Raw genomic sequence first — 133,994 nt, forward strand, 5'->3', positions numbered from 1 at the left:
ATCGAGGAAAAAGAGCAAGCTTAAATAAGATATCTAGTAACTGCATTGATCAGTAGAACTTAGACCTGATGGACATGGCTCTGTTTACTCTGAAATGAGACATTTCTGTATATTGAATCTCTGGGCACAGGGGAAGCACATACATTTATGTTTACAGAAAAGTGTACCTGTGTTAGGAGAGTGGTCCACCTCAGCATTTAGTGCATCTATTATATCTGACAGCCCAGGATTAAATTGCTGAGCTCATATAATACAGGTCTCTATTTTTCTCTGGGCACAAGCAGAGAGAAAATACTTCTGGGTCCTGCTCATAGAGACCACTGTCATGCGCAAACCCAGAGCAAATATCCCAGGTAAAGGAGCTTATACAGAAGTCAGGCAGAAAACAAAAACAAAAACCCAGGCTTTACTTGTGGAACACTTCCAGCCCAGTTCCAGCAGAAACCCTCTGGAGGGAGGGAGGGAGGGAGAAGTAGCTAAAGTCAAAAGTTGTGTATAGTGCATGGGATCTGACTGGGTGACCTAAATGCTCATGTAATTGGACATGTGATAATTAGATCCTGTTCCAGACATATGTCAGAGCCAAGGTGCCTAACAGGCAAAGTTTGTTGCATTATGAGGTTGCAGCCATGGGAGCAACTAATAGATAAGACATCCCTAAATGAAGGTCATATTTACACATAAACAAAACCTAATTATGGTAGGTCTATGTTTGTTCTAAAGGTCTGGTGATAAACAGAGAAAGCTTAAGAACTGCAGAATCTGACATCCCAAAGACCTCTGTTTTCATCATGAAAACAAAATAAAACAAGTTTCTGGCCAACTTTATTGCCAAGAAAACTTGGAAATATGGGCAGTATCTGGCAATTGATAAGAAACCAGTGATGGGGTTGGCTTGACCATGGCAGAGATGGGCTGGAAGCAGAATGAAGTATGCAAAATAGTCACATACTGCTGAATTAATGCACAACCTTTCATACTGACTTTAGAGCTCTTTGTCTTTTGCTTCAGACTACAGAGTGTGGGTCAAAACAAATGATACTGATGTGATGTGGAACACAGGTGATTGAAATTCAGTTCCATGCTCTCCTTGAGCTTTCCTTGTCAAATCAGGTATAGGCTTTTAAAGGGCAAATCCCCATCTAGTTCTTTGTATTTTTCCTTCAGTTCTTCAGCTGCAAATGCAGGCTTCTTTCACACAAAGGAGAGGGGAATGTTAAAGACTGTTTTCAGATATGGTGAGAAGTAAATATAGGAGTTCATTAAGCAGTCAGTGTAATGCTGTGGTAGACAACTCAGGGATGTGAGAAGTTCAAATCAACTTGACTAATCCGAAGGAGCTGGCAGTGGTAGACATAAACCTTTGTGCTTTATTACATTGCTTGTTCCAGCCCAAATCTGGCTGACTGTAGATGGACAGCCCTTTGGGAAACAGCAGTTACAAGACTTGCAGGATATTCAGGCTAGCTTGTACATGGGTAATGACTTACAGAACGGTATAGTTATGAAAAAGTGACATTGAAATGAGTTACCTATTGCTTCCATGTTTACTCAGATGTGTGAGTGTTGCCATGTTCTGTGACTATGGTTTTGGGTTATGTGGGTGAAATAGCTTGAATTAGGTGCAATGTTGTTTTGTAAGGTAGCTGGAAAGCTGGTTGTGTGTAAAGCCAGGGCCAGAGTAAGAATACTTAAGGGAAGTAATGGAGTCAAGACAAGCTTCCTTGAAAAAACAACAGTTGAGTTTATTAAAGAACAAAAGCACACCAGATGGAAGTGGAAGTTGGCAACCTCTTAATGAGCTGGGCAGAAATGGCTGAATACAAGAGGCTAGATCTTAAGCAGAGCATCTAGTTTCTAGCTAACACATGCTAGACAAGTTCCTAGTATAGAGGGATGAGGGACAGAGATGAGGGGTGATAGATGAGGAAAAAACCAGAGTCAACATCAATATACCTATCCCAAGTTTCTGTGCAGCTGGTGAACCTGAATTGCAACATTGCTGCTGTTCTCCTCTGGGGGGAAGGAGATGGCTAGGTTGTTTCTTTAGATGATGGAAGGGACTGGGTGGGGGAGGAGGTCTGTGTAAAATTCACACTGGCCCACTGCAGAAGAGCCTCTGTGATGGTAGGAAAGGGGCTGAGTCAGCTAGGCTTCTGGTACAGTGGAAAGGCAATTTTAGACCCCACTAAAACTCAGAGTGCATGGAGGAGTGAGTCCAAGGGGATCAGAAAAGTGCATGTGCACATGCAGGGATCACACACACAAACAGGTAAGATTTGAGCTTATACATGGGATTTGCATATATTGGATGGGGAAAGGGTGGCCTTTTCTGTAGTGATATTCTGCCCTTGGGAAAAGGTTAGGTTCATATCCATGTGGGGAACAACCCTTAATAATTCAAGGACAGAGGATTGATTGGTTTGGGGGTGCTTCTTCTCTCTATTCAGGTGTTCTGGAGGGAAAAAGACCTAGCTCTCTTGATTTCTGTTCATTTGTTACTAACAGTGATTCTCACACATTATTCAAGAAAATGGTGTTTGGAATCTGGTGTAAGGGAGGTGCCCAACCTTGAATCTTCTCCCAGCAACTTTCACTGTGCCAATTTCAGTTAGAATTGATATGCTTATCAATCTGTATCAGCCTTCAGCCTTGTAGTACAGCTGGCCATGCCTTGAAGCTTCTGCTATGTTAGTGTGCATCTTCCTGGCTCATTTTAATCATTTTGTTGCATCTAAGGCACAAGATTTCCAAAATTTTTGAGAACGCATATAGTGGCTGAGAGTGTGAGCTGTCATCCAAAAATTCACTAGGTGGTCTTAGGCATGCCAAGATCACTCATAGTCTAGCCCACCATCTGCAAAATAATGACCAATCTACTTTCAAAGGTAGTTGTAAGGATCGCTGAGATAATGAACATGAAGTGTTTTGAACACTCAGAAGCACTATACTACTATATGATTAGAACTAAGTAATTATAGAGGAAATCCTTTGAGATGGAACCCCTGAGTACCTAAATGGCACAAAGGATGTCTTGGAAAGAGAACAATCCCAGAAGTCATGAAATCAGATGGTTGAACGGCTGTAACCTGAGCAAGGTCTTGTTGATAGTGGAATCATCAATCGATTGTTCTGGCCTCAGGGGGATCCGGAGACTTGCTATCCCATCTGGCCATGGTATTGATGAACTATGATCACTGCACATTATGCAGCTCATGCCAGATGGGAGACAGACTGCAGAAATCCATTCCAGAGACTGTATTCAGCTGCAGGCTGTATGTTATTCACCAGCTATACAATATTTCTTCTTCCTCTGAGAAATTGCTAATGAGGGCTAGTGAAGTAGGCAGGGTGTCATTATTATATAGACAAAAGCACAAATTGATGATAGATTTGCCTAATGCCACACACAGTGGCTAAATGTAGTAGTCAAGGGAGAGGAGAATCCAGCATTGTTGCTTCCAGTGCCTGAAATGGAATGGAATTCAATGTAATCTGATGAGGTTATGGCAACAAGTGGAATCTGCAGCTAGAGCATGGAAGGAAGAGGGGAGACAACATAAAGCAACCCATACATAAGCTATTCTGTACAGCTATTGGTACAGTTTGAACTGACTGTGCATAGGCTATTTTGTAGGCTATTGGTACAGCTTAGAACATAAGACCATAAGAACAGCCCTGGTGGAACAGACCCAAAGCCTATCTAGTCCAGCATCCTGTGGCCCACCAGATGCTTCTGGGGAGGCCACAGGCAAGAGCATGCCGTCTCTCCTGCTGTTGCTCCCCTGCAACAGGTAGCTTGAAGTCCACTCTTTGGCCTCATCTCACTCCCACACATTTCTAGTAGCTATGCAAAAAGGAGGGAAAGCCTCAGAATAGTGACTTAATGAACAAATGTAAAATATATGTTGTCATTATGATTAATCTTTATGGATCTTTCTAAGTGCCTCATTAAATAAGTGTCTTGCAGGCCAGCAAAGCAGCAATTATCCATTGTCCTCCTTTAGCGGCCAATACGTTAAATAAATTCTTGACTACAATTCTGCAGGGAGCAATCAACTTTGGCCATTGTCATGGAAGTGGCTATTAAAGATCTTATTAGAAAAGTGTATTGATTAACATCAGGATTATCCCAATGCAATATTCAAGATTTCATCTTTTCTGTTCTTAAATGAAGGGGAGACTTAAAATCGCTAAGAAAAAAGATTGCTCTTGGTTCTTGACCTTACAGCAAATAATAAACCCTCCCTGCCGCTACTTGTTAGCAATCCCTGCACGAATATTTTACTTGTCTTCCCTGTGATTTTCTCAAGCTGTTGAGGGTGGAATGGATATAGTGCTAAATGCAAGCTTGAAAAACAATGCCATTTTGCCAGCATAAAAGTCAAAGCTGCTGTTAGCATGGCTTCCACACTGCAGACACCATGGTCCTCTCTCTGAATAGGACTTTTGAACTGAGGAGCACAATATTTTACCATGGAGCTCAACACCTGAGGGGTGAAATACTTTAAGGTATAATGCACTAAATAAAATAAGCAGGGTACAATTTCCTCTGTCAGTGGCCAGACCAAGAGTCATGTCTCTGTATTAAATGAAGAATGGGATCCAGATATTATGCATGAAATACTGTCATTCCTTTTTTCTGTTGTCGTTTATATTGTTGATCTCTTATTAGTTACTAGTCCAGGAATGGTGGGAACTGGGAACAACAACCAGTGGCTTTGCATTTTAATAAGAAACTAGCTGACCTGCCACAGAGCATCTGTGCCCCAGTTCTCCCTGTCTCCCCTCCCCCATTTTCATTTCTTTCTCCTCCCCTCCAGCCCCATTTCTTTCTCCTTCCCCCTGCAGCCCCATTTCGTTCTCCCCTGCAGCCCGTTTTCCCTTGGCGGCCAGGCTGGTTTTCCTCCGCGGGCGGTGGCCGCTTTTCCTTGGCTGGCCAGCCGTCTGCAGGCCTGGCGGTGGCCTCTTCTCCTCAGCCGGCCAGCCATTATGGAGCCGGTATGGGCTGTGGGGATCGGGGGCTGAGCGGCCCCCAGAAGTTCCAGTATGCCCCACACAAGCACGCAGAGCATCCTGGAGAGACCCGTGAGGCTGCTTGCAGCTTCCTGGTCGGGGGTCTACTCACGTGTCGCCATGCGCTGTGGCAACACATAAGCAAAAAGATGAGGTTAATGGAGCGTCTAAGGGTAGGGGTAATTAGGCAGGCTAGCTGCCTTGGGAGCACCGGGCTTGCCTGCAAGTCTGGTGGTTCCCACGATACCTGGAAAACGGGCTCAGCTCCCTTAGCCCACTTTTCAGTGATCGTGAGAATAGCTTCATGTTGTACTTAAGACACCCAGTTGAGAGCCCTGTTAATCTGCAACTACCACACCATGAATCCTGGATCCCGTCTCCTGTTTGTGACTACGACTACTACAAATACGTATATACAGTACCACACTTGAACCAAAGTTATCTATTCTTTAAACACCTGCCAAGTTCATTTGTCATGTCACCAACACTATGCAATCAATGATATTAAAACCTACTAGTCAGTCTAATAACATTGTTCGTGAATGACACAGGGACCTTTTTGTATAGGGTGGTATAGAAATGTACTAAATAAAATAAGCAGGGTACAATTTCCTCTGTCAGTGGCCAGACTAAGAGTTATGTCTCTGTATTAAATGAAGAACTGGATCCAGAAATTATGCATTAAACATACTGTTATTTCTTTTTTCCATTGTCATTTATATTGTTGATCTCTCTTTCTGAGTGCCAATGCTTGTAATATGAGAAAGAACAAATGTCTTTGACTTCACTATCTGGTTCACTTTTCTATGCACCTTTATTTCCCCTCTTCATCAGCTTGTCTTCAATCTCCCAATCATTTCAATTTGTCTTCTTTGTGAAAGCCATGTTTTTAATAACTTCACCTGCCCATCACTGGAATGTCGGTTTTCATTCATCACTTTCTGAGCTGAAGAGAGTCAAACAATAAAAAATCAGCCTGTTAATCAGGCATATCTAAATTATTCCTGTATCGATAGTCATACAGAATGCATTATTTAATATAACTGAAACACAGACATGCATACCATGAAAAAAAAATTAACTTCTCTGACAGCAAACTGAAGATTAAAGAAACCTATATTGATTATTATTTAAATCTTACAGGAACTGAAAACTCTAGCCCTGTGAAGGATTGTGCAGTTGTTTTTTGTAGAGTTTGGAGGGAAAAATCCTCCAAAAATAAAGATATCGTTTAAGAGAATATGGAATTTTGGTTATCCAAGATTATTTGGATAAGCTCTCATTTAAAGGCTTCTATGCATCCAAGTTATAGGTGTTTCTTTTTTGAATGATGGGTCCATTTTTAAATTATTTAGACACATGTATGAGAGAAGTAGCCAGGGCAGGGAGGAATGAGAGCATCAAACACCACACCTGCAGCATTCTCATACACTCTCTTATACACTCTCTCTCTCTCTCTCTCTCCCCCACATTGATGTAAAAATATTTTTTCAGGAGTCTTTCTTTTTCTTTTCTTTTCTTTTTTTAAGAAACACCAGATGGAACTGTGATATATGCCCAATAAACATCTTTGTCAGAAAACTTCATTAAATGGCTCACTGTTATCTATGACAAGATTTTAACAGTAGAGTTGGGAAGAATTGACTCTGGAACAATTAGATGCCAAGGCAGATTGCTAATCCCCTTTAAGATATGTCAGCCTCAGTAACATTCCCATTTGGAAAACATGGCAGGGTATTATTTCTCCTCACTGATCTCCCTGTAACTCTAAAACCATTATTCCAATATTGCAATTAGAACCAACCAAAAATCGGAAAGCAGTGAACTGGCTTTCAGGTTTCACAGAACACTTCCTCAGGTTTCTCAGAGTCAATGTTGGAAGTGAGTGCAGTGGGAGGAGAAATCGAGGGCAAGGTGAAAGTTTACCTTCTTCAAGGCAAACCTCTAAACCACTCCTCAAAATGTTTTGTGGAAGAGACTCACCTCCTTCCATGGAGGTAAATCTTTGGCCTCTAATTGGTTTAGAGGTTTGTCCTGCAATGGTTTTCAAGGGACCAATTGTCAGCTGGAGGGATTAACAACAGAATGATGCAGTTAGTGAGGTGAGAAGAGAAACATAAGGTGGCTCAGGGAAATTTAAGTTGGAAACATAGTTGATAATATAAAGTAGCACAAATACATAGACTTTATGTTCTGTTTATAAACCCATTCTATTCAAATCATGGTGAACAAATATCAGTGGTTTGTCACAGCTAAATTATCAGCCATATGTAATATTTTTAAATGACGATTCAAAGCAATCCTGGAGGGTTAATTAAGTTAGTCCGTAGCCAGTGTAAAAGATTTCAGGTTGCACCAAAGCATAAAGTGCTAAACTGCATTTTACATTAAATGTGTAAATTGGTCCTTGAATGCTTGCTTTTCTAATAGGAATAGGAGCCTAGGAGGCACGAGAGTGGGGTGTGTGGATCTGGACTGAGTGTCTGAAGAAGAGGGCTTTTTCTCTTTCCCTCTGCTGAGGTACTAATGATTCAAGTTTCTACCAGCACCATCATGACTGTTATTTTACCCAGGAGGAAGTTTCCACTGATGTAACAGGGATAGTTCACACTGGTAGCATTTGCACATAACCTGAAACTGGAGGTCCTAAATTGGAGGTTGAATTTTTAACCATAGATCACATCACAGATGTTTGTCCAACCACCCAATCGCATCACAGATGTTCATCTGGCAACCTCCAATTTAGGGGAGGGGTTCCCCCTCCCTCTTCACAGAGTCCACATCTCAGCAAGCGTCATAGCCAGACTGTGGGCATAGTGTCAGCACATCAATAGAGCAGCTGCAATTGGCCATGAGCTTGAAGATGACATGCCAAATGCAATCATGCCTTTTCGGAATGGCCCGCCCACCCTAAGCATGGAAAGGGCATTTAAATCCCTTTAAGTGCCATGCCAGCACTGCTTCTTCTTACAGCAATTGAGAGGCCCCCCCCAAAAAAACTGTCCTGCACAAGCACGATGTGGAGGGGGGATCTTGGGGGGCGCTATTTCCTTGTTATGTCTGCTTTGTGGGTGGGGCATGCACTCATTTGGGAGGGAGAAGGGGAGCTGGAAGGAGCTTTCTCACTGTTTGTGAGTTTGTCCAGGCAGTGGAAGCTGCTTTAAGGTAAAATGGTGGGGCGACTTCCTTCCCCCCACAACCCTCCCTCCCAGTCCCCGTTTAAGCCTCTGCATTCTGCCACAAAGGGGGGAGGATTTTAATGAAAAAGGAGGACTTGCCTTTGGTCTCCCGGTGCTCCCACGCTTTGCTCTGTTGCCATATTTGGCTTTTTAAAAGCCAAATTTTGGGTTATGGCCCATTTGACTCATGAGTATACCCCTTAGGTTCTGGCCAAGGGCAGCGGGGCAGGCAGCAGCCACTGTGCAGTTGCTGGTCACTGGCTGCCCTGCCACTGCAGTGGTGTTTAGAAGTAAAGGGGGGGCTTCATCCTCACCACAAACCCCTACCCTTCTTGCTGTCAGGGGGTGGGGGTGGAAAATCCTTGGCCACCTATGGGTGGCAAAAGGGTTAATCTGCCCCTGCCAAGGAGAGGAGAGTGGGTCTTGTGGTAGCAGGCATGACTTGTCCACTTAGCTAAGCAGGGTCTGCCCTGGTTGCATATGAATGGGAGACTACATTAGAGCACTGTAAGATATTCCCCTTAGCGGGGTGAAGCTGCTCTGGAAAGAGCATCAAGGTTCCAAGTTCCCTCCCTGGCTTCTCCAAGATAGGGCTGAGAGAGATTCCTGCCTGCAACCTTGGAGAAGCTGCTGCCAGTCTGTGTAGACAATACCGAGCTAGATGGACCAATGGTCTGACTCAGTTTATGGCAGTTTCCTATGTTCCTATGTGTCAGAGCCTAGCCACGTGTGTGGACAGGGGAAACACTGGGTGAGGGGACAGATTTTTACCCCCATTCAAAATCCCCGGGTTCAGGCCATCGTAGCAATATATACAGATCTGCCAGCATAAGGAACTGTGGGAGAGGAGAGCCCCAATTTCAAGTGGCCCCAGAAAAGCAGGGCTGCCATTTTGAGGCACAAGCAAGGGTGCACATGTCCACATTGGCATATGGGCTGGCAGGGAGTATGCTTTGACAGCTTCTTTGAGGCAGTCGCCAAGACAGGGAAAGCAGTAGCCGGGGTAACCATCCCTGCAGCTTTCTTTTATAGAGCAGCCTGGCTCGATATAGAGCCCCCATGGCCTCTTGTGGGAGAAGGGGTTGTTTTGTCATCATGCATTATTAGTGATTCTGCCTGACACCCCTGTCCCCACAGATGGTTCTTTTCATGTGTTCTGAGGGGCTTTCCTCTTGGCCTTACACTCTCATGAGTGGGTGGTCTGCTTCAGATCAGCATCCATCATCATCACACATGAAGAATCTCCCTTCTCAGTGTTGACAGTGCTGTTTCTGCTGCCTGGTGCTTCTCAGCCTAGGGACTGCACAGGTACCCCAAGGAGAAGGGGATGGGCCCTCCTTCCCCAAACCTTTTGTGGGGGGGAAAATAGAAATTGGCTGTTCAAGAATCCCTGGTTGGGGTTGCCTTTTGAACCCAACCCTGGATACTGCCTCCCCTGCCATATGTGCAACCCCAGAGGTGCCCTGCTTATGTTGCCACCTGGAGTGTTTGCGCTTGTTAACATAATCATTGTCGCTTTATTCTTGGGGAGGAAAGCACTTAGTACCCGTCCCGTCATCCTGTTCCCTTTGCCTCCTGCTTGCCAGGAGGGGGGAACAAGGGACAGAATGGGAAGGGGGAATGCCTCTGTGTGACTTTGCTGCTTGGCAGGCTCACAACCTTGGGATGGGATGTGGAGGTTTCCTTGTTGCTGGGCAACTGCATTGCTACATCAGAGACAGGAGGGGCAGGGCTGGTGCTCAGAGAGGTGGCCAGTGAGAAGCACCGCCAGCATGGAGTGGGTGTGTTGCTGGGCAGGTCTGCACTGTCATCTCTATGACTGCAGTTTCAAAAGCCTCATGGAACCATGTTTATGGCACTTTCCACATTTGGACATAACGCTTCAGTGGCCAAACCTCAGTTGTCGGCGGCAAACTTTACTGCAAACCAAAGTTTCAAACTGAAGTTTGGCATGGCAAACCGCAGGTTGCCTTCACCATTTAACTGTGGTTGCATGCATTTGGATGTAATGGAGTTCGAACCTCTCTACCCCATGTAACTCTGGTTTCATGTTATGTATGAATTCGGCCACTGTCTGAGCCGGTCCTGCCAGCCATGCTGGGCGACCTTTTTGTTGATGATGTCAAAGATATCTTGGGACTTCCTCTCATATTTGATAAGAATGTAAGATGGCACAACAACAGGGCTGTCCTTATGGCAGGGCAAGCAGGGTGGCTGCCCCAGGATGCCTGTCCCTCTTTTAGCCCCCATTAAATTTAACTAGAAGGGGCCCACACACTGGCTGATTTGCCCTGGGTCCTGCACCCTGCCAGGGCTCCCTAAGGACAGCCCTGCACAGAAATGCTGGAAGTATATTATAATCACATATCAAGGATGTGATAGAACATGAAAATATTCCCCATAATAGCATTATTGGATTTTGTTTATTCTTTATGTTTGGTCTGAATATTGAAAGATTTCAAGGCTGGTGGTTGATATTTGCTTAACACAGTAAACTCATCTGGTCTTGGAAGAAAATGGGCTTTGCCCTCTCCTGTGCATCCTGTTCAAATAAACCAAACTCACATAATAAATCAGGACAACAAATAAATCCCTCGCAATCTATACATTTACAGTTAAAACAGATGCAACCTTTTCTTTTTAGAATTGAGGTGCCTAATGAGTAGATTACACCTTTGCCTCTAACCTTGTCTCTTCTTTCTTACCTTAGCTCAGACAAAATTATACTTTCACCTCTCCTCAATACAAAATATTGGATCAAGAAAAAAGGAAGGAAGCTTTTTACTAGAGAGAAATCACAAAAGGCTGCAGTACAGGTGATTTCTGCATTGCACCTGGCACAGAATGCATATTCCTGACAACCAATTTCTCTCTGTGTGGTGATTTCCATTTTTCTGGGATCATGGGAAATCAGTGGCCTTGATTAGGCATTTTGTCAAACAGATTGTGATGAGATGACCTGCTTGGATTGGAATTTGACTAGTTCTGCATCTATGCTTTGCAGCAGAAACAGCTCATCAGCTTGGCTGATAAATTTCAGCAGGCTGAGCAGGAGGAAATGTCACGCTGGCATACAGCATTCTGCTGGATGTCTTGAAAGGTTTCCTAACTTAATTCCCTTTAATTTTTCTTCTCTTTTATTTCCCAGAGCACTCAACCTCATCCCATGTAATTTGACTTTACTGCTGCATTGGAAAGAAATTGATAAACATCACTTATAAAAGGGACCTCTGTTGAGGCTTAGATGTTGAATGACCTTTTATTAATGGTGTGTTGGCTGCTGAACTATAAATTCCACCCATCCTCCTTTCGCATATGGCAAAATTATACATAAAGTCAGCTGCTGGCAATTTGTTATTTAAATGGGACATTAATATAATGGAAGGTATTTGCTTGTATCAGCAGGACTACTACTATAAACTTTACAGAGTAATCTTTTGCCATTAATAACACTTCACCTGACTCATTACAGCAGCATACCTAGGAAGGAAATTGTCTGGGTCATAAACATGGTTTGAAATCTGAAAGTTGAAGAGACCAGATGCTCTGTCTAGTGGAGACATCATTTAATTCCGTCCAGAATGCAGCAGGGGTGGGGCAGGCTGAGTTGGGTTAGTATCCCACAAAACAATCTGGACCCATTTAAGAATGCATATTGATCTAATCCTTTGCTCCAAGCTGACCTCTATTGGAAATATTTGACTTGACTCTCCTATTTATGCCAGTGTATATCAAGAATAACTCCATGGAAGTTACTATATTGACAAAGAGATTAAGTGGCTGAGAGGGGCCATTCTGTTATTTTTTATATAGAGTAATATGAAAAACAAATGTACAGCACCATATTGCTCTAATGATACATGTACATGTTGAAAATTACTTCAGCAGTTGGTATAGGCTGTTAAAGTAATAGATACTACAAGAATAACAGCAACAGGAATGGGGAGGAGAGCTGGTTCTGCAGTAGCAAGCATGAATTGTCCACTTTGCCGAGTAGGTTTGCATTTTGATGGGTGACTGCATGTGGGTATAAGATTTCCCTCTCAGTGGTAGAGCAACTGCTTGCATGCATAAGGTCCCAAGTTCACTCCCTGGCATCTACAGTTAGGGCTGGGAAAGACTCCTGCCTGAAACTCTGGAGAGCTGGCTGCTACTAAGTGTGGACAATGGTGGCAGCTGCAGGGCGAGGAGGTGAGTGCTCCCCCTTTTATTGGGATGGGGTGGTGAGTTCCTTCCAGATCCCCTCCCTCCTTCCGAGTGAGTGGAGGAGCCTCTCTGCTGTGCAGCCCATTTCCAGCCTTCTTCCACGTGGAGGAAGCAGAGGAGAGCTAGATGGACTAATGGTCTGAGCTAGATGGACTAATGGTCTTTCCTTCCTTCCTCAGACTAATGGTCTGAGAGCTAGATGGACTAATGGTCTAAGCTAGATGGACTAATGGTCTGACTCTGTATAAGGAGCTTCCTATGTCCCTAATATTATAAGACGATTCCAGCTCGAGGCTCTTCATCTTATTAGATGAAGACCCAAGATGATTGAGCTGGAATGCTTGGTTGCAAGTGAAAATATACCTATATTGGGCACAGAGGTGCTCTTCGCCCAGGATCTTGGGGATTTGGTCCGTGGCCTCCTGCCCTTGGGAGGCCTCCAAATGTTCTGGAGGAGCCTCCCCAGAGCCCCTCCCCTGCCAGTGGCAGGATGGGGTGTAGCTGCAATGAAGGTGGGGGGGGCAAGGAGAAAGTCCCCCCTTTTACATTAAAAACCTGCTGCTGCACAGTGATGGCACTACTTGCAGGGAGAGTGGGGGACACGGAAGGGAGAGTTCCCTTTTCCCTAAATATTTGCCCTGGGAGAAAGGATGGGATGGGGTGCAGTGGTGGTGCAGGGAAGGTGGGGGGCGAGGAGGTGTGAGGAGGGATGGGGGCGGTGAGCTCCTTCCAGCTCCCCTCCCTCCTTCCAAGTGGCTGCATGAGCCTCTGTCTCCTCTGCTTCCTCCATGTGGAGGAAGGCTGGAAATGGGCTGCACAGCAGAGAGGCTCCTCCACTCACTCGGAAGGAGGGAGGGGATCTGGAAGGAACTCACCACCCCATCCCAATAAAAGGGGGAGCACTCACCTCCTCGCCCTGCAGCTGCCACCATTGCAGTGCCCCATCCCATGCCTCCTCCCTGGGTCAAGGAAAATATTTAAGTAAAGGGGAACTCTCTCCTCCTCCCCCAACCTTCCCCACAAGTACTGCTGCCATTGCACAGTGGCGTTGTTGTTTTTTTAACATAAAAGGGGGGACTTTCTCCTTGTCCCCTGACCTCAGTGCAACCATGCCCCATCCCACCACAGGCAGTGGTGGGGCTGGCTCTGGGAAGCCCCCCCCCCGGACATTTGGAGGCCCTTTGGAAGAAGGAACAACAGTGCAGGTATTTTTAAAAAAATACTTAAGGGGGGTCCTCATGGCTGGATGTGTGTTTCTCTCTGAAATCCTTCAGGTCCAGGTTTTGTTTTGGACCTAGGTGCACCACTGATTGGACCTAACAGAAACTTGGTGGAACAGTGAAAACCAGCAATACATGTTAGGAATCTGCTCATATCTGTTCGGAGGCCCCTTTACAGGCCTCTGAACAGGTTCGAACACTGTGAGGTTCGACAGCAGGGGGGAGGGGTAACTTTAAGGGCAGGGGAGGGTGCACTTCCCCTCCGCCGTGTTTTCCCTGCCAGTGCTCACTAAAAAACTGGTCCAGCGGGACAGCTGCATACCTCCCTGCCACCCTGTCTGCTGCTTGGACCGAAAGTGACAGGTGTAGTGTGCACACTCGCACATCACACATTCATGTGCACATCACACTTACTGGCACACACAGGTTTTTCAGCGAGCACCAGCAGGGGAAACATGTTGGTGGGGGGTAAGTGCACCCTCCCATGCCCTTAAAGTTATCCCCCCCTGCCATCAAACCAGCCCCTGCTAGATCCATGTACATCCCTAATACCTGTATACCAATTCTTCAGAAAGGACAGGGAGGGCTGCATTGGGGGATGGAATAGCACTGTATATTAAGGAAGGAATAGAATCTAACAAGCTGAAAAGCCTAGGCGGACCAGACTCTTCACGGGTGATAATACGCGGGCTGAAAATAGGTTTATTATTAGGGACATGCTTATTGCCTTCCACTACAAAATGCTGAGGGTAACCTGCAGTAGGAGAAGGAGGCATCAAAGACAGACAGAGCTGTATTAATGGGTGACTTCCTTTATCCTCACATATTCTGGATAAATTCACATTCAGGCCAAATGGTTAGATATGTTAAATGACCATGCCTAAGGAGAGTTGGTTATGGAACCAGTCAGGGAGAAGCTTACCCTGGTTTAATCCTGAGTAATGTTCAGGATATGGTGCAAGATGTCGGTGTCATGGAACCAACTGGGAATAGCAGCCATAGTGCAATCAAATTCAGCATGCAATATATGCAAGTGGAGAATTGCAAGATAGGTGCAACATGGACTCTTTTGACTGCAGAAGAGAACATTTCTAAAAAATGGGAATTGGTGAAAATAAATCTGAAAGGGAAAGTCAGGAGGGTAAAATCATTCCAGAGTGTATGGAGCTTATTTAGAACCACAATAACTGATGCTCAATTAGAATGTACAGGGCAACCTCAGTATTGGCAGGGGGTCTGTTCCACACTACAATTGTGGATAAAGAAACTGCAAATATCGAGGCATTAGGGCAATGGGGAATTGGTGGTTAGGTTCCCAGTTTGAGGGAAACCTCCAAAACACATTTAATTGGTGGGTGGGGGGATTGCAGGAGGAAGCAGCTTACCATCTTAACTGCTTCCCCTGAGTCACACTGATTCACACTGTGCCCCTGAATGCCCCCAAACTGGCCAAAAATTGCCTTTTAAACAAACAGCCATTTTGAGGCTCCGAAACACAAAATGGTGGCCAGAAATTACCTCCATGGTTATTTTCAGCCACCTCCAACCCGCGGATGCCCCTGCTAACTGGGCAAAGAGGCACCTTTTTAATGTGGTGATTCTCTTTATTTAGCAGGGGGAGAGTAACTGACCCTATCCACCCCAAGCACAGTACCACCAGTGACTGTTGCTGGTGTTTCTCTTACATTTCTTTTAGATTGTGAGCCCTTTGGCTTATTATCTTATTTAATAATTATTTCTCTATGTAATCCGCTTTGAAGGCTTTTGTTGAAAAGTGGTATATAAATGTTTGTTGTTGTTGATATGTTCCCCCCATGTTTTCCTGCATATGCTGAGGTCGGCTGTCTATTATCTGACTGCAGATACACAAATCCATGGATAGTGAAGTCCTGCTGTATACTAAAAAGAAGGATCACTATCACTAAGTCCAGGAGGATACCAGCATCCTAACAAACAAGTAGAGTCAAGGAAGCTATAAAAGGCAAGAAAACTTCCTTCAGAAAATGGAAGTCCTTTCTAAATGAGGAGAACAGAAAGGTACACAAACTCTGGCAAAATAAATACAAGGAGTTAAGGGGTGTGAAAAAAAAGTTTGGAACATATGGTTAAAAATATCAAGGGGAATAATAAACACTTCTTTCAATACATTAGAAGCAGAAAACCTGCCAGGGAGTCAGTTGAACTGTTAGATGACTGTTAAGATGTGGAGGTTATAGAGAAGTTCTCTGCATCTGTCTTCACAGCAGAAGATTAGCATATACCCATGCCTGAACCAAGCTTTTCAGGGAAGGAAACTGAAGAAGCAAGTCAAACATAAATGACAAAAGATGATCTTCTAAGCCATCTTGAAAATTTAAAAATTAACAAATCACCAGAGGCAGATGACAAACTCAATAAATAACATAAATTAAAAATTGCTGAACTCATAGCAAAAATATGTAAGTTTTTCAGGCTCTGTACAAGAGGACTGAAAAGTAACCAGTATAACCACAATTTTCAAAAAGAAATCGGGTGGGGAGCGGATCCAGGAAATTACAGGCCAGTTACCTTTATAACTGTCCTGGGTAAATTGATGGAAACCATAATTAAAGATAAAATGGTTAAACTTGTAGAAGAACAGGACTTGTCAAAAGAGAACTAGCATGGCTTCTACAAAGGTAAGTCTTAACTAACTAACCTTTTGGAGTTCTTTGAAAGTACAGTGTATCAACAGGTATGTGGACAGAGATGATCTTATTGACATTGTATACTGTACTTAGACAAAAGCTTTTGGCAAGGTTCCTCACTAAAGACTCTTGAGTAAACTTTGCAGTCAGGGGATAGGGGTGTGCAGAACCAGTATGAATCGAACCAGGTTCAGTTTGAACTGGCCCAGTTTGGTCAGTTTGAAATTGAACTAGACCAGCCTCAAAGAAAGGTGACAAGGTCTGAGTTTGAACCAGTTCTAGCCCAATCCAATACGGACAGGTTCAACCGAGTTCAAAGATAACCTCCTCACAGGTTCATAAGCTGGAACTGGGCCACTGTTGGCCCAAGCTGTTGTGGGGGTGCCATCAGGGCTTGGAGAAGCTGCCACCACCACCATGCCACCAACCCCAGTGAAGTCAATAAGGTTCCCTCCCGCTGGTTACCTTTAGAACACTTAAATGATTCCCCCAGCCTGTTGCTTGTAAAGTGGAATCCTCACCGGATTCCCCATTACCAGCATAACCTTCGAACCAGGTCAACTGGTTGGACCCAGTTCAACTGAATGTACTTGACTCATCAACCGGCAGTTCAGTTCGAATGTATTTTGAATTGAAACTGAACCACCAAACCAAGTTTCGTGCACACCCCTACCAGGGAATTAGGGTACAGGCTCATTCATAGATCGTTAATTGGTTGAAGGACAGGATACAGAAACTGGAATAAATGGAGAGGTAAGTAATGGATTCCTCTAGGGATCTGTATTGGGAGAAGTGCTTTTTAAATTAAGCATAAATGATCTAGAAATTTGGGTAAGCAGTGAGGTGGGCAAATTTGCAGATGAAATTTGCAGGAAGTCCAGAAGGATCTTTCCAAACTAGGTGAATGAGCAACAAAATGGAAAATGCAGTTCGATGTAATAAGTGTAAAGCAATGCACATTGGAACAAAAAATCTCAGCTTCACATATATACTTTTAGTGACTGAGCTGTCAGAGACTAACCAGGAGAGGAATCTTAGGGTTGTGGTGGACAGCTCATTGAACATGTTGACTTGGTGCACAGCAGCCATGAAAATGGCAAATTCCATGCCAGGGAAGGGGATCATTCACATGACCAAATAGAGCGGGGAGAGGCACCTATCTTCCCACAGACAATCGGAGGGTCAATTTGCCACTGCCAATCAGGCATTCAGATGACCGGCACTGTGGCGATTGGCAGAGCTGGGATCAGGAGCAGGAAATCCTCAATTTTCCCAGAATGCAATGCACAGGAACCAGAGGGACAGTCCACACCAATACATGAGGGCTCCTCCTCCTGGCTTTGCAAGCCACAGCACTCTATGGTCACCGGCCTTGGGAGCTATAAAAGCCGCCATGGGCACCCACATGACTGGAAAGATAGGGCAGCAAATGATTTTGTCCTACTTGGGTTTAGGGCAGAGTAGAAAAGCTGGGTAGCCCAGCTTGACAGGCACTGGGGAGGAGAGGGTTCTGAGACTCCAGAGGAGCCTCTGTACCCTGGTTAACCCTCTCCTACCCAGAAAAGGCTGGTCATGTGAACATTCCCATCATTAGGAACAGGATTGAAAATAAAACTGATGATATTTTAATGTCATTATACAAATCTATGATATAGACAGATTTGGAATTTTGTGTAAAGTTCTGATCATAATATCTCAAAATATTTAATATCTCAAAAATGATATTATAGAACTTGAAAAGGTGCAGAAGAAGGCAACAAAAATTATCAGGGTCTGGACTAGAGATATGCATGGAACCAGTTTGGCTGGTTTGGTATGAAATCAGACCAGATTCAACCAACCTAGCCCAGTCTGGCTTCAGGCTCAGCTAAATTGGGCCCAATCTGGTTTGGCCATAGAACCAGGCTGAACTGGTTCACAGGCCAGCTCAGCTATATTTGTAAAGGGGAATCCTTTAGAAGTATACCTGAGTCAGCCCAGGCTGTCATTTGGGAGGCAGGCAGGGGGCTTGGCGGAGTCCCTGCTGCCCCTGCCACCTCTGATGCTTCTCCACTGCCTCTGCTGCCTCCACTGTGCTCTCCTCTAAAGGTACAGAGGCCACTTTCTCTTCCCACCCCTTCCCCCATGCCTTTAACACAGAAGTTAGGGATGCCCCCTTTATTTGTAAAGGGGGATCCTCAAGTATACCTGAGCCTGTGAGCCGGCCTGCAAACCAATTATCAGAACCAGGGCCTGGTCCAGTTCAAACTTGGACCAGCTGAACCTGGCCAATTCAATTCAAACCATTGTTCGAATTGAGCCAGCTCACACACCCCTAGTGTGACCCCTCCAGACCCCTAGTCTGGAGCACCTTCCTTCAGATGTAAGGTTACAACATTTGAGGCGTTTTAGTTTAGAAAAAGGTAGCTAAAGGGAGACGTGATACAGATTTATAAAAGTATGCATGATTTAATTTTTTTCTCCCTCTCTCACAACAATAGAACCAGGGGTTGTCCCAGGAAATTGTTCCCAAGAAATTCAGAACCAATACAAGTACATTTTTTAACACAGTGCATTATTAAACTATGGAATTCTCTGCTAGGGAATGTGGCTACCAGGTTGGATGGCTTTAAGCAGGGCTTAGACAAATTCATGGAGGACAGGTATATCCATGGCTTCTAGTCTTGATGGCTATAGGCTCAGAAGTAGGATGCCTCTAAACATCAGTTGCAGGGGAGCCATGGCAGGATGGAGCATGACTTCATCTCCTGGTTAGGTTTCACATCTAGTGGGCCACTGTGAGAAACCAGATGCTGGATTAGTTAGGCCTTGGTTCTGATCCAACAAGGCTCTTCTTATATTCCTATGAAGATAAAGAATGAGGATATAGATGTTATGAATGGAAAGATGGGCCTGGGGACAGGCAGAACCCTGAAGTATGCATAAAATATTCACTTTCACCCCAGGAAGTCCAGGAACCATAGGATACATATACATATACCTAAAGCTGCCAGTAAATATTGACATCAGTGTGCTTGGGGGGTGGGGGGATGACCTCTAATATAAAGTGCCTGTTTCGAGTTCAGAACAAAACAACCCTATATCGATCATGTTTCAACATTTCAAACACTATTTTGGAGGCCTGTTTTTCCTCTGCTAGTTAGTTTTCTGGCACTGGCTTCCAATTGGCTTGCAATCTCTTTGATTCTTGGTTGGCTTATTATCATACAAATCATGTGTTGTCATGGGCAACTATGCCCCCATTGGCTGAGGGGGGGAGAAGAGAGGGGGGACACAAAAGGAGGCAATTTCAAAATGTATTCAAATGGACTGGGAGCAGACAGAGCCCTTATAGTGTGCCCCTCTTGAAGAATTGTGTGTGAGAGAACAACTTGTGCCAATGATGTTACTGCATCACAGGCACTGTGGCTGGCTGTGGATTCTGGGTCAGTGATTCTTTTTTTGCCCTTTTTGGACTGTGTTTTAAATGTGTCCTCTTTTTTGGGAGGGACAGACTCCCTTTTACTGTGTGCTTTTGCAGTGTTTTTCAAAACCGGTTTGCAAAACGCATTGCAAATTGCAATGCAAAACATGTGTGCACACTCTGTAAATGCTGATTGATCCAGCCCTAGGGAACAATGCGGAACTCAAAACACTCCATTGTTCCCCATGGGTAGCTCCTAGGGACACCAAAGTAGGTTGGGTGGTGGGGCAAGATGGGTGCTACTTACCACCCAACCCACAGAAGAAATGGACATGCAGGATTTAAAAAAACACAACTCCCCCCCGGAAGTGTTCAGCCACCCCTTCCCTAAAGAGTAAACAGGGAGTGAACCCTTGCCTTGACTGACACACTGTTGAACTCCAGGGCTGCCAATCAGTACACCAGGTGGGTGGGACCTAGAAAACAGATGCGGGGAATTCTGGAAACAATTAGGGGACATCTTTGTTAGAGGAGAAAGGACACATGTGGCCATGGAGGATGGCTGCAGGAGGATGAGTGCAGCTCTTGCAAGATAGAACTGCAGGGGCTTGAATCTCAACTGGAGTTTAGTGAGTTCAAGGGAAAAGGAAGCCTGGGCTTTTGCTTCGGGAAGTTTAATCTAGGGGAAAGTTTGTTTAGTCAGACTTTGTGTTACAATTCCTGTTTCTTTGGTGTGTGCTTTGTATACCCCTAATACTGTTCTAGTATTGATTACCTGCAACGTAATTAAAATAGGAAACATGAACCTATGCCCATTCTACCTAGAATGTTACAAAAGACTATATAAACATTTAAATATGCATTAAGGCAACCTAATTTTCATAATCCTATTAAGTATTCTTAGTTGTATTTAAAGCTGAGAAAGCCTAAGACAAAAGCAGTCTGTAGTACTTGAATAAAACTGTTTTAAGCCTTTATTTTTACAAGCCTCTCAGAGTTGGTTTTTAACTCAGGAAAAAGGGGGGCTGAAGGGGGGAGTTCTTTGGTGCAAACATGTCCTCAGATGCTCAGCAGCTAGCAAGTTTTTTTCATCCCATGTAAGATTATATGTGGAAGTTTTTCCCCCCTGTATTTGCCAAGAGGGACCTTGGATTTTACCACCCAATCCACTGGTCTAAATCTCTGCAAGTTTTAGGGTGCTTTGTGGCAGCCTTTAGAACCTGCCAATAATATAGAATAGTTTTAAGAGAAGCCTAGCCAGGCAGCTCAAGCAGGGATGTTCTAGCATTTCTTTCCCTTATGTGAGCTTGATCTGAGACAAAGGCTTTAATTCACAATACCCCCAAAGCATTGTATGAGGTTTTTGGGGAAAGATTAAAAATTTGTTAAAAATCACCCGCTTGACCATTTCTTTTGTGGCTTGGGTGGTAGGTAGGACCCATCATGCCCTACCACCAACCCACTTTGGTGTCCCTAGGGGACACAATGGGGTGTTTTGAGTTCTCCATTGTTCCCTATGGACAGAACACTCAAAGCATTTCAAGTTCTGTTGAAACAGCCAGCTTGACCACTGTTTCAACACAACATTGCAACCATTTTGTGTTTCATTTCGAGCTTGAAATGAAACGCAAAATCCATTTCATGAACATCCCTAGTATGCACAGCATTGAAGGTAACAAGGAAGCTGGGTTGCTGGGAGCTATGTGTGCACATCAGAGGGCACCCTTTCTTCAGCTTGTCTCTATTAGTGTTTGCTCCTTTCAGAGTGCTGTCACACCAAAGTGAGATTTGCAAATTCAGGTTCGCATATAAAGGCAGCATCTCTCACTCCCACTCACTCTTGCCCTATCCCTGAAATCTTTTCCCATGCAGGTAGCATTTGGACCTCCAACTGGCTGGATTACTAGTTATTCCAACTGTGCTCTCACTCGTGCTCTGTATTACAGCTATTAGTTCCCTTTCCCAATTTGTTTAGACAAGAGAGATTTAAGTTTCTAGAATGCCACAAATAAAACATCCAATAATCAAACAATAAAAGAACATGTACAGCTAAAGTGCCTTCCATCACTGGCAGTAAAGAGTGAATTACTGCCTAGGGGTGAAATTGTGCAAAGTCAATTTGGTTTCATACAACAGTTTCAAAGAAACTAAACCACTCTGCAGATGTAGCAGTCTTCACCTTCTTACTTTCCATTCTTGATGGAAAGCAGACACATATGGTGAGGCAAGGAGGGATCAACATCATGTGGTTCTCACGGATACCATATGTGATTTTGCAATGATAATCTTTGATTTAATAGAATGAGCCAAAGTTTGTGTTGGAAATAGTTAAAACAATCAAATGGTCCAATCACAGTCAGCACAAGTGAGCCAATGAAGGAATATGATGGAGATAAGAATTTATGCAGAAACTCGCACTTTGTGTCATGTCTTAAATCATAAACTTGACAATAAATGCAGAGAATATGTAAGTTCGTGTGTGTGTGTTTCTGTTGACCCTGCAATTATTGTCAAGTTTATGATTTGCAATAGATTAGCAAATAAACCTTACACCTAACCTTAGAACCAAAGGTGACAAAAAGTTATTGCATGGGGTGTTAAGTGCATTCCTCCCCATCCTGACCTGCTTTAATGCTGTTACAGATACTGAGCAATATTTCCATGAGATGAGTAGTGTTCCAGAACTTAGATTTGTTACCTTTTTACCAGATGTGCAAAACAATCTGTGGGCGCCACCTGCTGGCTCAGTTATACCTTTCTTCTAAAATATGGTCTTATCCATGCTGTGCTTAAATGTCAGCAATGATTTGCTCCCAAAAATAAATAACATACTTGTAAAATATCTGGGGTTCATTAGAAACAGAAATCAGTAAATGATGGATATTGGAAATATGAGTTTTTAAAAATCAACACATACACACTTAAGTAAACTTCGACTGTTCCAAAATGTGGATCCATGATTGCTAACCCCACAAACCACACAGTAATAGTACTGAGAAAACTGCACAGGCTTCCAATTTATTTTTTAGGCTACATTCCTGATGCTGGTGTTAACTATTAAGGCCCTACAGAACTAGGGGCCAGGATATCTTAGAGAACAACTCCTTCTTATGAACCTCCTTGTTCATGGAGATTATCAGATGGGACCCTTTGGGTGCCTTCTCTGGCTGAGGCTGGCATCCAGACAGAAGAGAGCATGTGACTGTATATTATCCCCTAGGTGGGTATCTTTCTCCTAGTTAAGACTTGCTTGTTGCAGACCTTTAAAAAATAGATTCTTGACCACCTGCTTTTTTAATGTAGATATTTTAGGAATTTAAATATTTTATGTATTGAGAATGTCTTTGCACTGATTGCATTATCATTAGCCACCTTGTGGTATGTGCACACTCTCTCTTATATATATATGATCCCTCATTTCTTTTTAGTCCTCTGCACCTGCTGAAAACATGTCCCCAAGGTTCCCATAGTCCTTAGGGTAACAGTGAAAATTAGCTCTTTCCACCCTAAGCATGAGTGGGAGTCTTTTACTCATGCAAGTCTTTGTCTGGATGCTGCCCATTAAGTCTACACAAACCTATATGGTGTATTAGGTACATAGGAAGCTGCCTTTTACTGAATCAGACCATTAGTCTATCTAATTTATTTTGTCTGAAAGAATTTTGTCTGCTGAGATTTCAGGCAGGAGTCTTTTCTCAGTCCAACTAGGAGATGCCAGGGATTGAACCTGGGACATTCTGTATGCATAGCAGATGCTCTACCATGGAGCTAAGAACAAAATAACAGCCTGGCCCAAGGCCCATCTAGTCCAGCATCCTCTTTCCCACAGTGGCTCACCAGATGACTCTGAGAAGCTCACAGGCAAAAGGTGAGGGCATGCCCTCTCTCTTGCTGTTGCTCCCCTGCAACAGTTGTTTAGAGACGTCTTGCCTCTGAGGCTGGAACTGCCCTATAGCCACAGTACTAGTAGACATTGATAGACTTGTCCTCCATGAATCTGTCTAAGCCCCTTTTAAAGCCATCCAAGCTGGTGGCCATGACCACATCCCATGGCAGAGAATTCCATAGATTAATTATGCGCTGTGTGAAAAAGTACTTCCTCTTGTTGGCCCTACATTTCCTGGCCTTCACTTTCATGGGATGACCCCTGGTTCTTGTGTTGTGAGAGAGGGAGAAAATTTTCTCTCTGTCCATTCTCTCTGCTCAATACATAATTTTATACACCTCTATCATGTCTTTCCATATCTGCCTCTTTTCTACACTAAAAAGTCCCAGATGCTGTAGCCTTGCCTCATAAGGAAGGTGCTCCATCTACCTTCCTGAGCTTCCTACCTTTCTGAGCTAGGACCTCATTCTCAATTAAGCTCATGCATAGGCACTGCTACTTTAATTGTCCATATAAAATCAGTCTAGAGGCTCCTGATATGTCTACATTAGTAGAGAAGTCAGACTGTACCTTCTCAGAGAGACAGGAGTTGGCCAGCTGAGCTCTGAAACCCTAGTGAAAAAGATGGTGGCCTCCAGTGCAGCTGCTAAGACGGCCTGCAAGTTCCTGCTGCTATTACACCAGGTACTGGGAACACCAACAGGAGGGGGCAGTTGCTCTCTTTTTCCTGCTTGAAATCTTCCCAGATGCACCTGAAGCAGGCTGCTGATGTGCCTTTGACCTTATCCAGCAGGGCTTTTCTTATGTTCTTATCACCAACCTAAATATCCCCTAAATCCTTGTGGGAGCTTACCATGGCAACTGCTTTAAGCACTCAATGCAACAACACACTGGCAGGGGTGGAAATATTGCATTATAGGAATAAAAACATGGCAGCCACCCTATATTTCAGAGAAGAAAACAGCATTAAGCCCCTTCCATTTTTTCTTTATGCAGAAAAATTGCCTCCCATCCTCTCCCCTCTTGCTCCATCCCTGACCAGCCATTCTGCAAGAGACTGCAGGAAAGCAAAGCTCTTTCCATTTGCCTGCTTTGACTCACTGGTTATCTATATCTATCTATTTGTTAGCTGCCTTGATTGCCAAAAAGTAAAATATTGGACTTGAACCTTAGTCAAATACCTACTAATCTGCTGTACAGAAATGAGTAAGGCTGAAATGCTGTTTCCTCTCTGAATTGAGGGAATCTACTGGATTCTGGCACAAACTGTACAATCTCTGCCCTACACCAGGTATGCTGTAGGGATGTGCAAACCGGTTCACATTAGAACCGGTTCAAAGGTTTGAATTCAAACCAAACCAGGGGGAGGTTTGAGCAAAACCAAAACCGAACCACCTGGTTTGAACCTGGTTCGAATTTGAACCAAACTGGGCAAACCGGTTTTGTGCACATCCCTAGTATGCTGCAATATTCTTCCACAAAATTTTTATGGCATTTGATAGCTAGCCATAGCTCTAGGATGGCTCCACTGAAAACAGTGGAGTGGGACTAGAAGTGACGTGATGGAGCAGTAGAGGTCCAATAGTCTTAGAGACAAAATCAGATGCACCACTAAGCCTGGCTGAATGTGGCTTGGCCAGCTGAAGTACTATCAGGTGGCTTATCTACCAAGGAACTTCTCTGGTATGAGCCACGTTGGAAAGAATGGGATTTGTGCCAGAGCATAATTTTCATAAAGAAATGTATCCTAGTCCACTAACTTGAAATAGAAAAATAGCACTCAGTGAGATGCCAAAATTAAGGCTTCTTCTCATCATTTTCTCCCACCCCTGCCATTCATTGATATGATTGGAGCCCCTGGTGGCGCAGTGGTAAAACTGCCGCCCTGTAACCAGAAGGTTACAAGTTCGATCCTGACCAGGGGCTCAAGGTTGACTCAGCCTTCCATCCTTCCGAGGTTGGTAAAATGAGTACCCAGAATGTTGGGGGCAATATGCTAAATCATTGTAAACCGCTTAGAGAGCTCCGGCTATAGAGCGGTATATAAATGTAAGTGCTATTGCTATTGCTATGTGTAAACTCTTTGACATGGTAATTCACTAGTGCACAAAACACACTCTGTACATGCTCAGAGCATTCTCACCTTTATTATTACTTCACCTGTCCTTTGGCTGCAGCCTGGCATTGGTGCCAAAGCTGAGGCCTCATGAGCACCGGCTAAAATCAAACCCTTGCTGTGCTCTCAAAAGGTTGCCCATGTATCTTGGCCTGAACTGATCTGTCAGATGAAAGCCCTCTTCAAACATCAGTACTGTAGTATCAGACCTGAATGAAGTGAAGGTGTGGGCAAAACCAAGAAACAAAGTATCACAGAAGCAATGCAGAAGCAAGTCTGGCTGCTGAGACAATGCAGTAACTTGGTGGCATGATGCCAAACACCAAGAAATTAATGTTTCGTGCACAAAGCCTTATATCACTTTTATCTCTCAGCTGGAGACTTAGTAGAGATGTATGATTTCCCAGACACATGTAATGGTGGTCCTTTATTTCCTCTGTGGTGGTGATGAAGGGAGACCAACCATCAAATATACCTTGAACACATGGTACATCTTAGAATTTGAGGGTTATCTGAAAGAATTCTGTTGCATTTTCTTCAAAGAAATGCCGCTATCAAGTAATACTTTGTCACTGATAAAACGTAAGAATTAGGACACTGCCCTTGCTAAGACACTGCAGGATCACTTTCATATACAGAAATGAAAGGACATAAAAGAACAAATGTTTAACATCTACACAGTTTCATTTTGTGCATATAAGAACAGGAGAAATAAACTGAATAACATATTGGCTAAGAACAGAATAACAACAAAAGCAAGCAATTGGGCTTGAAAAGCAGTGAACAAATTATATGGAAGCTAAAAGGAAACCATATGATTTACTCCAGACTCGTTCTCAACAGACACAGACACAACCACAAAATTCTCACTTGTTACCAAGCTCTATTATTGTTGCTAATTCTGGCCTACTTTGGGGACAAAAATAAATTGGATGAATTACGCACTAACTACAACTGTTCGGGCAAATAATATAGTCTACTCACACATTGTCATTGGTAGTCTGAGGGCAACTGATCACTACCTCTGAATCTGTCACATCACTTTTACGTAAGGGGATTATTACAGTTGAAAGCTCAGGCTGGTTTTAAAAAAGAAGGAAAAAGATCAGACCACAGTTACTTTGCCACATCACTTGTCAGACACATTAAAAACTTTTGCTGCAGGCAGACTTCACATGCCAGTGTACGTGCATCTGCCTGCCTTCCTATTAACATTTTGAATTTCTCCCCAAACCCCACCAAGCGGAGTTCACCAAATTAACATTATGAGGGAGCTCCAAGATCTATTTGTCAGTATTCAATTTTTTAAAAGATTTTGCAGGCTAACTCTTTAAGGAGCATTTTATTATTCTTTATTACGTCGAACTGTTACTGTTACTCACTGTTGGACAGCTTATCTTTTGCATGTAAAGAATATGTTTGACAGGATTTGAGAAGATGTCCACAGACAAAATTTCCTGTGATTTTTCACACAAAGCTTCTAGATTCTTTGCTCCTAGTAGAATTCCTGGCATCTCTTGGAGGCAGAAGAACTACCCACATTATGGCAGTGATTATCATTGCAGTGATTATCATTGCAATGTTATCATTGCAGTCTGGATCACGCATAGGCTGTCTTCAGATGTCACATGGAACCTGAGGTAAAACCACCTCAGGTTGTCCCTGCATGATGTCCAGATGATTGGAACTGTGGTTACAGGAACCATCCACAGTTCTGATTCCTCCCTCCAACCTCCAGATGAATGCTCGGTTTGAAGTAAGGTACACTTACCCAATTGAGGGTCTGGAGGCTGCAGTGTATTGTCTGGTTTTGACAATTCACTCAAACCAAAGTTAAGGGAGGAAGCTCCTCCCACTACTTGAATTCAATTGGCTGGTGCGACTTGTCATCATGGGTCGGAGGAAGCCCACACAGCCAGTTGCACCCCCTTTGCAGTCTCCCAGACTGCAGATAGTTTGATAGCTTGACTCGCTCTCCCCACAGATGAGCATGGAGCCCACCCTGGGCAGCCGGATCAGCGGCTTCATCATGGAGCTAGTTGGGGTGGTGGGGATCGGGGGCCACCTGGCCCCTGGAAGACCCAGAATGCCCCATGTGAGTGTGTAGGGCATTCTGGGGTGTGTCCCCCCCACAATGCCAGGAGGCTTATTTTAGCCTCCTGGTCAGCGGTCTCCTCATGAGTTGCTGTGGTGCAGAGCTGCACTGTGGTGACTCACGATCAGGGTGACAGGGCTTGCTCCACTAACCTTGTTTAAGGGGAGGGGGAATTAGGGGGGCTAGCTTCTAGATTCTTTGCTCCTACTAGAATTCCTGGCATCTCTTGGAGGCATGAGGACTACCCACATTATGGCAGAGTCACACATATTATCGGGCTAGGCTTTCCAGCGGTCATGAGAATAGTCTCATAGTCCGGGAGCACGCTGGGGGTCTTGGACAGAAACTACTTGTCCAATGAACCCACAATTAAAAGGTACATCCAAAGGCATCCTAGTGTTCCATGACTGTGGGCCATCCTTGGTCACCAAACCATAGTTAGGGTTGTGTGCTCCTGCCAGTGAGTGTAGCCAGAAAGCCAAGCTACATGCTTTCTTCTCCTGCTCTGCATAAAAGAGAAAAATACAGGTCTTGGCTCTTTAGCTATGCTTAGCTGAAGTGCCCCTCTTATCTCCTCCAAGCCTGACCAAGGAAGCTTCCTCCCACCTTCCTCCCACTCTCACTTCCCCTCCAACTCAGGGTTTGGGATGATTCCCACCCACCCATCTTCCTAGCTCCAAAGCTGGAAGGCAAGGTGGGATCACTCACTCACCACCCTCACCAGGGGGCAACAAAAGCCCATTCACCACAGTAAAGGTGGCAGTCATACATGTGGAAGCCTGAGCATGCACCAGAAGACAATGGGTTTCTGGACTCCGTAAGGTAAGTATAAAATATGTGCTGGTTCTAACAGAGTGTGTGTGTAGAGGGGGTAATCCTCTTTTCTATTTCAGAAGAGCCTTAACACGTGTTTCTTTCTCAGTGGGTTCAAGGTGCTCACAAAGGATTGCTCAATTAGTCAAATGCATTTTCAAAGCTTTATTTTAAATCTGGCCCATACAAAGGCCAATCAAGCAAAAGGTTGCAATTAAAAAACCAGAGTACAATCCCACTAGTTCCCTGTTGTCATGAGTCACAGAAAATCCCAGCTATCCAGTTTAATTACCTGATCAACAATTTGAGTTTAGTGCTCACCAATCCTGGAAGATGCCACTGATAGTAGAATGGACCCAGAACACACCTGTCTCATGCCATTTTTTTATTTCGAACTTGATGTTTTCGGTCACGAATGTCCCTCTTCTTCTTTTCTTCTACCTTTGCTCAGGCAAGGATTTCCTTCTGAACCTGTGTTAGTACATCCATTCAGCCAGCTTAGCTTAACTATCTCCACATACTTTTGTGGCTTGACTGCAAATGTTTCTATGCACTTTACAGTCTAAGTTTAAGGTTTGCTTGACCAAACTATTGCTAACTGAAGCCTATCAAATATACTATAAATTGCCCCCAAAGCCATTCTGGTCTTATCATATTCTTCTAATCACTTTCAAAAGATCATTAGAACTCAAAGACTTTAAAAAGAATTAGAGGTGCCATTTAGGGATAGCTGAAGGGCAATCTGGTGATATGTGATTATTTCTCAAGAGCAGCTGTATGTGTGAGCTGGCCATGGTCTACATATTGAGTGACTAGAGTTGGAACCAACACTTATGTGAATTAATATTAGAAAGAAAATTTCAGGGCTCTACAATGAACTGCAATCTTAAGAAAATTTTCAGGGTTCTTCCCAAATATTTATTTATTTATTTATTTATTTAACATTTTTCAATACCACCCAGACTCACAACTCTGGGTCATTTACAACAGAAAGATTAAAACATTAATTAAAACAAAATAAACAATAACACAAAAGATTGACACATTATAACAATTTAAAATTTTAAAATATTTTAAAACAATGTTAAAACTATTAAAACCCTTTTTAATTAAAAGCCTGGGTGAACAGATGCATCTTTAAAGACTTTTAAATTTTGTCAGAGATGGGGAGGCTCTTATTTCAGCAGGGAGTGCATTCCAAAGCTTTGGGACAGCAGTGGAAAAGGCCCGTCCCTGAGTGGCCACCAGACGAGCTGGTGGCAACTGCAGACGGACCGCTCCTGATTATCTCAATGGGTGGTGGGGTTCATAATGAAGAAGACATTCTCTTAAATACCCAGGGCCCAAGCCGTTTATCGGTTATAACCAGCACCTTGTATTTTTCCCGGAAACATCAGCAGCCAGTGTAGCTCTTTCAATAGAGGAGTAATATGAACTCTCTGAGATGACCCCGAGACCAACCTGGCTACAACATTCTGGACCAACTGTTGTGCCTCCCACTCCCAACCTCCTTAGATACTCCAGAAGGAGTATCCTTAGATACTCCAGAAGGTTGATAGTATAAAAAGCCGCCGAGAGGTCCAAAAGGACCAACAGAGTCACACTTTCTCTGTCAATTCCCAATTGGAGATAATCAGTCTGGCCGACCAGGGCAGTCTCAACCCCATAGCTTGCCCAAAAGCCAGTTTGAAATGGGTCTAGATAATCAGTTTCCTCCAAGACTGTCTGTGGCTGGGAGGCCACCACCCTCTCAATTACCTTGCCCAGCCATGGAAGGTTGGAGACATGCCTATAGTTGCTCAACTCCGAGGAATTCAAGGCAGGCTTCTTCAGAAGTGGACTAATAATTGCCTCCTTAAGATAAGGAGGCATCCTACCTTCCCTCAGAGAAGCATTTATGATCTCTATCAGGCTTTCTACAACAACCCCCCACCAGATAGTATAAGCCATGTTGGTCAAGGGTCAAGAGAACAGGTGGCAGGCCGCACTGTTCCAATCAGCTTGTCCACATCCTCAGGAGTCACAAATGAACTGATCCAACCCAACCACACAAGAGGAGTCACTGGACACCTCCACATCAGACACCGAAGTAATTGCGGAGTCTAAGTTGGCCCGAATACAAGAGATTTCCCCCACAAAGAAATCATTAAACGCGTCACAGCAGGTAATCGATGGTTCCAGATTCTGATTCAAGGGAGGAGGGGCACATACTAGCCCTCTCACAGCCCTGAACAGGTCCACTGGACATGAACGTGTGGATGCAATATGGGCAGAAAAGAATCGCTTCTTTGTCCCATGTATCACCTGAGCATAGATCTTCAAATGCGCTCTATGTTGCAATCTGTTGGATTCTAGTCAAGTCTTTCTTCACTTGTGCTTGAGTCTACCTCATCGCTTCAACCCTCGTAATTCTTCCGTATACCAAGGGCCCAATTTTGAAGCATGTCGGAGGGGACGCTTAGGAGAGATCATGTCTATTTCCCTGGTGAGTTTTCTGTTCCACTTCTCCACCAGGGCATCAACAGGATCACCGGAGGAGCCGACATTAAATTCCTCCAAGGCTTCTTGAAATCCTATTGGATCCAATAACCTTCTTGGGTGGACCATCCTAATAGGTCCTTCACCCATGTGAAAGTGGGAAGTGACCGTGAGCCCAACCTTAACCAGATGGTGATCTGTCCATGACAATGGGGAAATCACATGAGTCCCCCCACCCAGAGAAAACCACCCTGATCATAGTGAAAGGCCAAATCAAGCATGTGACCAGCAATGTGCTTCGGTCCCAAGACGACTTGGGATAGGCCCTTAGTTGTCATGGCCGCTATGAATTCCTGGGGCGCCCCGGACAGATAGGTCCTGAAATGAACATTGACATCTCCCAGCACCACAAGCCTGGGGGTCTCCAGCACCAAGCCCGAGACCAAGTCTGTCAGCTCAGTTAGAGACTCTGTTGAGCAGTGGGGCAATTCTGTTGAGTATGTGGACTCTGTTGAGTAGTGGGGGATTCAAACACATGGGGGGGGGATTAAAACAGTTTCTCCGCATCATCTTTGGTGTGCATGCCAAAGAGGCAACCCCTTTCTTTTTCTTTTCTTTTCTTTTTCTTTTCTTTCTTAAAGTGATTGCTTGATCTCTGTTAAAAACATAAATGCAGTTATGAGGTATTAAAAATAACTATGGGAAATGATTTTAAACTACACCAAGTTAGATCCTAAGAGGCTCTTGCATAAATGGAAAGCACTTCAGTTCATTCAAGAGAGGTGATTTTTGCTCTTCCCCCACCTCTTAGTGTACATCCCAAAAGATAACGTGTTAATATAAGAAACACAATTGCAATCACGTCCAGCACCTTAGATGTATACTTGCTGAGGAACCAGGACTAGCTGCAGCTCTCTTGAGTCAGCAAATTGGATTTGTATGAAAAAGGCTCAAGCCATTTGCAGTGTAGTAAGTGCCCACCTGCTAGGGATCTTTTCTCTCATATGCAACTCTTTTGCTACCTTACCTTGTATGTTGTGCTTTTCAAATATTTTGCTATCTGAGTGCCCTGTTTTAAAACCTTTCTGGTATTTACTTGTGGTCTAATTTGCACGCTCAACATTCTCCCTTCTTCAGAAATGAAAAAAACTCTGGGTTTCTGGAAATGTCAGAATATCAGATGAGTAAATTGAGTTCTTGCATTGAAAATGATTGTCTTTGGGGAATAAGGCTCAGGTGCATCCTTTGAGATCAGTGAATGGAGACAAATTGAAGGAAGATGCCTTTCACAGAAGATTGGATCTCATAAGTGTTACAGGTTATTGCACCCAATATCTTCCTTTCCTCATCTCTTCCAATAGCCTGTTCAAAGAGCTCACACCAAAAGGTCATTGAGGCATATAAACTAATGCATATTCTGCAATTCACCCCATTATGACCTCCAAGCCACACTCCTCCTTCTCTTCATATTCACAGACCATCACTTAGGGGCACATCTCATTAATCCTTGCCCACAGGACTGCTGGCATAGTTGTTCTGCTTCTTCTTTTATTGGCTAGATTGCAGAAGCATAGTTGGTAAACTCTGTGAGTGAGAAAACCACTGACTCAGAACTCACCTCAGTTGCAAACTCCTGGGCTGTTTTTGATTGTGCTGTCGTCGACTCGGTGTCAACTCCTAGCAACCACAGAGCCATGGACCACATGTGGACCACGGAGCCATGTGGTTTTCTTGGTAGAATACAGGAGGGCTTACCTTTGCCTCTGCCCACACAGCAGTTTTATGCACAAAACAAATTGCCCATCTGCAAGTCCCAAAAGATTCGGCTCAAAAACAAACCACCCACATTTTGGAGCTAAAGGGTTTGTTGTTTCAGACCTCCATTTGGTGGTGATCTCTGTGTGTAGTCTCCATTTTGTGTTTGACGTTGATTTGAATTTCCTGCCCTTCCAGGCTTCAGATTGGTAAACGAAAGCATGGGCTGATCTGCTGGCGATTGTCTCCTTGTTCCAGATTGGCTCTTTTGGCTCTTGCAAGTGCTACATGACCCCACATTGGCCAGGGGCAGGTCGAAGAAGGGGCAAGTGTGTGGAGAAAGTTCAAGGAGGGATTTTCAAAGATGTTTAAAGAAGCAGCAGCCACCTTTCTGCCTTGTGGGAGAAGAGAGAGAGAGAATGCTTAGCTTAGCTTTGCTTTGCCTTGCTGCCTATTGTTCTGCCTTGCCAGCCTGCCTTGCTTGCCAGTGCCATACAGCCTGCCAGTGCCTGTGCCAGCCTGGGGTGGATTCTCTGCTGTATTCATTGATTTTTGTCCCTGCTACTAATTCAGGAATAGAGAAGAAAAGCAAATTCTATCTGATTCTTTTTTCACCCCTTTCCTGTTGCTGAGAGAATCACTGCCTGCCTGTGCCAGCCACCAGCCCCAGAGCGCCTGCGGCCACTGTCCACCTGGCTAGCCAGCCACCCCCTCCCCCCCAGACTTTCAAATCTTTTGCCCCAGTCCCACCACACCCCCATCTGAAGAAGATTGAAGAACATAAGAACAGCCCTGCTGGATCAGGCCCAAGGCCCATCTAGTCCAGCATCCTGTTTCGCACAGTGGCCCACCAGATGCCGCTGGAAGCCACAGGCAGGAGTTGAGGGCATGCCCTCTCTCCTGCTGTCACTCCCCTGCAACTGGTAGAGGCATCCTGCCGTTGAGGCTGGAGGTGGCCCACAGCCCTCCGACTAGTAGCCATTGATAGACCTCTCCTCCAAGAAATCATCCAAACCCCTCTTAAAGCCATCCAGGTTGTTGGCTGTCACCACATCCTGTGGCAGAGAGTTCCACAAGTGGATCACGCATTGTGTGAAAAAGTACTTCCGTTTGTTGGTCCTAGACCTCCTGGCAATCAATTTCATGGAGTTCTAGTGTTGTGTGAGAGGGAAAAGAATTTCTCTCTATCCACTTTCTCCACACCATGCATGATTTTATAGATCTCTCTATCATGTCTCCCCGCAGTCGTCTTTTTTCTAAACTAAAAAGCCCCAGGTGTTGTAGTCCTGCCTCATAAGAAAGGTGCTCTAGGCCCCTGATCATCTTGGTTGCCCTCTTCTGTACCTTCTCCAGTTCAACAATGCCCTTTTTAAGATGTGGTGACCAGAATTATAAGCAGTACTCCAAGTGTGGTCGCACCATAGTTTTGTATAAGGGCATTATAATGTTACCCGTTTTATTTTCAATCCCCTTCCTAATGATCCCTAGCATGGAATTGGCCTTTTTCACAGCTGCCGCACATTGAGTCAACACTTTCAACAAGCTGTCCACCATGACCCCAAGATCCCTCTTCTGGTCTGTCACCAACAGCCCGGATCCCATCAGCATATACTTGAAGTTGGGGTTTTTCGTCCCAATGTGCATCACTTTACACTTGCTAACATTGAACTGTATTTGCCATTTGGTCGCCCACTCCCCCAGTTTGGAGAGATTCTTTTGGAGCTGCTCACAATCCGTTTTGGATTTTACTACCCGGAAGAGTTTGGTATCATCTGCAAATTTGGCCACATTGCTGCTTACCCCTGCTTCTAGATCATTTATGAATTAATTAAAAAGCACCGGTCCCAGTACAGATCCCTGGGGGACCCCACTTCTTACTTCCCTCCATTGTGAAAACTCTCCATTTATACCTACCCTCTGTTTCCTGTCTTTCAACCAGTTAGCAATCCACTCCTGTACTTGTCCCCTTATCCCATGACCACTAAGTTTCCTCAGGAGTCTTTGATGAGGAACTTTGTCAAAAGCTTTTTGGAAGTCTAGGTAGACTATGTCAACTGGATCACCTTGATCCACACATTCGTTGAAACTCTCAAAGAAGTCCAAAAGGTTGGTGAGGCAAGCTTTACCTTTGTGGAAGCCATGCTGGCTCACTCCCAGCAGGGCTTGTTCTTCTAGGTGCTTTACAATTTTATCCTTGAGGATGCTTTCCATCAATTTGCCTGGAACAGATGTTAAGAAATCTCAGTCAGAATACCGTGTTAATAGAACACACCAATGCAGTGGAAAAATAAATACTAACTAAATGGTATAATCAATCCATATATTCATATATTGCTGTCAAACATAATGTGCACAGAGGAGGAGACAGGCTCCTATATGGACCCAGAGAGTTTCTAATGTTTCTTTGATGTATCCTTAATGTCTTTGATAATAAACCTCATGGGTCACTGAAGAAATGAAGAGTTATGGGTGCACACATTCCAGATCCAGGAAGCAGAGCAGCTGACTAAGATGGATGAATTCCAAGTTCGAAGCCTTGAGCAGCTGACTGAGGTAGATATATTTAGATTTCCAGAGTGACAGAATAGTCCTTGAAAACTGCCTAGGTACCAGTTTTTTTTTCACCAAAGCTTCCTCACGAAGGACTATGAAAATAAAAGCACAACACTGTCTGCTACAATATGGATAAACATCATACTGCAATATCTTGTTCCTAGTGTTCCTATGGCTAAATGTTCCTCAAACTCTCTTTTTGCCTCCCTTATTGTCACCTTGCATTTCTTTTGCCAGAGTTTGTCTTCCTTTCTGTTCTCTTCATTTGGACAGGCTGTCCAATTTCAGAAGGAAGTCTTCTTCCCTTTTATGGCTTCCTTGACGGTACCCGTTAGCCATGCTGGCATCCTCCTGGACTTAGTGGTACCTTTCCTCCTTTGGGGTATACAATCTAACTGGGCTTCTAGTATTGTGGTTTTGAGTAAACTCCATGCACTCTGGAGTGAAGTGACTCTCCTGATTTTCCCCCTCAGCTTTCTTTTCACCATACTCCTCATTTTGGAGAAGTATCCTCTTCTGAAATTCAAAATGTCTGTGTTAGACATCCTTGGTGAGTCTCTCCCCGCAGAAAGAAGAAAGAGTAGACTCTCAGAGACCAGACCACAGAAGTGGAATACTGGGTGCAACGTGGGTGAAGCCTTAGACAGAGTGAGTACCCATTTCACACACACACACCACACACACACCACACATACCCCCCCCCACACACACACACCACACACACACACACGTCTCTGGAATTGTGTGTTCTTGGGGTTTAAATTGGGGTTCTATCTGTGGGAGGGATCCCCATTAGCTAGTATAAGTAGGTGGGAGCATAGCCTTGTGGTTTTAAAAAACAATTTTGTCTTTTTCCCCATTCCAAAGATATTTTTTTTTTGCATTTTTTAAAAACAGAAGCCTGTCCTCCAGCCCTCTGTGTCCATAATATATATTAGTATTAATATTCTCTGCCTAGCAACTTACAGGCTCTGAGTGGGCACAGACTCTAGCCTCCTCCCTTACCACCCACCCCCACCCCCAACTGCAGGGGGTACACTCCGCTGAAGTCAGCCCAGCCCCAGGTTCTTGGCCCTTCTCCCAACTGAGCGTCCCCTTCCCTGGGACACTCACCCCACTTCTGCCCCTTGCCCCCCAATTCTTTCAAAAAGGTTTTTCTTTAAAGTCATGGTTTTTAAAAGAAGCCCCAAAAGAGATGGCTGGGAGGGGCAGAAGAGTGCCAGGTAGAGAGAGGGTTTTTCTTGCTGGTCGTGGGGGTGGGCAGTGACAGGGGCCTATTCCCTGAGTCACCCCCGCCCATGCTTTGGTGCGCCGGCTGGACTTCTCTCATCTGCCTGGCCCTACGCCACTGCCTGCGGCCGGACAGCAGTTGGGGGGAGGGCCTCCCTGCCAGGGAATAAGTTCTTTCCGTGGCAGATATGGAGGTGGTGCAGGTGGAGCTGGCTGCCAGTGCAGCCAGATACACCTTCCCGCCCTCCCTACCAGTCCCTGTGGGGGGGGGCAAGGTTGCATCTGAGGAGGCCCAGGTGGAAGCCCCTGTGTTTCCTGTCCCTGGGACTTCCCAGGTCAGCTCTGAGGGCAGTGGTGGTGGTGTGCCCCAGAAGGAATCAGCAGAAGCACCACCACCCAAGCGGTCCCGTGTGGCAGGAGAGTCCAGCAGTGTGGTGTGGGATCACTTTGAGGTTTGCCCTGGTGATCCCAGCCATGCTGTCTGCACTCACTGCAGGGCACTTGTTAGCAGGGGCAAGGACCCAAAGCACTTCAGCACATCGGATCTGCTGTTTCACCTGTAGCAGCTGCACCCGGGGTTCCAAACCTCTGCTGGCAGTGTCACTAGGCCAAGTGCCCCATCTAGCACTAGCAGCAAGCAGCCAGTGCCTCCTGCTCCTAGACAGGAAAAGCTGACTGAGCAGTGGATGCAGCCTTTGGGGAAGCGGTCTGATTGCCCAAAACCATATCTTATTACCCAGGCCATTGGGGAGATGATGGCTTTGGACGATCAGTCTTTTAATATCATGGAGAATGTTGGCTTCTGCTGTCTGCTCCAGCTGCTTGCCCCAGCATACAAAATCCCCTCATGTACCACCTTCAGTAGGAGGGTAAGTGCCCTCCCTGTCATGCAGGGAGTCTGTGTTGGCCCGGTTGCATGCAGCTGGGCCTAGTACCAGTATGCATTTCCCTGCAGATCTCTGGATGAGCCACAGCGGGCTCAGGGGTGTTTCAATTCAGGTACAAATCAAAATGAAAAATTGATTCATGCACACCCCTACTGGAGACCAATATCTTCATGGGGAAAGAGGAAGGGAAAGGGTTAGCCGAAGCTTGAATTTGGAAGTCTGGGATGTGTGACAACACTGAGATGAATCACCTTAGCTAATGAATTATTTCCTGGATTGCATGGAAGGAAGTCAGGCTGGAAAGTACTTAAAAAGGGACCAGGACAGGTTGGATGAAATTCTTAATCAATTTAAACAGGTCATGTTTGGACAGATACTTGGGCTTTTCTGAGGTTGGGTCCCAGCTATGGTTCCTTCGTGCAATGAGCCCCCTCCTTTCCCTCTCTTTCCCTTTTTCTCTCGCTTGCCTTCCCACACCCTTTGAGGAATGCAAAATGCCAGCTAATAACATCTTTATTTGAGCCAAATAAATCCCAGTGGAAGTTTTGTAGAGCAAAGATGGTAATTATCTAAATAAGAGAATCTACTTTCCTCTGTCATTTTATAGAACTATATTTCCCATTGTAAACAGTTTAGAATTTGTGAGTGCCTCTTGTCAACGGACATTGGCCGTAAATAAAGTATCTATCTTTATTTATTTATTTCTCAGACGCCATTGAAAGACACAGGTGCACCATGGCTTGTTCTCAAATCCAGCCAAAAGTGCCCCTTCTCTCAGTAACCCACTCTTGCAGATCTAGGAGACAGAAGATCCAAATGGCATCTCCTAGATCTGCAAGAGTGGTTTACTCTTATTTAGATAATCACCATCTTTGCTCTACAAAACTTCCACTGGGATTTATTTGGCTCAAATAAAGATGTTATTAGCTGGCACTTCTTGACTTAGTTTTTACCCAGATGGAACAATTTTGTTTTATTTATTTTTATTTCAAGGTATTTTTATCCCATTTTTATTCTATTCAAACAAACACATTTCAGAACAGCAATAATGTAAACAGCTGGACTTGGCCTTTTCCCGATATCACTGAAGCGCAAACAAAAATATGGCACAAATGTTGAAAGATCCATGTTTTCAGGTGAAAAATATAATACATCTTTTGTAACCAGAGAGCAACCAACAAGAAAATAAATATAATTGAGAAAAATCTGACATTGTACTGAATAGTAAAGTACTCATAAGTGTAGGATTTGTATATGTCAGAATAGGGAGAGGTTTTTATTTCTTGTAACTAACATTTCACAACCATTTTACTCCTATATCAGGAAAATAAAAGCACAAACAGGAGAGCTGTTCCCAGAAAGGGCTATACTGTGTAATTTCTTACTGCTCTGTAAGCAATCCATCATTCTTTCAATAAACTTGCACTTAGATACAGCTCCCCAATTTTGGAATGCTAGGAGCATTTTTGATACCCATATAATGAATACAGCTATCCAATTGAAAAGGCACACTCATCTGTTGGTAGGTTTCTAAATATGCTGTTGTGATTTGTTTTATACACTGTGCTGCTCTCCTGCTTGTTGGTTAGATACCTTTCATGAACCCTTCAGTATCTATCTCTTTCATTCGCCGAAGTATTACAGTATGTAATGAATAGAACTGCAAAGCATTGCATGGCAGAGCACTTGGTCACAACTTGTTGTGCCGCCTGTTCAATAGCCTAAGCCAATATTCACATCAGAAGTAAATGTGACATTATTTGAGAAGTGTAAAATGAAGCCTCATGCCTGGTTCATTTTTTCTATTGGGGAAATCAACAAAATGCCAGAGAAACTTAAGTCTCTTGGCCAACTCTTGAATGGCTGGCCCCAAGGTATTCTGATCTCACTATCATTGAAATTTAGGAAGGATTTGGCTACATTTGGTAGACTGGTGCAAAGAATACAGGAGGAACCTATAGGTATGGAATGGAAACTTGATCTTTGAGGTGTTCTAGGCAGATGGCTGGCATTGTACTCCCTACTACCACCATCACATGCACTGTAAATCAGTGATAGCATCAGAAAAAAATATACTGGGAGGCACAGAAGGGGCGAAGTGTATTTCTGGGTGGAGGTAAACTTTGTTCCACATATTAGGTTACCAAAAGAAAAACAACAGTGTATTTCACATTAATGCTCCCATGCCAAACATTAACACACATGAGCCCATGGAGAAGTGATTTTATAAAGCAGTGATCTCTGAGTTGAAACCTCAGACTACAAATGTTTAAAGTGGTCTGTTATTAACATGCACACTTACTTTAAAGATTCATACCCCATTTTTCACTCTAGAATTCTAAAGCAGTTACTGTAAGTTATGGAATACAATAAAAACAATACTGCCAGGACGGCTAAGAGAAATGCTGTCATTAAAGTTGATGGCTGCTGTCCTTAGAGGTCCATAGAGAGCCAGAGAAAGAGCTGCCATCCAGAAGTGTGCTGCCAAGAAGCACCAAATGATTATAACTGTCACTCTGGGCTGGGGTCATTCCACCCAAGCCAAGGTGGAATGTGTTCAGCCTTGTCATTGATCTGGGACGGCTGAGAGTTCCTAAGGGTGTGTGTTGCAAATCCAGGGAAGAGCGCCTCTCCCAGAGTCTGCTGCCAAACAGCATCAACATCACTCTGGGCTGAGGCCTATCCTGACATAGGCTAAGATAAGAGTATACAAATGATATATATGTATTGCTTTTTTTGCATGTGCCTTTCCTTCAAGTTACCACAGGGGTCCAGCAATTGGGACTGTGAGGGAAAACTATTTGTTTAAGAGGTGCTTTCCCCTTTTGGTACCTATGTGGTAAATTCTTCCTGAATCTGCTCTATACCCCTCAAACTCTCCTCCCCTTTTCATTTCCACTGTTAAGCTGAAACTGGAAGCTTCCAGACCTTTGACACAATTAGCAGAACACTAAAGGAGCTACCCATTCCAGTTACAGAGAATATAGAGTGTAGTTGTTGCAGCTACTTAGAGAAGACACATGGAGATTCTTGTAGAATTAAATACTAAGTATTTATTGGTGAAGTACACTTTGGATAGAAAAGACCTAATTCTAATCTACATAAAGAATAGGTAGGGATGGAGAGAGTACATAATGACTACATGATGAACAGGAAGGGAGAAAGATATATGTTTCCATCTGCTCTCTAAGAGGAAAGGAAGGGAATCTGACTCTCATAGGAAATACCTGAAGAGTCCAATCAGGGTCAGGTAAAACAGCTAGGGAGACCCTTACTCACTATCTCTACTCCCAATGCCCCTAGTGGTCATTAGGATAGTTGGTGCAAAAGGTCAATTATTTCTTGTTTACACAGTCAGACAGGTGTTATTGACTGGTTTGTTTTATCCAGACATCGAATCCTTCCAAAGGACCTGGGTTGCCAGAATTTTATTGTCAATTGTTATAGATATCGTTGCAGAATATAGGCTGTTCCCAGTAAAGCTGCTTTTTGTAATTGGCTGATGGTGATTTCTGTGGCCCCTATGGTGTTGAGGTGCTCTTCAAGGTCTTTTGGAACTGCACCCAGGGCGCCAATTACCACTGGGATTATTTTGGTCTTTTTCTGCCACAGCCTTTCAATTTCAATTTGTAGATCTTTGTATTTGGTGATTTTTTTCTATTTCTTTTTCTTCTATTCTACTATCCCCTGGTATTGCTATGTTGATTATTTTGACTTGTTTTTCTTTCTTCTCGACTACAGTGATATCTGGTGTATTGTGTGGCAGATGTTTGTCTGTTTGTAGTTGGAAGTCCCATAATATGTTTACATCTTCATTTTCTTCAACTTTTTCAATTTTATGGTCCCACCAATTTTTGGCTACAGGTAGCTTGTATTTTTTGCACATGTTCCAGTGTATCATCCCTGCTACCTTGTCATTCCTTTGTTTGTAGTCAGTCTGTGCGATCTTTTTACAACAGCTGATTAGGTGGTCCACGGTTTCATCTGCTTCTTTACAAAGGCGGCACTTGCTGTTTGTTGTGGATTTTTCGACTTTTGCTCTTATTGCATTTGTTCTTAGTGCCTGTTCTTGTGCAGCCAGTATTAAACCCTCTGTTTCTTTCTTCAAGTAACCGTTCTTAAGCCATTGCCAGGTCTTGGTGATGTCTGATTTTCCACTTATATTGTGCAAATATTGACCATGCAGGGGCTTCTTTTTCCATTTTTCTGCTCGGTTCTTGACTTGTTCTTTCTTGTAGGCCTGCTTTGTTTCATTGGTGTTGAATAGTTTCACGTTATTGACCATTTGAAGTGCATCTTCTTCACTGTCCTTGATATATTCTTCAAGGCCTCTTTTCTCCTCTACTGTTTGATGGACTTGCAGCATTCCTCTTCCACCTGAGCTGTGAGGGAGGTATAGCCTATCTACATCACTGCGGGGGTGCAGAGTGATTGATGGTCATGATTTTCCTGGTCTTACGATCCAGCGTCTCTAGCTCTGCCTGGGTCCAGTCTATTATTCCTGCAGTGTATCTGATAACAGGTATAGCCCAGGTGTTTATGGCTTGTATGATGTTCCCGCAATTGAGTTTGAACTTTAAGACTCTCCTAATGTATTCACTTCCCATTTTTCTTTTAACTTCAGTGTGTGCGATGTTATCAGCCTGGAGAATGACCAAGTATTTGTAATGTCTATTATTATTATTATTATTATTATTATTATTATTATTAATTCAATTTCTATACCGCCCTTCCAAAAATGGCTCAGGGTGGTTTACAAAGAGAAATAACAAACAATAAGATGGCTCCCTGTCCCCAAAGGGCTAACATTCTAATAAGAAACATAAGACACACACCAGCAAGTCACTGGAAGTACTGTGCTGGGGGTGGACAGGGCCAGTTACTCTCACCCTGCTAAATAAAGAGAATCACCATGGTAAAAGGTGCCTCTTGGCCCAGTTAGCAGGTCAATGCACTGGAACTCCATCTCCAACAACTTGGGGCTCTTTGTATGAGCAGAATACTCCTATTCCACTTGCAGTACACTACTATGCTGAAAGTCTGGATGTTACCCAGTGTTACCTAGCTTTGGATTCCTAGCACTGATCACTCTCAGATTAGTCCTGCAGCTGACAATTACAGATACTTGTGTCCTATTTTCTTTGGCAAGCTATGCATATATCAATGATTCCCACCTGGAATGTGAAATGAATGAATGACACAAAGTCCTGCAGAAGAGGTCATGATGAAGAGGGAAGAGAAAAGGCAGGGAACTGTGATTGTATTTTGACTGGGTCCCCTCCTGTTCCTTATTCACTCCTGTTCAGTGCAGGGATGGTAATCTAGCATAATGCCAGGACAAAATTGTTTTGACATTTTGAGTTTTTGTACCACCAAGACAAAACAGGCTTTGAAATACCAGGGCAAGTTCCATTGCAGAAGGTGGTGTCCTGTTCCAAGGAAAGTGAGTCAAGTTTAAATTCCATTAAAAACGATGGTACTTGTCTCATTTCTTGCAATAGTACTTAAGTGCAACTAACTTTCTTGTGATAAGTGCCACTTTTCCCATTTTTAACTCCTTTCAGTTATATAAATATAGATGTTTATGTATAGTTGTCACCAGCAGTTTTTCAAAATGAATTTTAAAAAATCAAGCCCAATTACTGAATTAATAAATGCAGGCTATCAAGCTATGAACATGTTTGCATTTTGAATTAAAAATTAACTGGACATGGAGATATCTGAACATTTGCAATTTAGTTGAATCTGAAACTTAATGGATGGTGGACCAGAAAACCCTTCACTTATTTCAGTTTTGTCTAAGGTTCAGATCTGTTCATTGACTGATCTTCAGCCTGAACTATTTAGGCTTCCTGAATTAACTAGGGGTCATGTGTTGCCCTGTTGTCTCCTTGTGTGACATGCATTATTTTATGTGACACAAGTAGTCATTCCTTGTTCCAAATTATCTCAGCAACTGAAGACAGGATCATGACTTTTGCTTTATGGCTGTCAGAAAATAAATGCTGGCAACTTTGTTCTTTAATGTTTGTCCTTAGTGAAGAAATAACTTGCTGTCAAAGTGGTACTCTTTGACTAGCCCAAGTGAGTTGGATAGACATCATGTAGCATGGGAAAGTTGTTCAAAGTGGGCATTCCTCGAGAGGATCAACTTGGGTCAAGATGAACACAAGACTGCAAGTGATTGTTCCAAGTATTTTGGAATAACAAGATTTTGCTAAAGAGTCAAGCCACTTTAAAAACTGAACTGTGGCTTCTATAGAGTGACTAATGCAGACAAAATATCAGGCAAATCTCTGGTTGTGTAAATAGTACTCTTCCATACTCAAACAGTAATTCTTTGGACCTCAGCCTTTGCCTGCCATATTATTTTCAACCAAGAAGTAAAACTGTAGTATAATTACCCTGGGCTCAAACTTTTATAAATGCTTTAAAAACCTTCTAATTTAAGATAACCTTTGAGTGAGATTGTTTTTATTAATCTACATGTTTGCTCTAATTAGTTTTACAATATATTGTTCTAGAATTATTTCATTCTTTTTCCATTGTAGTGATGATTAATTTTTCGAAGACAAGCTGAAAATATGACTGGTTAACTATGATATGAAATTTAAGTCAGGGAAGGATTATAGCTCAATATACAGAAGGTTCCAGGTCCAGTCAGTGACATATCCAGGAAGGGCTGAGAAAGACTTCTGTCTGAAATCCTGCAGAGCAGTTACCACACAGTGTAGGAAATATTGATCTAGATCAGGCCTGTACAACATAAGGCCTGGGGGGTGGATATGGCCCACAGAGCCATTTTTGCTGGCCCAAAGGTAGGGATATCATGCAGCAACAGCAAAGGCCAATTAGAACTCTGGGTCTGTCTTTCTGACAGGAGCAGCAAAATAGGGGTGTGCATGAAACTGGCTGTCTTGGTTCAATTTGAGTCCCAACTGGCCCCAAAACGGACAGGACCAGTTTGGACAGCACCCCCTCAAACACATATACCCCAGTTCAATTTGGTTTGGGGGGATTCACAAGCTTTTTCTATTTTTTTAAAAAAAATATTATTATTTGGTACTTACTTGCTCCGGGAGCTTCTCCAAGGCCATGTGGGGGGGGGGTCATTCTTTGGAGGTTCCAGCTCCCACGTGGGCCTCAATTCTGTCTCAAATTACCATGTTCGGGTGGTCTTTGGACCGTTACAGGCTTCACCCCCTTCACAGTGGCCATTTTGGAGGCCATTGCAGTGGCCAATTTGGAGACTGCCACGCATGCCCAATGGGCCTCTGCATGGCTGGGTCATAGTCAATGCTAGAGGACCACTGTTCTCAGATTTATGATCTCAGTTTTGAGAGGAAGTTAAAATGTCTCAATTGAAGACATTTCTTGTCTAGAATTAATTAGAAAGTTGTATTTTCAGCCTCCTATTTGTTGAGGAAATAGCTCAATAACTTTATCTCTCCTGTCAGTAAGTGACCTAAGTGAGTTATGAAAGCCAAGTGACTGATTAATATTTATTTATTTATTTATTTAACATATTTTTATACCACCCAAAACTTATGTCTCTGGGTGGTTTACAACAAAAGAAAAAGAGAAAGTAAAACATTAGTTAAAACAAAAACCAAAAGTTTAAAACGTTGCAACAATTTAAAAATTTTAAAACAATATTTTTAAACAGCATTAAAACCATTAAAACAATATTAATTAAAAGCCTGGGTGAACAAATGTGTCTTTAAAGGCATTTTAAAAGCTGACAGAGATGTGACGGCTCTTATTTCACTAGAGAGTGCATTCCAAAGCCGCAGGGCAGTAGCGGAGAAGGCCCGTCCCTGAGTGGCCACCAGACAAACTGGTGGCAAATGCAGACGGACCTCTCCAGATGATCTCAGTGGGTGGTGGTGTTCATGATAAAGAATAGTTCTCTTAAATACCCAGGGCCCAAGCTGTTTAGGGGCTTATAGGTTATAACCAACACCTTGTATTTTGCCCGGAAACATATTGGCAGCCAGTGTCGCTCCTTCAATACAGGAGTAATATGGTCTCTCCTAGATGACCTAGAGACCAGCCTAGCTGCCGCATTCTGGACCAACTGTAGTTTCCAGACTACATACAAGGGCAGCCCTACATAGAGCGCATTGCAGTAATCCAGACTGGAGGTTACCAGCATATGTACCACTGTTTTGAGGTCATTCATCTCAAGAAATGGGCGCAGCTGGAGTATCAGACGAAGCTGATAGAAGGCACTTCTGGCCACTGCCTCAACCTGGGACACCAGGGAGAGGCTTGGATCCAGAAGCACCCATAGACTACATATCTGTTCCTTCTGGGGAAGTGTGACCCCATCCAGAATAGGCAGATCAAAATCGTCTCTCAGGTTCCAACCCCGCACAATGAGTACCTCTGTCTTATCTGGATTCATTCTCAGTTTATTATCCCTCATCCAGCCCATCAGTGCCTCCAGGCAGGAATTTTAGGAGGTTATGCCCTCTCCTGATGATGCTGACATGGAGAAATAGGTTTTGGTGTCATCAGCATGCTGATAGCACCCTGAACCAAATCTCCTGATGATCTCTCCTAGAGGTTTCATCTAGATGTTAAACAACATCAGAGATAATACAGAGCCCTGTATAGATAATATGGAACCATACAAAAGCATAATACAATAATACATAACCATACAGAAGATAATACAGAACCATACAAAAGTTCAGATTTTGAAGAACAGCAGTCTCCAAGGGACATCATCTGGAACCTGTCTGAGAGGTAGGAGCGGAGCCAACACAAAGCAGTGCCTCCCAACCCCCTCAGACACTCCAGAAGGATACTATGGTCAATAGTATCAAAAGCCGCCAAGAGGTCCAAAAGGACCAACAGAGTCACATTTCCTCTGTCAATTCCCAATTGGAGATCATCCATCAGGCTGACCAAGGCAGTCTCTACTCCATAGCCAGCCCGAAAGCCAGTTTTAAATGGGTCAAGATAATCAATTTCCTCCAAGGCTGTCTGGATCTGGGAGGCCACCACACTCTCAATTACCTTGCCCAGCCACAGAAGGTTGGAGACAGGCCTGTAGTTCCTCAGCTCAGAGGGATCCAAGGTAGGCTTCTTCAGAAGCAGTCTAATAATTGCCTCTTTAAGACAAGGAGGCATCCTACCTTCCCTCAGAGAAGCATTTATAATCTCTACCAGGCCTTCTACAACAACCCCCCTGCCAGATAATAAAAGCCTTGTTGGGCAACGGTCAAGAGAACAGGTGGTAGGCTGTACCATTCCAAGCAGCTCATCCACATCCTCAGGAGTCACAGACTGGAACTCATCCAACCCAACCACACAGGGAGTCTCTGGGCACCTCCACATCAGACACTGAAGTAATTGTGGAGTCTAAGTTGGCCTGAATACGAGCCAACACTAAATCCCTCCAAGGCTTCTTGAAATCCTATTGGATCCAATAACCTTTTCGGGCGGACCATCCTAATAGGTCCCTTACCCCTGCGAAGGTGGGAAATGATTGTGAGTCCAACCTTAACAAGATGGTGGTCCGTCCATGACAATGAGGAAATCACAGGATTCCCCACCCACAGAACACCACCCCAATCAGAGTGAAAGACCAAATCAAGTGTGTGACCAGCAATGTGCATCGGCCCCGAGACCACTTGAGATAGGCCCATAGTTGTCATGGTGTCTGTGAACTCCTGAGCTTTCCTGGACAAATTGGTTCAAAAGTGAACGTTGAAGTCCCCCAACACCACAAGCCTGGGGGACTCCAACACCAAGTCCAAGACTAAGTCTGTCAGCTCAGTTAGGGACTCTGTTGAGCTGTGGGGTGATCGGTACACCAACAGAAGTCCCAGTCTATCCCTGGGATAGACTTAAGTACACACATTTGATATGGTCTGACACTCTAACAGGTATCCTGGTAAGGGAAAGGTTATCCTTATAGACCACAGCCACTGCACCTCCCTGCCCACGGTCCCTCACCCGCTTCTGAACAGAGTACCCTGGAAGAAGAAGCTGGGACCACACTGGGCCCCCAGCCTCTCCCAGCCAGGTCTCTGTAATACATACCAGGTCAGCACCTTCATCCAGAATCAAATCATGGATGGTTTCTGATTTGTTCTGGACCGATCCGGCATTACAGAGGAGCAAGGTGAGGTTCTAAGGGTGGTCAGCACTGCTACCCGAGGTCAACGAACTGGCTTGACAGCCAAAGGAAAAACAGCTATTAGATTTCCAAGTCCCCTTCCCCTGTAACGTCCCGCCGACCTGCTAACGTTACTTCTTCTGTTCCCCACCACCACCGGAATGGCTGCCCCACAGTCAGTGGACACACACTCTGTATCCCCATCTCCAGGTAAGCCCAGACACATTCTAAAACTATCTCACCCAGGACTAGTAACATAAGTAGTAACATAAAAATAATAAATATAGGTTTAGTTGTAGGGTGGGACTTGAAAAGGGGGCATGGGTTGACCTCAAATAGTATGGATCTAAACACTTCTTTTGAAATCCCTTTGCATGTCTCACTCCCAGCCAACTGGAGCTGGCTGGTTTTGCCATAACTCCAGATGGAGGCCTAGGCCTCAGAAATGACTGCCTAGGGCTCCATCACATGTTTCCCGTTGCCAATTGATGCTTCTCTGTATCAGTCCTGAGGCCTATAGTTGTCACAAGGCCTAACTGTCCCTGTCTGTATTTTGCCTATTATAAACAAAACTGGTTTCTGTTTAAAGTCTTGTGTTAGAGAACACAACGTGAATGTATCAATAATCACCAGTCTTTCATCTTAAAAATAAATGTTTAAGGAACCAAACTGCAGCTTGATTGATATTAGATGGCAGAAAGCACCTGATGTGCACTAGAAAACCTTTATTCAAACAGCACAGCCATGGGCTTGCTGTTCAGCTGAGGCCTTGAATAATATACTACTACTCAACTTAATTCTTCGTCTGAAAATTAAATTAGTGATGAATCTGTGAATGAGAATCTGTGAATATAAACAAGAGAATGTAGCTATCTGCCCTGAGCTTTGGAGAGTGAGGAAAACTATAAATAAATAAATCTATCATACATATGTGAGCTCTATCCAATCAACATACCATCAAACCAAAGTAAAATATCAAATGGTGTCTAGCACAAAGAAAATTATTCCTTTTGTCCAGCAGAGGACACCATGCACCAACAAACTGCAAGTTCTAATTTGAGAAAACTTTTAAAAGAATAGTGGAATCTTTTCATTAAAGGATGTTTGGGCTTTGGTTCTCTAGCATGTGTTTTGGAAATTAATATACATGTGTCTAGCCATTCCCAGTGCATGGAACCCTTCTCCAAAACTGGGAAAGCATCCAGTTTAGTGCTCCATCAATATGAGGTCTTTTTGTGAATGGAAAGAGTGTTGTGCCTTCACAAGAGGTCCTTACATGAGTAGAAGGGAGCCAGGCATGAGCGCAATGCTCCTTCCATTTACAGAAAAAGTTTCTGCCATCAGAGTGCCAAGATGGATGTCACACAATTCCAATAACCTGTGCTGGGAATGTAATATAAAATTGACTCACGGGAATAGCAAGTTTAAAAAATGTAGTGTTTTGTATTATAACATTTATTCATTGGGGTGCTGTGAAGCAAGTTAGTAACTTGGTTTTGGTGTCATTTAACCTCATATTTCTCTCTCATTCACTGTAATACAGATTTTTAATGTAGTGATCATTCAGCCACCTAACAATACATAACCCAATATCTACAAGATTACACAGGTGTGGTCTGCAAATTGTATATACTGAACTTTCTTAGACAGATTGAAAGAAAAGGAGAGGACAGGGTAACAAAAGCCCCACTAATGGCATCAACTTAAAATAAAAATAATTGCTATGCTATCTCATTTCCCTTACTCCTGCTTGCAGTGGCCTTGGTGCAGTTCAGCCCCAGTAGAACCAGTGGATAAGTAAAAGGTGGTGGGATAGGGTGGTGACACACTGGCTCCAAGCAGTCTCTACTAAACTGATTATCTAGACCCATTTCAATCTGACTTTAGAGTCTTGGTCAGCCTGATAGATGATCTTCACCAGGGCATGTTAGAGGGCATGTTACTCTGCTGGTTCTTTTGGATCTCTCAGTGACTTTCGATACCATCAACCATGGTATTCTGGATTGCCTGATGGATTTGGGGATAGGAGGCACTATTTTATAGTGGTTCTGCTCCTATGTCTAGGGTGGATTTCAAATGGTGGTGCTTGGTGAAAGTTGCTCTTCAGAACTATATGGAGTCCCTCAGAGCTCCATTGTGTCACCAATGCTTTTTAACATCTACATGAAACCACTGGGTGAGATCATCAGGAGATTTGGTGCTGGGTGTTATTAATATGCTGATGACACCCAAATCAATTTCTCCTTGTCATCGATATCAGGAAATGACATTAGACTCTTAAATGCCTACTTACAGGCAGTAATGGGCTGGATGAGGGAGAATAAACTGAATCCAAGCAAGATGGAAGTGCTCGTTGTTGGGGGTCATAATCTGCAAGACAGGATAGAACTTTCTGTTCTGGATGAGGTTACACTCCCCCAGAAAGAACAGGTTCATGGCTGGAGAGTGCTCTTGGACCCAGGTCTTGCCCTGATGCTTCAGGCTGAGGCTGTGGTCTGGAACACTTTTTACAAGCTGTGATTGATTCGACAATTCCGCCGTTCCTTGAGGAGAATAACTTTAAAACAGTGGTACCCGAGCTGGTAACCTCCAGGTTGGACTACTGCAATGTGCTCTATGTAGGGCTGCCTTTGGACAAAGTTTGGAAACTTCCGTTAGTTCAAAATGCGGCAGCCAGATTGGTCTCTTGTGTATCCTGGAAAAACCATATTATGCCTATTCTTAAACAGTTGCACTAGCTGCCAATATGTTTCCAGGCAAAATACAAAGTACTGGTTATTACCTTTAAAGCCCTGAATGGCTTAGGTCTGGGTTACCTAAGAAAGCACCTTTCTCTACAAGATCCACACCACTCATTAAGATAATCAGGAGGGGTCCATCTTTGGGTGCGACCAGTTCATTTGGTAGTGACCTGGGATTGGGCCTTCTCTGTTGTTGCCCCTGTGTTGTGGATATGAGATGATTATCTTCTAGGGGGCCTTCAAGAAAGCCTTAAATACTCATCTTTAAGTCTGGCATTTAATGATGTCTAGTTTTAATTTATTCTGGTTTAAATGTTTCTTTTAATTGACTTTTTAAAAATTATGCATTTCAGGATTTAATATAAACAACTCCGAACCACTTTAGGAAGGGTTGTATATTGTATATAAATGGAATAAATTGAAGGGTTGTATATAAATTGAATAAATAAACAAACACAGATCCATGTACTACATGGAGCCATGTTAGCTGTTCTTGCAAGTGGACCAAGAGGAGGGAGCAAAAAATAAAAAACATAAAAAAATTTAAAAACACCCCAAACAAAAACAAAACCCAAAGGCCTCTCTATGCATTCCATGAAAGTGCCTTGATTCCCCACCACACACCATCTGCATTGTCCTACCTATGTTAGCCTTGTAACACTTAGATGGCTAGCACATGCAGGCAGAAGGAACCATTTAGGAATTGTGAAGTGTGTAAAAAGTGTGAAGTTGTGAATTCTGCATATGTAACTATATCACTTCAGTCCACTGCCCTGTGTCCAACCAATTTTCCACTCCCCCTATCCTTCTACTGGAATACAGTGGAAATACTGAAATGTGATTAAAAATGGAAAACCTCTCAAACATACATGATGATCTATCATGCCATGGATAAATAAAGGAGGTAGCCTGTGGGATGCTTCAGGTACAAATCCGGAACTAGAGATTCAGAGAAGAATGTTGCCCTGACTGTGAAGCCATCAGCTGTGGAGCCTTAATATCTTTCTTTCTCATGTTTCAGACCCTACATTGTTTTCCTTTTGATTCACAAACCAGGTATTTTCCATTTCAACTGAGAAAAATACAGTTAAAATATGCTATGCAACCTTGTTTTTCTTCTAGGAAAACCAAGACTTCTTATTCCATTTTTAATCCAGTGACCTTTTTATTCTTCCAGGGACCCAGATCACAGACTGAAAACATTTCCCTAACAGGCTATTTTAGGCTATTTTAGACTGGCATGCTTTTAAATCACATGTAGACATTTTAGAAACTCATTATTGCTGTAAAATGGTTTTGTATTCTGTCAGCACTTTATGCAGGAAATCTTGAAGATATTTTGGTATAACTACTACTTCCTGGAGCTTACTAAAGTATAATTCTGTGATATACTGTGGTTAATTAACTCTATTGGGAGGAAGAACAGCTATTGCTTCTTAGTGCTTAGTAGCCTTTGGTGCCTTCTATAATTTGTTTGGAACCTAGCATGGCTTAACCTAATGAAGCTGTTATGATAACAGCCTGTTTAGGGGCTACAAGCAGCATCTTCTATAGGGGTGTGCACAAAACCACCTGGCCTGGTTCAGTTCGAGTTTGAACCGAACCCAAACTGCACAGACCAGTTTGGTTTGGGCCTCCTTTGCAACCCCACCCCTCCTTTGGTTCAGTTCAGGGCAGGGTGGAATTCGTTGAACAATTTTAAAAAAACATTCTTTTTAATTTTTTTTAACTTACCTCCTTTTGGGGGCTTCTCCAAGATGGTGGGAGTCATGACTCGATGACGCAGGGTCCCACCGCACAGGTGCAGCAGCCTCCAAAATGGCCTGGAAATGGCTGAAGAGGCCCAAACCAGGAGATTATTGAAAAACAGAAGGCCAGCGGGGGAGGGGAACATCTGTGGATCCTTCCACCACCTTGGAGAAGCCAAGTTACATAATACATCAATATACATATTAATCATATTAATCATAATAATAATACAAAAAAATCAAAATTATGTTACCCCATTGATCTCATTTTAAATATTCATTATGAGAAATTGTTGTGTATTATCCTGAACTTCATTATTCCAATAACTGACAGATACATCTTTAAAATTAAAAAAAAGTCTTTCATTTGCTTTTCTTCCCTCCTAATGTTTAACTAACCGTTTGATGTTCTAAATTTTATTCATCCAGCCTTGCTACCTTAGATGGCTTTAAAAAAACTACTGTTCCCCCCCCCAACAGATCACAGTCTAGCTACCATCAATAAATGAATAATTAGCTAATGAGACTTCATTAATAAAATTGTTCTCATCTAATAGAACAAAGCAGCTGAAGAGTGTACAGATAAGCAATATCATATCATCAATGATTATTGATTACCTGCCCCCCAAAACGTGCTTCTTTTTGAACATCTCCAGAGAATGTGAATTACATTTACTTCTGTAGATCCAATTGAAGAAGCACACCTCTTAATTACACAATTAGTATAATATGTAGTTTGAACCCCAAGTGGTCCTGATCAAACTAGGAGAGGCAATGGGAATATTAACATGTTTATGTTGTTAGCCTTTCATCAATCTTTCTAACAATACTAAGAGGTTCAGGTGCTTATTCCCAGGCCAGTATTTGTTGTTGTTAAGCATCTCTCATGGAATGCCGCTTCCCGCAGCATGCAAAGTGCATTCTGTATGGAAGGGGGTTATGCCCAGCCTTGAGAAAAGCTGGACATGTGGGTGGCCCTCCACTCATTTGCATGTGTTTGCATGCCCAGTGATGGGAGGGATCTTAGGTTGGCCTGCCACTCCCAACAGTCTTCCTCAGAGCTTGGCATCCACCCCACCCCCCACCCTGACCAGTGAGAGAAAGCTGGTCACTGTTGATGGGGCTGAGTAGGAATTTTTGTTTTCGCCTAATTGGCTTGTGGTGGAAACTTTTTTGGCTTCTCCGCACTGGATCATTGCTTTGGCTTTTTATTAGGGGTGGTGCCATTAAATAGGTTAGCTCAGTCACACTGGCAGGTGAGTAAAGGCTGGAGGTAGGCAGTGTGCCTTATTGGTGTTCAACTGGCGGCACCTTTATGGTGAAGGGTGTTTCCATGGAAGAGCACCTCAGGGTTTTGTAGCCAGGGAGCAGGGAATGGAGCCCCTTTGAGGAGCTGTACTTTAGGGCTCGGGGGGGTAATGATTTGGCAACCCTCCCTCAACACAGAATACTGTGTAGGAAGCTGGAGACAATAAGGTTGGAGGCAATACGGTTGTTGACTGCAGGCAATAAGGTTGTCAACTAGGGACTTACATAAAGGAGATTTGGGGGCCAAACAACATGTGTGTGTGTGTGTGTGTGTGTGTGTGTGTTGGGAGGAATATAGGTTCTTTGGGAGACCAAACAACCTTTTTGCATTGTTTTGTGGTGTCCAAAGTTCTAGGAAGCACCTAGGACATTTTGCTCACTCAGAACACTTTGCTCTCATGAGCAGCTTTTCTTCCTCCTCTACTGACCATCCATCCAATGGAGAAGCCAGAGTGGAGGTTCTGCTTCCTTGGTAGGTTGAAGAGCCATGTGATGCAGTAGCCCAGATCGGTGGGCCCGGCAGGTGCAGCTTCATCCTTTCATGTGGTGGTAGTGGTGAGAAGTTAGCAGTTAGCTAATTAACTTTACTCAGTTAGCAGTTAATTACGGAGTAAAAAGGCACCTTTTAAAGTGGTGAATCTCTTCTATTTATTATGGGGAGCGCAACTGGCCCCATCCAATCCCAACACAGCATTTCTTCAATGGCTGATGCTGGTGTTACCTAGCATTTATTTTTAGATTGTGAGCCCTTTGGAGACAGGGGAGCATCTTATTATTTATTTTTCTTGAAAACCACTATGAAATGATATGTTGAAAAGCGGTATATAAATGCTTGCAGTTGTAGAGGGCAGCAAGTGAGTGAGAAAACATGCACTCACCACTGCAATCCTAGCTAGCAACCACCAAGCTCAGTTGATTTGCCCAGCAGTGGGGAAAATGGTCATCTTTGGGAGGCTAAATTCCATGAGGGAAGAAGCTGCCTGCACTCAGATTATGGAAATTAGAAATGTTGCCCCATTGCATGTTCTGCAAGATTGTTAATCAAGTATGACCCTAGTTTACTCCATTAGATATGTCTTGTCTTTTATTGGGGTCTGTGTACAATAATAAACCTTCTGGTGGGATGACTAATCAAAGATTGTTGGGTTTTTTTGCAAAAACAATAAAGAAGTTGGGAGCATCTTAAAGTCTAACCATACTACAGTTCATGAAAGCTTATGCTGCCAAATAAAGGGGGGAAAAACAGAGTCAAATGTAACAAGACACAGATCTCAGTCAGAGAGCTTGTTTACCACTTTGAAGAGTTAAGGCCAGTACTGATGATGCACTCTCTGCCCATGTTTTGAGAAAGGAGACACACACATGATGTTTTCCATGGACTTCCTGACACTTTCCCAGCATGTTACTTTATCCCTTCAAACGGATATTAGTAAGCTTATCCTGGTTTAAAGTAGTCTTTGGAATGTGTGTAGAGCAGCAGTATGGATGAATAGCTCTGTACATGATAAAGGGGTCTGCTGGGAGGGCATTGAGGCATCTGTGGAAGACATCAAAACAGATATGTCAAGCCACATCTCTTTCTCATCACACTGGCAGGGAATGTAGCACTTGTACAAGCTCTTAATTAACTTAGCATTGCTACAAAGTTACCCGTGTGTATTATACACACACACACACCTGCCTACTGAAGATTTCTGCTTCCTTGGTATTCCTTCATGCATGATGAAGTGTGCTATAGTCCTTGAAAGCTCATGCTACAATAAATCTTTAAGGTGCCACAAAACTCTTTGTTTTTGCTACTCCAGATTAACATAGCTACCTCGTGGAAACTGATTTTGCATGCATAATGATATCTCAACTCCCAGTGGCAATCTTCACATGTACTGTATACATTAAAAATGAATTCAAGGGGTGTTATGGCTGTGTTTTTTAACCATGACTGAGTTAAAGGAATGTTGTGATAGTCATCTAATTAGGCACTGAATGTTGTAACAATGTTAAATTATGTAAAAAGAAATGAAAGAACATTCCTACTTCTGTTTTGTAGCAATTACAGAACAATTTTATGAGGCATAATGTACACCTCAGAAGAAAAAATATCAACACTTTAAAACAAGAATATTTGGGGGGTTTGTTTTGTTTTTCTAACTGCTCCACATCCAGCTATGTGCAACTTTTTATTTTTTGAATGGTTCAACTGCAAGGTATAACAGCTGCTTAAATATTTGTGACAGATGTTGTTCAAATACATTTGGTACTTAGGCACTGTAAGAAGAATTCCCTCTCCTGACAATGGATGTCAACAACAGATGTATTTAACACATGCTGCTACATCCCAGAGCAAACACTATTCAGCGCAAGCATTTATTATATAGTCCTTCAGAGTATTCAAAGCACTTCACAGCCATTAAAATCATACATATGACTATGAGAGGGGCAAGAACGGTGGGCAGGGGAGAAGGGATGAACCTACCTTTCCCCCACCCCCAGTGGTCTCCTCTTCGGTGCTCCGTCACACATCCACACAATCCGCATTGCTCTGAGCATCATGGATCACTAGAGGCTGGGAAAATGAGTCCCTAAATGCACTGTTCCAGCAGCACATTGGGGAATTCTGCTGTGAGCTGGGTGCTCTAGGACTCGGAAGAGTTGGGTGCTCTAGGCATCCTACTCTGTGTGCAGCCTGAGCACACGCAATCCTGAACCTGGGGTGGCAGGAGTGCTTATACCTTCTAAGCCCAGTTAAGTGCCAGGGTTAAGAGTTGGCCTAGTGGGGTTGGAAGTGCTGGAATCAGGAGCGATCCTGGGGCTCCATATGAGCAGCCTAACACAGGTTGGGCTGCCCTAGCTTGGGTCAGGCTACTCATTTGAATAGACTCCTTATCTCACTAGCCTTTAAAATGACCCTGTAATGTAGGTCAGTATTATTATCCCCATATTTGACTTGGGTTTCAGACCTTCATTCAAGGACTTGGAAGAGGAGTGGGAGGCAGTGAATTTGTCTGAGGATCTGGAGGGCCAGCTCTGTAATTGGAGGGAGGAGGCACTCATGATGGGCCAGGAGGAGGGCTTGGTGCAGAAGGCAGAGCAGAATAACGGATCCCAGGAGGAACTCTAGCTGCTGGTGTTATCTCTCAGGGTACACAGGCACGAGAAGCAACGTGACCAAGTCAGGGAGTTGAGATGCAGCTGTTGCTTGCAGCGTGCACAAGATTGATTGAGGGTGGCTGACCAGGCTGAGCACTGATTGATTCTAGCTGGCAACCTGCTATAAATTCTGCAGCTTCACTTGGGACAGGCTGCTGGAGACAACTCATCAACAGCCTCGATACCTCCCTCTGTGATGCCGTGGACCCTTGGACTCAGGACCTTGGGGATCTGGTGAGCCACCTTGGTTGCAGAGAATATAGGTTGTACTTGGTATTCAGTAGTGATTTGTTCTCTTGTGCTTCAGTAGTGATTTGATCTCTTTACATATGCTGGATGAAACCTTGTGTCTGCCTGGAGGAAGGGTGTAACTGGAGACACCTCTTTGACTGCTACTACATCATAAATTATGGACGGCTCATCAACTGTGGTGGGTTTATGACATTGGGGGACTGTGAGTGAGAGAGACGCTGGCTTGCCTAAGGATACTTAATGAATTCATAACAGAGGGGAAACATGAACTGGCTCATAGGTTGGTCTCTGAGCCATTTTGCTAGGAACATCCATGATTCTGGAACCAATTGCAGAGGCCCTGCAATTCAATGTAGACCACAATACTGACCTGTTCTTAAATGTTCATTCTTTTTTTAAAAATTTGAAATATCTGCATCCTGTAGCAATCAAAGGGGCTAATGCAAAGGCATAGTGCAAGGGCAACATAAGAAGAGGGCTAGGGACATATCAAGGCTGGAGTGGGTCCTGGGACAAAAAGTGAAGATGGGCCCATACCCTGCTCCCCTTGCCCAGATGCACCCCCACCCCCACCTATAGCTTTGCAGCCAAAGAAATGTAAGGACATGGTGAAAAACAAAACATTATTGGCACAACCTTTCTCTCACTCCTGTGCAAATAATATCACACACACTCCCTGCACATGCAGACACTTTTACATATACACTTCCTTGTGCACATTTCTCCTGGCTCGGAAATATTTTTTTAACATATACATCTCGGCTTGAAGCTGAGATGAGTCCTCCAATCAGGAGCCAGGAGTGTGTCATGGAGGCTGGAGGGGAAGTGTAAAGAGTGAGCTGTTGCCCAGTCGGTGGTCACCCCTCCTTCAAGGCCCAGAAACATTTGTTCCCTCCCCACTTTTTTGTTCTCCTCCCTCCCCCCTCCCTCAATTATAGCTGGACCCTCAGGAGAGGGTTAATATCTGGTGCAAGAGAGAGGAGCTACAGCAAGAAATGCTTTGAGTTAAATGGTCATAACTGGTTCTTGGAATTATTAACATTTGTATTTGTATAATGTAGAATTGTATGCACCCAGGGACAAAACCTCTTTCATTGCACAGATTTTATCTACTTACAATGTGGAGCAAAGCAATATTTTTATTTTGTTTAACTGAGGCGCTATAAACAAACTTCCATCTCAGAATTATCCCCCTGCCACAAAAAGAAGAAGAAGAAGAATTTGAATTATTCCGTTGAACTCCACCCTCAGAGGCAGACAGAACACTAGATGGGTCACAGTGCTTCTTCTCAACTCAGCGGAGCAGGAAGGGGATCAGGAAGTGAGTTTTGCTTCTCTCCCTTCCATGCAAAACCCTGTTCGCTGCCAGGAATATGTCTCTGAGGTCCATGTAGTTCTAGCTACGCAACAACACCTACTGTTCATTGTGCTACAAAGACAGAGATATCTGTAGGGACAGAACAACTTGTTCATAGCTGTTGAAGCAAAGATATCTCTGGATAAAGCTGATTTGAATTAGATTTATTACCATGTATTATCTCAAGGCGATTTTAGTTCTTTTGCTACAAGACAGTTCTCATTTTGCTTCAGAAACATACATCATTTCCCCTTAGGGATTATTTCTAGAACACTGTGGATATATTGCAGAATGAAAACTAAACTCTGTTCCTTTGACATTGGTTCTGTTTGTGAAGCTGTGTTAGTGTTTAGTGTTAGCCAGACACCTCTGCAAACATCCCTGCTGCACTTCTTTAGTGAAATGCATCCAATGTATGGGTGGTTACAGGTGTCGTGCAGAAACTCTGTTAACACCAAGTTCTGTGCAGTCTCCAGCAGTCCCAGGAGTCCACACATCCTCCTCTCATCCTCACATGAGTACCTACTTCCTTTCTATGTTAGTATGCGGTGATATTGGTCACAATGTCTGAGCCCACCAATCTTGTTTTATCCTAACCTATTTGCTTCAGAAAACCCAAGCCTTGAATCTAAGGGTTGAAGTGAAGTTTAGGTCTTGGGTTCTCTTAAGCAAATGGCCACATTCAGACATAACATGGAACCACAGGTCCAATGGACCCACGGTTCTGCACCCGCTCTCCCATTCAGACATTGAGGAAAGCTGCCTCTCTGCAGTCAGCAAGACTGCAGAGAGGTGGAGGAGCTGGCTGTGTGGGCATCCTTCTTGACAGAAGTGTTCACTTGAGCCCTTAACCCCAGATAAAAGCCGGGTTTCAAAGCTGGGCTAGGCGGTGCTGCCCAGCTAGGATGGGTCCTGGGATCCTGGTGGTTCTCACATGCAGCCTAACCCAGGGTGTGCATGAGAACTGTCCCATTGTATTTGGAAGAAAGAATACATCCTCTTCAGTTTTCTTTGGCAAGGGAAAATGTAATGCTGAGTGCAGATGCTAGTTTAACACTTTATATAACCAACAACAACAACAACAACTTTATTTGTTAACCATGCCATAACAAATTGTTCTCTTGGGTGTTCACAATAGAACAATAAATATATATATATATACAATTAAAACACACAAAAAAGAACAAAAAATTACAATAAAATACAAAATATAATACAAACTTAATTTTTTAAAAAACCTATGAAAACCCCTATTTTAAAAGGCCTGAGTGAACAGAAAGGTCTTCACCTGATATCTAAAAGGATAAAGTGATGATGCGAGGCAGGCCTCATTGGAGACTCTTCCATAAATGGGATGCCACCACCAAGTAGGCCCTTTCTGTAGCAGCCACACACCTAACCTCATTTGGTGGAGGAAATCCAAGCAGAGGCCCTGAAGAAGATCTCAAGGTCCAGGTCAGGATATATGGGGCAAGGTGCTCTCTCAGGTAACCTTGTCCCAAGCCATTTAGGCCTTAAAAGGTCAAAACCAGGCTGTCTCTGTAAGAAAGTAGTGAAGGAAAGAAATGCTAGATCTTTGTAAGAAATAGCCTTGTAAGATCATGCTTTTGTCAGATCAATTTATTTATTTACATATTAGTACTCTGGCTGTTGTTGTTTTCTCAGTAGCAAATAAGAGACTCAGGTCATTCACACAATCGAAAACTGTGTTCTACCCAGGTTTGAGAGCTGTGTGTACTCCCAATTTTCAGTTGTGTGGAAGCAAGGTTAGAGGAAAACCTGGGTAGAAGTGATTGTGTGGAAGCAAGGTAGGAGGAAAAGCTACCCAGGGCTTCCACACAATCACTTCAACCCAGGTTTTCCTCTTACCTTGCTTCCACACAACTGAAAATTGGGAGCACATACAGCTCCCAAACCCAGGTAGAACACAGTTTTTGATTGTGTGCATGACCTCACTAGATATGGGGAATGGTCTTTTGAAAAATGGATGCTTCTTTGAGGATTTGTTTCATATAGTAATTTTGTTTTTCTTTCCTTCAAGGTGATGATATAGTACTAACCAAGTATGTTCTACCCAAGTAAATTCTAACCAAGCCATCACGCTCCACCGGTTTTGTAACTAAACATTGATGTGCTGTTGTTCTACATGTGCTTGTGCCACCTTTCAATTTCTCTTTCCCTGAAAGCATGTGGGAAGCCAAGAACAATCAAAGGTATGTAAGACCATGGTGTTGTTTGAAATACATGGAAATAGATGCATAACGCCAATGTCAAACTTTGTACTTTGATTAGAAGGCATAGAGGCGGAGATCCAAAGGGCTGTGCATTGAGTTCCTCCTGTCCACCAGGGTTTCTCCAGTCCCTTTACTACTGTAGCCCTTTGCAGTCCCCGAAGACAGCCGCCTAAAGCCATGCATAGTGTGGGGGTGCACCTGTCAGAAAACTGGTTTTTAAAAGCAAACGAGCCCCGTGTCATCTGGAAGTGCTTTCTGTTCACACATGAGGATCTTGGACTCCAGCCATAGCACTTCTTTATTGAAACACCTCATAAAAGATGCTTCTGTTTAAATGCAAATACTAATTCCACTCCAGTTGTAGGATTTGGACTGTAATCTGCTATCCAGAGTGTTTGGCATTGAGCCTTCCCCACAGTATAGTATACTTACATTATACTAACAATAATGGGATTGGTAGTAATTAGGTATTTACACCAACATATTAATGCCAATAAGTTTATGTGAGGTGCAGTTGAGATGTGCCACATTAAAAGCTTGCTGGGGAAGGATTTTCTGCTCCTTGTCAGTCTGCAAAATTCCAGTGTTACTTTATAACAACAACAACAACAACAACCCTAAAACAGTGAATGTTTTGCTTGCAGGCAAAACAATATTTTCTTTGCTCACAGAGATAATCCTAAGAACTTGGAAATAAGAGTCAAGTTAAATGACTCAATCAGCCTTGAGCCTACTGCTGATTCAGTGTGTTGCCCCTGGCCGTATATGTCCCCTGATTATGCAATCTCATGACTTAATATGTTTTCAGCATTTGGTGAGATAAACTAAAGTAACCATTGCAATACTCATCATTGCACAATGAACATAAATCTGACCATGCTATACAGAAGACAACTTCTTTCCCATACAGCCAATTACAATATGATTTGAATCCACTTCCAGCTCAGTGGTTTCAAGGAACAGCCTACTGTATGTATGTGGGCTTAGGATCACAGCCTAGATGTGAGTTCAACCATGCATTCTAGCTCACAATGACTGCAACTTCTTGTAAAGAGTTTTATGTTGAAAGCAAACATCAAACATGGTTGAATTTCTGTAATGGTACGTTTGTTTTGCTGTAAACTGCTGCAAGATTTAATGTGGGGTGCTATAGAAATGTAACGAATTAGACACCACAGAAAGTGTTTTCATAGAGTCCCATCTCTACAAATTTTTTATTGATGCTGTACACAAATTCAGCTCTGAATCACTGAGACATGATAATTAGGAGGAGAGCAGGTCTTGTGGTAACAAATATGAATTGTCCCCTTTGCTAAGCAGATTCTGCCTTGGTTTGGGGATGCACACAAAACTTGTTGTTGTTTTGTGTGTGTGTGTGTGGTTTGGTTCTAATTAGAACTGAACTCGAACCAGTTCTACTGGTTCAGGTTCTAAACTGCTAGAACTGGTCCATGGTTGAGTTCAAATTAGAATCCCCTAGAACTGGTTCTAAAAAATACTATATAGGGAACAATGGGGCCTGAACTGGCCCATTATTCCCTATGAGTAGCACCCAGGGGTGCCAAAGTGTGGTAGGCCTCCAAGGGTGTCAACTACCACCCAAGTCTCAAAGCAATCAATTTGAGAAAAATCGAATGGGAGTTTTGCAATGATATTTTAATTGTTTTGTCTTATTTCTCCCAAAGGGAATAATGGGGATTAGATTCTCTGATGGCACATAGATTCTACATAGGGGTTCATTATGTAGGAAAAAATGGGCCAGTAAAATGGACCAGAGGCCAGAAGCCAGGCTATGTGGCCGGGAAACAGGAGGATTAGGGCCTCACCATTAGGGCCCCACCTGCTAACTAGGCAAAGAGGCACCTTTTAACATGGTGATTCTCTTTACATAGCAGGGGGAGAGTAACTGGCCCTACACCCCCCCCCAGCAGAGTACTTCCAGTGACTGTTGCTGGTCTTATGTTTCTTTTTAGAATGTGAGCCCTTTGGAGACAGGGTTCCATCTTATTTGTTTGTTATTTCTCTGTGTAAACCACCCTGAGCCATTTTTGGAAGGGCGGTATAAAAATTGAATTATTATTATTATTAATAATAATAATTTACCCCCAGTGAGGCATTACCTTGGCGTGGTTGTGGGGCTTGTGTGCTCTGAGGAAGGTGAGAGCTATGCCAGAGGTCCAACCATACTGGACAGGTCTCACCAGAGGAGCTAGACGAAGAGTGCCTCTCCCATCAACAATATGATGAGGCGTAACTTTAATAAATCTATACCGGATCAGTCGTCACCCGGGTCAACCAGGTGCTGGAGTCCCTGGACATCTGGTGGCAAGTGGGCTACAGGTCTCAGGATCTTCAGTTGAGCAACCAGGACTGGAGACTGCAAGGTTACTGAAAGAAACGTCACTTTACCGGAAAAAATATACTAAAAATGCCAACAAGGAAATAATGATCTGCTATTACAAGTCTAGTCCAACTAGAAGAGGTTATTTTAAAAGAATGTACCAAATTTGGAAAGAGAAGCATCCAGATACAGAAATAACAGAACAAAGGCTAGCAGACCAGAGAAGATTCATAATAAGAAATAAAGTATTCACAGAAGTTGAGCTAGAAGAACTGCAAAGAGCAACACAGGCTCAAGATATGGAAGAAGAATTACCACCAACTGAAGACATTGCTCAGGCGCAGGTGGAGGAGGTGTTGGAAATAGAGGATGCCACTGTTGCTAAACTGTTTCAAAATCAAAACCAGGCAACCTCCCCTTTGCCTTAACCTCAAAAGCCCGAATGCCGTTTAACAGAAAAGCAACAAGAACTAAAGCAAAAAATAACTGAGCACATGAACCAAACAACCACCAGGGTTTGACTACCAGCTCTAAAAAGAGTTGCCAAAACACAACTTGCTCAGGCATTAAAAGATATAAATGGTGCACTTGCAGAAATAACAACCAATAATTTGCAAGAAACAAACCAACTAATGTACAGTGCAGCAACAATAACAACACAAGAGCTTGGATATAAGATCAGTGGACCTGTAAAAAAAGAAAGTAATACATCACCAATTGGAAGATTAGATTAGAAAATAAAATCTCCAGGCTTCGATCAGATGCTAGTAAATTGAAAGATATGAAAGACAAGAAGCTGAAGAATGAAAACACCAAACAGTATCTGATCCAAAAATACCACCTAGATTCAAGGAAAATTAGAGAAGTCCTGGAAATAATAAAACAGCAAATAACAGCAGTGTCAAAGAAGATAAGCAGATACGAAGCCAGAATTACACAACACAGGCAGAAACTCCAATTCCAGTCAAATCAGAGACGTTTCTACCAAAGCATAGAAGGAGAAACTGCAAGAAACGTAGAAACACCAAATAAAGAAGAAACAGTGCAATTCTGGGGGAAATTATGGGACAATCCAATAGATTATAATAAAAAAGCAGGCTGGATGAAAGAGGTGGAAAATTTAACCAACAAATGCAAGATCTAATAATAACACCAGAATTAATAAGTGAAAGAGCAAAGAAAATTAAAAATTGGACTGCACCAGGCGACGATGAACTGCATGGATTTTGGCTTAAATACCTAACAAGCCTTCATAAACAACTCTCAAAACAGTTCAATCACATTTTGCAAGGAGGTGATATTGAACAATGGCAAACAACTGGGAAAACTCATCTCATAATGAAAGACGCAGCAAAAGATGCAGTTCCAAGTAATTATAGACCGACAACCTTCCTGCCAACCATGTCCAAATTATTAACTGGAATAATAGAAGCTGAAGTAATGCAACACTTATTAACTAACAAACAACTTCCAGTTGAACAGAAAGGAAATTGCCCGAACACCAGAGGCACAAAAGACCAGCTGCTGATTGACAAAATGGTTTTAGAAAATTGCAAGAGAAGAAAAACAAATCTAAGTGTTGCATGGATTGACTACAAGAAAGCCCTCGACTCATTGCCTCACACATGGATACTAAAATGCTAAGAAACAACTGGTGTCAGCAAAAACATTCAGATATTTATTTAAAAAGCAATGAGCACGTGGAGTATACAGTTAACAATCAATGGCGAGACACTTGGACAGGTTAGCATTAGAAGAGGTATTTTCCAAGGGGACTCACTATCCCCTCTGTTGTTTGTAATTGCCATGACACCACTTTCACAAATACTAAACAAAACAGGCCTTGGATACCAAACATCTAGGACATCAAGTAAAATAAACCATCTACTGTACATGGACGATCTGAAGTTGTATGGAAAGTCCCAGTCAGAAATCAAATCACTGCTAAACACTGTCCGTATATTCAGTAGCGATATAACAATGGAGTTTGGACTAGACAAGTGTGCTGCATTAATAATTAACAGAGGAAAAATAAGAAAAACAGAAGGAATAGAACTGCCCAATGGAAGCAACATCAAGAACCTGGAAGAGAAAGAACATGACAAATACTTAGGCATTCTCCAGGCTGATAACATTGCACACACTGAAGTTAAAAGAAAAATTGGAAGTGAATACATCAGGAGAGTTAGAAAAATCCTCAAGTCTAAACTCAATGGCGGGAACACCATACAAGCCATTAACACCTGGGCTATACCTGTTATCAGATAGACTGCAGGAATAATAGACTGGACCCAGGCAGAGCCAGAGACGCTAGATCGTAAGACCAGGAAAATAATGACCATCAATCATGCTCTGCATCCCCGCAGCAATGTAGATAGGCTATACCTCCCTCGCAGCTCAGGTGGAAGAGGAATGCTGCAAGTCCATCAAACAGTAGAGGAGGAGGAAAGAGGCCTTGAAGAATATATCAAGGACAGTGAAGAAGATGCACTTCAAATGGTAAATATTCAACACCAATGAAACAAAGCAGGCCTACAAGAAAGAACGAGTCAAGAACCGAGCAGAAAAATGGAAAAATAAGCCACTGCATGGTCAATATTTGCACAATATAAGTGGAAAATCAGACATCACCAAGACCTGGCAATGGCTTAAGAATGGCAACTTGAAGAAAGAAACAGAGGGTTTAATACTGGCTGCACAAGAACAGGCACTAAGAACAAATGCAACAAGAGCCAATGTCAAGAAGTCAACATCAAACAGCAAGTGCCGCCTTTGTCAAGAAGCAGATGAAACAGTGGACCACCTAATCAGCTGTTGTAAAAGGATTGCACAGACTGACTACAAACAAAGGCATGACAAGGTAGCAGGGATGATACACTGGAACATCTGCAAAAAATACAAGCTACCTGTGGCCAAAAATTGGTGGGACCATAAAATTGAAAAAGTGATAGAAAATGAAGATGCAAAAATATTATGGGACTTCCAACTACAAACAGACAAACATCTGCCACACAATACACCAGATATAACTGTAGTCGAGAAGAAAGAAAAACAAGTTAAAATAATTGACATAGCAATACCAGGGGATAGCAGAACAGAAGAAAAAGAAATGGAAAAAATAACAAGATACAAAGATCTACAAATTGAAAGGCTGTGGCAGAAAAAGACCAAAATAATCCCAGTGGTAATTGGTGCCCTAGGTGCAATTCCAAAACAACTTGAAGAGCACCTCAACACCATAGGGGCCACAGAAATCACCTCAGCCAATTACAAAAAGCAACTTTACTAGGAACACCCCATATTCTGCAACGATATCTATAATAACAGCAACAACATTGATAATAAAATTCAGCCATCTCAGGTCCTTGGGAAGGACTCAATGTCTGGATAAAACAAACCAGTCAATAACACCTGTCTGTGTAAATAAATAAATAATAATAATAACAATAATGCACTCACTCACTACACACACACAAAAATTAAGCACACTACAGTCAGCCAGGAAAATACTTAAATAGTGAGCCGGGTCTCACGATCAGTGAGACCTGGTTTTAGAAGCTGAGTGGGGAGGGAGCCCTGGGTGGCCGGATCGGCTGTCCACACAAATGCCAGCTCCATGATAGAGCCAGCAGGGGCTGGAGAGCTCGGGGGCCATGCTGCCCCCGGAAGCTCCAGTATACCCTGGAGCACAGGGCATACTGGTTGACCCCTGGAGCCGGGAGGCAGCTTTTCACCTCCCCTCTGGGGGTCTACTCATGAGTAGCTGTGCCACGGATCCGTGCCACGGCTACTCACGATCGGGAAGCCCCGGTTTGCGGAGCATTCACTCCGCAAACCCAGGCTTCAGGGAGGGCTACTAAAGCGGGCTAGCTGCTTGTAAGCCACCAAGCTCGCCTTTGAGCCCGCTGGTTTACACGATCAGGCAAAATCGGGCTAGGCTCCCCTACCCCAATTTTGCCTGATCGCGAGAATAACTCCTGTAGGGGGGGGGGGTGAAAAAGCAGGAGTCAGTCAAACCACTCTCTGGAGACCACCAGTCCAGACTACAAGGCAAAGCAACCAAAGCAGCAGCAGCAGCAGCAACAACAACAGCTCCTCAGTCTCTCTCGGGCAGCAGACAATGCAGCAGCAAACATGGGCAGCAGAGACAGAGATTCCAAACCACAAGGTGGTCTTTAAACATACTTTGAATAATGCTTCTTGGAGCATCTCCCCTTGCCCCCATCCCTGGCCAATGGGGTGACAGGTGTCCCTGAGTGACACACTTTCAAAACCACTCAAAGGGCCAGACACATCTGGCTAACCAGGGAATTTGTAGCACAGCCAATCGCTCCTAGTGATGAGTCACAAAATGGATGACACTCTCTTTCTTACAGAAAATGGAGGCTCAAGCCACTTGACCCAGTTAGAACTGGCTCTATTAGAACTGGGCTTGGTCCGGTTCAACCTAGAACCAGCTCTAATTTTTATTTTAAAGTTCAATCTCTACCTAGAACCATTGAGCTGGGCTGGTTCTATCTAGAACCAGTTCTATCTGGAACCAGTTTGCATATCCCTACCCTGGTTTGCATTTGAATGGGAGACACTATGTGAACTCTGTAAGATACTCCCTTAGGGGGGAGTGGGGATGAGCCCACTCTGGGAAGAGCATCTCCATGTTTTTGTGCAGAAGGTTCCAAGTTCCCTCCCTGGCATTTCCAAGATAGGGCTCAGAGAGACTCCTGTCTGTAAACCTGGAGAAGCCACTGCCAGACTGTAGCCAATACCGAGCCAGGTGGACCAATCGTCTGACTCTGTATATGGCTGCTTCCTATGTTCCTGTTCAATACTAATGTCATGTCAAGGGAAGTATTCCATCATTTGGTTAGACCTAAAGGGTGAGGAAAAGCAAACACAATCATGTTCGTCTATTACTAGTATTTTAAAAGCATTTTACACATTGACTGAGCATGTTTTGCTAATAAGTTTTGAATGTTCAAGCATGCACATTTTATTTTACAAATACCACTAGCCTTATAAATACAGGTTACTGGGCCAGTTCAAATGAACACTTATCCCTATATGCAGTAAAGTTGGGGCCACATCAAGAACACACCCCTCCTGACATCACTGCATTCTCAGCACATCCTCTGATCATGTGTGAAGGGTGTTCATCAGAATCATCCCTTAACATGTGCTATAAAACCCTGTTTAAATAAGGAGATTTTTGAACATCTGGGGGGAAAACCTGATTATCTGAGGTGCACATCTGCTTCCTGAAATGTGCTGCTCATTCTTTTAAATCTCAAGATTTGAAAATGCCAACCACAGGCCTCAGATCCAGGGAACAACTTTCTGTTCCCTGGCTTGGAGCAGTATCATCAGGCTTAGGCTTTTTCCAGTGGTGTGCTCACTTGCTAGCTCCCTGTTGGTTGTTCCAGCAGACTGGGAGGAGATACAATCTGTTCCTGAAGTGATGTCTCAGGGTAAACTGTTGATAAATGATACTGCTAATGGCTTGGATGGCTGCAGTGATAACAAGCTTCACAATGTGATGTCTGGGAACAAGCTTTACAATCAGATAAGTACTTCGATTATTTTTTCCCCTTCATGCTTAGGTGGTCATTTACATGGTATAAACAAGGACAGATTTTAATGTCAGAAAAACAGTAATGGATTGTGATTTATTTTTTTTAGTTGATCCAGGCTCTACCAAAATAAATGCAGACCTTATCAAATTATGCTGACAGATAATGTGACTCTGTTTTTGACATATTTTCTTGGTATGTGTGTATATAGATTTATAGGTGTAAAATCCAGATGCTAAATTGCAAGGTGGTTCATATCCCAACATAGTCACAGGCTTGTGCAAATATTCTCTTTTGTGGAGTCTTGGAGGACAGGTCTATCAATGGCTACTAGTCTGGTGGCTATAGGTCACCTCCAGCCTCAGAGGCAAGATGCCTCTAAATACCTGTTGCAGGAGAGCAACAGCAGGAGAGAGGGCATGCACCTACCTCTTGCCTGTGGGCTTCTCAAAGGCATCTGGTGGGCCACTGTGTGAAACAGGATGCTAGATTAGACAGGCTTTGGGCCTGATCCAGCAGGACTGTTCTTATGGAGAAGGGATGATAGCAATAGACCCTACCCTCTATATGAAACCAACCTGTCCAGTTAAACATCTGCATAGTGTCCTATGCACATAGATCAAATTGCACAATCCCTATGCCACATGTTCCTTGTGTACAGATCACGCAGCTGGAGCCTATGAACATAGACTCCTTAAGCAGTGGTGGAGCCTGACCGCCGGTGCCCTGTGAGCAGTGGTGGCCCCGCTGAAACCCCCTCCCCGCATCTGACATCAGATGCAGAGGCTAGCTCCGCCCCTGTCCTTAAGCACACATTTGACCAACTTGTGGAATCAGTTTCATGGATGATGCAGTAACTGATGCAACAAACAGTGCTCCTGCCCCTGGCAAACAAAAACCATCATCTGTACAGTGCAGCTTCCACTGGGCCTGAAGCGGCTTCCACTGGGCTTTATGCCCTGTTCACACATGAAAAAGGGAGACACTCTACTCATATACAGCATCCCAAAGAGCACCTGGAAGTCCAACACCGGTACTGATGTGCTGGGAAGCATCATCCCAGTATTCTTCACAGTTATAGCATTTGTCTGAAGACAGAGGCAAATTCTGTAAGCAAGATGGCAGTGGCTTTTGTGATTAGGACGGCTGGGTCACATTTCAGTCATGGGCAGAAATTCAGAATCCATCCATGGTTACAGAATCCATCCATGGTTATCTCTGCAGACATGAACTGTAACCAAGAATGGGAGGGTGGTACTTCTGGGTGCATCAATGTGGGGACGGGGCTTCAGGGTTTGTAGTATTAGCCATGCTATATTCTTCTGTAGGCATTAAAAGAATGAGTGGAATGCAAGAGGAAATGCAAAAGATCAACTGTAGATTTCACTTCATGCATCTGATGGATAGTCCACAAAAATTCATACTTCCATAAATGTATTAGTTTTTAAGATGCCACAAAACTCTTTGTAGGGTTTGTGCTTTAGGCACCCCTCTGGAAAAATGTAGCTTCTGTCACATTTATAAGCACCACAGATGTTAATAATGGCGCAGCGGGGAAATGACTTGATTATAAAGCCAGAGGTTACCGGTTCGTACCCCCAGACTATGGGAAACACCTATATTGGGCAGCAGTGATATAGGAAGATGCTGAAAGGCATCATCTCATACTGCATGGGAGATGGCAATGGTAAACCCTTCCTGTATTCTACCAAAGACAACTGCAGGGCTCTGTGGTCACTAGGAGTCAACACCGACTTGACAGCACACTTTACTTTTACCTTTATATTCTTTCTAGATTGACAAGTGACATCAAAGCAAATACTCTCCCCCCCAAAAAAAATAAGATGGTGTACAGATAAACTTTGTACTTATTTATGTGGATGATACAAAGTTTTTTAATGACACCTTCTGAAGTGGCAACATAGGAAATATCTAGATACCATGTTTGCCTCTTCTGTAACAACAAAACAAAACAATTTGTCTAGAAAGCCCAAATTCCATACAGTTTTCACAGAGGGTGTACTTCTGCTTGATATTTTGTTCTAACTCAGTCCCTGGGATTTCACAATGCTAATCTAAATGGCACCTTTCACCGAAGTTGTTGATAACTCTGTTTTATGCATTTGATACTATTTCTCTGCGTGAAGTTATTTCTAACCACATTCAGGCAGAAGTAGAATTCTTTATTAGTGTGCAGGCAGGCAAGGAAGGAAGGAAGTCTGTTCTGAGTCTTGGAGACATCACATGGAATTAAGATTTAACTGTGGTTCCATGTGACATCTGAATCAGCCCACTGGACTTTATTGAACTTGCCCTAAGAAACTGATTTCTACATGAACTTTGACTCTGAATTATCTTCAGTAGAACTGTTTTGTTAACAATATTACATGTCAACAATTCTTCCATAAGTGTTTCCATAGGAAAACAACTTTTCTTCAGATTTCCATAAGCTTATTTTATAGTCACAGAAGTATCCAACTACAAGAAATTTGGAACAGACAACAATGTTAATGCACGTCTTGTGAGCTTCTCAAATCTCAGCTTCCCATAGGCAGCTAGCCGGCACAATTGGAAACAGAAATGCTGGGGTGGATTTCTTTCTATTTCCCCAATTTTCTCTTTCTTCTTATTCCCTCTTTCCATTCCTGAGCTTCCTCTCCCCTCTCTACACTTTCACAAATCTCACATTTTCTACCAACATATGTGCACACATTCATCTTCCCTTTATTCACCCTTCATTTCTGTCTTTATCTACACTGAATGAGTTAGGTGGAGTTTGGTAGCTAATTTGAGAGTGACTGGCTACTGATGTGAATTATTCTCCTTTTCCCACACCCAGCCATAGTACAGAAGCAGGGGATAAACATGTTCTGTACAACAGACTATTTCACAAGAAAGGCTTTGATCACCAAGCTCAGGATAAGTTTTTCAGGAAAAAGAGAAGCCTGAAAATATGTTAGAAAGAACACACTAGAATTCGACCACACTGCAACTTGTTCTCATCATCAAAAATCTATTTATGAACAAGCATATGTTGACATCTACTAGATGTGAGGTGCTAGATGTTGTTGGAAATCTAGTAAATTATTTAATTCTCCTTATATATCTGATTACCCACAACTATCAGCATTTCAGCATGTGCTTTCTGCAACAACTCCTGCTAGCAGAGTAGTCTGAGGGCCAGATTGTGAGTAATGTGTGCTTCTTAATTCAACAGCATAATGCAAGAGAAATAATCTTAGATGTGAGGAGAACTTTGATCATTATAGCTAAGCAGGGTCTGCCCTGCTTGCATATGAATGGGAGACTAGAAGTGTGAGCACTGCAAGATATTCCCCTCAGGGGATGGAGCCACTCTGGGAAGAGCAGAAGGTTCCAAGTTCCCTCTCTGGCTTCTCCAAGATAGCACTGGGAGAGATTCTTGCCTGCAAACTTGGAGAAGCCGCTGCCAGTCTGTGAAGACAATACTGAGCTAGATAGACCAATGGACTGACTCAGTATATGGCAGCTTCCTATGTTCCTATGTTTCACTATATAAACCAAGAAAGGGCAGAGTCTACTGGTAGATCCTTGGTGATGATCCTTACAGTAGATCAGCAAGAGCTTCTGACTCCAAGTCCCAATGGTTTAACAATAGCCGTAATGGCATTGGCTACAAAAGATGTCCTCCCAAACCAACAAATTAGGTTGCTGAGAGGGAAAAAGCTTTTGCGGGGGGGGGGGGAGCAGAGGATATTGGATATCTGTATGAAAGGGCTGTAGCTGTGTTCTGGTGCTATCCCCCCGCCCCCCGGGCTGGTCGTGTTCCCATTAGAGACGCCCTAATATTATTTATTTATTATTTATTTAACACATTTGTATACAGCCCAAAATGCAAGTTTCTGGGTGGTTTACAACAAAACCATAAAAACAACAAATATTGGATTTTAAGTGTATGTCCGATTCTTGAACCACTCTTTTTCACCCCACCCCCACCCCCAGGGTGAGAGTCCTGGCTCCTGGGAAGAAATAAGTGGCAGCAAGGTGGTGGTGGTGATGGTGGTGGTGGTGGTGAGAGAGGTAGTAAAAGGTTTTTCTTACCCACCCAGCATGGCGCTGCTGCTCTCCCTGCCCCCAGCCCAGCCCTGTGCCCAAATGTGTGTCATCCTGCCTCTTAGTAAGCCACAAGCATGGCGATTCTGCCTCTTAGCAAGCTGCTCGGGTAAGGCTTCTAAATGTCATGGAATATGACTCTAGGCAACAATGCATGCATAGAGAAGAAGTATACAGATCTGATTGTGGCAGTGAATGCTATGTGTGCAAATTATACTCATATATACTATTGTGTGGTTCTGAAGTTTCATTTTTAAAAAGCCCTACTGCCCACTCCTGATTTAAAATATGTCAGATACAACAATTGATGTCCTCTTGAAAAGGAGGCAAAGCTTGTGGCAGCTCATTGGCTGCCAGTGTGCGTCTATGACAAGTTCTTGCAGATATTTAAAAACACACACACACATTCAGGTGTTCACTAACACTGGAGAACACATGACAAACACTCTTGATTGACTGATTGATTGATTACGTGCTGTCAAGTTGGTGTCGACTCTGAGCGACCACATAGATAGATTCTTTCCAGGATAATCTGTCTTCAGCTTGGCCTTTTAGGTCTCTCGGTGGTCCATTCATTGCTGTTGTAATCAAGTCCATCCACCTTGCCGCTGGTCGTCCTCTTCTTCTCTTGCCTTCAACTTTTCCCAGCATTATAGACTTCTCAAGGGAGCTAGGTGTTTGCATAATGTGTCCAAAGTATGATAGTTTGAGCCTGGTCATTTGTGCCTCAAGTGAAAATTCTGGATTGATTTGTCCTATGATGCATTTGTTTGTTTTCCTGGCTGTCCATGGTATCCTCAAAAGTCTTCTCCAGCACCAAAGTTCAAAAGCATCAATACTTTTTTCTATCTTGCTTCTTCAAAGTTTCACGGGAAAACCATTGTCTGAACTATTCTAATCTTTGTAGGTGTAGACACGTCACGGCATCTAAATATCCTTTCCAAAACTTTCATTGCAACCCTACCAAGTGCTAGTCTGTGAAGTATTTCTTGACTGCTGGATCCTTTACTGTTGAAGGTCGATCCTAAAATGCAGAAACTATCTACCACTTCAATGTCTTCATTGTCAATTCTGAGGCGGGTTGCTTTACCCGTTGTCATTACTTTAGTCTTCTTTACATTTAATTGTATGTAGTCCCATTTTTTCACTGTGCTCCTTGACTTTCATTATTAGAGCTTGCAGATCATCTGCATTCTCAGCTATCAGAGTGGTGTCATCAGCAAAGTGCAGGTTATTGATGTTTCTTCCTCCAACTTTAAAACCACACTCATCTTCTTCCAATCCAGCTTCTTTCAGTATATGTTCAGCATATAAATTGAATAAAGAAGGAGAGAGTATACAGCCTTGTCTTACTCCTTTGCCGATCTGGAACCAGTCTGTTTCATCATGTTCCATCTGGACGGTGGCTTCCTGTCCTGTGTAAAGGTATCTCATGAGAACAATAAGATGTTCTGGGACACCCATTTTCCTAAGGATATTCCACGACTTGACATGGTCGACGCAATCGAAGGCTTTTCTGTAGTAAATAAAGCACATATTGACATCTTTTTGATATTTTTTGGCTTTCTCAGGTATTCAGCATGCATCAGCAATGGTATCTCTTGTTCCTTGGCCTTTTCTGAAACCAGCTTGAACATCCGGCATTTCCCTTTCCACGTAGGGCTCTAATCTACGTTGGATGATCCTGAGCATTATTTTGCTAGCATGTGAAATAAAGTATATTGTGCGATGGCTTGCGCAATCTGTTAAGTCTCCTTTCTTTGGTATGTGTATGTAGACTGACCTCTTCCAATCTGTTGGCCACTGTGTTGTTCTCCAAATTTGCTGGCATAGTTTGGTTAGAGCCTTGACTGATCCTTCTTCTGTTGCCTGCCATATTTCTGTAGCTATGCCATCATTCCTATAGTCTTCCGACTTGGTAATGACCGGAGTGCTGATCTAACTTCATCTTCCTGTACTAGAGGTTCTTGCAAGTAGGGAATATCCTAGAGTATCTTGGATCTTGCCAACCCTGCTGTACAGATTTTCAGTATACTCCTTCCATCTCTGTTTGATCTTCTCTTAATCAGTTACTAGCTGTTCTTTGGCATCCCTTAACATACCAGTTTGAGATTGGAACCTCCCTCTGAGTTCAGAGATCTTTTGGAAAACTTTCCTTGTTTTTCCATGTCTATTTCCATCCTCAAGGTCTTTACAGATGTCATTGTAGTATTGCTCCTTGTCTCTTCTAACAGCTATCTGAAATTCCGTATTAAGTTCCTTCCTGAGGACTTTATCTTCCTTGACTTTGGCTTCTCTCCTGTTCTGGGCAGTTTCCACTGTCTGTTCTGACATCCATTTTGCTTTCTTCTGTTTCTTGGTCTTTGGCAGTCTCTCTTCACATTCATCCTTAACAACTTCTTTGATTTCGCTCCACGATTCCTCTGGTTCCCTATCAATGAGGTTCAGAACTTCAAAGCGGTTCCTGATGTTCTCCTTGAAAATGGTGGGGACATTCTCAAGATCGTATCATGGAAGCTGGATAGCTTTGTTTTTCCGCTTTCTCAAGATTGTATCATGGAAGCTGGATAGCTTTGTTTTTCCGCATTAGCTTGACTTGAAACCTGCACATGAGCAGTTCATGATGGGTTCCACGGTCGGTCCCAGGCCATGTCTTTGCTGTTATAACTGAGCTCTTCCACCTTGTTCCAACAATAATGTAATCAATTTGATTTCTGTGTACTCCATCTGGTGATGTCCATGTGTATAGGCACCACTTTGCTTGTTTGAAGAATGTGTTAGCAATGCAGAGATCATTGGCTTGGAAGAAACTAATAAGTCATTCTCCTGCTTCGTTTCTGTTTCCGAGGCCATATAGGCCGACTGTGTTTTCCTCCTTACCTCTTCCAACTTTGGCATTCCAGTTTCCAACCACCAGCCTCACATCTTGCTTGCATGTTCTGTCAATTTCAGAATGAAATTGAGCATAAAACTCATCAACTTCCTCTTCTTCTGTATCAGTTGTTAGAGCTAGACTTGAAGAGCTGTCATGAGAGCCAGCGTGGTGTAGTGGTTTGAGTGCTGGACTAGGACCAGGGAGACCCGAGTTCAAATCCCCATTCAGCCATAATACTTGCTGGGTGACTCTAGGCCAGTCACTTCTCTCTCAGCCTAACCTACTTCACAGGGTTGTTGTGGGAAGAAACTTAAGTATGTAGTACACCGCTCTGGGCTCCTTGGAGGAAGAGTGGGATATAAAATGTAATAAATATATAAATAAATGTTAAAGGGTTGTCCACGAAATCTAATTAATATTAGTTGGTCACTGACTGCATTGTACCCAAGATAGATAGTACTGCTAATGCTATATCCTTCTTGACTATGAAAGCAACACCGTTCCTGCTTTGGTTTTCATGTCCTGAGTAGTAAACGGTATGATTTTCTGACTGAAATTGTCCCATTCCAATCCATTTTAATTCACTGATGCCCAGGATGTCAATCTATAGTTAATTCATTTCATCTTTCACTGTCTCAAGCTTTCCCATATTCATGCTTCTTACATTCCACATTCCCATTGTAATTCTGTCTTTGCAACTTCGGATTTTCTTTCCCCACACAGCAACATCAGCTGCTAGACATCCAAAAGGCTTTAGTCTAACTGCATCATAAACACCATCCGTACTCTGAGAGATCCTCTGAGAGATCCTCAAACTTGCTTGCAATGGCCTATTCAGCCCTAATTAGAGAAGTTGTCTTTTCTATGCTCCATAGTCATAGCAAGAAAACAGGTTTAGGCATGTAACAAGCTTAGGCATGCAGTGTGCCATTGGCTGTTAACGGTGGTAATGCATATTCAGCTCACTGCCTTGCCAAGACTCATTTCTGTTGTGTGAAGTGACCCGTAGTCAGTGATGTACCCTGCAGGGATTTCCCCCAAATGCAGGGAATTCTAGCTTCAAAAATCAGGGGAAATGGAAAAGTGGACCCTACCTAAAAAGTGATGAAATGCAGGGAAAATTCAGGGGGAAATAAAGGCAATGCAGGGAATTTTAGATAAAAGTATATTTTCCTGTTGTGGTTTCACTACTTTCGCTTTCAGTTCCAAACTCCTGAGGCATGTGTAAGCATTGTATGATTGCATTTCCATGTATGTATCTGATTTGTGTTGCATTTGGGCGAGTAGACCACATAGTACATATAACAAAGGGAATCAATAGCCTCTTTACAAAGGGAATAGCCAGAAGGAGTTGTACTGGAATAAGTGCACGTAATAAGCAACTACCTCACTTGAGAGTATTTTTCAGCAAAACATCCCCCCCCCATTTTAATTTCTGGTGAATTTTCTTTTGAAATTCAAAGAATGGACAATACAAATTCTGGAAATGAAGTTCCTTCTATCTCTATACACACACACACACACACACACACACACACCACAAAGCAAGACTAATCTGTTGTGAACTGACAAAAGAAGAAAGCCAATTGTTAAGAAGTTTAGAAAGGAGTGGTTGGAACTGCGTCAGTTTAAAGGGTGCTTGTGGGGGAAGCAGCACTACAGCACTATGCAGAGCTTGTAATATTATAATAAAATGTGGGGAAAGTGACATTGAAAACATGCTAAAACTGCAGAACATAAGAGTGCAGCTTCATTATTCAGCCTTTTGCTCAGTAAAAAGTGTGTGTGTGTGTGTATACTGATCAATTTCCTGTCTATTGCATATATAATTTTTAATTCCTCCAGGGAATTTCAAGGGCAAAAAAGGAATTCCTGCAGGGAATTTCAAAGGCAACTAGGGAATTTCTGGGCATTCTGATGGTAGGGAATTTCAGCTTCCAGTACGGAACAACACTGCCTCTGCTTTTCTCATGATAAGAGGGGGATATGTCTGGATTCCTTAATACCATGCTCTGCTAGCAATATCCTTTCTGGGAAACAGGCTTATGAAGAGTCAGGTGAATAATATGTGAATCAATTATGTTAACCATATTGAGCAGCATATTCACTTCCAGTCTTTATGCTAGTGCTGCATTTTATAAGACAGCCTGAAGAAATGAGAAGTCCAGTTCCTAATTTTTCTGAGTCATTTGGTAGCTTCCTGGAGTTTATGGAAATGGAATATGCACCACTCACCAAATGACCTCTTAGTATTTTGTTTGTTTGTTTCACAGGTTTCCTTTCTTACTGTGTTTACATTTACCTGTACTGCAGCTCATAATCTGTGCTGACAGAGTTGTTTGCGAGCATTTTGGATGCTCTTACCTACAAGTGCATAAAAATAATGCCACAGAATGATGTCACATTCTATATTGTTCTGCATTCTGATAGCAGCTGTTCTTTCTTTTCAGAATGGCTGTGTGTTTTTAAAGCATTTCCTATTCAGTACTATTTTTACATCTCAATAGTTCTTTGCTCTTAGAGTGCAAAGGTAAATAAATGGCATAACTAACATATGCACAAAGTAATACTAATTAGAACTTCTATTGCAAAAGATTTCTGAATTTCTCACTTGGGAAACCAAAAGTACTATATATTGACTGAAGGGACCACTCTCTGAATGTAACTCTTGGAAGCAAAATTATCCTGTGTGCTTGTCTCTATTAGGAACATTTTATAAATTACAATATCTGGACTGCCCATTGTTTTTAGATTCTTGCATAGTGCCTTACGTTGGGCTGCCCTTGAAAATAATAAGCCTGCAGATAGTGCAGAATGCAGCTGCCCCACCTGCTTTATGCCATAAGTGAGAGGACATATGACTCCATTGCTGGCAGTTTGCACTAGCTTCCAGTTAAGGCCCTGGTGCAGCAGCAGCTGTGGCCTGGTGTTGCATACCTTCTCCTATTTATGCCTTCCTTCCTTATGCACATGTGACCCAGTGCCCTAAGCCATGCCCACAGATGCAAGGGGTGGGGCAAGCAGCATCTCCCCACCAGCAGGAGAAGCCTGCTGCCGCCGCTGCCACAGGAGTTAGCCTGCCCTGCTCAGCTCAAGCAGCTGTAGCGGGGCAGTGGGACAGGGTGCAGCAGTGGTGGGGCAGCCTGCTTGGGATCTCCTTGGAGCCCCCTGACCCTCTGGGCCCAGGGACATTTGTCCCTGCTTGTCCAATGGATGCTACACGGCTGTTCATCTGAAGAGGCCCAAGCCTCCTGATCACATTAACACCTGCCACCATCAATATAGCATTCACCTCTTTAGATGAACACCACTGTAACCATGATTGGCATACTGCCAGAGTGGGCGATGAGCCAAGATGGTACTTCCAGCATGAGTACTTGAGTTGAGTACAGTGTCTTTTAAGCATGCTTGAATAGGGCTAAATTGTCTGTCTATCTATCTATCTATCTATCTATCTATCTATCTATCTATCTATCTATCTATCATATTTTTATACTGCCTGATATGTACATCTCTAGATGGAGAACACAATTAAAAACACAATATAAAATAGTAAAAACAGATTAAAATTCCACAAATCTCCACAATAAAAATTTCATAAACTAAAACAGGCTATTAAAATTAATTACAGTTGAAAGCCTATGGAAACAGGTGCATCTGGAGAGTCTCCTAAAAACAAACAGAGAAGGAGATGCTCTTATTTCAACAGGGAGCATATTCCTATATTTACAGCATACACTTTGCATGTCAATGCTGAAGTTCCGCCCTTGAGCTGAGTGTGTTGCTCATCCAAAGTTTTTAGTGATTATTACCATTTTTCTTGCTACTGTTCTTACAGAAAACTTAGGACACATTAATGAGAAGAAAAGAGACGTTCACTTAAAACAGCAGCAAGGGATTAAAACTGCTTTCAATCATATGTACCTAATGAATGAATTAATCATTTTAAGATTCAAATAATTAAGGGTAACATCTTTAATGTGCTCACAGATACCTGTTTTCAGAGTGTCGGAAAGAAAGATATTCTGCTTTGTATTCAACATTGCAGGGTACTATTCAGATAGGGTTTGATATTCACAGTATAGTTGTAATTCTATATTGTGGGTCTGTTTCCTCACCCATCTAGGTTTTCTGTTTTCTCTGTCTCCATATGGGTCAGAAGAAGGAGGAAAGTGGATCAAAGGTCCACTTAATAGTGGCATCTATATTGCTGCTTACCCTCTTCATGAGGTAGGTATTTTAATAATTCGTTGTTAAAAATTCATTTTCTAGAACTCGCAAGCTTTCCAGGAAAACGCTCAATTCCTCTGCTTTTTAACTGACACTTTGACCTTCTCTGCTGTGCCCTATACATACAAATACTCTCTACAACTGTTTCTATTACTATGAAAATTGCTTATCATGTATTTGATTTCTATACACATGTATGTGATGTGGAGGCATTTAGCTGAGCAAAGACAACACCTGTGCAGCCACAGGGGAAGAGAGAAGAGGGAACAAGAAGAAGATTATGGCTGTGCTAGAAGGCTGGACTTACACAGTAGGTCTAATCCAAAAGCTTCTATCAAGTAATACCTTTATTAGGTCCAACCAAAGCAAATTAAATCTTGAGTAGCTTTCTCTTGAGTTCTTAATCAACTTGACAGTAAGAAAAGCCAAAAGGGGGAATAGCAATCTGGAATTACTGAAATGGCCTCAAAAGATTTAAATTTTATCTGGAGCCCGAACAGGAGGAGTTCTGAATTTTATCTTAGAGCTAGGAGAGGTTCTGCAGACTCACGCTGAATAGTCTCTCTAGGTTTTTGACAATGATCAAGTCGCACCAGAGTTTCTGGGGTGAAGAACAAACAAATGGCTGTACTGTACCCCAGTATTTAGAAAACATAACATCTAGTCATTTACTGTGTTCCATCTTCATGTTTCAACCTGTTACCTACAATGTAGGACTACAATTCAATATTATAGTGCCCTCTGGTGGCCAATAGCTAGTGTTTCACTGGAGCACATTTTGCATTTCCTTCCTAATCATTTAAAAAGGATCTGTCCCCATAATTGTTTTTGGAATCTGCCTTAAAGAATTGTGATATTAATCCCAATATTTTTAATTGATAATTGGTATTTTTAATTAGCTGTTTGAGAATTCAAAAAAGATTCTATATTCTTGTATTCACAAGATTTTAAATTCATATACTTTATGCTATTGTAGAAGTGCCCGTTAGGTGGGGTTGGAAACCCTCCCCAGATTTAGGTTGAGAGGTGTACGTGCTTCAAGAAGGCCTGCACTCCTAGTCTGATAGCTGGATGTGGCTACTCTCATTCTGTCATATACCACAAAACATAGTGACTGGCTGGAATGACAGGCACTATCCATGGACACAGTTAGAGCTGCCTCGAGACAAGAAGCCTTAAGAATAGTTGTTCCACAGGCTTGATGGGCAGGGCAGCAAAGGAGAGGCAAACATTTCTTAATGATCTCCCTTCCTGCTTGATGCCCTGCCCATGAAGCCTGCAAGGCAACTATTCTGAAGTCTCCCTGCTTGAGTAAGCTATGTCTGCGTTGACAGATCATGACCATGATCTCAACCACTAGCTGATGTAGCACCATTCTGGTTCAACAGATGCAGGTGATTTACCCCAATCTTCCCTTCTCTCTGAAGCCCTGTGACCATCAGGGACATATTTTGGGGTGGTGCAGTGGGCTTCAGGGAGAAGATTGGCAAAAATCACTTCTTCACCGTAGTGCTAGTGTTGCATTAGTCTGGATGTCAGTGATTGAAACAGAATCCGTACTCCTGTTGGCATATTTTCAGGGAAAAATGGATTTTGCAAAATATATGGGGTGTGTGTGTGTGTGTGTGTGTGTGTGTGTGCCTGTTTTGTTTCTTCCTTTATTGGTTTATCTACACTCTTGCAGTGTGAATACTGGAGGAAGGCAAATGATCCAAAGTGTGACAATGAACGATGCGCTCTGTACATGGAACGGTCAAGGTTTCCTCAGTTTGACAAAGGACAGTCCTTGCATCTTATCAGGTGAATGCAAGACCCTGGTGTGTGGCCTCCAGGGCTTTGGCCATGCATGATATACCTCTATTCCTTTGTGGACGGTGGGGTTGGTTTTAGCTTTGTCACACAGGGCCAACTAGCCATATAGCAAGGTGAAGTAAGTGGCTTCAGTTGGGGGACTGTGAGGCAGTTCTCAAAAGCCATGTTCCTCAGAGATGGCTTGCGCAGGAAGGAAGACAAAATGGTGCCCTGCTTCTTCTCTTCCCCTTCCTTTTCTATTAGGATGTGGGGATAATTTTAAAGCAATAAAAAAAGAGAAAGGGGAGGACCGGGCACCATTTGCGGGCCCACATCAGGCAGCCCAATGTCAACCCTTGCTAACTTGGCAAAGAGGCACCTTTTAATGTGGTGATCCTCTTTTTTAGCAGCGGGGAGAGTAACTGGCCCTTTCCACCCCCAGCACAATACCTCCAGTGACTGTTGCTGGTGTCTATCTTATGTTTCTTTTTAGATTGTGAGCCCTTTGGGGGACAGGAATCTATCTATCTATCTATCTATCTATCTATCTATCTATCTATCTATCTATCTATCTATCTATCTATCTATCTATTATTTCTCTGTGTAAACCACCCTGAGCTATTTTTGGAAGGGAAGTATAGAAATCTAATCAATCAATCAATAAAATACTGCAAGCTGAGTCCAAGACACATACATGTAATATCCACGGTTTCTACATTCTTAAGTTCAGCAAACCCCATGGTGCAAAACCTGCCCCCAATCATATTTTTCAGTGTATTTGGAAAACATTAATGCACATTTGCAATAATGAATCTGACTTTTTGTCATGGATCCAAACAGCCTGGTTTAATTCTGATATTTGATTCAGAATGAAGAATAGATTTCTCAAGAAAATTCCAGGCAGAAATAGTGTGTTTTGTCTGCAGGTAATGAATTATATAAATATCTGCCCATCCACAAAGATCATAGAAATTATATTTGGGAGGCTCACTCTATAAATTTAGAAGTCAGTAAACATTTGTCATGAGGACTAGTTCTTGTTTGCTCAACATTTTCTTGCCTGCAGTCACACTTTTTTCTTGGAGTTTTGGAATTGGTAGCAGGCTCAACTTGAATATGAGTGGGATTTAGTTGCTTTTTAAGAGGGACAGCAACCGCTTCAGCTGAGGTGAGAGTATGAAGCAATAACACCCCAAAAACAAGGGATCAGGCAACAAAGGTAATTTGAAACAAATGCTTACATCACTCAGAGACTGAAGCCTGATTCATTATGCTGTATGAGTATACAAATATCTGTATACTCATACATGTGTTTGTATGAATGACTATACCCACATTCATTTTAATAGTGAACCTGGATACAGATCCTTCAAATGCACGGAACAGATAGGAAGTGTATTTCTGCATCTGCATTCAACATAACATGTGAATGACCTTACCAGTGCCTGTGAGCTTTGTACACTCATTGGTCAAGTGTTGAACATAATGTGTGAATAGACCTTGGGAGGTGCATCCAAATCCATCTGTGGCTCTCTCACAGCTTGGTTCTAAGAGCTAGCCAGTCCTAAGACAGCACTGACCACAAAAAATGGCACCTGCACATTCTCAAACGCCAGTTCCGGCCTGACACTGCCCAAGGGCTGCTGGGAACAGGAAACTTCCTGTTCCTAAGTAAATGCAGCCAGGCAAACAGAGAGCCGGGCGGCATAATGCAAATAGTGTTGCTCTGGTGTGGTGGGGGGTAGCAGTGGAGGGGCAGGTAAGACTTGACTTCCTCGGTTTAAAGTGCCTGCTCACCCCCCAGCTGAAACAATTCAGCTGGAGCAGCTTGAAGTGTTTTGGCATGTGAAAACAGAGGTGCCAAAACACTTCAAGTTTCTTACCTTGTGGTAATTTTGTGGGTGTAAAAATGATGATATGGATGTGTCCTTCGCCCTTTTGATTTCGAGTGTGTATAGGAAGACAGGCAAGGGAGGGAACCTCCACCCAGCTTCAAATGTTGGTCACACATGTTGGGCAAATGTCGGGCAGCAAAAGAGACCCAACATGCTCTGCCTGACATTTCCAAGTTCATGCGTCACAGAAAGGGCAGAAGTATGGGGAGCACCAGGAGTGATGTTCCCTCCTACTGCCTTGAAGCAGGTTGATCAAATCTTCCATTGAATCAAGCAGTGCACAACCCACAGACCTCTTATCCCAAATCAATCCCTTGTATTTTAATCCATCAAGTTTTGTGTGATGGCAAGTGTATTATCTATTACTATGAATTTAAAAATTCAATTTCATCAAATATTTAAGTGGGACTGACTCCTAGGTAAGTGTGCAAAGAATTGCAATGTTGGACATCCGCCTAGCATCGACTATACCAAACTCTTGCATTTGTCACTTCTCTTATTTTTATGATGGAAAATAATGCTCAGCATCCAAAACTGGGCACTTTTTAAAAATGACCTTCTGTTCTGCATTCTTCGTAGCTCTTAGCAATCCTAAACTAGAAGTTCATTGTGCCAAAATATTTTAATTTGCTCAGTAAGTTAATTATGTAATACATGACTATAACCAGTAGTCCTTAACTTGAGAGCAACCTAATTGGGTGCACACTTTTGAGAAATTAGGTTGCAGATTGCACTTGCTGTGTATAATTCCATTCATCTGTCAAAAGCCAGACTGTGTGGCATCTCCACATGTGCTCTACATTTCATGATAGACAAATGAGAGAATATTGTAGAGTCTGGCAAATGAAAAGCACCACAGTGCTCTGCTTACTGTATAATGAACTGCTGCTATATCTACATAATGAATTTGCAAGTCTTGTTTTTGGAAAACAGTATTGTTGGATTTTGTAATAGCATTCCAACAATATGCTTTGCATGAATTTACATGGCATACTTAGAGCTAATCTACAACTTCAGAATAATGCAGTAAGTCAGCTCTGTTCGAATTGCACTACTTCAGAGTGAAGGTGGGAGATTGTGTGGAAGGAAGGAAGGAAGGAAGGAAGGAAGGAAGGAAGGAAGGAAGGAAGGAAGGAAGGATTTTGTAGATATACAGCTTTAGGCTGCTGGCAGGGGCGTATCTAGGGTAGGTCAGGCAGGGCACGTGCCCCGGGCGCCACTTGAAGGGGGGCACCATTTTTTAAAATTAAAAAAATAAATAAAAATGGTTGCCAAAAACAAAATGGCCACTGCGCATGCTCAGATAGCCTCTGTGAGGCCCAAGGCCAGGCCTCGCAAAGGCCATTTGAGCATGCGTGGTGGCATGGCCACCACACATGCTCAAATGGTCTCTGTGAGGCCCTAGAGGCCAGCGGGGGGAGGGGGAACCTTTGCAGACCACCCCCCACGTCCCTTAGGAAGCCCCTCGAAGGGGCTACAGGTAATTTTTTTAAAAAACAAAATAGAATATAAGTCAATGTACACATATTTCGTTTGGCACTATGTACAAAGAATCAGGGCTTGTGAATACTGAGCTGAAGCTTATGAGATAGGATTGTATTCATTTGCTCTTACTTTGCTTCTTGTGATAAGTGAGTTAAATGTGATGTCTTAGTAATATGGCTATTAATGGCGAGTTTGTCTTTGAATCAGTGTGAAATCCTTAGTATTAAGGCCCACTGGGAGTTTCTTGCTCTCTTTCTCTCATTTTAACTGTCTTTCTGAAATACTAGAATATATTCCAAGCAGTGACACAGTTTACTCTGCATATCCTTTAATTATTTTCAGAGTATCTGGGAAAAGTCAAATTCTCCATTGATTTTAAAACTTATGTTGTAATGATGCTACAATGCATAGTAGAGAATTAGACAGGCACTTCTGTTTAGTTTTCCAAGTACACCTCCACAAAGTATTTGGGTATTTCATGAGCCCCAGCATACTGAAATTTGTAGTTTTCCAGCATTTTTTGGTCTGGCTATGTCCACTGCTAAAGATTTTTTGAAATATTAAAAGATTAACGAGCTTGACTTCTTGACATGTTGAACTGATATGATGGTAAAGTTATCTGAAAGATGGGTGTCAGATGTTTGGACAGGGGGCACAATTTCAGTGCTTGCCCTAGGCACTATTTTCCCTAGATACGCCTCTGGCTGCTGGGGGCATGCCAGACCAGGTCTTGCAGCAGGCAGTCTCTGATGCCTTAACTGCAGCATAATCAGGTCCTTCAGCAAGCCAAGCAGAGTAAACCTCCATGGAAGAAGGACACTCTTTCGGCTGCAATGCTGTCAGCTGGATCCTTGGCTCAATGGGAATGCATCAGGCCTTATAAAAAGCTCACCTCCACCAATCTTCTTCAGATGCCACCTGCCGCAGCCCCCTTCCTTAAAAAGCCTCCAGAGTCCTTCCTCTCATGATGGACTCTGGGAAGAGCTGGTGTAATCAGTCAGTGCCTACAGTGGTAAGGTCAGGCACTTGGAGGAAGGGAGGTTCCCAGTCAGGCAGCAAGACTGTGCTGGTCTGAGTTGTTCCGGCCAGCAAACAAAGGGTGGGGAGGAGGCAGATGTAAGTCTCCCAGCCACCCAGAAAAGGAGGCTTGATAGTAAAGAGTCAAAGCTTGCCTCTGTGGATTTAAATCCAAAGGAGTAGTTCTATGATACCAAAGGCATCTAGAGATGTGCACGAACCATATTTTCCTATTCAATTCAAGCTCGAATCAAATTGCAAAATACTCAAATTGAGTCATCAAAACAGTTGCCATTGCTGGCTGTTTGGATTAGTCAGTTCAAATCAATTTGAGTTATTTGAGTGATTCAACCATAGGGAACAATGGGGAACCCAAATCACCCAATTATTCCTCATGGGTATGTTCCAGGGACACATAGTGGGTTGGGTGTTAGGGCATGATGGGTGCTACCTATGAACTAACCCACAAAAGAAATGGGCAAGCAGCTGATTAATTTTTTTTAACCTTTTCAAAAAAACCAACAACCCCATAGGATCCTATGAGTTGCTTTTTTCTTTCTTGGAAAGGTTAAACATTTTCTAAAAATCATCCACTTGCCCATTTCTTTTGTGGGTTAGGTGGTAGGTAGCACCCAACATGCTGTACAATGCAACCCACTTTGGTGTCCCTAGGACATATCCTTTGGAAGAATTGGGTGATTTGAGTTCCACATTGTTCCCTATGGCCAAAACAAGCAGAATGCACAAATTTTGCAGCCCTGCCATGAAGAATTCTACTGAACTTCTACAGTCCAGAATACAGTCCCTCCAAACACACAGCACCACATTTTGCCAAAACACACAGTCCAAACACACAGTGCAAAAAGCCACAGTGCCTTTGCTTCAGTAACATCACTGGCAAGTTGCTCTCTCACACACAATTATGACTCCTTACATGGTGCAGCGGGTAAATGCTTGACTAACAAGCAGAAGGTTGCCAGTTCAAATCCCTGCTGGTACTGTATTGGGCAGCAGCAATATAGGAAAATGCTGAATAGGGATGTGCAGACCGGTCTGGCAGTCTGGAGGTTTGGTCCAGAGGCTCAGGGGTTCAGGATCGAACCGAACACACACACACACACCCCCAGTTCCATCTGGATCAGAACAGAACTTCCGGACACATCCACATTTTTTTTTAAAAAAAATTAAAGTACCTTTAGCCCCTTTGGGGCGCTTCCTGTATGCCGCATGGGGGGGTCTATGAGGGTTCCCCTTCCCCCCGCCGGCCTCTGAAGTCACCACCATGGTCCAGGAAATTGATCATTTTTGGCCAGTTCGGGCCTCTGTAGTGTGCGGTGGTGGCCATTTTGGTCATTATTCCCAAAGGTATGCTGAGTTGATCCACCACTCCAGTCCTCAGCCGACCTGCTAAGGCGATTGCTTCCCCAGTGGTCAGTGTGGTCTGGAGCTTACTGATTGTCTTCTCAAGGAGAAGAGTACTGGGCAAAGCCTGGCTCAGTTCACAAGCTGTTCATGGCAACAAAGAATTGCATAAGTGCCAAGACAACCTCAGAATGTAACACCCATTCATGGCTGCACAGGTCGCACACTTCCAAGCCAACTCCTTGCAAGGGTGTAGATGGCACCCTGCAGGTGCTGGAGCAAGACAAAGGTGGAGTTCCACTGGGTCGGAGCATCCTGGGGGATCAGGTAGGTGGAGCTCAAGCTGCCTCTGCTTGAGCATCCATGTACCCTTTTCACGCCAGTGGAAGAAAGCTGCTGTCTTGCGGCACCTCTCCACAAGAGCAACCATGGCAGCAGCAGACCAGCGCCTAGCTTCTCAAGCAGGAATGTCTCACCTGGCTGCAGCCCCAGAAGGGCAAATTACATCATGCACAACCAGGTTCAGAGAGTGCACCACACAACAGGTGGACAAAAACTGACCCTGCTCTGCTGACTTAGTTATATTGGCAGCATTGCTGGTGACCATGAGCCCCTGGTGAAGCTTTGGCAGCCCAGACAGCCATCCCCCTCACCTTGAGATCCATGGCCTCCAAGAGCTCATCTGCCATGTGGTCACTGTCCAGCACCTCCATATGCAGCACAGCCCACCTGTGCTTTGCTGCATGGGAGGGGCTGGCCACGCCACCAGCAGCAGATGTCTCCTCACTCTCCTGCCCCCACCAGTGCACCGTGAGGGACAGGAAAGCAGCGTGCATTACAACAAAAGCTGGTCCACAGATCCGCAGTGAAGTGCACACTGGTGTCAGCAGCCTCGACATACCCTCCCTGCATGCCTGGTACACCACCCACCTGCTGAAAGTGGTGCATGATGGGATGTTGTAGGCGGGGGCAAACAGTTGGAGCAGCTGGTAGAAGCTGGCATTTTCCAGCACCTGGAATGGCTGGTTGTTCAGAGCCATCCTCTCCATAATGGCCTGGGTGATGAGATGAGGCTCTGGACGACCAGACTGCTTGTCCAGAGTTGCCAGAACCTAAGGGGTATACTTTTTAAAAGCCAAATCTGGCCACCTAGCTGTCCACCAACTGCACCCACTGCACAGGCAACTTCCCCTGCTTGGAAGCAGGACCAGGTGCCTTGCCACTAACTGAGGACACATAGGCCGATTGCTTCCAGCAGTACTAGGTATCCCAATGGTGCTGCAGCATCCCCGAGATCCTAAGATGCTTGGCGTCCTTCCCCCTGCTGATTTGTATCCCGCAGTGGATGCTGGCACTATGCTAGTTTATTTCACAAGGCATCTGCTTCGTTGTTTGTGAGGTTTATAAAGGTTAACTTTTGCACCATGGTTCTTGGCCTGTCCCAGTGCCTGCATTGGACTCGATACGCTTCAAACAACATCTGTACAAAATACCAAGATCATACTCTACATCTCTTTTGCCACAGTACCTAGACCATTTGTTCTCACCAATTCACGTTAATTTTTATTTATTTATTTAAAATATTTCTATGCCGCCCAAAACTTGCATCCAAACATTTCAGCCAACACACTGTACAAACGTAGATTACAGACATGGTTTGATTTCAAATTCAATCCAAATTCAAACCAAACCGTTAGTTTTGGTTTGTGCACCGCCCTAGCCCAGATCACCACCATCAGCCTCTGCTCTCAGTACTGCTGCAGTCTCTCTCTGATGATCCTTCTACCCTGAGGTGCAAATGGCTATGTCTCTCTGCCCCCATTAGCAGCCCCTTAAATACATTTTGAAAAAAACCCCTTTGGCCACCCCTGCTCCCTATCCCCAGCCAATGGGATACAGTTACCCCTGAAAACACTTGATTTGAATGATAACAAGGCAACCAAGAAGCAAGGAGATCTCAAGCCAGTTGTAAGCCAGTGTCAGTAAATCAATCAGCAAGGCGAAAACACAAATCTCCAATGGTGCACGCCACTCAAATCTATTCGAGTGATTCAAACTTTTTGGAGGGCTGTTTTTCCCTAAACAGTGATTTGAGCTTGAATTGGCATGATTTGATTTGAGTTTGAATTGCTCAAATCACCCCAATTTGAGTTCAAATTGATTCAACTCGAATTTATTTGCACATATCTAAGGGAATCCTTTTGGATCTGTGTTCGCCTGTCATTCTGAGCAGCAATACACCTACTTCACTGTTCTCTAGCTGCTGCCATCTGCTGGTAAAAAAACATAATTCACAATTCTGCAATTCAGAAATCATGCTCTGACTCAGTCCTAATAGTTCTGTACTATTCAAGGCCAATTCTGGTTGCAGCCATTGCCGGAAGCTAACTGAACTTGCATGTTCCATATGGTACAAAGGGAATTAAATAGGAGGGTGAGAGGGTGACTGATGCACCAGAGATACACAGGGGGTGGAATTTTTTGATCTGCATTGCATGCAGTAAATGTGTTTTGTGGGACTTTTGTGGAACGACTGAACAGGGCTTTTGTCTTGCAGAAATCCGAGGAACACTCCTTGAGTATGAGATCAGACCCACTATGAAGATGTACCGGTTTCAGTTCGTCAGCTACTACTCTGTATGCTTCTATGTGGCTTTCTTCAAAGGGAAATGTGGGTGTTGTCTCAATGCTTACACATACATGTTTGGTGACTTGAGAAATGAAGAGGTGTGGAATTTCTTTGAGTGAATTCGAAAAGCAGTGTTGCCTGCCCTCCTGATATTTGTCAGGGCAGTTCAGAAAGGCCGAATCATGTCCTGAATAAAAAGCCATAATTTTCTGACTGGGAATTGTCATGAATATATAAGATATATACTGTAGAGGAAATATACAAGTAAGAACTCCAGTAACTCACTGAAGAGTCGTACATCCCCTGCTCATGACTGGCTGCAATAAACCATCTGCAAAATAAAGTTGCGTCTCTTTGAGCTTCTCCGAATAGCAATTTGAACCTGCTTCAGTGTTGATTTCCACAGAGAATGTCTTAGAGTAAGTCATTGAATCCTTTGCTCTGGAATAGTCAAATAAACCTATGAAGCTGCCTTATGCTATTGGCCCCTCAGTATTGCCCACCCCAACTGGCAGGGGCTCTCCAGCATTTCAGGTCAGGATCTTATATCTTATAACCTACTTGGTTTATTGTTGCCAGACATTTCGGGTTAAGCATTTGTGAACTAGATTGTCAGATTTTAAAGTCTTTTTGAAGAGGAATAATTCCTTATCTATTATGATACATATGAACATTTTAAAACAATAAATATTGCTTGTATATGATACTCTTGATCTTTCGTGTGTGTTTGTTTTATATTTCTTTCCCAGCCTACCAGCAGATGTCAGACATGAACCTGGGACCTGCTTTCTGCAGAGCATGCGCTCTACCACCGAGCAATGGCTCATTCCTAACTGTGCCGATGAAACTAGCAGCCCAGTCTCTGAGAGGCACTGAGGCTTTTCCTCCACCTTCCTGCTCAAATAGCAGCCTCTTCCACATGATCAGAAGACCTCTGGCTTGCTAGTCGAGCCATTTCCTGCTGCACCACCAACTCTAACCCCCCTTTTAAATTTAAGAAATGCTTTTACTTTCTTCCCCTTCTTCCCCAGCTATGCCCACTTTGACAGCCCCGCAAAGGCAATAACCTGCAAGCACACAAGGTCCCAATGGGCCAGGGATAGGGCTGGAATGGCTAGAATCACTTTCTTTTTTGCCCAGGCAACAGTCTTTGGAAATATGCTGAATTTAATCGGGTTTGTTCTGCTTGCAAATTCATTTTTTAAAATCATTCCCCCACCCCGATCTGTTTGTCTCCCCCCCCCGCCCCGCGCCTTGCATTGGGGCCGATTAATCTTTTGTGCCACCTATAGGCAAAAAGGCTTTTGCCGCCCTTTAAAAAACCAAAAACCAAGTACTGTGGGGAGCAGGGGCGGAGGAAAGTTGCCCTCCTTTACTATACTTTTATTTTCAAAGGCAGGGCAGTGGCAGCAGTAGCTGCTGCGGGGAGGGGGAGTGACCAGGTGAGGAGAAATAAGTTCCCTCTTTTTGTTGCCTAAAAGACTTTTACTTTACTTTTATGAAAAGTAATAGGATGGGAGTTGCAGCTGGCTTCTGGGAGGAGGGTGAGCAGCCTTCTTTACCTTTAGAAGGAAGGAGCTGCTGCTCCTCAAATTTTGCCACCGTAGGCAGATGACTCCTCTGCCTATGCACTAATCCGCCAGTGCCTTGCATGCAGAAGGTTCCAAGTTCCCTCCCTGGAATCTCCAAGATAGGGCTGAGAGAGAGACTCCTGCCTGCAATCCTGAATAAACTGCTGCTAGTCCCTCGCATTCACATGTAAGAGGGGACCAGAGTTGGAGGGACCCGCAGTTTCCTTACCATCACATCTGAACCCCACCAACTGTGGTCCCATCTATAAATCGACCTGAGGTTGCACTGATGAGACTCCAATTTGAACCTTCAGTTTGTAGAGAGGTTCACTGCTCCAAACTGAGGGTCTAGGAAGCCTCTTTTCCATCCGAATGCAGCACTGGAGGCTGCATTCGACCAGACTGGAGTTGAGGGAGGACATTCCTCCCTCTGTGATTGGCTGTGTGAGCTGTCCTTCAAGCAAAAAGGTAGCCCAGACAGCTCCCCTGAGGACGCGCTCCTGAACATCCGAAAGCAGACAGGAGAGCGGGGAGGCAGGGAGCATGGATGCAGTTCTACATTAACATGCTAATTTGGACTCTGTGTAGACAATACTGAGCTTTATGGACCAATGGTCTGACTAAGCATAAGGCAGCTTCCTATGTTCCTATGCTCCTGTTTTAACAAGAATATATCCTTCCTTTTCTTCAGAAATATTTGCTTCAATTTTAATCAAATCTGGTCACTGTTAACCTTAGACTGTAATTTAGATGTTGCTTTCAACCAGTATCATTATACCTAGCTTCTGCCCTGCGCCCCTAAAGAATTCATCCAGGATCATACATGGGGTTGCTTCAAAAGTGTTAGTCTATTTCTTTTCATGATGGCAGGGCACCAAAAACCAAGCATTTGTTTTGGAAGGATAGTAGTATCCAATTTTGAGCTGAACTCTTGATGAACTCTTGGTTAGCGAAGATAGCCCTATGAAGCTGGGTTTCCTTATGGTGTGATGTGTGGCAGGAATCTTTAAATCAATGGTTCAAAGACATTAAGAAAATATTGGATGCACACACAGCCAGAAAGTCCCATTCAAATACTTCTATACCGAGTTCACAAACATTGAAGCAAGTCCACTAGAGGGCCTTCAAGGCAAAAGAACCATTATTTTCATTAGTTTCAATATAAAATCCACCCTTTCCAGATCTTTCAGAGTAAAAATGTTAAATATACATTGACAGTCCCAAATTCCTCCTGCATTTACAAGGAGGCTGGATTGGTATGATTGGGGCAGTATTTCAACCTTTGGTAAATAAATCCCCAATCCTGACTCCAAGAGACATACACTGCAGTAATTCTAAGTTATTGCTGTTCTTCCAAAACAATGCAGAGGAACAATGCATCTGTGTGCATGCGGAGAGCCTTTCCACTGAACAGTTATCAAGAGGATTTAAACACACAGTGCCTTTGGGCAGATGACTAAGATCCAATTTCTTTCCTTCAGGCATTCATTTTGTAGCCTTTACATCAGATATGGTTCCTCAGTTTACTATTAGGCTTATTCTATAGATCCTAATTCACCCATGTCTGGATATATTAACAGCCTCTCCATCTTCCAAATCTCAGATTTTTCTTCAAAAAATAGCTCTTAAGTGGACTTCCAAACCTGCAGGTTAGTTGTAATTAATCCTTTATATTTTAAATATAGGTTTTTGTTATAAATCAATTAACAATTATATTAGTCTTAATCCTGAAATTTGAATTTTAACCTACAATCTGCAGAGACTTCTTAAACCATCAGAATAAAGACTTGTATTTTATTACAGGAGATTATGAGAATGGGATTTGGTTTCACTTTAAAAGTAAGGTATAAATGTGTGATATATATAATAACAGAAGAACCCAAAAGTATTTTTAAAAGGGTGGTACGAGGGAATATAATAATTCTAGCTTTTTACTGGAATCAGTAAATCACAGAAAATGGTGACAGAGAGGTAAACTTGCTTCACTGCCATCATTGCCAGAGTATGCCCAACGCTGGGCTCCAGTGTTGTATTCACTTGTATTCATTCAGACTCAGCACAAGTTTTTCTCCACTAATATTCTAGTTGTTTTGTCTGTGGTTTCATCACCTGCAGCTCCATAGTAAACTCGGGCTTATTTTGGCAAGAGAATTCTCAGGAGTGAGTGTATCAATGACCAGGGTCATTTCCTCATTCCAGAGGCTGACCAGGACCTTGGTAAAACCACCAACCATATTGGCAGGAAAATTCCCCACCACCACCAGAAATCAATTTGGTTCCATAAGCCTCTGGGGCAGACCTTCCTAAGTGGTACCCTATCCTTGCAGGTTGGGTATCTCCCACCCTGTAGGAGGTTAGGAGTCCTAATAAGCCTAATTTGGGCCAGAACTAGATGTAATGCCAATTAGGGGTGTGCAGAATTAGTACAAATAGAACCCATCTCAATTTGAAATGGTCCGGTTCAACTGGTTTGAGCTCGAACTGCACTGCCTCCCCAAAAAGTGGGCCAATACAAGTTTGAACCGGGCCCAGTTTGAATCAAGCCGGTTTGGTCTGGTGTGACCAGTTTGACTGTGCTTTTAAAGGGGAATTGGTAAGGATTCCCTCACTTCTCACCCGCCTCCCCACCTGTCCCTCGGACCCCTTTTTATTTAGGGAATCCCCTTTGCTTGTAAAGGGGTAGGGGTGTGCACAGAACTGTCTGGCCTGGGTCTCGAGGCCGAGAGTCTCACAGACAACATTTGCGCATGCGCGGCAGCGGCCAAAATGGCCACCACTCATCATTACGGAGGCCCGAAAGGGCCAAAAGGGATACACTTACCCGGTTGCAGCGGTCATGAGGAAGGCCAGCAGAAGAGGGGGAATCCACGCGGACACCCCCCCCCACACACACACACAGCCTACAGCAAGCCCCCCGAAGGGGCTAAAGGTATTTTTAGACAGTTATTTTTTTAAAAAAAATAATTAAAAATTCGCAGACCAGTCCTGGCAGTTCGGTTGCAGTCCAGATGGACTGGGGAGGGGAGTTTGGTTCGATCTCAAACCCCCGAACCTCCGGACTGAACCGTCGGACCGCCGGACCATTCGCACATCCTTATAAAGGGGAATCCTTACCAAAATCCCCTTTACAAGAAAGGCACTTGAACTGGGCCAACCCAGGTCGACCCGGTTTGACAGCATGAACTGAACTGCCAGCAGTTCTAACGAACCAGTTTGCAGATTGGCAGTTAGGTTCAAAATCAATTCAAATTCAAACCAAACCACCACGGACAGTTCCATGCATACTCCTAATGCTGATCATGAGTTGCCAATCATGGTTACCAAGAACTCCAGTCCATACTGAATCTTTCCTCCTCTCCTGGTAATTTGTATGGAGAAAACACAATATATCAGCATGTTGTCAACCCTCCCTCCAGTGCAGTTAGTATTATGAAACATAGGAAGCTGCCTTCTACCAAGTCAGACCATTGATTCATCTAGTTCAGTATTGTTTACCTAGACTGGCAGCGGCTTGTCCAAGGTTACAAGCAGGAGTCTCTCCCAGTCCTATCTGGAGATGCCAGGGAGAGAACTTGAAACCTTTTGCACACAAGCATGCAGATGTTCTTCCCAGAAGGGCCCCGGGCCATCACCTAAGGGGAATATCTTACAGTGCTCACATGCAGTCTCCCATTCAAATGCAAACCAGTGTGAACCCTGCTTAGCAAAGAGGACAATTCATTCTTTGCTAAGATGAGACCAGCTCTCATCTCCATGGATCAAGGAAAGCAAAGTTTATGTCATGTCACATAATTCTTTAACTGCATGTTAGCAGAGCAGAGAAGAACTTTATATGTGTGTTTTTTGTGTGTTTTTCAGCAACAACCCAGTGATTGTCCCTTCTAATTATGGCCTATGAGCAAAAGCCTGCAACCATGTGAAAATGTGACATAGTGACTTTTTGCTCTCTTCTTAGTGTGCAGAAATTGGCAGAACTTCTCGTGTTATCTCCATTGCAACCACTCCAACATGCTATCAGACCTACTGTATGTTTCAACTGAGCATGTGATGGAGTGTGTATACCAGTTCACAAGATGTAATTCTATATCATTCTTCACTATAAGGTGCATACACAATACTATTCTATGATTGCTTTTTGGTGAGCAAAGCTGTCACAGAAGTTCACTCTAAAGGTGTATGGCTTGTTCCCATTCATTCCAAGATTTCAGTTTTACCATTCAAGCTTTAATAGTACCTTTTGAACAAATTGCATCTTATGGCACGTTTCCATTCTCTGATTTATGCTACATCACAATCCATCATTATCTTCCAAACATCACGATGGCAACTAGTGACAGCTGTAGGCTGTGTTACATTGCGGTGCTAGCAGATGTGTCACAACCTGCTCTTGGTACAAGTGAGCAAATCAGAGACACAAACAAGTTCCAAGACCCTTGTCCACACAAAAAAACCCCTTCAGAACATTAAGCAAAAGGCTTCTTAAATGACAGTTGTATTTGACTATAAATGCCATAGAGCTTGTAATCTGTCTGCGTTTGAATATGGCCCTTCACATTTACATGTTTGTATCCAGCAGACACAGGGGCTATCAATGTCCACCAGACCACACAAAGAAATACACATATGCACTAGGGTTGTGCGAGCCAGCTCAATTCCAACTGCAGTTCGAATCAAGATGGCCCAGTTTGGTCAGTCTGAGTTTGAACTGGACTGCCCCCGATTCTAAGAACTGGTTTGCAGGCCACTTTGGGGATACTTGTAAAGGGGAATCTTTGAGGATTCCCCTTCACAAGTAAAGGGGGCATCCCTAATTCCTATCCTTAAAGCGCAAGGGTGGGGGCGACAGCAAGGGGCCTCCATACCTTTAGTGGAGGCGGTGAGGTGGTGTTGGAGACATCAGAGGCAGCAGGGGAGCAGTGGCAGGGGCTCCTCCAAGCAACCCAATGGCATCCAGAATGACAGCCTGGACCAGCTGCGACCCAGTTCGGGCCTCTGTGCATGCATGGAGGCCATTTGTGTCACCCCAAGATTTGTGTAGTGATGCAAATGGCCTTTGTGCATGACAACCCCACCAGGGCTGTCATTCAGGGGGGCTTGGAGGGACCTCCCCACTGCCTCCCCTTGCTACCTCTGATGTCTCTGCTGCTGCCTCACCACCTCTGCTAATGGTACAAAGGCCCCTTTCTCTCACTGCCACCCCTATGCCTTGAGAACAAGGATTAGGGATGCTCCATTTATGTGTAAGGGATTCCCCTTTACAAGTATCCCAGAACTGGCCCTCAAACCGGTTCAGCCCAGTTCAGCTGAATCCAAAGCTGGACTGGACCAGGTCAGTTCAAATCTGGTCCGGATTCGAACTGAACTGGCCAAATGGCCAGCTTGCACATCCCTGACATGCACAATGCAGTTTGGGCACATTCTAGCAGCCAAAATGGCTTTTATAATTATTGTGGAGGAAAGTCCTCTCTTTGTCTTCTGAAATCAATAAGCCAGAGTGTCAGTGCAGACTTATTGAACTTTTAATGAAGACAAGCAGAGCTCTTAGTAGTACAAAATGTTTTTAGCACGTAATTCAGCTAGCTTTAAATACAGATAAAGTACAAAGGAATTTCTTCTCTGCAATTAGGGAAAACACTCGGTAAACAAGTTGTATATGGCAGTCTAAAGTTAAATATCTTTTTTTGTAGTAAAAAAAATGGCAACTACTAAAGATAGTAGAAACAAATGCAAAGACAAATGAAAAATAAAAGCACATACATACATCTGCACATATTGAGGTTAAAATCCCAGGGATCAGATTAAACTGCATCTGTCATAATGTTCGCACAAATACATGGAGCTGTTGCATATTAGCAGTGATGTAATTGGCAAATTTAGAAGTTTAGACACTCTCCATGACAGTCCCCATGGCCATGCCCACCCCAACATCCGGAGAAGCTGAGAAGTATTGGTGCTCCATCCCTATGCGCCCCACCCCCTCCACTACACCCCTGCATATGAGGTGAATCAACAGTTTAGGAAAAAATGAAATTTTTAGTCTATATTAACAGCAGAGGGGAGGCAGATAAGAGAGTGATTCTTAAAATTAGTATTATATTGCATATTTAATATATTTGGGAAAAGTCTCAATCATAAAAGGCAAGTGGAGTTTTGCCATTGATTTTAGTACTATTAACAAGGATCTGGAGTCCTTATTTCTGAAGATCTGAAGTTTTCTTCCTGAAAATGTTATCCTGAAGAAGTCATCAAGAGGCTATAAACTGTAAAAACAAACCAAAAAAACTTGGCTTAATATTTTTGTTTATACATGAAGTATCTATACTGAAATCCATGTGTATTCTTAATATTCAGTTAATGATCTACTATAAAAGATCCCAGAGCTAAGAAATATTGGTATTTTTATAAACAGTTGTCAAAGAAACATTTGCTTTTTATTTAGTCAATTGTACAGATTTATGAAGTCAACTCAGAGCAGGCTATCCATGCAAGACCAGCTCCGTGCCATTTACAGGCAGTAGTTGACATCCAGACTATGTTACTGAACAGGAGTAACTTAGTCTTCGGGATTGGCTCTAAGGAACTACTTAATTTCACTAAGACTTCTGTAGAGCAGTTTAGTCAGAATGTCAGCCAGTATCCTTTTTCTTTTATATAATTGTAATAATTACAAGTATTTTTGAGGGTGTGCTACATTTGTATAGTCAGAACTACCCCACACTGCTTAATATCTTATCCAGATGCACTTTAAAAAGAGGATGTAAAAAATGATAGTAGTGTAATGTGTGTAGCATAATGTTCAAACAATCAAATGAATCCTGGTTAAAAAAAATAATCAAAGACTTGATTGTGAAAATTACACTTTTTGCTAATAAACATCAAAACCACTATAAATCTAGAGTGAAACCATGTGGGTAGCAGGACAGGCTTTGGGTAACAGACCTAGGCAATGTCAGGGAGGTCTGGTTACCTTAAACTCAATGGAAGAGCCTATTGTTTGGCCTCCTAGGCAGGGATATGCAGATGAAGGTGGTCAAAGGATTCTGGGTTAGGGATGGTTTGGTGGTTCCTGTAACCAGGGAAGCCCTTAGGCAACCAGACATGAGCCAAGAAGCCAGGAGAAAGCTCAACATAGCCTTGGTCCAGCATGGCAGTTGGGGACCACTCTTCTCATGAGGGGGGCATTTTTCACACAGGGTTTTAAGCTCGCATCTCCTCTGGAATGGTGGATGTACATTCACATATCAGCCAGACATAACACAGGGGATGGTCTGGATCGCATTGAGCCATGATCAGTATTGGCTCAATGCCTCAGTTTGGGGTAATTATAGTGCACAGCAATTTATCCCCCCAGTAATGTATCAGAAAAAGGACACAACATCACAAAGTTTTTTCCTATCCTGGTGCCTTATAGGGTGTTGCCAAGGAAGTAAAGGTGGCAATTTGAAATGCCACTGCTGCAGCCACCCAGAAGGTAGCCAATTTATTCAGAACAACTGGATCTTCATTAAAAGGTCAGCCCCTAATACTATTTGATACAATCCTGATAAATTTTGGTATTTTAACAAATGGTCTACCAGTACTGGAAACAGTTTCCATCATAATTGTTTCCAATAAAAAAATGCCTTGATTGGGCTTAAATTGCCTTGGACCCAGTTATTGGACCAATGCAATGCACACAACCTTGTTAGGTTCCGTGAGTTTCCTAACCAAGTCTAACAGGAGAATAACATAAAGACCTGAAGGATCTTTGTTTGGTGCAGTGAACAAGATTCCAGAAAGTATCTTTTTGGTTCATATCTCCTGTACTAGGACACAAAACAAAGACAAAGAGGCCTGAGAGGCACCATTCTTTCTATGGAGTGCATTATATGGCTGGATACATTTACAATTGATCCATATACAGGTGAAACTCGGAAAATTAGAATATCGTGCGAAAGTCCATTAATTTCAGTAATGCAAATTAAAAGGTGAAACTGATATATGAGACAGACGCATTACATGCAAAGCAAGATAAGTCAAGCCTTAATTTGTTATAATTGTGATGATCATGGTGTACAGCTCATGAAAACCCCAAATCCACAATCTCAGAAAATTAGAATATTACATGGAACCAAGAAGACAAGGATTGAAGAATAGAACAATATTGGACCTCTGAAAAGTATAAGCATGCATATGTATTCAGTACTTGGTTTGGGCCCCTTTTGCAGCAATTACTGCCTCAGTGCGGCGTGGCATGGATGCTATCAGCCTGTGGCACTGATGAGGTATTATGGAAGACCAGGATGCTTCATTAGCGGCCTTCAGCTCTTCTGCATTGTTTGGTCTCATGTCTCTCATCCTTCTCTTGGCAATGCCACATAGATTCTCTATGGGGTCAGGTCAGGCGAGTTTGCTGGCCAATCAAGCACAGTACACTGTATACTTTTCAGAGGTCCGATATTGTTCTATTCTTCAATCCTTGTCTTCTTGGTTCCATGTAATATTCTAATTTTCTGAGATTGTGGATTTGGGGTTTTCATGAGCTGTACGCCATGATCATCACAATGATAACAAATTAAGGCTTGACTTATCTCACTTTGCATGTAATGCATCTGTCTCATATATCAGTTTCACCTTTTAATTTGCATTACTGAAATTAATGGACTTTTGCACGATATTCTAATTTTCCGAGTTTCACCTGTACTCAAAGTCTAGAGTTGCAACGTGGGCTGTGTCTGAGCATGTACAGCGTTCCTTTTCTTTCAAAACTGAAAAGGAATTTTCCAGACAAGGACCTAAGGACAAAGTACCCCTGAGTATGTGCAGAATGTCTTTAGTGAATTTTTCTGTCACCAGGGCCTTTTACAGACTATGAGATTTGTAATGGCTAAAGCATTGCAAAGTGTGACAGAATTGTGCAATGGTTTAAAACCGAGAGGAAAGCGTTAGTCAAGCCTTCATTGTAGGCTGGTGGCCATTCTTATTTTCCTTCCATTGTAATGTGTTTTCAAGGCAGGACTGTCCATATTCTCCTTGAAATGTGTTTATCTGCTCCTCCCCCTGCTCAATTTGGGCCAATGGAGTTGCAGGGCGGGGAGAGGTTGTTGTAAAATTTATTTTTGTAACTCCTTGGCTGCCTTGCGCAAATCTGCCAGCAAGGGGGCGCACTGTTCCAAAACAAAAATCTAACTTTGTCTTGCATCATTCCAGTTTTGCACAAAAAAATTGGGGAGGAATTTTAAAAAGAAAAGAGGGGGAGTGTGGTGGATAAGGAGATCCTTTGGAGTGACAAAACAAGGGAACTGCTTAATGCGGAGGTCGTGGGGGGGGGGAGTGATAGAAAATCCTGTGGCGAGCCAGGAAATGGAAAGACAGGAACTGGTGCACCTCCAGAGAAATAAATAAATAAATAAATAGCAAGGAGGAGGCAGAGGGGAGGCAAGAGCTCCTCCAGTGAGAGCTGTGGGATTGCACAGAAGTAAATGAATCATGATTCAGTCCAATGGGCTTCCTTTTAAGTAAGTGACTGTTCTCTCTCCCTGCCTTTTGCCTTGTAGTAAGCAAGTAGGATTGCACAGAAGTAAATGATTTAGTTCAATAGGCTTCCTCTTCAATAAAAGTTCATGAGAAAGCGTTGGATTCAGAATTCTACTCAGCTGCACTAGTATGAGTCTCTGGCCAAAGTAGCAAATTAAAAGGGGAATGCACAAAAGAACCCCAGTGGGAAAATAATAATAATAAAACCCCTCCAATTTCCTCCCTTCCCCATCTCTCTTCCCCTTCTGTGTTGAGAAGCTCAAGTTATATTGGAAGCAAGCAGAGGAGGAGGAAGGTGTGGGGTTTGGGTTCTGTGGGGAGGAAAGGAGGGGAAAGCCGAGATTTCTCCCTGCCTGTTTCTCTCCCTGCGGTGAGGGGGTGGAGGAAGCAAGCACGGGTGGATGTGGGGGGTATAACTGTCCATACTGCAACACGCTGCTACGCATAAACTCTGCAGCAAGCCTCCCTACCACTGAAAAATAGAGCTTTTCCCCCTGCAACGCTATTACCACGTTATAGGGCCATAACACATCATTAAAATTCAAAACAAGGCATTGGAAATATGGATGGCACCCTGCTGACAGCACAGCGAGTGTGATGTCAAAACCCTGGCAATACGGAGAGGCATTTATGGGACATATGGCAGCATGTAATCTGGGGAAAGGCCTGGTTGTGCTATGGAATCTAATGTTCTTCTTCTGCATCTGCCTGCCATGTGAGCTAGTGACTGCGAAAGTTTAGGTTCTTTTAGTTCTCAGTAAGAAATTTGCATGATTAACTCCAGGACTCAATAACCACACCTTTTAAAGCTTCACAGTTTTATTGAAAGACTTGAGGCATATGGATGGTAAATATGTGGCAAAAGATATTTTAAAATGCAAGCACGAGCAAACTATAACATTCTAAGAAGCATAGGATATACACTTAGCATTTTAAAATGACTACTAAGAGTGCTACTGTGAATAATAAAATCCAGTTAATATCCTCTAGTGCTTTCTCTACTAAATGAATCTAGTCCTCTTACCCTACACGTCTAAGAAAAATAATATTTACCCTTCTGGCAGCTTGACAAGCATTCAGGCTTGAAAATAAAACATTCTTTTGTAAAATAATAAACTAAGCTACTCATAGTATCTTGTTCTCATAGTATTCTCTTGTACTCATAGTATGCTGGTTATAGAGAAATATAATTGGTTGCATGGATGAAGCATGTGTGTTTAGAAGAAAGAATGCTTTTAGACTTATTAGGAATGATCTGTGTAGAAATGGGAAGGAAGGAAGGAAGGAAGGAGTATGAGGGGGGAACATATTGGACAAAAAGGTGAAAGAGAGGAGAAATAAAGAAAAAATGCACAAGAAGGAACAAAAGTAAAATAGGGCACAAAAGGAGAAATCTGCAGCTTTTCTGCTCTTTCCATTTTATAGTCCCAAAACTATACTTCTCCCCTTTGCCTTCTCAGAATCTGGTTGCAATGCTTTTCACCTTTTGCACTAAAGATTCTCATTGGTTCTGTTGATTTCCCAACTCCAAATATATTAGAAACCAAATATTCTGTTTTGGTCATGGCAACCTGGACCCCCTCAATAACTCATTCTCCATTTTATCCCAAACTTGTTAGTGTTTAATTCTCCCCCACCACCCCGACCCTGCAATTTACTGCTACCATCTGGGCTCTTGGTCCTTTTTCATCATCACTCATGATAAGGTACCAGGTACCATGCACCAAGCTTGACAAGACACTGATGGAGTAGGTCTTCTAATCTATCCCTGAACCCGTGACCTCAAGATCTCTCCATGGACTCTCTAGTTAAATGGTCCCAAGCAGTGTCTCTCCTTCTCAGAAGCCCCCTCTATGGCATTCCAAATGTGGGAGCACACACAGAGGTTCCACGCGTGGGTAGGGCACATCTCCTACCCAAGTACTGATCATGTGAACTGCCCTAAAATATTGCAACCCTTGCCTTGCACAGCTCTCATACAGAACTTCAGCACCTCTGAGCAGCAGCAGGACAGCAGCCTCATGGAGGCCCTCCTGTCATTCAGGGGCCCTTACCACTGCACAATTAGGTTCCTTGTAAATCCAGTGCTGCTCCATCCTTAAATATGAGAATCATGGGCTGATTGATAGTCCCACCCCATAACTAGGCTGGGGCGGGGGGGGGGGAGACTACAAAAACAATCAAGGTGGGTACCTTGCTTTATTTATTTAGATACCTCTCTATATTTAGGTCCACCTGGGGGGCAGGGCTGGGTCCAGAGGGCAACCAAAAATGAAAGAAAGCACAAGATTATGCTAACTCTTCATTCACCTGTGGCTAAATTGTATGTTTGCTGTATTTTCACATCACACACAGCCCTTGCACTAACATACACCCTTCATAAGCACTACCTTGCAACATGCAGCTGCTCTTCACATGTGATATTTGATGCTATGTATTAGGGATGCGTATGAATCTATTTTTGTGATTCAATTCGAGCTCGAATCTGCTGCCTTTGAATCTGGGTCAATTCAATTCAAATTTGATTCAATTTGATTCAAATTCAAATTGATTCAGTCAAATCTTTAATGGCTACAGGGCACCAAAGTGATGCCCTAACCCAAAGGAATTCTCTAACCCAAAGGAATCGAGCAAAGGGGTGAAATTTTAGGAATTTTTATGTGTTCTGGATTCTCAGTTGTGAAATTTTATTTTATTTATTTATTTAACACATTTTTATACCACCCAAAACACAAGTTCTCTGGGCGGTTTACAAGACAATAAAAACAACCAATAAAAAGATTAACACATTTCAACAATTAAAATTAAAACTATTAAAACACAATTAAAATACAATTAAAACAATGTCTAATTAAAAGTCTAGGTAAACAAATGCATCTTAACTGCCTTTTTAAAAGTTGTAAGAGGTGGGGAGGCTCTTATAGCAATAGCAATAGCAATAGCAATAGCAATAGCAATAGCACTTACATTTATATACCGCTCTATAGCCTGAGCTCTCTAAGCGGTTTACAATGATTTAGCATATTGCCCCCAACATTCTGGGTACTCATTTTACCGACCTCGGAAGGATGGAAGGCTGATTCAACCTTGAGCCCCTGGTCAGGATCAAACTTGTAACCTTCTGGTTACAGGGCGGCAGTTTTACCAAAGCGCCACCAGGGGCTCTTATTTCATCAGGAAGTGTGTTCCAAAGCCTCAGGGCAGCAATGGAGAAGGCCCATTCCAGGTAGCCATCAGATGAGCCATTGGCAACTGCAGACGAACCTTTCCCTGATGATCTCAATGGGCGGTGTGGTTCATAGCAACGAAGGCATTATCTTAAATAACCAGGGCCCAAGCTGTTTAGGGCTTTATAGGTTATAACCAAAACCTTGCATTTTGCCCAGAAACTTATTGGCATCCAGTGTAGATCTTTTAAGATGGGAGTGATATGATCTCTCCAAGGTGACCCAGAGACCAACCTGGCTGCCGCATTCTGGACTAACTGCAGTTTCCGGACTAACAAAGGCAGCCCCAAATAGAGCACATTGCAGTAGTCAAGTCTGGAGGTGACCAGCAGATGTACTACTGTTCTGAGGTCATTTATCTCAAGAAATGGATGCAGCTGGTGTATCAGCCAAAGCTGATAAAAGGCACCTCTGGCCACTGCTTCAACCTGGGACACCAGGGAGAGTTTTGTATCAAGAAGCACCCCCAGACTGTGTATCTGTTCCTTCTGGGCAAGTGTGACCCCGTCCAGAACAGGCAGATCAAAATCATGTCCTGAGTTCCAACCCCGCACAATAAGTACCTCCATCTTATCTGGATTCAGCCTCAGCCTGTTACCTCTCATCCAGCCCATCACTGCCTCCAGGCAGGCATTTAGGGAGGTTATGCCTTCACCTGATGATGCTGACATGTGGAAATAGATTTGGGTGTTATCAGCATACTGATAACACCCTGCACCAAATCTCCTGATGATCTCTCCCAGCAGTTTCACGTAGATGTTAAACAACATCGGAGACAATATGGACACCTGAGAGACACCATACCGAAGTTCAGTTTTTGAAGAACAACCGTCCCCAAGGGACACCATCTGGAATCTGCCTGAGAGACAAGAGTGGAGCCACTGCATAGAAATTCCCTATGAAGATTCTCTATGAAGAAGTCATTTCACAAGTGAAAATCCATACATAATTCCTGTGATGGCAGAAGCTCGGCAGGGACAAAATGGAGATCACTGGGGGTACATGGAGGTTTGAATTGCCAAATCAATTTGAGCCAAAATCTGGTAAGCATCCTCAACGGTGATTCAAATAGAGGTTGAATTACTCAAATCACCCAGATTTGAGTTGAATCAATTTGGTCATGAATTGATATGCATATCCCTAATATGTATCTATGAACTATAATAGCTCAGACATGCACACTAGTAGCAGAAACAGTTTGGCTGAAATTCTGACTTTGCATTTTTCAATTCTGGGTAACGGCCAAGCGAGTAAAATTCCAGGCCTATAAATTGTGAATGCCTGGTTGTCCTAGAAGTTATGGTTATGGTTTTCCTCAATTACAGCAAAATGTCCTTGCTATTAGTGAGAAAATCTTTGGTAAAAAGAATTGCTTGGAATCAGATGTCTCTTTTCCTTTTCCACTAGGCTTTCCTTAAGATTGATTGATTGATTTGATTTGATTTGATTTGATTTGATTTATATACCATCCTTCCAAAAATGGCTGAGGTTAACATTGCTTCATGTATGCCTCTGCTGCCCAGAGGTGCCTGTGAAGGAAGAATGCATTGGAAATATCACTTGCAAACATGGGCTATTTTTATACAGTTTTGCTGGTAAAAAATAAAGATTACTTCCATTAGGAGAACATTAACAAAAAGCTGTATGGACAGGAGATAGCCTTGTGTTGTGTTTCCACAGTTTTATGCCTTTATCAGTGACTACTGAATAAACATTTTATTTGATATTAGCCCATTAACAAAAGATCAATAAACACTGTTTATTGTAGTGCTTTCCCTCGCCAGTGTTGGGGCTTTCAAGTGTTGTTCTCTGCATTGCAGGCTCTCTATGTATCACATATCTAAGAAAGCTGGAAAACAGGACAATGAACAGGCAACATGGTATTCCTGCAATGTGCAATTCTGTCAGCGTGATAAAAAGAGGCAGATGTTTGTTTACAGTGGGGAGAATGGTGAAACACAGCTTTGCTTTCATAATAAAACTCTGATCTTTCACTCAGTTTATCCACTGCTCAGGCTGACAAAGATAGATGTGCAGGGCTGGCATTCATTAAAATTGTGAGCCCCCACTACACCTCTGAAAAACTTTCCTCTTTCATTTCCAATTTTTGCAAGTTTGAAGAAATAATCCAGCTCCAGTGCACGTGAAGGAAATGATATATACTGTGTAGGATAGGTCCTTTGGGAGCAAATGAAGGAGTTATTTCCAGATGTGAAAGAGAAAAGCTCAGTATATTGTATGCTACTAACATCTGCCACCTAGCACCAATAGTATGCCATGCACAGATATCATTTGGGATACAAATATGGCACTGACTCTAGGAGGCAAACATACTGGCTAACATTCCATGCAGCAGAACGTTGGCATTAGGGACCTGCTGGGGATGTTGCACATGTGACAGGCAGCCCAGAAGGTGTAGAAACACGGCTGTGCAATTGTGCAGTGTTACTTCCTCTGGAAACAGGTGTTAATGCAACAATAAGGTTGTTCTCACAACCAGCCCTACCGAGGCTTGAACAGCCCTACATGGTAGGGGTGTGCACGGGCCAATGTTTGTGGTTTAGTCAGTCAAATTTCGGTTGAATTCGGACTGAATTTGGACCAGACCATCGGTCCTCAACTGGTTCAGTTGAACTGGTTTGATGGTTTAAGCAGCTATGTAAAGGGGAATCCAATAATATTCCCCTTCGCTTGTAAAGGGGATAGGGGGATCCTTTACAAAGAGGGCTTGACCAGGAGTGTAGGGAGGCTGGTGGCGGCCTGTGTACAGCTGCTGCCGTGGCCCCCTGGCCCCACCCTTGCATCTGATGTCAGATGCAGGGGGCCGGCTAGCCACGCCCCCATGTCTGACATCAGATGTGGGGACATGGTCTCCCTCCCAAACAGGGCCGTACGGCCCCGTTTGGAAGTGAGATTGGCCCATGCTATGTTGGGCAGAGTGGGCTGGAGTGACTCTCCCTGCCTTAAAGCGTGGGCCGATCTCTCTCCTAAATGAGGTCACATGGCCCTGGTTGGGAGGGAGATCGATTGGCCCCACTGCATTGGCAGTGAGACCAGGAACCAATGCTGGCGGGCTGATTTTGGTTCCAAACGGGGCTGCGTGGCCCCACTAAGGACCAAAATAATGCCCTCTGCGTCCGACGTCAGATGCAGGGGGCGTGTCTGGGGCTGCACTTGTGGCCCCTGGTTGGTGGATGCCCAGGTTCTTTGAACCCGTTCACCCAATGGTAGCTCCACCCCTGGGCTTGACAAGCTGGGGTGGGTGTGAGAGGCACCTGTAGAAATAAAAGATAAGGTGCTTACTGGCAGCAGCACACAGCAGCCCAAGCGGTGTTGGCGTGGCTCTGACAGCACTCTCCTGGCCTCCGTACATGCACAGACCGGTCCACTTTGCAATTGAGCCATTTGAATCAGCCGGGTTCACAGAAGACTGGCTCACATTGGACTGTGCACAACCCTGCTATCTGGGTAGGGCTGGTTGTATGTAGCACCAGGATTGGTCCTAGTCCTGGTGCTCTGCACCAGGGTAGCCCAGTTTTCCCTCCTGTGCTAATAGTGAGGTAGAAAGGTGCAAGAGCACCCTTCTACCCTACATCACCATTATGTCGATGCTTGGGCTGCCTGCAGACAAGAGCTGGTCTTGTGGTAGCAAGCATGACTTGTCCCCTTAGCTAAGCAGGGTCCACCCTGGTTACATATGAATGGGAGACTTGATGTGTGAGCACTGCAAGATATTCCCCTCAGGGGATGAAGCCACTCTGGGAAGAGCAGAAGGTTTCAAGTTCCCTCCGTGGCTTCTCCAAGATAGGGCTGAGAAAGATTCCTGACTGCAAACCTGGAGAAGCTGCTGCCAGTCTGTGTTGTAGACAATACTGAGCTAGATAAACCAATGGTCTGACTCAGTATATGGCAGCTTCTTATGTTCCTATGTCCACAGAGCTGGGTAGCAAAAGCACCCAGTAGTGAGGATATCCACCAAGGCATGATCAGCAGAGCTTGCAATCCAACAGTGATCGTTTGTGGGGAGGCAGGTCGGAGTCTTGCCTCCCCACCAGTGTTTCCCAGCATGATGGTAACTGGCCATGTGAACAACCTTATTGCATGTCTCCTGAAATCGCACTGGATTTAGCTCTCAGGAAACCCTTGGAAACTGCAATTTTGTGAGCTTTAGAGATCACTCATGGCAAACTCCTCATACATTCAGTAGACCACAATTCCCAGGATTATTTTGGGAAAGCACTGACAGTTAAAGTGGTGTTAATCAACATACAATTGTACTGTGGATATTGCATATTATTCTAGATGTGTCAGAGCAAATGGGGAAAGGCCAGGCAAGAATGTAATAGAGTGCCAGACTTGTACAATGGAGACAAATCCCTGCCAATCCATATAACTCACTAGGCACTCTTGAGCCATTAGTTTGTGTAACCTACTTCAAGATTTCTAACCAGTTTGTCTAACCTACTTCAAGATTTCTTAAGAATGTGAATTTAATCCACTATAAAGCAGGGTTGTCGCTCTAATTGAAGAAGAGGTGACAAGAAGAGGTGACAAAGGTCCCTGGGCCCATGAGGGAGTGGGGGTCCATCAGCTGAGTGACAACTTGATCTTTGCTCTGCTACCCCACCTCTCTGAAGAAAAAGGTGGGGAGCAGGAGGAGCCCCTCTTTACTTCTTGTCCCAGGGCCCACTACAACCCTGCTATGCCTCTGAAGCAAAGTAAGGATGTGTATGAAACCCTGTGAAAGTGGGCTTTTCCTTCTTCTCCAGCACATAATCTTCTTGATGGATGGTGGGAAGAACCATAGTGTTCTAAACTAATCCAACTGGAAGATACTAGGAAGGGATTTTCTTGCCCAAGTATACATATATGAATCCTATTGATGTACTGCACAAGGGGATCCCAAACTCCTTTGAGTACAGGCCCATTTAAAACACAATGAGGCTGTTCTCACAAGCAACCCAGCCTAGGCTTAGGCAGCCAAGCCTGAGCTTGGCTGCTTGTGAGAATCACTGGGATCCATGTACAAAAGGAGTGGATCAACGGGAATTTTGGGTGGCATGCCCATGTTGTCCTGCATAATTAGTGAGATATGGCCAGTTTCAATGAAATGAATACAGGATGCAAATTGTTTTGTTGATTCTTTTCACCTCTTGACTACACAGGTGGGTTTATCTACCTTTTACCTACTTTACAGGTGGGCAAAGAAAGTAGTTTTGTTTTTGTTTTTTAAAAAGGAACCTGCTAGTTGTTCTACCTTTCAACAGAATAAATGAACAGTCTGGTACTGTGTACTTTAGTTTCTGTCACCACATAATATTTCTCCCTAGTGACACATTTTTGTTGTTGATGTCCATTCATGGTTGAAACATGAGATGATTATCCTATGAGGATAATCAAGTTTGCTGACATCACATTTTAATTAAAGGCTATCACTTTGAAATTAAAAAAAAAACCCTGGTGTTCCACCTTGTGCAATTCTCCATTTCCAAAACCCATTTCTGGGATTATTTTTATGTCCAGATGCAACAGTGATGCAGTACAGTGAGCTATGTACATGTGGAATACAGGAAGTGGGGGGAGGAGGGAAAGCAAATCCAAAATAACCTAGTCCCTGTGAAAATGGTATCCAGGGAACAAGATAATCGTACAAAGGAGCTTACTTTTTGGGACTGGATTTGATTGCAACAGCAATGACTCCACCACTGAGAGACCTTAAAGGTCAAGTTGAAGACAGATCATCCTGGAGAGAATCTATCTATGTGGTCAGTAAGAGTTGACTCTGACTTGATGGCACTTAATCAATCAATCAATCAATCACCAAAAATGCAGATCCCAAATTATTAGCTATTACTGAAATAGGTATAATTATGATAGCTGGTGGTAGATAGAGAAGCTACTTTCCACAGAGAGTGATATGTTGTCAGGGCCTGATGAGATCTGAGGCAAGCAGTGGGTCAAACAGGTCAGGTGTCAGTTTTTGATATGGAGAGATGAGAATACAAAAAGCCAACCGTGGAGAGTGTGATAGAAGCTGGCCTAGTGGCCAGGTTTTAGAGTGGACAAAGGGACCTGAGGACCAGAGGTATAGGGCATGATAAAACATGGAGTGTTGCTCAGGTTCCAAAGCAGGAAAATATGGGGATTCATTGAGACAAGAGCCTGTTTAACTCCTTCTGCAGACAAATGTACAAGATTGGACAGCCCAGCCCAAGAGAGTTCTTCTATAGGGCCAGCAAGGAGCCTGTTGGATCTCTAAGTCATTTGAATCTTCTTGGGTGGGCTGACTACAGTTTCTCTTCAGGTCACTATCTGACCAAAGCACAGGTCAGCTCAGGTCTGCCCTTGTATGACCTCTTATGGTGCAAGAAGTAAGGCATGTAGGTCCAACTATCAGGTCCCAGGTTTGAATCTGTTGATACCTTACAAACATGTTGCATTATACTGTGAGATCCCTGTCATGGATGTAAGCTGGTGTTATCCATACTAAGACAGGGGTTTCCTTTCTTTTTTCCCTTTGGAAAAAAGTAAAGGTACTCAGGGACACCCCTGCAGTTAAGGCTAATAGTATACTGCTTCCATTCCTTCCTGATAGCATCACCTTGGGTAAGAGGCAAGTTTTGTCCCTTCTTAACTGTGTTACATGTTGCAGCCAATGCACTTAGTCCCATAAAATTTGATAAGAAACACTGAGAACCACGCTATCCACTAGCTGTTCATAGGAACAGCCCTGCTGGATCAGGCCAAACAAAGGCCTATCTGGTCCAGAATTCTGTTTCCTCCAGTGGCCCATCAGATGCCTCTGAGAAGCCCACAGGCAAGGGCCATCTCTGCTGCTGTTGCTCCCCTGCAACTGGTATTTAGAGGCATCTTGCCTCTGATACTGGAGGTGGCCTATAGCCACCAGACTAGTAGCCATTGATAGACCAGTCCTCCATGATAGTAGCCATTGATAGACTGGTAGAGCTCCATCCATTTGACCATATAGCCATGCATGGTTCCATTTCTTTTAAAGTCTAGAATGTGACAAAAAGCTGGGACCCAGGAAGAACTGAGAGGAAACTTGTGACAAAAAGATATGATCCAAGAAGAACTTTAATCTTAACATTTATTTAAGCCCTTAATTTGAAACATTAAAAACATTACATGAAATCCTATGAAACTATCTTGAGGGTGTCTGCCATTCTAGATCCTAAAAGTGTTTGTGAATTCCATAAACAGATTCTAAAACACTCTTACAAAGCAAAATAAAGTCTCAAATGTACACATTTAAATGAAAAACCTGAAGGGCAATACTTTTTTTTTTTAAATGTCCTCCTCACCACCACCTTTTTTCCTTCTCCTGCCTTATTTGAATCCTTGAAGCAGCTGCAGAATGCTAGAGGAGAGACCAGAGTCTGGAAGGGTTTCTGTCTTTGGGAAACTGAAGCAGCTTCAGAGATTTCATGCAGCCGCATCAAACACTCCCCCTTCTTCTCTGCCACATGCTTCCATCCAGGCACAGGGCCATAATAGCAGCAACATCACTCACACATCTGTCATATCAGGAAGCTGGCCAATAATTCTGGGGTAAATGAATAATTACCGGTACAAACAGCATTATGAAATCAGCACATTGCTCCTGAGGAACATGGGAGACACATCTAGTCAGGTAAGACTATTTTTTGAGTTACTTTTGCCATTCAGTTTAAAACCAGGTGGTGACTTTAACTGTAGGATTTAAGTGCCATCATTTAGAATAATGGAGATTTCTGAGATGGTTAGCTAATCAACAGTATGTTTGGTCACAACTCCTGGCACGACCGATATTAGTGAAGGAAAAGGGCCAACTCCTGGCACAAGAGATGCTTCTGAAGGGAAATGGATTCTCACAGTATTTTTCAGGACAAGGGTTGATACTACATCTGTTAAAATCTAGATAGCCTTGTTCAGCTCCCTGTTTAACATCCTAGACCACTTCATTGCATTTAGGACAGGGCTGCTTAAACTTGCCTGTATATCTCCTAATTTTTCTGAATCTGATTACACTTGATGATTGGCAGCTGAATGTGTGAACTAACTAAATTGTTGGAAATTACAGGCAATATGATTGTTTGGGTGATATGGAAGTTTTGTAAATCTATGTCAGCTTATACCCAAACATCATCATCATCATTATTATTATTCTTATTATTATCATCATCATCATAATCTTTATTTTTAGCTGCCCTATAACAAATTGTTCTCTGTGCATCTCACAACACAACAACAGCATTAAAGCATCAATTAAAAACACATAACACATGCAATCACAACATAGCAGGGGAGAAAAAGCAAAATACAATACAAAACAATTTAATAACTTATTTTAATCAGTTTTAAAAATCAGATTTTGAGAGTCAACATTTATAAAGCCTGATTGAACAAAAACGTCTTTTTACCTGGCTTCTAAAAGAACACAGTGATGGCGCCAGGAGAACCTCAGTTGGGGAACCTATTCCATAAACAGGGTGCAACCCACCGAGAAGATCCTCTCTCTAGTAGCCACCTGCCTCACCTTGGGGACATATGTGGCAAGGTGCTCTTTTTGGTAACTCAGTCCCAAGCCATTTAGGGCTTTAAAGGTTAAAATCAGTACTTTGAACTATTGTAGAAATTACATATGTGTGAACCAGCCCTTACTTATATGGGGCTAACTCTCAAGTAAGTGTATCAGGGTTGTAACCATAGGCTGACATCCAGATGAAGTTACTCAATAGTACTACTCAGGAGTAGGGCTACTAGATTTCAACAGGACTTTATTTTTTAGCTGCCCTATAACAAATTGTTCTCTGGGTGTCTCACAACACAGCATTAAAGCATCCATTAAGAACTTCCATGGAGTAACTTAGTGGGATGTCAACCATTATTTCTTATGATCCTGGGTTATTCTATTTCACATCAGTGGAGCAACCTTTTTGTTTTTTCTTGGACAGAAAGCAGAAATAGACTTTTGTGGAAGTCCTTACATCCTACTGGACACCATCCAAAGGACTCTAATCCCTGGGACTTTTATTTTCATCTTGCTTGTGGGCCTGTTGCTGAACATACCCATCATCTGGATCCTCACTTTCCGTATAAAGTGCTGGAACAGGAGCACAGTTTTCCTCTGCAACTTGGTGTTTGCTGATATCACATGGATCTTGACCCTTCCATTCCTGATCTGCTACCACCTGAACCAGCTGCACTGGATCTTTGGAGATGGTTTTTGCAAAATGATACGGACCACCTATCACCTGTGCTACTACTGCAGCATTTACTTTGTCACTTGCCTGAGTATGGACCGGTACTTGGCCATAGTGCATCCCCTGAAGTCCCTATGGATATTAAACAGACAACACTCCCTCTTGATTTGTTGTTGCATTTGGACAGTGACTGGATTGGTCAGCCTTCCTGTAACTTATGTGGCAAGTACCCAGATATGCCCAAACAACAAAACTATTTGCTCTCTATATATATTTTCCAATGCTACCGACATAACCCTCCCTCTCTCTGTGAGCTGTTCAGTAGCAGGATGTCTGCTGCCTTTCACTGCTATTTGTTACTGCTACTGCAACAGTGTCAGGAAACTCCGGGAGACTGGATTCCATCACTATCAGAGGAGGGAGAAGCTCACCAAGCTCATGTACTCAGCCCTGATAACTTTTGCTCTTCTGTATATCCCTTACCACCTCTCAAGAAACACCTGCATCTTCCTGAGAGCTGTGTGGCCTGATGCAACCCAGTCCATTCAGCATGCTGACACCTTGTTTCTTGTGGAGGTAGCCATCTGCAGCTTGAACACCTGTATCAATCCTCTTTTCTGCTTCTTGGCTGGAGGGGATTTTCGAGAAGAGGTTTGCAAATTAGCGTCCTCTCTTTGTCTCATCAAACTCTGGAGGAATCCACGGCAATTGGCATGTGTGTATCCCATGTAGATTTTCTTCAACCCAAAGGCCTGCTTGATTGAAATGGCTGCTTGCCAACTGGATAGACCCAACAAAGACAATGAGATAAAAATAAAACAATTAATTGCTCTGCATTGACATGAACCTTCCCAGGAATTGAGATCTGCCTCACAGGCTCTGTTCTCTGGCACACCATATACCAGTGATATATGATATACCAGTGATGTGGCTTTTTCAGTAGTGACACCAACATTATGGATCTTGAACTCACTCTATGGAAAGATACAATATGGTCAGGTCCCACACTGGCTAGTTTCAAGTGTGCTGTGAGAATATTTTTATTCCGCAGAGCCTTTTATGGATGACTGGGGTGATCTCAATGTTTTTATGGTGGCCTTATAGGTTTTATCTGCCAAGTGTTTGAGTCCATGTTGTTGTCTCTTTTTCATAATGTTCATAGTTTTTGCTGCATTGTTTTATTTGCTTGTACACAGCCTTTTGAAATTTTAATTTTAAATAATATAATAATGTTTGTGTATGGCAGTAAGTAATAAAACGGATAATAAAACCTTCAAAAATTAGATGACCCTCTGCTCCAGTATGGATGCCTTGAAACATTTATGACTTGCATTGGTAGATTCCCCCCAAAGTCTCACATTTGTCCAGAATTATTTCAGTAATGTGAAACTGAAACTGCGCAAACATTTACATTTTAGTTTGTGTTTATGTGCCTAATTTACAGAAGTGAGAAGCCAAAGCTCTTGGCTAAATTCAGGAAGCCTGATTGGAAAGAAAAGGAAAAGCCAGGAGTGAAGCAGATTGACTGAACCTGGATCTGGAATTCCTGCATCACAAACCTGCTTGAAAATGTATGAATGGGTCAGTTCGGACAATATGAAGATGCCTAGCAAGAACTTAGCCATTGATCTTATCTGGGTGGGCAGAATGTTTTGCAGTATACTTGCGATACTAAAGTCTGGATGTCGAGGAGGAGGAGGAGGAGGAGGACGACAACAACAACAACAACAACAACTGGAGTGGACCAAGTTATTGTGGCACCTGAGGCAAGGTGTCAAATAAATTTGATAAATGTGGAGAGAGTCACTTAAGAATTGACCTCCTGTTTTGTAGATATTTTGTTAAGAATGTGATTTTATTGTTATCCACTTTGAGATCCCGCCCCCGAAATTTAAAAGTGAGCTATAAGTGCTCTAAATATAATCTTCCTCAAAATTTTGTACAGTCTTATTTCAATGAAATAAACAACAGAAACTCACTGCAAACATTATTTTCATAAATATATACCTCAAGTGAACTTCTGTAGTTTTATCTTGTTTGAAGAATACAACGCAAAATTCAGGGAGAGAGACCTGTTGGGTATATCACATATCACACATACTTCCATTTTTAAAACACCATTCCCCCACCCCCTACTCTCTTTTTAACCTTTTGGCACAGATTAACACCAATTACTTCAGTGTAGTCCCCATTCAGGGACACAAGAACTGGAGCTTCCAGACATAAACTATTCTCACCCTGAAGTTGCAACCTCTTCTTTTGCACTGGAAGGGCTACCTGCTGAGTCAGAAATGGCACAAGGGATACCAGACTGGGGCAGGGAGTGGCAGGATATGAATATAGCATACAGGCCTGCAGTTCATCAGCCTCAATTCATACAATAGTCCTGGTCAACACTTATTTTCAGGCAAAAGAGCTCCAACACTCACATGGGGCTCCCCTACCTGCAGTGACTTTGCCATTTGCTTTAATTGATGAGAAATAGACCTGTGCAAAAGAAATGAGTGCTGTATTCTGTGATGATGTGAATGGGAAAGCCCATAAGCATCTGGATATGGGGAGATATCTATATTTTGGGTCTCAATCGTTTGCTTTGATCAAAACTCCCTTTTAGAACCACAGACAAATCAGGGTGTTCTAAGGTGAGCTGCAATATATTATAAAGTCAGTACATTATTTATTTATTATTTCTCTGTGTAAATCACCCTGAGCCATTTTTGGAAGGACGGTATAGAAATTGAATTAATAATAATAATAATAATAATAATAATAATAATAATAATAATAATATAGTTCAATTAATAATAATTGAAAGGCTGTGGCAGAAGAAGACCAAAATAATCCCAGTGGTAATTGGCGCCCTGGGTGCAGTTCCAAAAGACCTTGAAGAGCACCTCAACACCATAGGGGCCACAGAAATCACCATCAGCCAATTACAAAAAGCAGCATTACTAGGAACAGCCTATATTCTGCGACGATATCTATAACAATTGTCAATAAAATTCAGCCATCCCAGGTCCTTGGGAAGGACTCGATGTCTGGATAAAACGAACCAGTCAATAACACCTGTCTGACTGTGTTAATTAATAATAATAATAATAATAATAATAATTAATAATCTACCGTGGCACAATGCTTCATTATGAGTGGTGCAATCCATTTTGTGCGGTCTTTCTCATTACATTACACAGAGTGAGCAACTGAACACTGCCTGGTGAATTCCATCAGAAATTAATTCAGTCTCACTTTCCCAAATGTAAGGTGGAGTTTAATTACCTAGGTATTGCCATAAGCCAGAAATAACACTATGGAGGCCTGTGGGTGAAAAAACACATTGCAAAACTGTAAACAGATATATTGTTACATCTCTACTCCCCATTTCCCTGAGAAGTAAGAGCAGCACAACTTCCCAATGGAAGTTAGGGGTGGAAATTTGGGGCAAATGGAAGTTTGGGGTGGTATACAAATTTGAGAAATAAATACATAAACAAATAAATTTGGATTCTGGCCTCCTCTGCAGGAGAGACCACTGGAGGCTTATGGTGTCTTTGGAATATTTACAAACATGCAAACTGAGTATTAGATAAAGCTAAAATACCTACCAATAATCAACAGATTACCTCAGTTTTCATAGATAAATAAAATCCTGTATCCAGAATGCTACAGCTCTCTGTCCGGCTTCTCTATTTCAGCCTTTCCAGAACTCAGTCTTGGTAAATAACTGCCCCCCACCACCACCACTGCAAACTGCTGCTTTGCTGCTTTAGTCCTTAACACACACACACACACACACACACACACACACACACACACACACGAGTGGGGAGGGCGGGATGAGTCACCTCACACTCATCCCACTCATCATTCAACTCCTTCAGTTAGGTGGATGTGGCTAAGTACCATTTTACCGGGTTTTTATACTGTTTATATATTCAGGATACTTCAGAGCCATTAATGGCTCATTCAGAGAGATCTACTTTCAGCCAGTGATTTGCCTAAGAAATAGCACTCATAATCATTTGTTGTAATAGCTTACATGATCCACAGAATTCCAGAGATGGAACCCTGCATGGCGGGTCTGCTGTGGAGCCACAAGGCAGCCCTGATGCTAGGACAAACAGGAGGGAGCGCAAGCAGCATGGGCGAACCTGTGGAAGAACTGCTCAGGCTCCCGCCCTTTCTGACCTCTGGGCTGCCTCGGGGCTGCCCTGCCATGCAGTCTTCCATTTCCAGAAAGCAGCGGATCATGTATATGTTTGGTAATCTGGAGTCCTTTTGTTTTAAACACAAAAATATTTGCTTCCTGCCTTTCAGTCCCCTCCTTAAAAGTGGCAGAAGATTAATTTGAATCCACGTTGGACCCATAGCATTTCTGATTTGACAGGGGGAAATGACAAAGAATGGCATGTCAGGATCTGTCTGGATTTCATGGGAAAGACAAAGAGATTACCGGGAATGGTGAGAAAGTGAATTCTCACCAAAGTTTGAAACCTGCTCTGGAATCTATTAAGGACTACATTGCAAAAAAAACCAAAAACCCAAAACAAAAAGGTTGGTGAGTATTGTAAGTGCATTTTATTATTTTTTAAATACCAAATTTTTACTCAGAATGTAGCCAAGATGGGTCACATAACCACCATTGTCTGTTTGCACTGTGGTTTTGTAGATTTGGCATTCATAAGTGCATAGGTGATCCTGTAAAAAATGAGCTTCGAAGCAAAAAAAGAGGGCAAATGATGCTCCCTAGGTAGCACCCTGGATCATGTGGCCCTTTTACTACAGTGATCCAATGGTGAGATCACGGAAGGTGTATGGAGCATTGGCAAAGAAGATACTACTATATAACTGTTATTTCAATGTGCAGCAGTGCCAGCATCTTTACAAGGCCCTATTCATACATCCTGGGAAGTTTTCTGAACTCTGGTTAGTGGCCTGATTTCCAGAGGTGCAACGGGAGTTCAGAGGTGGTGGAGAGGAACCTATTTTTGCATTGGTGGCAAAAAGCAATTCTTACATTAGAAAGGACACCCAGTTGTGTTTCTTGTATGGGAGAAAGAATGAAACTCTTCTCAGCAAGTTCTGTGATCCTCTCTCACCCACCAGGCTTGTTCTTTTCAGGTTTTTGGAAGACACTTTTTGTTCTGCAAGTTATTTGGGATGCTTGCTGGAATTATTTTTAGCTGCCTTTAAATGCAGTTGCTTTAAACATAGTTGACATATTGTACATTCATCCATGTGTGTTTTAAGGAAACTTTTGTGCAGTTGCACAAGAGCACTGTTTGTGTGCAGTGTGCAGACATTGGGCAAACACAGTTGTGAAATCGCCAGCCTTTGGAAATAACGACCAGCAATTGCACAACTGCATCATGCAGCCCTCAGGTGCATATTTTTGGAAGGCACCAAACACTTCCAGAGGCAGGAAAGGTCTGTGAAAATCACTACACACACACACACACAACCACCACATGCACTAAGGAGGTGGGCAAACTAAGCTTCCAGGTGCATTAAGAGCAGCCTCTTGCTATATCCTTGGTTGGTTAGTCAGGATTTCAGGCCTTGATTGGCCCTTGTGTCTTGTTTCTTGGAGCAGTTAATGTAAAGCTAACATTAAAAGGCACATTTAGTAGAAAAGGGATTTTTTTAATCTAACATGGAGGTAAAGTTTTAACTTTAATTACCAGAGTTTTTGGTTTAGGAGTGGGAAGTCTGCACACGCTCAGAAGCCATGCAGCCAGGTCTCAGCTAACAAAGCTAAACGAACACCTCAAGAATCCCTTCCTTCACCTCACTTGAGGTTAACTTTCACCTCTTGGAGATAGGCAAAACAATCAAAAGCTTACTGTTTCTCCCTCAAGGTAGCATGTTTCGCAACAATAGGAGTAAGATCTCTGACAGATAAGTGAGAGACAAGAAATCCACAGCGTGGGCCCAGGCCAAAATTGGCTTTTGGAATTGAGAGAAGTTCTGATATGAAACTGGAATGTGTTTTTAAGCCAAACAAATGTCCATTCTGTCACATCCCCTCCCCCCGCCCCGTTCCAGTGGTGACAGTGTTCTGTTGCTGGACACTGTTGAAAATGGGACAACACACAATATCCAAAAAGTCAAGGGGGCTTAACATCACCAGTGAGTTTTGGGGAATACTAGAAAACTCATTATATCGTCTACAAAGCAGTGCATATTAGGAATAGCAACACAACAAAGTACAAAACATACACAGGATCATATCCCCAAACACTTCCCATAAAACAGACGCATCAAAAGTACAGCAAAGCATTTTCAGCAATCTAGTATGACAGATATAAGCATTGTTCTTATTCCGACAAGGTTGTGTGCAGCCAGCTCCAGTCCAGGCACCTCTGAGGCAAGATGCCTCCAAATACCAGATGCAGGGGAGCAATAGCAAGAGAGAGGGCATGCCCTCAACTCTTGCCTGTAGGCTTCTTAGAGCCACTGAAGCCCAGTTTGATTAGAACAGAGCTCACAGAGGAGATCTGGAGACAATTGCTTAAGGGCTAAAGCAAGTTATGATTTATTTTAAAGAAGTTACAAGCATGAATAGAAAACTTGCACCCTGTACTAGCTACCTCATGGGGGAAGGAAGAAGAAGGAACAGAGAGAGCACAGAGAAGGAAGTGTCCTAAGAGTCTACCAATCAGAAGAGACTTAGAGCAGAGATGCAGAAATAAGAGAGAACAAGGGGGCAGCCTAATGTCTCTACTGGTCAATAGGAGTTATTAGTGTTGAGAGTATAAAACTCTTACTATGCCTATAGTTGCCCTTATGATGCCTCCATGCCTTTCATATAACTTTTTAATGCATTTTTGCTTCTTCTTTTAATGCCTTTATTTTTCTTTCTATTTCATTATGCTTTTATGATGCCTTTTATAAATATTTGTACCCATTTTTACCATTATTAACTTCTGTCAACTGCAATATTCAGATCTCGGCCATTAAGGGTTATTTAAATTTGCAGTCTTGCTTTTGTTTTAGACACTTTTATTTTAAATGTTACTTCTATTTCTGATTTGTATAGTCTTTTATCATATGTTTATTTTGTGTTACTCACCTCTAGGCTTTTAACCTCTACTTTTACTCTTAATAGGTAACATATAATCACCCCTTATACTTTGTGCTGGTCTGACCATAATAAAGATTGATTTGATTTGATTAGTGTTGAGAGTCAGTGTCTATGGGGTCACATCTCCAAAAATTAAGACGTTACTTACTCCACATGATGGCCACAGGAAAGCCCTTATTCTTGGCTATCCTGCATGTAAGATAGTTAATGTTTGAATTTGTACCATGTCCACAGACCTCAACATGTCGAGTGCATAATTATCCTATGGAATTCTCTGTCACAAGTTGTGGTGACAGCCAACAGTCTGGACTGTTTTAAGAGGGATTTAGAAAAATTCATGGAGGACAGCTGGGTCTATCAGTGGCTACTAATCTGAGGGCTATAGGCCACCTCCAGCCTATGAGGCAAGATGCCTCTAAATACCAGTTGCAGGGAAGCAATAGCAGGAGAGAGGGAGAAGAGAAGCAACAGCAGGAGATAAGCCCTCAGCTCTTGCCTGTGTGCTTTGCAGAGGCATTTGGTGGGCCACTGTGTGAAACAGGATGCTGGATTAGATAGGCCTTGGGCCTGATCCAGCAGGGCTGTTCTTATGTTCTTACCTGAATGTTCACATGCATATATTTCCCCTCATATGTAGCTCCATATATGAAAGGGTTTTTCTATCACCTGCGTAAGGGCTACCTAATATCAAAACTGGCCCTTAGGGACATCATCTAGTCCACTAGGAATTATGAGATCCAACTAGAGATGATACAAAATGTAACACTTTCTTGAGAAATGCAAGTAACTTTGAGTAACAAGTGGTTGATTTATGGGAAGAAGAAGAATCAGCTGAGCAAGATCCTTGTAGCATAATGTTTGGCAACTGATGTGAAGGTAACAATATTAGGGGTGTGCATGAATTGATTTTTTCGTTTTGATTTGTACCTGAATCAAAACACCCCTGATTTGTTTTGGGTTTGAATCTGACCCCTCCCCAAATCACCCCAGATTTGATTTGTACCTGAATTTTCTGAATCAGAATTGATTTGGATTTTTAAAAAGAGTCATGGGGCCAAAAGATTGAGGGTGGTAGTGCCCAATGGGTGGAAGCTACCCAAATTTCAAAGAAATTGTGCAAAGGGCTGATTTTTAAAAGATTGTTAAGGCTTATTCATCTTTAAGCTTTTCCCCATAGGGAATAATGGGGATTTTAGCAGCCTTAGTTAGAACTCCCCAGTGGGGTGGCACTATGGTGGCCCAGGGTGGGTTGTGGTGGGTGCTAGTGCCCTATGGGTGCAAAGAAGCTACCACCCAGATTTCAAAGGAATTGGGCAAAGGGCTGATTTTCAAAGAATTTCTGAAGTTGGCATGTCTTTTGGGCAGATTCAGGACAGAAGGGGGGTTGGGGGGCAGAAGAGTGGGTTGGGTAGTAGTGCCCCAATGGTAGCAAATGAGAGTGGATTCATTTTCAATGACAAACAATGAATGACTTGGGCAGCAGACTAGGGCCAATAACAGCATCAAATGTGCCCTCCCCTCCCACCCCCAAGCATTTTTCATCCACAAGCAACAGACACAGCTACATCTGTGGCACCCAGCCATAAAAGCGGGTTAAGGAAGGAAGCGTGCAAAACAACATTCTACCAGTGGAACAGCGAGGTTTGGCCCCCTTCCGACCTACACAAGTAAAAGAATAATGATTGTGACAATGGCACACAATTTTTGGTACATTTTTTGACATTTCTGCAACAGATTGGAGCCTGTGGCACCAGCAAAACCTATTGTAGATGCAAGCTATCAAGTTTGAATAAAAATGATGATGATGCTAGAAGTCACAATATGACCCAATCTTTATTGCAAAGAAGTCCAGAGAGAGAGAGAGAGAGAGAGAGAGAGAGAGAGAGAGAGAGAGAGAACCTGCCCTGTGCCCATCCATGAGGTCCCCAAAATACAGGCACAACAACAAACCATCCAAAGCATTTGAATTGCATAATATATATACTGCTTCACGTGAGATTATGTGGGGGGAAGCATAGTATACCTGTGCATGTGTGCTCTGTGAAAGGATTAGTGGGATTAGTTAATTTTTGCCATGGCCTCAAAATGCAGCAGTTGGGGGTGTGGGTGGGGGTAAAGGGGCACAGGGAGAAGGCTAGAGTCTGTGCCTTCCTGCCCACTCAGAGCCTGTAGGCGGCTGGGCAGAGAATATTAATACTGATATATTATGGGCACAGAGGGCTGGAGGACAGGCTTCTGTTTTTTAAAAATGCAGGAAAAAAATTGGAATGGGGAAAATTATTTTTTTAAACCACGAGGCTACGCTACCCTTCTAACCACCTACTAGTACAATCTAATGGCAATGCAGCAGAGATAATCCAAATCCATTCCCAGGCTGGCATGCAACAGCCACTAGCCAGCAGGGGCAGGCAGGCTGGCTGGCAAGGCAGGCAGGGCTCAGGCTGGCAAGGCAGAAGGCAATAGGCAATAGGCAATGGTATGGCATCGCATGGCACAGCACAGCACAGCACAAGGCAAAGCAAAGCAAAGCAAAGCAAAGCTCACTCTCACTCTCTTCTCCCATGAGACAGAAAGGTGGCTGCTGCCTCTTTAAATCTGATTGAATGAAAATCCCTCCTTGAACTCCCTCCCACCCTTGCCCCTGCTTCTACCTGTCCCCTGGCCAATGTAGGGTCAGTCAGCAGTGGCAAGAGCCAAAATAGCCAATTGGGAACAAGGAGACAATTGTCAGCAGATCAGCCCATGCTTTCGAAGGCAGGGAATTCAAAGAGATGTGAAACACAAAATGGAGACTACATGGAGATTGCCACAAAATGGAGGTTGGAAACAAGAAAAAATTCAGATCTGAAATTTGGGTTATTTGTTTTGTCAACAAAACTTTCAGAACTTTCAATCAGGCGATTTGTTTTGTGCACAAATCACCCAAAACGGCCTGATTCGGGTACAGATCATTCTGAACCCGAAACTTTTTGCACATCCCTAAACAATATATGACCTATAGCATATGTTGACCATGCAACCAAAACAATACAGAAGGCAGTTCATGTAGATTTATGTAGATTCAAGCAGTTTCATGCAGATGTTAAACAACATCAGAGACAATATGGAGTCCTGAAGGACACCATAGGAAAGTTTAGATTTGAAAGAACAGCAGTCTCCAAGGGACACCATCTGGAATCTGTCCATGAGGTAGGAGCAGAACCACTGCAAAGCAGTGCCTCGCACCTGCAATCCCCTAAAATGTTTCAGAAGGATGCTATGGTCAATAGCACTGAAAGCCACTGAGAGATCCAAAAAGACTAACAGAGTCACACTTCCTCTGTCAGTTCCCAATTGGACATCATCCATCAGGCTGACCTCCATCCCATAGCCCGCCCAAAAGCCAGTTTGAAATGGGTCTAGATAATCAGTTTCCTCCAAGACCTCCTGGTGCTGGGAGGCCACCACCTTCTCAATCACCTTGCCCGGCCATGGAAAGTTGGAGAAAGGCCTCTAGTTGCTTAACTGTGAGGGATCGAAGGCAATTAATATTATTGTCATAAATACTACATAGTAGTAGGCCACATTGCTGTGAAACAATAACAGAATCTGAGAGGTGGCACAAAAATAAGCAAAGGCACTCCCCTACTGGTAACTATATGTCCATAAACATCAATTGCCGTCTTGCTTACAGCCCATGTCTCTCTGAGTGCTGAAGATCAAGAGAGAGAGAGAAAGAAGGCTTTTTATTTGCTTTTAATCTGCTTTTTATTGCACATATTCTGATATTAATCTCACAATAAAGATAACAGAGATAATTCATTCACCTTGTATGTGGTGCTAATCACCCGTCCATCTTGCCTCAAATCCCAGATAGAACAAAAGGCAGAAAGTCTCGTGTAGTGTGATCCTGTGAACTAGTTTTCTAAATGGGTTGCCAGCATGTTTTTCCATTATACTAAGAAGAGAGACACAGGATTCTCTTTCCTGTCACATAATTAAAAGCCTGCTGGTATAAAAAAGACAGACTAAAGGTGAAGATTACAGTGCAATCTGGTGTGATAAAACTGGATGCAATGCATTCCACTTTGAGATGAGAAATTTCCCCCAAGTGTGGCAAGGACTTCGCAGAAGCCAAAGGATGCCACCTGTTGCGGCAGGTTAGCACTAAAGTGTGCTGTCGAGTCGATTTTGACTCCTGGCACCCACAGAGCCCTGTGGTTTTCCTTTGGTAGAATACAGGAGGGGTTAACCATTACCTCCTCCTGCGTAGTATGATATGATGTCTTTCAGCATCTTCCTATATTGCTGCTTCCCAATATAGTGCCAGCAGGGATTCGAACCAGCAACCTTATGCTTGTTAATCAAGCATTTCCCTGCTGCACCGGATCACAGTTATTTCAAAGGCTGCAGAAAGCTAGAGTGGGCTTCAGTTCAGCCTGAGACCTGCACCCTCATCTCCTGTTCTCTTGGACATGGCAACTGATGTGTTCATTAGTGATGAACTAAAATAAGGCAATGGCTTTCCTGCTGCCACTTAACAATGTTCTGTTCAAACATTTCCCAGAGGGACATCCATGTAACAGGTATCTAGGTATCAAATATAACAAAGTAGCAAGAACAGAGACATTCTGTTGCTCAGGCTCTGTTCAACCCTTTTAAAATCGGCAGCTCTTGTTCCTTTCTATCTTGTGGTGAGAAAAGAACATTGGGTCGCTCCTGTTTCTTCAAATATATGAGTTCCTTTCTCCACAGAAAAATGTGCACTGGCAGCAACCCATTTAAGGGTTCATCAAGATATAAACCAAAAGGAGGTAAGCTTTCCAACCTATAGGAGGGAGCAGATGAATTAAAGATTTTCAGCTTGATCTAATATTAAGACCAGGGCAGAGCTGGCATCAGGGATTAGTAATAGCATCATTGGACAGCTGCCAAAAGTTCAGGGTCCTCAGACAGGCCAGCTCTAAGCCCAGAGCCTTCATAGGATGATGGTAGAGTGACTTTCTCATGCCTCATGTATGTAGAAGGGGATATGTGGAGGACAGTTTGCTAAGGATTCCCTGAAACCAGGAGCCAGCCCTGGGCTAGCCCTGGGACAGAGAAATGGGATATCATTATAACATTATAATTTATACAAATATTTACATACCACTTACCTGCCTAGAGAGCAGGAGGCTGTTGGTTTGAATCCCTGCTGGTTATGGGAAACTCCTATATTGGGCAGTAGCAATACTGGAAGAAGCTGAAAGGCATCATCTCATACTGTGAGGGAGAAGGCAATGGTAAACCACTCCTATATTCTGCCAAGAAAATCACATGGCTCTGTGGTTGTCAGGAGTCAACACTGACTCCACAGCACAATCTTTCCTTTCCTTTTCTCAACAAAAAGTTATCAAAACAGTTTACAGAGAGAAAAATAAATAGATGACATACAAATTTTGGAACAATTTTTAAAACTGGGTATCTTTGAAATATTTATATGAAGTTTGCAAACTGGAAAACCAAAGTAGGTGTTTCTAGATCTTGGGGATACATTTGAAAAAAGAGGTCGTGACATAATCAAAAACATTCTGATTTGGGTAGTGCCCAATTCATCTTTTAGCTATTAAGAATTTCATTTTCAGTGTTTAGTTTTGCCATTGTAATGATATCTATATGTGGGGTGTCTGAATATCCCAGCTCAAAGAATGTATCAGAAATCTGAGAAAGCTCAAGAGTGACAACTGGACCTGGTTTGGATTGACCTAATTCGGCCCGGTTCGGCCTGGGTTGGGTGGCTATGCTTGTAAAGGGGAATCCAGTGAGACCTCTGCACACGCATGGATGCCATTTCTGTGACAACAATTTGTGCATGTGAGGAGGCTGCCACCACACCACTAGTGGTAAGGTGCCATGTCTACCCCCTGCCTACCCTTTTAATCCCTTTAGAGTTAGGAATCCCCTTTGCTTGTAAAGGGGAATCCTCACCGGATTCACCTTTACAAGCATTGAAACTCAAACCAGGTTGAACCAGGCCAAACTAGTTCAACCCAGTTCGATTGTATGAACCAATTTGCCAGCTGGTTCTAATAAACCGGTTTGCAGACCCTCAGACCAGTTTGAATTTGAACAGAACCACTGAGAAACGGTTCCACACACATCCCTAACTCCATGGTAGAGAACCTGCAGTAGCACTACCAGCAATACCATATATTTATTCCCATTGTCACAAATGGGAAAAGCTTTGATAACACCCGTAGCACCACCGCCAGTTGTCTACAGTGGTGCCACTGCTGACACTGTGGTGCCCCAGGTTCTAATGGAGACATGACAACAGAGCTGCACCTCATGTCAGCCACTGCTGATAATCACATTTTTGACTGCATAAAACAAATGGAAGGAAGATAGATCCTGGGGAAGCAAACGCAGATGCTGCCCAGGGCAAGGGTTCAAGTTGCCTTGGGAGAACCTCTATCCATTTGCAGGAAAGGATCTTTTATGCTGATAAGCAACAAGGGGAACCTCAATTGCACCCAGGCAAGTAGCTGACGGAAGGAAGATGTGTTGATGGCAAGTGGCTGGAGGAGGCCGGTGGCATTCATCCCTGCTGGCCAGGTTCTGCCTAGCCTCCTTCCATCATCCAGGCTCCTGGCTGATGGAAGGACGATGGGGGAAGTCAGGTGAGTGGCGGTGCTCCGAGACGCTTTCTGAGTGATGGCTCAAGAGGCTGCATGGAGGCACCCCGGCAAGTGGAGAGGTATGGGAACATCGACCACCTCTCGGGTCGCTACGCCCCTGTCCAGGTCCAAGATCACGTGTCACAGCTGCTGACCATTGATTGTTGCTTTCATTGTGTCTGTCTGTGTTCTGCACAGAAAGCCCTTCAATAGGTGCAGAGGACAGCACCTTCCATATGCCCCATGCCATGCAGCTTACCAGGGAAACTACCGGTATGGCCAGTAGTGCCATGACCATAATGTGATTCCAGCTTTTTCTCTCAGTAGGTTCCCATGCCAACCTACTTGTTTCAGACAAGACCCTGGAGCTTTGCAGGCTCTATGATAGACAGGTTATGCAAACAGTGCAGCCAGACTAAAAAAAAAACAGCTGCTCTTCTGCTGTCTGTCATGCCATCCAAAGACACAGGAGCCTTGCAGCTGTGAGACTGTTGGCAACTTTACTCATGTGTCTTTCTTTCAGGCACTGCTCCATCTCTGATGCTTTACAATAACTTTTAAAACATGGTCACAGTTTTTGTAAGGCTGCATTCACACTATCACAAGGATCCTGGTTAAATCAGGATTAGTGAGCCCAGCAGACTATGATTGTGAGAATGAAGAATTACAGGGCAATCCTGGTCCAACTGGAGAGGAAGGTGCACACCTATTGGATGAGACTGCTGGGAGGAGGATGGGCAGAGACTGGCCAGAGGTGTAACATGCCACCAGCTGCCTCCTTTGGCGACTTGCCCTCCCATCCTCCTTCCATTGACTGAGCTGCCAGAGGATGGGAGGAGGGCACACACATGCTCCCCATTGACCGCATGCATGCCCTCCTTCCATCAGCTGTCTGGAGCCGCTGAAGCAGGCCAGCAGTGGTGGCTACAGGTGGCCACCACTGCCAATGATGGTGAGAGCCCCAGCCAGGGGGAGTGGGGAGCTCAGCGGCTCCTCCTAGAGACTCAGTGGCTCCTGAAAGCAGGGCAGATGAGTTCTTGGAATCCATCTGCTCTATTACAGCTTCTCCCCCAGACTGGGATGGAGAGTCGGTAGCTGACATCCTGAACTAAACTTGCACGGATCTACCAGGGTTTGCCATTATGCATGGGTGGGGTGATTTTAGACATTTCCCTCCCTCTACAGCTGCCTGTGCCTCCCAAAATCATGGCCCTGAGAGCTTCAGCAGCATCATTTTTGGGAGCCACAGATAGAAGAGGAGATCACCCAAACTTTCTCCTCTCTTTGCATGACAGAAAACCCTGGCTTGTCAATGCAGGATGAATCTGGATGTCAACCGTCATTGCCAAGCAAATGGTTTCATGAGAGTGGCACCGCCTGAGTGTTTCTGCTTGCTCCTGTCCCAACTACCTAGCCCCCTGCTGGAGAGAGTGTGCAGTGACTGAAGTAATCCTTTCTCCACCACTGTCGGGAGAGAAAGGAACTCTGTGTGAAGTGACTGTTTCTTCTGCTTCATGAGGCTTCAACTCTGAGAAACAAAAGGACTCAGGAGTATTGGCCCAGCAGTAGCAATGGTTAGGGTGCAGTGCCTGGCATTCGCCAAGAGAGAGCATGCTTACCCTGTGACACTGATATTAGCTCCTGTGGAAGGAAGGAATGGCTAGCCGGCAAAGCTAAAACACACAAGATGAAGGAGACATTTGAAGCATCCATGCTTTGAGGCACAGTATTGCCTCCCCCTATGCTTATCTGTACAGGCTGGTTTCTCCTCGCTTCTCCAGTTCCGGTGGTGGATGATGTTCTGTTTGGGCATTTATGTCTGGGATGCTTCCTGAGGCAGAATACCTGGAAGGGCTTTGGGAAGAGCAATTTGCTTACACTTGTCTTCCCAGAATCCCTACAGATTAAGATCCATTTGTGTTCTGTGGGCAGCTGTCCATTGCATTCAAGAGGGTATGGGTTTTGTTTTGTTTTTTAAACTTACATCACTTCTGAAGTCAGAAGTCAGCTTAACATTAGGCTCTCAATTTAGTGGGGCATTCAGTGTCTGTTTGGCATACACAATTGGGCTTAAGTGTGCCACTCCCTGCCCTGCTTCAGCAGAATTCAACTAGTGGTGTGACTACATTGGCATAGCATTCTGCCACCATAGTCACACAGTTGTGCCAGTGTAGGGACAGTAGGAGAGGTGTATCTCACCTTGTGCCTGCATTAAGAGGCTTCCTCCAAATACCATTCAAACCAGGTGCTTTTTTGTTAAAGTATAGGATAAGGCTCTAAATATTGCACACTGGTGTATGCATAGTCCGCCTCATTCAGTGAGTGAGGAGGGTATGATGGCAGCATCAGAACCTATGATGGTGCCAGAGTGGGTGCTGAATTCCTGTCAACATGATTCCATGAAGTGTAGTTCCTTTGCGCCAGAATTCTAAATATTCTGCTGCTGGAAAGCTAATCCAGTGGACCAAGGTAAGTGCAGTATACAGCTATTCCTTTTTGCAGCACTCTAAAACATACATTTGTTGGTTTTACTGCAGAGCTACATCATTCACATAGGATGTGACTAATCCATAGAACAGAAGCAAATTTGTTGCAAGCCAAATGTAGTTTCTTAGGGACCTTCATGGACCAAGCTGTGATTAATCATATTCTCAGATTTAATGGTGCTGTTTTGATTGATGGTGCAGTGCTGAAGGAATAGCCTTTGCCTGTGTTCCACCAGTTTATCTCCCTTTCTAAATGGTAAAGCAAGCGGCTTAAGCTGGTCTGTGCATTTTCAAACTAATTCATCACATGCATATATGCTACTCCAACTGTGTCTCTAATCATTGGGGGGTTTTAAGCTTTGCATTTAAAATACTTGTTTTTCCCAAACTAAGAAGAATCCTTAAATACCCTACATACGTGATTCATTTTTATTTACTGTATAAACATAAGGCAGAGAAATGCACCACAATTTTTTAAAATGAGGAAGTTGTGGCTCTGCTCTGGGAATTTTACAAGAGTGGATTGGATGTGCATATTTCTGGAAAGGGTTAGGTAGGTCTAGGGAATCTTTGTATTCCATGAATGGATAAGATGATCCATGTGCCCCTTCTGACTCTTCAGTGGGGTACCACAAGCTTAACATATTTGTGGATAACAAATGTAAAGACCAGTTTTCACATGCATATACATCACTTGATTTCTCATAATTTGTTGCTCAGTGCTTAATGTCTTGAATGTTTGCACTAGCTCAACAGAAAAATATTGTGTTTGACACTATGGGAAATTATATGAACATTCTGTCTGTGATATTTGCATTGCAATGACATTTCCATACACATCATTATTTGACGGTGCAGCCATCAGGTGATGCACGTCCATGTATGACTAGTCCTAAATATGTGATCCCTAATACATGTATTCAGAAATCACTACAGCTAACATTATTCCATTTAATACTTGTACTTTAGAAAATATAGAACAGAAATCTGGTGGAATACCTCCACTTTTGTGCTGGTTCTTGCCTCGTTCTCTTGCCTTGCTTTTTCAGTCTCTCACTATGGTAAATGTTTTCATCTTCAGAACTATCCTTGTGTAGCTTTGGTGGAACATGTGAATTAGCTGGATTCTCAGTGGATGGGCAGCAAGCAGGCAAACAGACAAAACTAATAATAACTCAGGGCAGGAAACAGTCAGGAAAAGGCAGCTCAATAGAACAAGAAGGAGAAACAAGCTTGAAGCTTTTTCTTATCAATGAATCTTCAGCCTATAAAATGCTGCGCCCCACATAACTAGGGGAAAATTCAGCTGCTTAAGTCCTGTGGATCAAGCCTGTCATTAACAACTTCATAAGAGGCAGTTAAAAAGCTGGCCACACTACACTTCACCAGGCACAGAAGGTAAATATCTGGTTGTGGTTGGAACGCTAGAGAGAAATTTGACCCTAAAACAGCTAGTGAGCAAGAGGACTTCCATTCATGCCCCAGATCTTTATCTGTGGAGCCATATAGGGGGAAAGAAAATTCAGAGAGATTACTGATTTCAGTTCTCTGGGGTGTAATACCTTCTACAGGAAACCTCCTACCCTTTCCACAGAACTAGTCAGAAGGGCAGAAAAACAGTAGATTGTCATTTCTTGCTGAACCTAATGGAGAGGAAGGTCCCAGGAATCCTTCAGGAATCTCTCACCACCTCACAGGATCTGCCTTATCTACACAGAGTTACCAGCTTTTTATTGCTCCTGCTTCTGTGCCTAACAGCAGCCTGACATGGAGTAACTGAGCAGGTAATGGTTTCCCCTTACTTTATTTCCATGTCAGAAACTATTCCACATGCTGATTTTTGTATCCTGGGTTGCCCAGGAGGAGACCAGCAAAAAGATGGCAACTTGAAACCAGGGTCACATTCTGATAAGTGGAACAAATATTTCCCAGTCTAGGATCTGGTAGTCTGCCAGACCCTTAACTAATTTTTAGAGTTTATTCTAAAAGTGGCAGAAATGTCTTCAATCAGAAAGCACAACAAGCAAATGGCTCATGGAATATGTGGAAAATAAGCACAGCCTCTGAAATCTCATAGCAAAAAACACCCCTCTTCTTGCTAGGAATAGGAATCTTGCCTCATTTGATCCTGCAACCAGAATCAGTCATGACTCTATAGGGTATTCAGCTGAAAAGTAAGGCCACCCATAGGACAAACTGCAGTGGTGTGCAGCATCATATCATTCTGCAGTAACTCCAGGGCTTCCTTAGGAACTGCATTCTTGTTGGCTGTTTTTGAGATGGATTTGTGTGCTTCCAACCAATACTTGAAAACAATGACAGTGATATCATAGTTTGTAGTTACTGCATAGTGACCTGATCCCAAGCTTTAGCTGCAGTAGAGATCATTAATTGAGTTCCCTCCCACCCCTGTTTTGTTTTGTGTTCGTGTTTTCCAACCTGGCAGTGACAGGAGGGAAAATCATAATCTGTAAAAACACAATTAAGACATACTTAATGTTTTTAATCACAGTGTCAATAGATTGTCATGTTCTTTACCGAACATATTACTCTGTTTAACAGCAGCCAGGCACACAGATATTAAGCAGGTGAAGCTTTTTTGGCATGGAGTAAAAGTTAAGATTCTTCTACTTAATTTCTCTCTTTTAGGCTGCAGCTAAAAGCAAAGGAGCAAGGCTAATAAAAGATGTGACAACCCTAGTCAACTAGAATTAAGCACTTTCTCATTGTGTGATTATGCTGTGAATGGCTAGAAATCCAAATCATATCCTTTCCCTTCTTCTGCTGTATTTATCTCTTCTCCCTCCTAAATCTAGATTGAACATTATCTGCTGATGGTTTGGTGCTAAATATATAATACAAATGAAGATGAAGATGAAGATGAAGAAGAAGAAATGATATGCAATATGCTATCTAAATTTAGTAATAATGTTTATACAATTATTCAAATTAATATATTAAAAATGTCTTGATTGCTTAGAAGGGTAGGGTAGACCCATTTAATTCAGCAGGAGATTTAAGCAACATATTGTCATTATTTTAAATACAAGTTATTATAAAAACTGGATGAGGCCGGCATAGCTTAGAAAAGGCATTCATCCCCCTTCTACTTCATACAAGAGAAGAAGAGGGGGGGCCTATTATCTATTATCATATATGTATATATCATCCAAAAGCAAAATATGCTTTCCCCCTTCAAAATAGTGGCTGACAGAGAGAGCAAGGATGCACTGGTGCAGCAAGAGATCATTCTGACACAACTTCCTTACTAACTGCATTGGTGCAACAGGAAGCAGCAATTTTTGAAACCCTCTCTTTCCTAGGAAGCCCTCTGTGCCACCCAAAAATATGTCTCTGAGTGCAGCACAGTTCTTGGGGACATATTTTTGGGTGGCACAGGGGGCTTCCTGAGGGAGGGGAGGATATCAAAACTTGCCATTTCCCTGCTGCACTAGTGTAATGAGTTAGGAAGTTTGATTTGGCTGCTCTCTCACTGCAGTGAATCCTTGCTCTGTATGTCAGCCAGTTATTCTGTTAATATACACATTTCTGCAGAAAAATAATTAAACTGCTATAATTTATCAATGCATATTTATTTGATGGGCTGATAGCCCTAAAATTTAGATTTTAAAAAATTTGTGAAGTAAAACAGAATTTTATGCACTCTATTTCTGCAGTCAGAAAATCCTTTGCTGAAAATGGTCTATTCGCCAACTATAAAGTGACTTAAATCAAGAGAACATACAGTCTAAAATGTGAGAAGTTGGAAGATTAATTTTTTTTAAAAGCCCCTCTGCTGCTTATAAACCTTAATGTTTACTAGTCTTTTATTAGATACATATTTTTTGTTCATCTAATAATGCTATTTTATGTGACATTTTACATAGTCAAGGGGGGAAAGTGACAATGAACACCCATAATAGTAAATTAATAGAAGAGTTTGCAAATATCATTGTCCTTCCACTAGAGGGCATCCTTTGTAAATACAGGAGCAACAATGTATTTAGAGCATAGCAACAGGAGCACACTTTTTTATCATTTGTTGATACCATATTTATGTTAAGAATAAAATTATCAATACCCAGATACAAAATACATGCATTTAGAAAGAGTCCTGCTTTTAATAAAATGATAATATCCATGTTATCTGCCTCAAAAAAAAAGTGGGAGAGAGTTTTGGAATATACCAACTCCCAGTGTTTTTAAGAACATCTGCCCCTTCAACTTTGATTTTATTAGATTAAAATTTTAGGAGAAGTCATCACATTTTAGAAGAAAATTCTAGACTACATTGTGACCGTCAGAAACCAAATCTGAACATTACAGTTTGAGCACATTATATGAACGTTGGGATATTCATTCAATGCAGCTATATGTATACATGAAACATACATATCAAGGACAGAAATAAAATTAGATCATCTTAGAACACACACATATCCATATCATTTATTATATGTACCATGTCATATCTAACAGGCTAAGATGTCCATCTTAGCATCCATCTTACATATTATGCAACTGAAATATATCTCCCCATCTCTGTAATACAACTTTCACTACAGTCTAATG

General features: G+C 43.1%; 1 protein-coding gene across 7 annotated transcripts; it reads left to right on the forward strand.

Annotated features, from left to right (window-relative positions):
* Nucleotides 1–1,150: 1,150 nt before the first annotated feature.
* Nucleotides 1,151–114,833, forward strand: ANO5 (anoctamin 5). Of its 7 annotated transcripts, none has more exons than XR_008313422.1 (4): nucleotides 1,151–1,349; nucleotides 58,012–58,149; nucleotides 60,227–60,398; nucleotides 114,665–114,833. XR_008313422.1 is itself a non-coding variant. In XM_053284691.1 (3 exons), the coding sequence occupies exons 1-3, from the start codon at nucleotides 79,445–79,447 to the stop codon at nucleotides 89,820–89,822; spliced, it is 387 nt and encodes a 128-aa protein (XP_053140666.1). In that variant the 5' UTR covers nucleotides 79,443–79,444; the 3' UTR covers nucleotides 89,823–90,407. The 7 variants fall into 7 exon arrangements, 1 of the variants encoding a protein (XP_053140666.1); XR_008313423.1 differs by lacking the exons at nucleotides 58,012–58,149; nucleotides 114,665–114,833 and adding exons at nucleotides 15,484–15,658; nucleotides 89,632–90,407; XR_008313418.1 differs by lacking the exon at nucleotides 114,665–114,833 and adding an exon at nucleotides 89,632–90,407.
* Nucleotides 114,834–133,994: the final 19,161 nt, after the last annotated feature.

Source organism: Hemicordylus capensis, chromosome 1, assembly GCF_027244095.1.
Source record: "Hemicordylus capensis ecotype Gifberg chromosome 1, rHemCap1.1.pri, whole genome shotgun sequence".
In the NCBI taxonomy this organism is placed as follows: domain Eukaryota; kingdom Metazoa; phylum Chordata; class Lepidosauria; order Squamata; family Cordylidae; genus Hemicordylus; species Hemicordylus capensis.

Excerpts from the sequence above, each read along its gene's own strand:
- ANO5 (XM_053284691.1), top strand. The coding sequence starts at position 79,445 with ATGGGTCAGAAGAAGGAGGAAAGTGGATCAAAGGTCCACTTAATAGTG. Across the intron at positions 79,525-81,208 it reads CTGCTTACCCTCTTCATGAG|TGTGAATACTGGAGGAAGGC; the intron begins GTAGGTATTTTA and ends ACACTCTTGCAG. Across the intron at positions 81,325-89,631 it reads CAGTCCTTGCATCTTATCAG|AAATCCGAGGAACACTCCTT; the intron begins GTGAATGCAAGA and ends TTTGTCTTGCAG.